This window comes from Topomyia yanbarensis, chromosome 1 (genome assembly GCF_030247195.1).
Source record: "Topomyia yanbarensis strain Yona2022 chromosome 1, ASM3024719v1, whole genome shotgun sequence".
NCBI classification, from domain to species: domain Eukaryota; kingdom Metazoa; phylum Arthropoda; class Insecta; order Diptera; family Culicidae; genus Topomyia; species Topomyia yanbarensis.
Genome location: NC_080670.1, coordinates 60,168,298 through 60,312,476, shown reverse-complemented (window position 1 = coordinate 60,312,476; position 144,179 = coordinate 60,168,298). Strand labels below are relative to the sequence as shown.

The 144,179-nt window shown below is 39.7% G+C and overlaps 3 protein-coding genes across 5 annotated transcripts; 2 read left to right on the top strand and 1 right to left on the bottom strand.

The window, feature by feature from the left end:
• The first annotated feature begins 5,391 nt into the window (after nucleotides 1-5,391).
• On the top strand, nucleotides 5,392-6,279 carry LOC131695685 (uncharacterized). Its single transcript, XM_058984179.1, has 2 exons — nucleotides 5,392-5,907; nucleotides 5,970-6,279. The coding sequence occupies exons 1-2, from the start codon at nucleotides 5,392-5,394 to the stop codon at nucleotides 6,246-6,248; spliced, it is 795 nt and encodes a 264-aa protein (XP_058840162.1). The 3' UTR covers nucleotides 6,249-6,279.
• A 21,374-nt stretch (nucleotides 6,280-27,653) lies between these two features.
• LOC131677731 (carcinine transporter-like) lies at nucleotides 27,654-87,704 on the top strand. 3 transcript variants are annotated; one of them, XM_058957742.1, is made up of 8 exons: nucleotides 27,654-27,828; nucleotides 58,074-58,467; nucleotides 59,036-59,151; nucleotides 73,436-73,598; nucleotides 73,957-74,133; nucleotides 74,211-74,360; nucleotides 74,963-75,190; nucleotides 86,960-87,704. In XM_058957742.1, exons 2-8 carry the CDS (start codon nucleotides 58,226-58,228, stop codon nucleotides 87,621-87,623), a joined length of 1,740 nt encoding a protein of 579 aa, XP_058813725.1. In that variant the 5' UTR covers nucleotides 27,654-27,828; nucleotides 58,074-58,225; the 3' UTR covers nucleotides 87,624-87,704. The 3 variants fall into 3 exon arrangements, with proteins under 3 accessions (XP_058813725.1, XP_058813724.1, XP_058813723.1); XM_058957741.1 differs by lacking the exon at nucleotides 86,960-87,704 and adding an exon at nucleotides 86,103-86,816 and having other exon boundaries at nucleotides 27,661-27,828; nucleotides 58,077-58,467; XM_058957740.1 differs by lacking the exon at nucleotides 86,960-87,704 and adding an exon at nucleotides 86,103-86,816 and having other exon boundaries at nucleotides 27,661-27,828.
• On the bottom strand, nucleotides 71,514-73,104 carry LOC131677732 (uncharacterized). Its single transcript, XM_058957744.1, has 2 exons — nucleotides 72,576-73,104; nucleotides 71,514-72,495 (listed from the first exon to the last, which is right to left on the bottom strand). Exon 2 carries the CDS (start codon nucleotides 72,425-72,427, stop codon nucleotides 71,603-71,605), a length of 825 nt encoding a protein of 274 aa, XP_058813727.1. The 5' UTR covers nucleotides 72,428-72,495; nucleotides 72,576-73,104; the 3' UTR covers nucleotides 71,514-71,602.
• Nucleotides 87,705-144,179: the final 56,475 nt, after the last annotated feature.

Sequence of the window (144,179 nt, the reverse complement as noted above, 5' to 3'; positions counted from 1 at the left end):
AATGGTAAACCAACGATTGACGTGTCGAGTCTTTATCCAGAGGGATTCAGCGTCGTTATATAATACCAGGCCTAGCTATCTCAAGGCTGGCGCAATCCCATTTTGGGGTATAGAAAACTCCACATCACAGCTGCTGAAATTTCGCGAAAAAATTACCCAACACGACGAATATTTCTAATTGTGTACACATGCGCTTCACTAGTTATTTTATCTATTCGATTCTTCTTTTTAGAACTTGTTCAGTACTCAGAGTACAAAACTGTATATCTAGTACATGCTAGAATTGACACTAGGAATCCTTTTTGGAATTGCAAAGCGTTGGTTTGGCGATTTCATCCGCAAGGAGCCAACCAAGTTCAAAATGATTGATTGTTTTATTTGCGTGACTTTAAATAAGTTATTCATTCGTCACGACCAAGTTTAAAAGCTGCTATTACCACAATACTTCCCAAACGAAATCCCGGAAGAAGATACTCTGTTCGATTAGCTACGTCAAATCCATCGTGTTCTAGAGATGCCAGGTGATATTTTGAAAAATCTGTGCGCGGCCCATTTAAAAATCTGTTGTCTATCTGTGTCACGGAAAAGTACAAATTTGGCTCAAAACAAGATGTGGTGAATTGAGAAATCTGTGCATTCTGGAAGAAAGCTGTCGAAATCTGTGCGTTAAAACAGAAAACTGTGGAAATCTGTGCAGTTTTTGCAATCTGTGCAGCATATTGAAAATCTGTGATTCACAGATAAATCTGTGCACCTGGCATCCCTGTCGTGTTCTGACATTAGTAGTAAATAGCATTGTCTGGCTTTTGCTATAACTAACTAATAGTCAACTAATAATGTTTCAGTAGTACATCGCATTATTTAGCATGTAATTTTAAATGGTTGTTTTTGTGCATTTGTCGCAAGTATGAAATGTTCTGGTAATGAATATCCGCATTGTATGGTAACCCGAACATTTCACATATAATATTATCCTTTAGAAAAACGAAATATATGATTTGTTTTTCGTCTTGTTTTCTATTTCACTTCTCAAATTTGACAACAGCACCGTTACATAGAAAAACTTCCACCATCCATTTACTATCTTGGCCAAAGTCGCTGTCAAAATAGTCAAAACCAGCAAGCTGTGATTAATTCCAACATAATACTTATCATTCTTAACATATGTGCAGAAGTGCTATGACAAACACATTAGTTGTATTATTTCCTCCGTTATGATCCGCTTAGAAGTATGTGTCATATGGAAGGATTATTCAAGGGTATCAAGTTTTGTTGAAACAAAATGTCGCCCTCAAGCAAACATTCCAAATCGCGAAGTAAAATTTCTCAAATGTGCGCTTTCTAGTTTGTTTGGGTGGTGCAATTAAACGCTTCCCGATATTTCTTCGAAAGAAATTGATCATTTAACAAAACTGGAAACACTTTTATAAAGATTTGGTTGAGAGGTTTTTTGACATTGAAAATGTCTTACTGCACTATCTGGGGCAGGGTGTCATTCTAAAATCTAAAATCAAAAGATGTCACGTTTTGCGTCACTATTTTGAACGCTAATAACTTTGTTATTTATAAACGTATTTTCGTCTGGTTATCACCAAACAATTCGGTATTAACCAGCCCGGGGACAACTTGACAGATAGTGCTTGTTTCATATATGTACCACCGATTTGATGGTGGCGCTAGTATGCCTTTTCTGTACGACTACCACGAACAACGACACGAAAAAGTTTCAAGAGAAAAGCGTGTTTCGTTACGTGTGTTATGAACGCCGTCAATGCGGCCAGAACAACATTTAGAAAAAGCGTATTCCAAAATGTGGATAAAGAAAAATATTATTAGAGAATAAATTTATCCCTGATTGGAAACCGTCAGCAAAGTTACATAAATCTTATTACTGATTTAGCTGGAAGGTGTTGTTTTTAGCAACCGGCTCTCTTCCTTCCTAAAAATGTTTTGGTTTTCTTGTTGTGTGAAGTTTGTAATCGGTAAATCATTGGTGTTATAAATGAAATATAAATGAAAAACTTTTTGGCCAATGAAAGTAAATCACCAAGCTGACAATTCGTGAACCTGCGACATCTTGTTTCAAGTTCATTAAGAACGTCAAGAATTCTAGCATTTTGATTGGGAGAATAAACAATATATGTAGGATTTTCTACACATTTAGCAAAATTGGTTTTGAATAAAATTTGTGTGCTTTTCGGCCAGAGTTTTGTTCGACTTTTGCAATAATTCTGTCCGGAAGATGTTGTGATGGTTTTGGTATGGATCCCTTCAGAATTATTCTGGCATTTTCCTCGGCTCTACCGGAGAATTTCATTTCATTTAGGAGATGTTGATTAGTTTCGGAAGATTGTCGGAAATTCCAATATAAGTGGTAGTGGTTTGATTTTGAAAGTCATCTTCTTGTATTTCCGAAAATCGATTTATTTTTTTTCGGATTTTTTAAATTCCAAATGGAATCTATGTTTCTGTTTAAGTATGAGGGAATGAGGGCAGTTTCTAATGTGAACAGCGAAATAAATTTGATGAAAGAAATGCTTAAATTGATTATTTTTTAGATATGGAAAATAGTAAATGGGATGCGCCTTTTTCAAATTTTGCTCCATTCGAGCCGCCATGACATCACCAAATCACCACAAAATTTGCTTATGAGTTCAATATATGGGAGATGTCAAGTTGTCCCCGGTTTGGTATTAACTAAAATTATGTTTTATTGCCATACTGTTTTTGTATTCCAATAGCACACTATTGAAAAAAGACAGCAATAATGAATAGATCTTGGAAAGCGTGAAAACTCCAATACATCAGAGCCGTCAATAGGGAGCACCCAAGCAACTCAGTCAGACACGGGAGGCTATTTATAGAGGTACCGCGAGTTCGTTTGCGTCAGTCTTTGCTCAATTTTCGCACGAGTCGGTTCTGGATAATAACGTCCGGACGATGCGATAAGTGGGGCATGGCAATTTTTTGCACAAACGAACCCATTCGTGTTTGCAGTTTCAAATCTCACAGCAGGGTGAGGAGCAGGGTTACCACATATACAGATTATTCTGTATTTCACAGATTTTTCTAGATAATTTACGACCAAGATTCTGTATATACAGATTACAGATTTTTGGCTAAAATACAGATTTTCAGTGTAGATATGTAGATATGTACCCAGTCTATCAGAATTTCGAATAACACTTAAAACACTCAGATCTTAAGAAATCACTAAGCCGTGGAACAAAAGTGTCAAATTTTGATATAATTTGTTCTACAAACATAGATTAATTAATTTTTCATTGTCAAAATATTATTTTTTGGGAAGCTTCTAGTTAGTTTTTGAATACAGATTTTCGATACAGATTTTTTTCCCGCGATGCAGATTTCCAGATTTTTCACGAAAAATTATAGATCTTATTGTGGCAACCCTGGCAAGAAGCAATCCATTTCGTTCTTAGTTGCGGATCAGTTGGGAACCGAATTGCTTAAATTTTTTATGCGATGTTATTTATCGTACAAATTTTTACAAATTAAAACTAATCACTTCATTTTAATTTTTTAAATGCACCAAATTAACTTCAAACTGAAGCGGTCGGGTGAAGTCATTTGAATTTTAACTAAAAATAAAAGGTTGCCAAAATTTAAAAAAAGACCAATGATTGACCAAATGTTGCCAATCCTCTTTACGCAACTCTACCATATAAAACTCTGGATAATACCAGTATCAAAACAATGATGTTTCTACCACTGACGCTAGCGAAAATGATAATTTGGTGTTCTGTATCTACTGTGTGACCCTATTAATTCAATAAAAAAAATATTTTTCTACTTACAAAAAGAGAAACAATGTCCGCTACCTATCTCTAGCGTCAGTTGCATATGAAAAGACCAACATTAGAATATGGTAATTAAGCCATATGCTGTATTTAATCTTGACGTTGTAGATACGCAAATGAACTTTTTTAATTTTTTTTGCACGTAAAATGATAAATAAAACTGATTTATCAAATTGGTTTGTGTAGATTTAACCTGTACATAGTTTCATGAACCGAAATAACCCAAGGTTACGTACGTGTCTCATCATCCGCCAAATCAAGAATTACTTTTTCACGCAATGAATATTACCATAATAAAATTGGACAAGAATGTATTCTTCCACTTATCCAGCCAACTGCGACTGAGACGCAAAACCGTATCGGTCATAAACGAGCTGTTGTTAGTTTAAAATCTTCCTCATCGGTTCTCCAGCGCACGGTCAAGGCATTTACAAATTTAACCACGACACTTTCCCTAATATTTCGCTTCCGGTCGTCATGGTTGCGGCGGAGTTAACTATGTGGAATAATTGGACCCGAAACTACTGCAACTTATTTTGTCTCCGTTATGGAAGTTTGATACTTTACCTTATTTTTCGCGATTTTCATGGCTTGATTGCGCCTATTGATTTGTAGGTTCGTTCCAGTACCAGATGAAACTGGAAGTAGTCCGGAGCAAACAAACAATTTCTGTATTATTTTGTTTCTCGTTTTTCTTCTTTTGGTAGCAAAGCGGAGTAAAAAGTAACACGTTGCTCCTGTTTGCTCCGGAACAACTAGGAGCAAGAAGCATGTACAGGAACAAACCTCTGTATCTCAGATAAAATTAACCCCAGACGTGACGCATTTCTGACACCCGTCGCCGTTTGGGAGTGAATTTTTCCGCAAATCTAGACTAGGCCAAGTTCGGTGTTTATCTTGTTCGCGAACTCGAGAATGCCTTGACAACCTGCCGGTGGCGACACACGGGCGATAAAACAAACTGAAGAAGCATTAAAACGGTGTTCCTCACGCTACCACAGTAAATCACGTTTATCTTCGCGTTATTGTTTGAATACTCGAAACGAACCCACAACACCATTTTGGGAAAGGTTCGCTGTGTTCTTACACGCGGAGATAGTGCAATATAGTAATATAATATTCCGCTTGTTTTACTGTCTGATAATCTAGAATGTTTCATCTGTAATTACGTCGTAAAATAATTCCGTCATGAGAAGTCTGAGACGATAAAAATAAAACAAATTTATAAACCGGATACATTCACCCGTGGGTAGACCGAACAGCGCAACTAACACATTATTATCTAGAATAGTCGAAAAGTTGTACGTTGTTTCGGGTCTAAACTCGTGCTACAAGACGAAGAGCACCGTCCTTCCGTGACCGAACACATCACACTTTTCGTCACGCTGCAAGCATTTCAATGTCACTGCTTTCAGCTACAGTTGCACTTCTCTGCAAGTTGACGCCCCTGTGCCCAACATAATTACTCCAACCAAAACTGCATTTTTTCCACACCGCCATCAGTCTATCAAGACCAGCTAACGGTACCAGAACTCAAACTCTATCCGGAAAAAAAATTGTCTTTCTAGCGATGGTAGTTAACTCAGTTCCGAGCAAACCAGCGAGCACACCGGGCGGACCGGCTGGTACCGATTCCATCGACCGTCAGTATTCGTTTTACCGTCCGTATCCGTTTTTCCACACCATGTACAACCCAGGCTACAATCCGTACCTACAGTATGGGCCACAGCATCCACCCTTAACCGGACCAGCAGCGGGTCCACCGTATCCGGTGTACCAGGCAGCTGACATGTCTCAGGGTTATAGTTCTAAGTTTGGACCACCGAGTGGATCCGGTTATGGAGGAGGTAGCACCGGCCATGGCTCATCCTATGGACCACCGGGTCCTTCATCATCCGGAGGGGGATATGAATATCATCCTCGTATGCCAGCTCATACACATCATCCAACATTTCACTTTTCAAGTCCAAAATCGAAAAAAGGGAAAGGAGCAGCTCTTTCGGCGCTCACACTACTGGCATTTCTGTACTTTTTAAACATGCTGCAGAGCTGCTTGAAGGAACACATGGACACTATGAATCCGACTGTGAGCTAAGTGATGGTAGGATTGAGTCCGCCTAGGTATTGAAATTATTTTTTTTATTGCAGGTAATGGTAATGACTGCGGGTGCCACACGACGGAAGGACGTTGGTGATGTTATAATACAACAACCGGAAGAAATGGTCGGAGAATACGATGCCGCCAATGGATATGATGTGGCAACAGATAGATATCGTAATCCGTACATCGCGGGCGGAAATCGAACCCAAGCAGGACCGAATTATTATGGAAGCTTCGATAAAAGTCATAAATTCCAAAAACCTGAAGCAGGAGGGGATCGGTTTCGTGGTTCTTCGAAAGATCAAGTGATTTATTATGATGACTGACAAATAGGAGTTTGAATAAATATAAAATTAAGATGCCTTCAATTAGATTTTTTTTAAACTTTCAAAAAGTATCAATACATCGTCAGATTTATAACATTAGTAGGTTTGAATTATTCCAGTTCTTCGGAAAACCCTTTATAAATTCTATAGTGAGCCCAAGTGTTTAAAATTCAAATCAACTATGTTCAAAATGTCAATACCAGTCCTGAAAAATCAAGACCGATGCAGACTGTAGTGGAGACAATGAATATAAGTTTAAATCAATTCAATAGTTCAGGCATCCAAGTGTTCAAAAGTCAGCGTGCGTTCAAAACTTGTGAGCTTTCGACTGTGTGGTCCAATATACCATAACGATGTACCAGGGTAGAAGTTTTCCTGGTGTTCAAAGTTTTTCAAGAGATCAATAATATTGTCCATGCAAAAGTGTAAAAGTCCAAGAATCCGAGGGTTGTTCAAGAGACAAAGGGTCGTCTAAGAGTTCAATTGTATCAAAGCCATCCAAGTGTCATCTAAAACACGCCAAGAGCCGTCGAACAGATCAAGAATTGTGTTGTAGTTTATAAGTTTAGACGTCAATGAATCCCAAAAGTGCAAGTGCAAGTTTCCAAGTGTTCAAGAATCCCAAAGCTCATGAGTACATATGTCCAAGAGATCAAGATTATTAGAGCTTAAGTGTTCAGGAGTTCAATTGAAATGAGTTCAATAATCCGCGAATCCTAAAGACCACGAATGAGCTCTTAAAGAGTATAAAAGTCCAAGTGTTCTTTGAGCTAACACTTCAACTGCTCCAGTGTGGGATCCGTTAAAGAGTCGTGTTAAAGAATCCGACAGTATCAGACAGTTTAAAATACCAAGAGTCGTCTATGAATTGTCCTGATTCGTTTGAGAGTCTCAAACTAAGAGAATCCTTGTGTTCCCGAGGATCTGGCTTGTCCTAAAGTTCAATAATTGATCGAAAAATCCAACAGTAAAAAGTTTCTTAGTAGGAAGTCTAACACAGCTGTAAGGATTCATGAGACAAAGTTGCCAAGAGAATCATGGCTCAACAACAGTAAAGATTTTTGATTCTAATTCTGATTTCAGCTTTCAATTTTCGCTGTCGACTTTTCACTTTCCCATTTTTCATTTTCTCATTTCTACGTTTCCATTTTCCTTTGTCTTCAGTTTTCACTACTAACTTTTTATTTTTCACTTTATGCTTTTCGATTTGTTTCTTTATCACTCCTCGCTTTACACTTTTAACTTCGCAAGTTCATTTTTCATTTTACGCTTATTTCTTTTGACATTTCACTTTCATTTCTTTTTTCACTTTTAACTTTCAACTTTTCACTCTCCACTTTTCTCTTTTTAATTTTATTTTTCACTGTTCAATGTTCTCCGTTCACCGTTTATAGTTCACAGTTCACTGTTCACTATTCACTTTTCAACAAGTAATAGGAAGCAAGTAACAAGGAACACAGAACAAGGAGCAAAGAACTAAGAACAGAGAACAAGGAAGAAGGAATAAGGAGAAAGGTACAGGGAACAAGAACCAGTAACAAGGATCAAGAGCAAGGAATTAGGAACAAGGAACAAAGAACACGAAACAAGGTACAAGGTACAAGGAACATGGAACAAGAAACAAGAAACCACGAAACATAAAACAAGAAAACAAGAAAACAAGAAAACAAGAAAACAAGAAAACAAGAAAACAAGAAAACAAGAAAACAAGAAAACAAGAAAACAAGAAAACAAGAAAACAAGAAAACAAGAAAACAAGAAAACAAGGAAACAAGAAAACAAGAAAACAAGAAAACAAGAAAACAAGAAAACAAGACAAGAAGAAAACAAGACAACAAGAAAACAAGAAAACAAGAAAACAAGAAAACCAAAAAACAAGAAAACAAGAAAGCAAGAAAGCAAGAAAGCAAGAAAGCAAGAAAACAAGAAAACAAGAAAACAAGAAAACAAGAAAACAAGAAAACAAGAAAACAAGAAAACAAGAAAACAAGAAAACAAGAAAACAAGAAAACAAGAAAACAAGAAAACAAGAAAACAAGAAAACAAGAAAACAAGAAAACAAGAAAACAAGAAAACAAGAAAACAAGAAAACAAGAAAACAAGAAAACAAGAAAACAAGAAAACAAGAAAACAAGAAAACAAGAAAACAAGAAAACAAGAAAACGAGAAAACAAGAAAACAAGAAAACAAGAAAACAAGAAAACAAGAAAACAAGAAAACAAGAAAACAAGAAAACAAGAAAACAAGAAAACAAGAAAACAAGAAAACAAGAAAACAAGAAAACAAGAAAACAAGAAAACAAGAAAACAAGAAAACAAGAAAACAAGAAAACAAGAAAACAAGAAAACAAGAAAACAAGAAAACAAGAAAACAAGAAAACAAGAAAACAAGAAAACAAGAAAGCAAGAAAACAAGAAAACAGGAAAACAAGAAAACAAGAAAACCAGAAAACCAGAAAACAAGACAACAAGAAAGCAAGAAAACAAGTAAGCAAGAAAGCAAGAAAGCAAGAAAGCAAGAAAACAAGAAAACAAGAAAACAAGAAAACAAGAAAACAAGAAAACAAGAAAACAAGAAAACAAGACCACAACAAAGCAAGAAAATAAGAAAACAAGAAAACAAGAAACCAAGAAACTAAAAAAAAAAGAAAACAAGAAAACAAGAAAACAAGAAAACAAGAAAACAAGAAAACAAGAAAACAAGAAAACAAGAAAACAAGAAAACAAGAAAACAAGAAAACAAGAAAACAAGAAAACAAGAAAACAAGAAAACAAGAAAACAAGAAAACAAGAAAACAAGAAAACAAGAAAACAAGAAAACAAGACAACAAGACAACAAGACAACAAGACAACAAGACAACAAGACAACAAGACAACAAGACAACAAGACAACAAGACAACAAGACAACAAGACAACAAGACAACAAGAAAACAAGAAAACAAGAAAACAAGAAAACAAGAAAACAAGAAAACAAGAAAACAAGAAAACAAGAAAACAAGAAAACAAGAAAACAAGAAAACAAGAAAACAAGAAAACAAGAAAACAAGAAAACAAGAAAACAAGAAAACAAGAAAACAAGAAAACAAGAAAACAAGAAAACAAGAAAACAAGAAAACAAGAAAACAAGAAAACAAGAAAACAAGAAAACAAGAAAACAAGAAAACAAGAAAACAAGAAAACAAGAAAACAAGAAAACAAGAAAACAAGAAAACAAGAAAACAAGAAAACAAGAAAACAAGAAAACAAGAAAACAAGAAAACAAGAAAACAAGAAAACAAGAAAACAAGAAAACAAGAAAACAAGAAAACAAGAAAACAAGAAAACAAGAAAACAAGAAAACAAGAAAACAAGAAAACAAGAAAACAAGAAAACAAGAAAACAAGAAAACAAGAAAACAAGAAAACAAGAAAACAAGAAAACAAGAAAACAAGAAAACAAGAAAACAAGAAAACAAGAAAACAAGAAAACAAGAAAACAAGAAAACAAGAAAACAAGAAAACAAGAAAACAAGAAAACAAGAAAACAAGAAAACAAGAAAACAAGAAAACAAGAAAACAAGAAAACAAGAAAACAAGAAAACAAGAAAGCAAGAAAACAAGAAAACAAGAAAACAAGAAAACAAGAAAACAAGAAAACAAGAAAACAAGAAAACAAGAAAACAAGAAAACAAGAAAACAAGAAAACAAGAAAACAAGAAAACAAGAAAACAAGAAAACAAGAAAACAAGAAAACAAGAAAACAAGAAAACAAGAAAACAAGAAAACAAGAAAACAAGAAAACAAGAAAACAAGAAAACAAGAAAACAAGAAAACAAGAAAACAAGAAAACAAGAAAACAAGAAAACAAGAAAACAAGAAAACAAGAAAACAAGAAAACAAGAAAACAAGAAAACAAGAAAACAAGAAAACAAGAAAACAAGAAAACAAGAAAACAAGAAAACAAGAAAACAAGAAAACAAGAAAACAAGAAAACAAGAAAACAAGAAAACAAGAAAACAAGAAAACAAGAAAACAAGAAAACAAGAAAACAAGAAAACAAGAAAACAAGAAAACAAGAAAACAAGAAAACAAGAAAACAAGAAAACAAGAAAACAAGAAAACAAGAAAACAAGAAAACAAGAAAACAAGAAAACAAGAAAACAAGAAAACAAGAAAACAAGAAAACAAGAAAACAAGAAAACAAGAAAACAAGAAAACAAGAAAACAAGAAAACAAGAAAACAAGAAAACAAGAAAACAAGAAAACAAGAAAACAAGAAAACAAGAAAACAAGAAAACAAGAAAACAAGAAAACAAGAAAACAAGAAAACAAGAAAACAAGAAAACAAGAAAACAAGAAAACAAGAAAACAAGAAAACAAGAAAACAAGAAAACAAGAAAACAAGAAAACAAGAAAACAAGAAAACAAGAAAACAAGAAAACAAGAAAACAAGAAAACAAGAAAACAAGAAAACAAGAAAACAAGAAAACAAGAAAACAAGAAAACAAGAAAACAAGAAAACAAGAAAACAAGAAAACAAGAAAACAAGAAAACAAGAAAACAAGAAAACAAGAAAACAAGAAAACAAGAAAACAAGAAAACAAGAAAACAAGAAAACAAGAAAACAAGAAAACAAGAAAACAAGAAAACAAGAAAACAAGAAAACAAGAAAACAAGAAAACAAGAAAACAAGAAAACAAGAAAACAAGAAAACAAGAAAACAAGAAAACAAGAAAACAAGAAAACAAGAAAACAAGAAAACAAGAAAACAAGAAAACAAGAAAACAAGAAAACAAGAAAACAAGAAAACAAGAAAACAAGAAAACAAGAAAACAAGAAAACAAGAAAACAAGAAAACAAGAAAACAAGAAAACAAGAAAACAAGAAAACAAGAAAACAAGAAAACAAGAAAACAAGAAAACAAGAAAACAAGAAAACAAGAAAACAAGAAAACAAGAAAACAAGAAAACAAGAAAACAAGAAAACAAGAAAACAAGAAAACAAGAAAACAAGAAAACAAGAAAACAAGAAAACAAGAAAACAAGAAAACAAGAAAACAAGAAAACAAGAAAACAAGAAAACAAGAAAACAAGAAAACAAGAAAACAAGAAAACAAGAAAACAAGAAAACAAGAAAACAAGAAAACAAGAAAACAAGAAAACAAGAAAACAAGAAAACAAGAAAACAAGAAAACAAGAAAACAAGAAAACAAGAAAACAAGAAAACAAGAAAACAAGAAAACAAGAAAACAAGAAAACAAGAAAACAAGAAAACAAGAAAACAAGAAAACAAGAAAACAAGAAAACAAGAAAACAAGAAAACAAGAAAACAAGAAAACAAGAAAACAAGAAAACAAGAAAACAAGAAAACAAGAAAACAAGAAAACAAGAAAACAAGAAAACAAGAAAACAAGAAAACAAGAAAACAAGAAAACAAGAAAACAAGAAAACAAGAAAACAAGAAAACAAGAAAACAAGAAAACAAGAAAACAAGAAAACAAGAAAACAAGAAAACAAGAAAACAAGAAAACAAGAAAACAAGAAAACAAGAAAACAAGAAAACAAGAAAACAAGAAAACAAGAAAACAAGAAAACAAGAAAACAAGAAAACAAGAAAACAAGAAAACAAGAAAACAAGAAAACAAGAAAACAAGAAAACAAGAAAACAAGAAAACAAGAAAACAAGAAAACAAGAAAACAAGAAAACAAGAAAACAAGAAAACAAGAAAACAAGAAAACAAGAAAACAAGAAAACAAGAAAACAAGAAAACAAGAAAACAAGAAAACAAGAAAACAAGAAAACAAGAAAACAAGAAAACAAGAAAACAAGAAAACAAGAAAACAAGAAAACAAGAAAACAAGAAAACAAGAAAACAAGAAAACAAGAAAACAAGAAAACAAGAAAACAAGAAAACAAGAAAACAAGAAAACAAGAAAACAAGAAAACAAGAAAACAAGAAAACAAGAAAACAAGAAAACAAGAAAACAAGAAAACAAGAAAACAAGAAAACAAGAAAACAAGAAAACAAGAAAACAAGAAAACAAGAAAACAAGAAAACAAGAAAACAAGAAAACAAGAAAACAAGAAAACAAGAAAACAAGAAAACAAGAAAACAAGAAAACAAGAAAACAAGAAAACAAGAAAACAAGAAAACAAGAAAACAAGAAAACAAGAAAACAAGAAAACAAGAAAACAAGAAAACAAGAAAACAAGAAAACAAGAAAACAAGAAAACAAGAAAACAAGAAAACAAGAAAACAAGAAAACAAGAAAACAAGAAAACAAGAAAACAAGAAAACAAGAAAACAAGAAAACAAGAAAACAAGAAAACAAGAAAACAAGAAAACAAGAAAACAAGAAAACAAGAAAACAAGAAAACAAGAAAACAAGAAAACAAGAAAACAAGAAAACAAGAAAACAAGAAAACAAGAAAACAAGAAAACAAGAAAACAAGAAAACAAGAAAACAAGAAAACAAGAAAACAAGAAAACAAGAAAACAAGAAAACAAGAAAACAAGAAAACAAGAAAACAAGAAAACAAGAAAACAAGAAAACAAGAAAACAAGAAAACAAGAAAACAAGAAAACAAGAAAACAAGAAAACAAGAAAACAAGAAAACAAGAAAACAAGAAAACAAGAAAACAAGAAAACAAGAAAACAAGAAAACAAGAAAACAAGAAAACAAGAAAACAAGAAAACAAGAAAACAAGAAAACAAGAAAACAAGAAAACAAGAAAACAAGAAAACAAGAAAACAAGAAAACAAGAAAACAAGAAAACAAGAAAACAAGAAAACAAGAAAACAAGAAAACAAGAAAACAAGAAAACAAGAAAACAAGAAAACAAGAAAACAAGAAAACAAGAAAACAAGAAAACAAGAAAACAAGAAAACAAGAAAACAAGAAAACAAGAAAACAAGAAAACAAGAAAACAAGAAAACAAGAAAACAAGAAAACAAGAAAACAAGAAAACAAGAAAACAAGAAAACAAGAAAACAAGAAAACAAGAAAACAAGAAAACAAGAAAACAAGAAAACAAGAAAACAAGAAAACAAGAAAACAAGAAAACAAGAAAACAAGAAAACAAGAAAACAAGAAAACAAGAAAACAAGAAAACAAGAAAACAAGAAAACAAGAAAACAAGAAAACAAGAAAACAAGAAAACAAGAAAACAAGAAAACAAGAAAACAAGAAAACAAGAAAACAAGAAAACAAGAAAACAAGAAAACAAGAAAACAAGAAAACAAGAAAACAAGAAAACAAGAAAACAAGAAAACAAGAAAACAAGAAAACAAGAAAACAAGAAAACAAGAAAACAAGAAAACAAGAAAACAAGAAAACAAGAAAACAAGAAAACAAGAAAACAAGAAAACAAGAAAACAAGAAAACAAGAAAACAAGAAAACAAGAAAACAAGAAAACAAGAAAACAAGAAAACAAGAAAACAAGAAAACAAGAAAACAAGAAAACAAGAAAACAAGAAAACAAGAAAACAAGAAAACAAGAAAACAAGAAAACAAGAAAACAAGAAAACAAGAAAACAAGAAAACAAGAAAACAAGAAAACAAGAAAACAAGAAAACAAGAAAACAGGAACCAAGAAAACAAAAAAAAATAAAAACACTAGAAAATAAGAGAACAAGACTAAAAACAGAAACGATTTAGTCCATTTTTTTTTTGGAATTCTACATATTTCCCGCTGCATTGCCAGTCCTTTGAAAGAGCATCTTCACTATAGAGCATCTTCACTATTGTGTTCGATGGTTTGAAGGTGAGTGCAATTTGGTGGATTGATTTTTGGAACGATTTTTCTGTTTTCGATTAAAAAATCAGCAAATACAAAGAAGAGGGCATTTTACTATGGCGGACTTCCGAGTGGTGTTACCCTTTTCTCAAAAATTTTCAGCTGTTTTCGATATAAGAAAGGGGTGCATTTTACCCCGGGGGTGCGTTTTACCTCATCTTTCCCTGTCATCGCGGGAAAAGGTGCGAACTGAAATAAGTGAATATGTTTATTAGAATAGGAATAGTAAAAATTAGTTAATTTAAAGTAGTTCCGCAAGAGCGGAGCTCGAAAATTAACCAAACCGAGTAGCTTCGACCAACTCGTAAATGTAGGGTTGCCACCTCTGGAGATGCTTTGACCCGGAGATTTTCACTGACTTGGGGGTGGTGAATTTTGAGTGGAACGAGACAGAAATTGGAACCAAAGCGATTGCTCGGCATTTTAGAGCACTTTTATCGCTTTTTATAACTACGTTAAAGTAAAACTGTAAATTTTTAACGTTTAAAAATGGTTTTATCAGTTTAATCTGGTGTAGTATTTCACTTCCCGCCTAAGTGTCAACAATACAAAAGCACCAGCTACTCTCACTGTGGACGATAAGTCGCACGAGCACAACTAACAGGAAAAGGAGACAGGACTGCGGCATCACATGGGAAGCACTATGTGGTGTCGGTTATTCATTACCAGAGGTCGCAACAAAAGGGCAAAACAGGGGGCAACCCCTACCCAACACACAAGGGTCGTTGCAGGAGTAGCAACAATACCGGAAGAACTCGTTTGATGTTGACCTAGTCAGTTGGATTAGAAAAAATCTGCCATACCTTGGTGCAGCTGGTGATAAGCACCACTAACAGTGAAGTGACTAGGTAAAATTTGCAGCAATTTACACCATTTTAAGCGACTTAGTAGAATGCAACATTTCAATTGTAGCCTATAGCGAAATATTACTTACCTTAAATGGTTGTAAATTTTATTTGTTTTTCATTTTCAGTGCTTTGTGAAACAAATCATCAATATTTGGTGCACTCATCTTCACCGCCTTGAAAGGAAGGGTTAGTTGGGAAAAATAATTCTGAACCAGAGTAATAGTTAACTATGACTTTTTAAATATTTTGTAAAGAATCAATAATTCCAAAAAAAAAATGATACTATGTTTCTTCTCACCAAACCCGGAGAAATTGATGTAAAACCCAAAGGTCCGGAGATCGCTCCAGAAAACCGGAGTCTCCGGGTCAAACCCGGAGGGGTGGCAACCCTACGTAAATGCAAATTAGCAGAAAGTTCCATCCACGGTTCCCGTTTTCTTCATCTCTCCGGGCAGAGTCAATTAGTCACCGAAAATGTCATCCCAAGGTGTCAGAACAAGTGTCCGAGCTTGGTTTCCGTTTCGCTTTTCGCTCTGTCACTATCCAGCGCACCGATGCACCAAGATGGTAGGTGTAACAATATTTCCTGCGCTTGGACATCAGGGAATGACCTATATCACTAGCATATCTAGGGTATTAGGATATGTTTTAGTACTAGTTTGTGTCGCAATCGGGCAGCTTTGTTTGAAAATTTGACTGCCGTAACTTAAGTTACTTTACCTTGTGAAGGCTATGTTTGATATCTTAGCGAAGAAATTTGCGATGCACTAAAGCAAAAATTTGTGTGAATCGTTCTACACTGACTCCCTACGGATTGGTGCTTTTGGTGTGTCCAAACACATATTGGTTGGAAGGATACACGGAGACCGGCTATGCGAAAGACATTATTGTCGTGCTTCGAATAGCTTTTATTCGGATACGGAAACGGGTAATGACTTCAGTGCTCGGGTTGAAGAGAAATTTGATTATTATTCTAAATGTGAGAAACAGCAGTTTGTAAAAAAGCTACTTTACCCTGCGTCTGCTGTTAGTGTGTGGTTCCTGAAAATGCATTCCGTCAGGAAATACCATCCTGCCGCAATACCCTGCTTTATTCTGCTTTTCGTTTCTCAACGATAACTCACTGAACATCAATAAACTTATTTCGTCAGTTTTGTCAAAAACATTGCAAATTTTATTATCACAGGTGAAAGCATAAAAACAATTTTACACGTCCCAAAGTTTTTCCTCGTGCTCTCAGCCATCTCGATGATGCACTCTAGAGAATTAACCCTTTTCACTGGAAAATATTTTTTATGTTGTTGGTTTTATTTTGCTTTGATACTAAAACTTCCTGGTACCTGAGCACGGGTTGAGCTAATTTGTAATCGGTGTTAATTTACTGTAATAAATCGTAACTTTTAGGCAGACTGTAAATTCTCTTCTCCAAATCTAACATACACCCAAAACAAAAATCTCTTGCAATAGTTGCAAGCGACAATCACTTGCAAATAATGCTAGCATCGCTTGCAATTTTGCAGTGAAAGCTGCTTGCAATTATTGCAAGCATATAAAATCACTTCATCTCGTGCTACGTTTGCTACGTTACATACGTTTCTTCAACAGAACTGTCAAAGGATTACCACTACATTCACATGCCTATGCTGGTTGATATAGCAACGCACGGCGAGTTTTTATTTTCCGTCTACTTTTTATTCATTCCTCACCAACATCATGAAACGCAGTTTTGTGGTTTATTCATCACACACGAGACGGCACCAAATGGCGGATGTGCCAATTCTACGAGTTTTAATGCTCTATCCACATGTGCTAAGATAGAAAAGCGTCTATAGTCATTGCAATGATGCACAAGGACGTGAGTTCAAATCTGGGTGCGTCTTTCACTTTTTTATTAATCGTGAAATCATCCAAGTGTTAATATACGACTTTTATCCAATCATAATCGTCTGATAGCATGGTTGGATGAACTAAGTGTTGGTTAGTGATCTCCCCGCGGGGGGCTCATTTTTCAATGCCAGTTGCCTTTTTTGTTTAACTAAAATTACTTACCAATACACATACATCGCTAATACATAGGCAAAATTCGTTTTTTCTGTTTCTTGTATTTCATGCAAGGAAGCTTCTTGCAATTTTTGCACATTACCAGAACGCTTGCAATTTTCGCTCATATTTATTGCATTAATGTAAGCGATTCTTACAGGGTCTGTTTTGGGTGTAGGAAAGTGTGGTTCGTAATATTTCAAAAAGCAAGAGAGGAACACTTTCGTGGAATTTAATTCATTGTTTACCTTTAATTGGTTCTAGTTTTAAGGTTTAAGTGTGCTAGCGTTAAATCGTATTGCTTCCCCTGTTGAATGTTTAATATTTGCTCACTTTATATTTTCTTATTTATATTTTTTGTCACACAAATCAGCTGCATGGGCGCAAATGAAAAGAATAACGCGAGGAAAATAAATCGGTGACATCACGCTAGGAGTCGGATGTATGCAGCAACTACCGAGTCCATAGCATGTATAAACATAATTCACATCAATTGATAGTAGTACTAGGTGGAATTAAAAAGAAAATCTATCTATTATTGCGTAACAAAAGTACTCTATTGTCGGAGATATTGAAAGCATAAATAATACTAATTTCTCTAACACAAGACATCTGCCAAAAGTCGATTATCATAAACGAATCTCACCGCTAAATATCGGAGCCTATTGAAAGAAGTAAGTTGGAATGTTAATCCGTTATTTTATTGCTCATTTAATCAGTCTGCTCCATGTTTTCACTCACTCAAAGAAAAGGTGCATCTGCACAAATATAAGAATTTTCCACGCTTTCTTCTAAGTTAAATGACAGTCAGTGGAGACGGAGTCTTCATAAATATGAATATATATTTAAATTATCTGGTGATGTTCGGGCTCGCGGTTGGTAGCGAAAATCCCTTTTAAAGATTTGTTTCCTTCGGTCCAGCGAATCAGCGGAAAGCTGAATCGGACCGTCATTCACAGACTCAGCAGAAACTTCAGCTGAGAAAGTAGTGATTTTAATAATCTTACGGTTTGTTAAGCTTAAGAATGGATTATATACCGTTATCTAGGGCATTCTTACTGCTATTAAAAAAAGAGTATGCTAATCTTTGTAGAAACCGTTGAGAATAGTTTCGAATGGAGGTATTTTTGGCATTGAAAATGCTTTACTCAACTATAGGGGAGAGTGAGGACACTTGATCCTTGGGGATATTTGATTCCCTGGCCATATCTCATAATCTATACGAATAAATTTATCGCAATATAAAAAGAAAATGATGTATATGCTCGTTTATGATGTTTAAAAAGGAAATCTGATGTATTACATTTGGTTTTGAAAAGTTATGATATATTCTAGAAAATATATGTTTAAATCCATCTCGAAGATCTTTTTACAAATTTTTTGAGCGCTTGTATGAGATAGTCAAACTAATTATTTATGAATATTTTAATTTACTATTACTTTCTAAGGGCTTTTGTCTAGAAAAACACGTTTTTTTTGTATAAAGAACTTCGCAACACATGCAAAAAAATTTAAATTTGGTTCACCTTATACAACAGGTATCTTTGATCCCTGCAACACTGGGTATTCTTGATCCCAGTTTCTTTCGAAATGTATAGAAATAGAAAAACATCATTTTCATAAAGTACCGGGCACTATTAATTGATCTAAAATGTTTTTTTCCGTGAACAAATCATGATATAAGTTATTGAAAGTTGGAAAAGCCAGTTAAACAGCACTGATTTACCATAAATACTTGTCTTAACTTTCTACTGTGGTTAAAGTATGTCTTGCATCTAAAAAGGTAGTACCATTAATTAATTTGTCAGGACAGGTGGTTAGTTGAACTTTCGTGTCTATAGGTCATAGTGTGCTTTGTTTCGTTAGCCCAAGTAGGTGGGGGATCAAATTACCACACGTTTTCACAAAAACCTCGGCATAGTATTCGGATTTACACATTATTCATAGCTCTTACAATTGGAATTGACTACATGATGGCGAATTTCCCAATCAAAATTTTTATTTCGTTGAAAAGTTATTAGAAAAAAAAAAAGTGGGATCAAGCGTACCCGCTCTCCCCTATAGGGCTGGGACTAGGTGTTAAACTGAAATCCAAAATTCGATCCTATCGGGGTGGGCGTAGCGTAGTTGGTAAATCGATTGCCTTGTACGCAGCGCACCTGGGTTCGAGTCCCGACCCCGCACATAGGGTTAGAAATTTTTCATAAGAGATTTTTCTAACCCGAAGAGGCGAATGACCTTAAGGTTAAAACCTCTATAATCGAAATAAAAAAAAAATTCGATCCGTGTCACGAAAATGTGACATAATTTTAAACGACTGTAGCACTGTTAATTGTTGATGGATTTGCATAATTTATATACCAATCGATTCATCTTCAAAACTAATTGCAACTTTAAATTGGTATTTTAACAGTAAACTATTGAAAAATCCGTCTTATTGTAAATCCATTAAGAAAACGTAACAAAACAGAAAAAGTTTTCACCTAAGTTTTGTTAATTGTTGGTGAATTTTCATGATTCGAACACCAATCGATTCAGAAAATTGCCATTAACAATATGTTATTAAGTTTGTCTGTGTATTTTATTAGCACACTGTTGAAAAATCCGCGGATCTGCAAAAAATAGGGATAACATATATAATTCTCACAAAATTTGCGCAACACTTTCCCTAACACAGACCTCATCTCGACACTCTTAAACGTCTTACACATTTCATCGCTTGATATAGAAGGAATGCTTCGGACCAAATTCCTTCATTGCCATACCTACTCTGCTGATAGAACGAGGTAGGTTATCGCTACTGCTGCTGGTAGGATATCTGTTATATCTTTCATACGAAACGGGCCACAGAAGGGAAGTGTTTGTGTGTATTGGAAGGATGTTACTCGCAATTCCAAGCGACAATGGCGGAACAAAAGCGAGATGTTGAATTGCTGGTTTATGCAGAGCGTTTAGTCGTGCAGGCAGAGCTCAAATCGTTTCCTGAATCAGAACTCATAAGACAGTTCTTAGCAAACCGTCCTTATTAGGACGAATGCATAATTGAAAAGGAATTTATGAAAACAATTCCTTTCATTAGCTTGTATTAAGTTTCTGCTTATTAATTCTGTACCTTTACCAATAAATCATAATATAAGCAAATATTCTTCAAACTAATAATGTACAAACTAGAAGGCTTTTGCAAAATGAATTAATGTGGCAACACTGCCACTAAGCTAAAGCCACACAAAAAAGAACGATGAGAATAGTTTTATTTGTCGTATAAAAGAATGGTCCATCTGCACTAAAGTACGCTAAAAAGTTGATAAAGGAGATAACCTTTTTCCACAAAGTGCTTATTTGACATGAGCTGCGAAAGGGCAACATTCGTGTGTGCACGCAGCAGAAGCGAATCTCCGGGAAGATTCGAATCGTTTCAAAGGACTCTCGTTCCGTATCACAAAACATAGTTATCAGCAAACCGTCCTTATTAGGACAAATACATAATGGGAAAAGAATTCAATTATAAAATTCCTTTAATAATTTGTATTAAGTTTGTACTTGTTAATTCTGTACTTTTACCAGTGAATCATAATATAAACAAATTTTCACACATGATGCAAAAATCCTTTTTATTAGCTTGTCTTAAATTTGTTAAAAGTAACAAAGTAATGCGTATGTACCCTGAAAAATAAAGCTGCATAAATGCGATGATGGTGCACATGGTGCTCGCTAGTCATGTCGCATTTTCAATGTCGGTGGCCGTGTCTTGTACACAACCCTCTAATTTTTTTGATACCTTTTCATATTGTGACAAATGTCAAAGTAAACTCAGATGCCAAATTTCACATCATTTGGTCAATTTTAGACTCCCACCCACTTAGCTTGAAGTATTTGATCTTGATACTATGAGAATATGAAAACCTGTTTTAATCCACCTAGCGGTGCAATTGTGCCTTTCTCATTTCTCTAAACTATGGCACGGAGGCTTTTTATGTTCAACATAATTGTGGAAATGTCCATTACATTCTTAGTATACTTTGCACTTATACACAATGGCATGCCAGCTACGAACTTGATGAGCTACGTGTCGACGGTGAAACACTTGAAACAAAAAAAATATCATACTCCATTAGCCTAATCAGCATTAGATCAATGTTATCTGCTTGCTAACTCATTTTGTCATGCGGGGATGGGTATGCGAGGAGGGCGAAAGTCCCATGAACGAACGACTCCCCAGCTTAAATTGGTATGCTTTGTAATATAGTGGTGGTTTCAAGATGATGGGATTGAAAGGGAGGGGTATGAGGTGGTGGTCTGAGGGGTGATTTAAGGAGATTTTTAAAGGAGGGGAGTGAACAGTAGAGGGGGGGGGGGGTGTAACCCCTCTCCGTAAACCATCAACTACACCCCTGTTAAAATCCAGAAACCTGATGCGAGTCGAAAAAAAAATTAGGTTGACGTTTTTCAGAGTGATTGCATAACCTTTCTATATGAGTAAGGCAAAAATGTGCAAAATCCAAAAAATTAAATCTTCGTCAAATTTTTTTCGTGTTTGCATCAAATCTCGACGTTTTATGCACCTTGAATACATTTAGCATCAAAAATAAAATTCTATTTTTAATTTTTCCTATAGTTTTTATGAGAAATTTCTGTGTGGCCGCACTCTGAAACCCGTAATTCCGGAACCAGAATTCCGATCGATCCAAAATTCAATAGCAGCCGATGGGAAGGTTGCACCTTTCATTTGAGACTAAGTTTGGGCAAATCGGTCCAGCCATCTCTGAGAAAAATGAGTGACATTATTTGACACATACGCACATACATACACACATACACACACACACACACGCATACACACATACATAAACACATACACACACATACAGACTTTTTCCGATCTCGACGAACTGAGTCGAATGGGATATGACACTCGGCCCTCCGGGCCGGGATTAGGTTGACGTTTTTCAGAGTGATTGCATAACCTTTCTATATGAGAAAGGCAAAAAATATGCTAAATGCTAAAACTTTTGAAGTAGCGCTCGGAAAATTACAGTTTTTACTTTTGTTCAAAGGAAACATTCTAAGCATTTAAATGGGAAGACGTTACACGAAAAATACTGTGAGCTGGAGTTTTGGGACATTATGTTCCAAAAACTCCCTGTTTCTAATAACCATTTTGCTCTATGCTGCAAATCATACATATTTTACAGCTTTTCTAATGTGAAAAAATCCCAAGAATCGAACGGAACCTTTGCAAGCTTTGTCAGAATACGAGAAGTTGGGGCTCTAGGGCATTTCGTTATATTAAATTTTATCATCTTCTTGTGCATATATCTTGTTCCTAGCGGATCAGAAGGACCCACTATTACGTTGCCCCTAGTCCCTGGTCAGAGCCACGGGGACCGTCTGGGGTGGACTACAAAGGTCTCTTTTGCTGGCTAGCACGAGCTTGAGGTTCGGAGGCTCAAGGTTGACTCATGGACATGGACACCAATCAAATGATCAAACGCACGGTCTTCAGTTTTACACTTTTTGCCTTTCTCATATAGTATATAATCACTCTGAAAAACGTCAACATAATCCCGGCCCGGAGGGCCGAGTGTCATATCCCATTCGACTCAGTTCGTCGAGATCGGAAATAGTCTGTATGTGTGTGATGCAAACTCGAAAAAAAATTTGACGACGATTCACTTTTTTGGATTTTGGCACATTTTTGCCTTTCTCATATAGAAAGGTTATGCAATCACTCTGAAAAACGTCAACATAATTTTTTTTTCGACTCGCTTAAGGTTTCTGGATTTTAACAGGGGCGTAGTTGATGGTTTACGGAGAGGGGTTACACCCCCCCCCCTCTACTGTTCACTCCCCTCCTTTAAAAATCTCCTTAAATCACCCCTCAGACCACCACCCCATCTGGCCCTCATACCCCTCCCTTTCAACCCCATCATCTTTAAACCACCACTATATCACAAAGCATACCAATTTAAGCTGGGGAGTCGTTCGTTCATGGGACTTTCGCCCTCCTCACATACCCGCATGACAAAATGAGCTAGCAAGCAGATAACATTGATCTAATGCTGATTAGGCTAATGGAGTATGATATTTTTTGTTTCAAGTGTTTCACCGTCGACACGTAGCTCATCAAGTTCGTGGCTGGCATGCTATTGTGTATAAGTGCAAAGTGTACTAAGAATGTAATGGACATTTCCACAATTATGTTGAACATAAAAAGCCTCCGTGCCATAGTTTGGAGAAATGAGAAAGGCACAATTGTACCGCTAGGTGGATTAAAACAGGTTTTTTTTTATTGTATGCTACTTACAATCGTGTGAATCGCTGATCCGGACCAAAAAGCCTTCCCCAACCTCAACTTTTCGTATTCGTATTCTGGCACAGGTACATTCGATTGCTGATTTTTTCACATTACAAATGGTCGATGTTAAGTCAGACCGAACTAAGTCGCAAAACATCAAAAAAATGAGATAATGAAAGCACTTGATAAAGAATTTAGTCAGCTACATTCGACCTTTGCCAGATTTGAAATGTGTAACAATAAACAAGAATTATGGCAAAAATTAATTTCCAATCATAATGTAAAGGATGCTGCGATGCAAACTTTAAACTCATTTTTCTCGAAATGAATATTTTGTCACTTAGTCCGGTCTGACTTAACACCGACCAAATATTGCAAAATATGTATGATTTGCAACATAGAGCAGAATGCAGTTATTCAATAATTAAGAATACGAGAGTTTTGGGCAAAATGTCAAAATACTCCAGCTTCCCGTATTTTTCGAGGAACGGAAATATTTCTATTGAAATGCTAAAAATGTTTTCTTCAAAGAAGGTATAAACTCAAATTTTTCGAATGCTGCTTGAAAAGTTATAGCATTTAATATATTTTTTCCTCATGTTTTCCCATAATACGAATGTCAGAAACTTCAAGTGAAGCGGGGGCCTAAAATTGCCCAAATGATGTGAAATTTTGCAACTGAGTTTACTTTGATTTTACTTTGACATCACAATATGTAGGGGGGGGGGGTTTGAGATTTCAAAAATGAGTGTTTGTTGCAATGCCTTAAGGTGAAGATATGTGGATGCCAGCAACGCACGCTTGTTGCTAGACACCAACGCGCTTGTTTACATTGAGAAAAAAATGGAATTCGAAGTGAAAATTCAAACGCACAAATGATACTTTTCGGACATTTTCCTTCGGTAATCTGCACATTGGCAGAAAATTTGAAGTTTAATTAGTAAACGATTAAAGTTTCGCGGGTGTTTTTTCAATGGTGTATGATTAAAGTGCATTTGAAAAAGTGTTCTGAAAATGAGAAGAAGAAAAATAAAAGCGTTTCGAAAAGAAACCCCAAGTGAAGAGGGGTGATATTTTCGCACAAAATAAGAGCTATAGATGGAATTCCGTCAAAAACTCGGGTTGATTGTATAGGGAAATGTTCTAGCTTCCACAAGTATCAGTTTCGTGGTACACCGGAAAGGTTAGTGAAAAACGTATTTTTATATTTGCTCATGTCAGATACATAGTTAGACAGGGGGGTGTGTGCGGTGCAGAAGCTATGTTGTATAATGTATAATGTCCTTAATGAGTGTACACTTGCTCCCAGTGACCTTATACTCACCTGTAGTTTTCCTTTTAAAGCTTTCAATGTGCGAATTATTCCTTGCGAGAAATGGTTGTCTGGCTGGACGGGGCGACAACTTGAAGAATATGCAGTTTGTTATACTGACGGTTCTTGGTTGGAGGGCCATGCCGGTGCTGGTGATTATTGTCATGAAATGAGATTAATCCAATCTCATTCGCTTAGTTGATACCGTACCGTATTACAAACTGTAACCCGTCAGGGTCACAATTATGCACTGGGTGGAAATATACCTGTTTGTGCGCACTCTCTCCGTAGAGTGTATTGTTTTGCAATATTGCTCATCACTGTTCCGTTCACTTTTTACGTAAAATTTTGTTTATATTTTTGTTTGTGAACGATTTTGTTAGTTCAGATAGGTGTAGTAAGTTTTGTTTAACATTTGTAAATAAATAACATAGGACTTAGCTAGGGCACCGCTCTCCTATTGCTGAAGTTTGGTTATGCTGCACATAGGTGATGACAGCTATGCGGCGGTACGGTTTTTTGTGTTGGTGTTTGCTTTCGGTCGAGGTGAAAGGCGGCCATCGAGTTAGATAGATGGTGTCAGACCACGGTGAAGAAAAGACATCCTTGATACGCTGTTTCGGGAGACATATAAGAACCAGAGTAGTGGGCAAATTCCTACTTACAAAGCAGAAATTTTCGCGATTCTGTGGGGCGAATAATCGTCATTTGAACCAGAAATTTATAGTAAAAGAATTCATTTTGCTCTGATACTCATGTTGCCCCAAAAACACTTAGTTCAGTAGACTAGAGATCGACATTTTTGGAGGAGGAAGATTCGTAATCGAAAGTCGAACTCATATCGAAGAACTTAAGGTTTCAAATGCTATCTTCGTTTTATAGGTACCCGGTCATTCCGGTATTACTGAAAATGAATAGGCAGACAAGCTGGCTAGAGCAGGCGCTACGAATGACTTCGTATGTCCAGAACCAATTTTTCAACTGTCAGTAAGTTGGATAAAGCACAAAAGTCACGTTGCTTGCAAACTTGCGTTCAAACAAAAACAGAGTGAGTTTGAAAAAGTTAAATTATTTGTTACATTTTTCTAAGCACAATTGCAATATTCTAGTCAGGGCACGGACTGAATAAGGAAAACTTATTTATCACATGGCTACTATTCAGGGTGTTGAGTATTATTTGTGCGATCTTTGTAAATCCGATTACGGAATTTCATATCATTTGATATGTAACTCCCCTGCAATTGCGTATCCGGATTTGTGATTTTCCAGCTGTAGCCTTTATCAGTATGGTTCATTATTTTGTTTATTATTTTGTGTTGTGTATGTATTATATTGTCATTTTTCCTACTTTTTTCTCTCACCTCATTTTCCCTTTCATTTAGAAAAGTGGTGTGACGCCATGGAAAGCCACAAATCTCCGAACAACATGGGAAACGTGCTAATAAAGCCAATATACTCTGATTCCTAATAACAGAAAAGGAAATTTGCTAATGCAATCTCTGTTGTACCAAAATTTTCGCTAAAAGTGGTAGTTTGCTTTGCGGCTGTTCTCATAAATTTCTCGAAAAACAATGTCTCCCGGCTGTACGCTATTTGTAGTTATCGGGATAGATTGTGAACTAATAAGTGGTGTATGGTTTTTTGGGTTGGTAATTTCAAAGCAGAAAACAATTGAAATTACTTCTACGAAGGGTAAAAATATACATTAACGCATATTTTTCAAGAAATTCCACTCCGCAGCAGACTAATGAGCGAAACAAGTTTGTTTACAAAAAAACACTTTCGCCCTTTTAACGAATTAATATTGAGATACGCTCGAAGTAGAAAAGCATACGTTTACTACCGCTAGGTTTGGTTGAGAGTGTCAGAATTTAAAAAAAGTATTAAATTAATGTTTTGCCTTTGTTTTGATGGAAATTACTTGAAAATTCTAGGTTGTTCTAGATCAAATTGAATTCTCTGATTTTTTTGTATTTTTCAATGAACCGACACCCTAGTCGAAGCAGATGTACAACCAATAACAGAACAGAAGTTTTACACAAAAAAATGTTCAATGTAGCGGATCGTCTCAGAAATTCAGATAGAAATACCATCTGCGGTTAAGGAATGCGAGAGTATTTACAAAACGGATCGTCTACAAACTGTATTTCGCCATTTTTGTAGAAGCACAATGAAAAACTCCTTATTATGACTAGATTTAGCGTCTTGTTACCATTCCAAAAACTTCCTCAAGGACATGAATCAACGGAATTGTCCAAAACTATCCATAATTGAAGTCTATTAGACCATAACGAAGCGAGAACTAAGAAAAATAAGTACATAGTAAAGAATGCATATGGTATGTTTAGGAAGTGGATAAAAATTGTAGCGAATACGACTGTACAAGCTCTTAAGAGTTTCATGCAGTGAATGTGTCGAAAATTGCACCAAATAATCTCCAATATGTTGATTAAATTTTTGTGCAAAACTTTTCTACAAATTTTGTTTATATTCGATAAATACCGAAGATGCGATGCTACATTCACTGTGTAGCAATAATTACTGTTTTCGTGCTTCATAATACTTAAGACATAAAATATATAGCCTAGGCCGACTTTGTCAGCTTCTAAAAGTTCAATCATTTAACGCTATTTACAGGCAACATCTGCGCCTTATTCATTAAAGCTAAATGCGACATGATCTTTCACCTCCAGTAATGCTCAAATTCATGAAAACGTAACGTATATGTAATCAACGGCGGAATTGAATAATGGTCGATTAGAAACCTGCGGCCAACTCTAGCTTCGCTACCGGGACGGAAGCTCTCTTCTTATCGAGATATGGATTTATTCTAAGCTCACAGTCCGTCCGTGTCAACACGGCGATAAATGCCAATCAGGAGGACAGGCAAACCGACGCGACGGTCCATACCGGCGCGACGTCTTTTCATCATCATTCGCGGAACATAGTTTTGATAACCCTACCGCGAAAAAAAGAGCGCGTGTGTGTTTCACTTCAAACAAGATTAGACTAGCGCTTCAGCTGTGTGATGCTGAGGCGACTGATGGCGACGGGCTCGTTCGCATCTTGTTTTCCGTTTGTAGGACTAACAAGATAATGCCCTAACTAAGTCACTGGATCCACCACCATAAACTGTTCAACCCCGAGTGGCAGCGACGGCGTTAGTTCAACGGCAGATACGACCCAGCGTCGACAGTGAACGGATGTTCTTCGCATCGGACTTGATCCCAGAGTGGCTCGATCGGGATGATAGTAGTGCCGACAGTGTGCCAAAGGGTTGCGCAGTGAATAGTGTATTCTGGGTCTAGGTAGGTAGAAAGGGCACCGGAAGTTGATGTAACCCATTTAGAATCAGTGCATAGAGAGCAGTGTTGATTATGTTCTACTGAAGGCGGCTGGCCCATTTGAAGTGTTTACTCGATCACGTTGTTTTGGCATTGTGAACTGGATCGTAGCGGGTAGAAACATAAACAGCATCCAGTGTTGATAATAATCAGTCATTACTAGATTATACAGGAAGAAATACAAAAGCGGCTGAAGAGTCATTGTGATAGCAGAGTAGTTCTTGGAACAATCATGTAATGGAGAACCATCGCCAATATATGGTTTAGATGTTGAAAAGTGTCAAGTAAATACTAGTTGTGTTGTGATAGCATTGCAATCCGATTGATGTTCAAAACCGTGACTGTATGTCTTACAGATCGCAAAATTGTTGAATCTTATTTCAACACAGCTAACTAGAGTGCTTGCGATCTATTCCTTGTTGAAGATCGAGTGTCGCCAACCATTCACGTTACAGGTGACTCCACCGTCGCAAAGCCTTCATAGTCAATATAAACTAAGAAGATTAATGACAGGTGGATAATACTATTTTATTTAGTGGTTCACCAGCTTCAAACATATCTTACTCTCCAATAGAATTAAATATATGTGTACAAAAGTTTCGGTTATGTTACACTTGTTCCTTATTCTCGTAAAATATGTATAATATATGTTTAATAGTGAGTATTGCATTATAGATTGAATAAGGAAACATAAACCTATTAATTTTTGCGAGTATCCTGTTTCCAGCACTTTGAGACTGCTAGCGCTATCTGTAAAAAAATGCGGTTTTCTTATTCTATGGAACACACTTGATCACCGTGCAAATAGTCGTTATTTCAGATGATAATATGGAATATTCGTTTTTAATCCACCTCAAGTGGTGTTGTCCATTTAAAAATGTCGTATCCTACTTATCCCGGACCCATCGGCGAACATATGATATCTTTTAGAGAATCTTTCATTGTCTCTAGATGAACTTCCTTCATTTTCGGCGCAGCGCAAATAAAATTATGGATTGGCCAGTCCATTTTATGATCCCATCGTGGCATATTCATCCTGCATAATTTAGTGATTTCGAGAAAGTCAACTCCGAGTAATTCTGAGAACCATGATTGACTCCTTTCACGATTGCTAGATCAGGCAACGTCTTTTTACCTCCAGTAACCGGATAATAGTGCTGGCCTCTCTCATACTGGCAAAATATTCAAATGGAAGTTGTCCAACTTCACACATAATTACCCTCGTGGGACCTCTCGGAAAAACTTCTGATGGTGCTTTTCTAACCTGTTTTTTGGTATAAGTATTAATGTTTAGTAGATCCGGAAGAGTTATGCCTACCGATTTTTGAATGTTGGAAGAATATTAGCAAGGCCGGGGGATTTGTAGGGTTCGAAGGTGTTGATAGCCCGTTTTATTCGAGATGGTGTGAAAATCTGACAGGTCAGTTTCTGTGATGCCTCACAAGTCATGTTAGGACGGAGTCCAACAAAACCCTGACCTATAGAATTCTCGTCTTTCGCAAGCGACCCAGGAAAGTTCAATCCAATGTTTCACTATTGTCAATTGTGAGAGAAGCATCGCCTTTTTTACTTGCCCTGGGTCATTTGAGTGATAAGATTTTTTGGAGACGAATTACCTCTGGAAAGTTTCCGATGGTTTCACAAAACTCGCGCACTGATAACTTTTTAGCCTTTCACAACTCAGTTTTGTATTTGGTAAGAGCGGTCCTGTGGTCCGACCACTTACCAGTAATCTTCGTTTTATTGAACAGGCGTCCAACTTCATTTTTAAGTGTTGCTAGATTTTCCTTCCAGCAAAAATGGTACTGTCATTATGGGCGGTTATGATCCTCTTTTGTAGGTCGTTTGCCGCATTATTCAGATCTGCTGAAGATTGGATCTTCAGGATTCAGAATATATTGGCTTAAATGGCACGTTCCCTGTATGTAGTCGGGGATTTGTACCTTGCCGTATGTTTTAATCATTTCCTGAGCGGAAGGAAAAGACAAGGAGGTGTGGGGAAGTAGAATTGGAAGTGCGGGAAAAATAACAGCACAAAAACAAAAATAAACAACAGGTAACTTAAACTCACAAGTAGTTCAACTTGCCTGCGAATAAGCGGAAAGCTCTTTATCACATTGGATAAGAAACTTTAGTATGTTTCTGAGTTTCAGTCGTCCAAACATGGTTTCGTCTATATAAGGACGGCCGAAGACTCGAAATCGCAATTGCGCTACCGCTGGACAGTTGCATATCAGATGATATGAGGTTCCGTAGTCGGATTCACAAAGATCACATGAAAAAGACTAAGCGCGCTGAATAGTTGTGATGTGGTAATTGAGTTTGCAGTGGCCGGTTAAAGCACTGGTCAGCATGCCGCAGTGGAGCTTCGAAAAAGGTAGGAGATTTTTCGAAATACCTGGGCACGGTTGTTCTAGAAACGCCTTTGTTTGGCGACACGTTTGTAGATTTCTTCAATAATTGCGGTGCTCGTACAAAGCGCAGGACCGAATTTTTTCCCTTATCCAATTTGTCAAATGGGCAGCGCGGGCTCAGGACCAACGAAGTCAATCGCTGAACCTGCCCTGGCAAATTTTTCAGCCCATTCATTTTCAGTAATACCGCAATGTCCGGGCACCCAGAACAGGTAGATAGTGTTGAGAATGCTTAGTTCTTCGATTTGGGTTCGGCACGCGATCACTAGCTTGTACCGGGATTTGTCTGAGGTAAGGGCCTTGATTGCAGCCTGACTATCGGAGCAGAAGTTTATAACTCTGCCGGACAAACTCAGGTGAAGGGTCGTTTGTACCCCGCACATAATCGCAAAGATTTCTGCTTGGAATACAGTACAGTATCTACCTAGTGAGTGAGATTGTTCCAATCTCATTTCACGACAGTAGACACCAGCACCAGCACGTCCTTCCATCAGAGAACCGTCAGTGTATCAGACCACTTGCGTTTGTTGTTGTCTTTCCATATAGCCAGACAACCACTCCTCTCGAGAGGGAATCTTCACATGAAATGTCCTGTAAGGAAAACTACAAGTGAGTGTAATATCCCTGGGAGCAAGAATATCTTCACCCCATGTAACCATTTGTGGCCACAATCGTATATGACTGGTAACAAGATCAACTTGGTTACTGTTCCAAAGCCCAGTAAGCTGCAGTCTTTGTGCACATGATAGTGCTTCTTGTTTGAGGTGTATGTGTAATGGTTTGATATTTAGAAGTGCCTCAAGAGCAGCAGTCGGAGTCGTGGTGAAAGCACCAGTCAACGCCATGAGCGCCATTCTTTGCAGATGGTTTAGCTTTGACTGGACTGTCACCACCTCTCCCCTCTGCCACCACACAAGGCATCCGTATGACAGTATTGGACGTGCAATTGTCGTCTAAATCCAATAGATGTATTTAGGTTTGAGACCCCAGGTCGTTCCAAAAGTTCGTCTGCACTGCCCGAAGGCCATGCACGCTTTCTTGAATCTGAACTCAATGTGAGCAGACCAATTCAGTTTGGAATCCAATATGACTCCAACGTATTTGACTTGATCTGCACACAGTAGCTCAGAATCAAAGAACTGCAAGGGACGAACCCCGGTTGTTATTCGCTTCTTCGTGAAAAGAACCATTGAAGTTTTGCTTGGGTTAACTGATAGTTTAACTTGTCGACACCACTGTTCGACAGCTCTTAATGCCTGTTGCATCAAGTCAAAGATTGTTCCGATGCAAAATCCAGTAATTAGTATTTGGTAATCGTCAGCAAACCCGTAGGTCGGAAATCCAAGCTCATTGAGTTTCTTCAACAAGCCGTCAGCTACTAAGTTCCATAACAAAGGTGACAGAACGCCGCCCTGAGGACAACCGCAAATACTCAACTTCCGTATCTCAGCCTGTCGCAGTGACGAGCAAAGTATGCGGTTACTAAGCATTGCGTTTATCCAACCTGAGATACATGCAGGTATCCCATGACCGCGCGTCGCTTCCAGAATAGACTGGAAGGACACATTGTCAAAAGCACCCTCAATATCTAGGAATACACCCAAGCTAGATTGCTTGAGCGAGAAGGCTTTCTCAATGTTGTAAACAACATCGTGAAGCAGAGTGATCGTGGATTTCCCACACTGATATGCATGTTGCATTTTGTGCAGAGGATATTCAACTAAACTAACGTTCCTGATGTGATGATCGATTATCCGTTCCAAAGCTTTCAGAAGAAAAGAACTTAAGCTGATAGGCCTAAAACTCTTGGCTTCTTCATAGCTTGAGCGCCCCCCTTTGGGAATAAATCTAACAGTTATTTCTCGCCATGCTATCGGGATATACCCGGTAGCAAGACAGGAAAACAAAATCTTTTTCAAGATATGTTTAAGAATATCAAAACCCTTTTGCAGTAGCACGGGAAGTATCCCATCTTTTCCGGGTGATTTGTATGAAGCAAAGCTGTCAACTGCCCACTTGACCGATTCAGTGGAAACCAATGCGCGTGCTAACGCCCACGAGTCCAGAATAAGATCTGTGAACATTGTTCAACTCCGGTTCAATACAACCTGGAAAGTGTGTGTCTAAGAGACAATTAAGAACATCTTTTTCGTCCGTCACATAAACATCATCTCTGGTTTTTAAGGAGTTCATCTGAAAATCATTCGATTTGGAGAGAATTTTATTTAACCTGCTAGCCTCGTTCAGACTAGAGACATAAGTGCATAGGCTTTGCCAGCCAGCCTGTTCTGCAGATCTAAGACATTTCTTATATGCACTACGAGCTGACCTGAAAGCCCTGTAGTCATCACGCTGACGCCGGTTCCAACCTCTTCTCATAACTTTCTTCATTCTCTCAACATCAGTCCTCCATCAAGGGGTTCCCCTAGTCGATTTAACAGTACGAAGTGGACAAGCTTCTTCGTAGGATATTAATGAGTTTGTCGTATCCACGACGTCATCTCAGTCGTCTAGTTGACTAATTGTTGGAAAATATCCATGAAATTTAGTCGCCAAGTTTTCCAAAAAGAGGACCCAGTTTGTAGATTCAGGATTATGATATGTTACCACATTGAAGGTGACATCGAAAAATATATATTTATGATCGGATAGAGATTATCCAGATCTGCTGGAGATTGGATCTTACTCTCCGTTCTTTTCGACTGTTCCAGGTGTAATCCGACAAACTAGGTTCGTCAGAAACGTGCCAACTCTTTATCTTTTATGCTTCGTCCCATTTATTGCGCCGACGGCTAGTCGCAGGCTGTGTGCTGTTCGACCTTCCAGTGGTCTTTTTTGGCCCAGTATTTGCTTCGGCTCTTGCCGTTTGGGCACCTTCGCCTACAGGGCGTTTTCGATCCTCACCTTGCGTATCAGCTCGTGAGCCGCATATGGTAGGGTGCTTTCGTGTATAGCTCATGAGACAGGCTGCCACCGATGCACTCGTTACCGTTGCTGCAGGCTTGCTGTGATCAGAAGTCCTTCGTGATGTGTTCCGTATTGGAAGGAGCTTTTTCAGTCCATCCTCAGGGATGGGAATTATCATTCATTCGCATGATTCTTGGCGAATCCGCTCATTGCTTTGACAGCAGCCAGTCGTTCATTCACGATCCGACTAAAACTCTCCAAAAGAACACAACTGAACGTAGGTAGAGATGAACTTCCGAAGATGTGAGCCAAGTAAAAGAATGACACGTACTAGATTGTACTGTAAACATTCACAAGTGAATCAACTTTTAGTTCACAAATGAATGTGACATCGTATTCTCTGGTTGGGTTAGGTCAACTTTATAGTGCAAATGTACACTATAATCAATGTTGAGAAGTAGATTGCACTACAATCCACTTGAAATTGATATTGTGATATGCACGGAATCGTTTTAAGTTATTTTTTTCCACCAGCACATTGCAAACTACTTACTCAACAATAAGAGATCACCAAGTGAAAATTTCATAGGTCTATAAACAAGAACGACAAGTTTTTTTTTATTAGAACGATCCGGTGAATGTTTTGAAATGAATCTTTGTGAATGAAAGAATGCATTCATTTGCGATCCTTTCTGCTTTCATTCAAAACACTACGTATGCGATGGAGAATGAATCATAGCCGGGCGCTGTCACTTTTTTTCAGTTGTGTTTTGCTTCTGGCTTTCGCACGAACGCGTAACTCTGCACAAGAAGGGTTGCCGAGATCGGGTTTCACAGTAAGAGCATGTTGGTGAATGATTTCAAATTGATCGTTTCGTGAAATGATTTTTCCCATGCTTGTCCATGCTTGCCTACAACTTTCACGTTCGGCACCCTTCAACTAGCACATTCTAGCCTTTCCAAATACGCATTTCAGCTGGTTGTCCTCGTTGTGTTGGGTGGTTGTTAGTTTCACTGAAGCCTCATCTACCCCCAAAAGGAGCTCTATCGTTTTGAGGACCGTGCTTCTCTTCACGACCCTCCAACGTTCTGCGCAGAAATTGTCGTATTGCTGATGGGAAAACACCCGGTACAAAGCGCTTGTTTTGTAATCTGTGACGCATCAACGGCTTCCAATGAAGCGCCTTCTCAGAGGTTTATTGTAGCTGTGGCATCCTGCGGCCACTTAGTGTATCTTTTGCTGCACATGTGATTTCGAGGTACCCTTGATTGCAGTTCCACTTCCAAAACTTGGGTTTCGGATTGCTTGAGCTTTACGTCATGACGCTATCGATCAGCGCGCATCGAGTAGCATTTAACTGTCCATGGCTGAGGGTTTTCGCAGGGTACCCAATCGGAATGATGGCCATCGAGTACGACTTGGCCATTTCGTTGAAAGTTGGACGCTGCTCAGCTTTTAGTGTCTGGGGCAGCCCCTTGACCTTTTTCGGTTGGGATTCGTGTCTGCGCCCACTATTGTTCGGCGACTCAATGTCCGTCGAACGCTGTCGCTTGGCTGGTGCTTTCCCGATTGGGATTTTTGCCAACTCTAGCGCTTCGGTGGTCTTGTGGCCGTTTCTCAGCATCCACCCTTAGTGTTTCTTCACTGCTCCGCTTAAGTGACGAGTTCCTCGTGTTCCTCTTGTTTTATTTTCGGGGCCCTCCGACCCACCGGTTACTCCGCCGGACTGGTCTGTGTCCGATACTCGTCTCCAGTTGGAGAGTTGAGAATGGAAGAAGTTCAGGACACAACATCATCCAACGAGCCACTGTTGCTCCCTAATTTTTTTGCGTAATACTTCTTCTCTTGCACCTCCATCGCCACAATATCCTCCAAACTCATATTTAGAGTGTTTTTTATGGGAAACTTTGCTACTGCGACCACTATTCAGTTTATCTTTTGTGGCTGCCCCTGTTTGCTCTGCATGTTACAAATTGCCATAATTCAATGTAGTTGGAAGCGAGTTGTTTGTTTATCCACATGTGTCGTTTCAACCGGGTAGTACATTATTAATCTAGCTGAGGATCCGTTTGGGACAGGTACGCCATACCTCGTGAAGCGTCATAAGATGCCATCCGTATTATCGCTCCCTTCGAAGAAATAGTACTACCCAATGGCAGAGAATATATTCCGAGTTCTCGGGCCAATTTTTTAGATGATACGGATTATACATAAATCTTTTCGCTTTAGATCCATTAGTTTTTGGCTCTCGTTGCATCTGGATGTATGAATTTCTTAGCTTGTCGATCGCCTCCTACGTTACGCCTGTCGTTTAGTAGTTGGTCTCTTGCCCAAGCCGAAAGTTCTAGTTTAATGGTACAGGTAGATATACCTAGAAATGGTTCTGGTCCAACAAACATGTTTGATGAATCACGCTTGGTTAAATCGTCGGCCACTTCGTTACCATCGATTCCTTGGTGATCTGGTACTTAGAATATCATTACTGTATTCCGTGTTGCCAGTTGTTGTAAAGAAGTAATGCACTCCTAAGCCAGTTTGGACTCACATTTCGTTGACCTTAATGCCATCAGTGCTGCTTGACTGTCCAAGAAGATTACGACTTTTGCATGCCTGTAGTTTCGTTTTCTACGGACCTCCGAGCAGGTATACATTGCATATACCTCTACCTGGAAAACTATAGGCAACTTTCCCATTGACATCGCTTCTTCAATTCTTGGTCCGTAGACTCCCGAGCCAGTCAGCTCATCCATTTCAGAACCATCTGTATAGAATGATATAGTACCTTGAGGTAGTATGGGACCCCCTATCTGACGATCCACTATGTGGACCTCATATGAGATATCTTAGTTGGGTTTAGCTTCCACATAGTCTTGAATTGTAGTCAAGACGGGGCTTAGTTTGAGTTGGTTTACCATACTCAGATGACTATTCAAATCTTCATCAAATAGAGGTTTACCCTTTAGCATTCTCAGAGAGCCAATTCTCCTCTCCCATAACATGTTTGTGCAATGAAAGTAGATGAAGCATGGCTTCCAGAACTGTTTTCATAGCGCCAGTGATAAAGAGGCAGGCTAGCCTCTGTACTTTAGTTAGTTTAGTTTGGGCGGTCTTTTGCCAAACTTTGGATCACTACACAATGGAGGAATAAGTTAATCGTGGTCTGGCGATGGTTATGAAGGACCACTAAGCCAACCTCAGTTTGAGACCACAAGTTTTCCCGAAAAGTTTACTGCACGCCAACGGTGTATGTGAGGTGCGAGTTCCAATTCAGTTTTTTGTCTAGGATAATACCTAGGTGCTTCTGCGTAGTTGATTGTAGTTCCCACGAATAGCTGGGGAAAGAAAGTCAACCCTCAGGGAGAAAATACTGTAGGGTCTATGCGTAGCTTGGTATTTATCATCACTTCGAATCCCAGTCTTAGTTTTAGGTAGGACTGGGGTTCGAAGTGTTGATGCACCCCCCCACTGCCATTCGGCCCTCGCAAGGATCGCGTCACACCTTAGATTGGGGCATAAATTTTACGGTACAGCTTTTAACCCTTTGCGATGCATTGGGACGTATACGACACACCTACCTACTTTCAAATAGCAAGAGAGCACGGTTCTCTCGCACCAAAGCACCCTATCGCCAATCCATTTATTTAGTTCCTAAAGAAAAAGCCTTCTGCTTTTTCCGTGGTCTGTCATCGTTGCGTCCTCTGTGTATGCATGAAACTGGCACGCAACTACTTCAGTGGATCATTGGAATGAAATGCTGATAGCGCCTGGTGGCATTCATGGGATTTACTACCTACCACCGAAGAATGTGAGCTGACATGAAACGCAGCAGCTGCTACGGCAGAACACAAACTAACGAATTTTTCTTATGTTCCCTTTTTATACGTGTCGAGGTTCACTAGATAACAAAGCCCAATCATGGATCAGATAATTACTGCTGTCATAAAATCCATTGCCGTTATTTTTAGTAATTGTACATTCTACGGAATTGGATACAAAATTGTTGTACATATTTCCAATCAGATAGCGCAATAATCTTATTTTTTCATTCAGTACAACGACAGATATTCACGTTAAAAAATCGGGTGAAATTCCGGCAGAAAATTTTGAAAAGGGACCCCTATATTGAAACGTAGAAGTATTCTACTTGAAAATTCGCGTCGCAAAGGGTTAACGAATTAATGACGGAAATCGATGTCTGAAGTCACTTTGAAATCCAAGATGGCGACTTAAGTACATTTTCCAAAACCTCAACAATATGGGTATTTTCGGCATGGGATTGACTAGTGCATGACGAAAATCGCTATCTGAAGCTATTCTAAAACCCAAGATGGCGAATTCCGGTTTAAATTTCCATATTCTTAGGGTTATCGTGAATATTGCTCAACCGGAAGTCGCCATCTGAGATTTCAAAAAGGTTCCAATTGTCCATTTTCATCATCTATTTGTCAATGCCCATTTCAAAAATATCACTATTGTTATGGTTATCGAGAATATTGCTCAACAAACGAATTTTTATAAGAATATGAAGCAAACTTTTTTACGAACTAAATCCCAAATAACGAACACTTTTCTTACGAACTAATTCAATTTACGAACCCCCGGTTTGGTCTTTAAATGAAGGTTACTGTGTATTTAAAAAAATGTACTGAATATTGCTATTATTATAATCATAATATTAGCAATAGTAGTACCATAGTAACCAAGTATTAGCTAATTGACCACAAATTTTGCAGTTTTTTGGGACTCCAAATAGAACCAACAAAGATTTGTTTTCGCCTATTTGGCTTTCTCCGAACAATAGTCATCATTCAGCTTTGGCAGTGTTCTTTAGATTCTGAAAAGTACTGAGTAAGTGCATTATGCAAATTAGTTGATATAACAAAGTTTCATCGCACTGGTAGGTGGATTCAAAAGATTTTTTTCATCATGCCTTTAGTCGAAGTTCCATTTGTTGATGCCTTCAAAGGTTAAAGAAGCATTACACACAAATTTTCCTTCCATAACCAAGTTTGTTTGGATTCAAACAAACGGTTTGAAAGCAGTTAGGTTCGAAACTAAGTTAGTTTCTGTCTCAAGCGAAAACACACTAAATACATGGGATTACGGAGTTCGTTTGTTAGTTTGGAATGACACTGACGGATACTCATTGTTCTGTATTTCTTAGTTTTCGTCGCTCTCCTTACATACACTCTGTGAATTATGCAAACACAGAAACAAACCGGTTCTGACTTGAAGCCTAGAATAAAATTAGTACCATATCAGTATCAGCGTTCCGTTGAACTATCATTTTCATGTATTAAAAAATGGATTGCAGCCACAATCTAATTTTATTTGGAATGAGCCCCTTTAGGGAGTCGGAATCGGTTGTTGCATTTGATTTGGAATCCATAATGACTCCATTCAGAAATCCGAACCGGTTCCGGAATGAGTTTAACTGGGGGGAAACGCAGAATCCCAGCCAATCAGAAATCAAAAGCAAGTGTTTGAAAACCGTCCAACGAGTCATATTGGACTACACGGTAAAAAAAAACTTTACCCATTTTATGTATTCAAATTGCCCATTTTCGGAAGTTATTCGAGCTGTCAAAAAATGGGTATTTTTTGTTTCTACAATGAGTACTTTTTATCCATTTCACAACTACTCGATGAGGTAATGCCAATGGTTATATTGATCTTGATAATGGGTGAAAAATCCTTAAGCATTATTTCAAGCGAGTTAACCTGCAAACTAAGGATCGTAGTGGAACCTGCAAATTATCACCCTGCATCGGAGTCCGTGGCGGAAACGGAACATTTCGGCGATGCTCCGAAAACAACGTCTGTTTAGACTACTGAGGATGTTGAAAATATGCGCCAGTTCGGCATTTTTAGAGCAGCCAGAAGATCCAGCCATCAAAAATATATCCAGTTGGCGGTTTTATTTTGTTAAGTAGTTTTAGAATAGGATATCTATCTAGATTCCTATACTTTTATAAGGAAACAATAATGTGAAATGAATGTTATTTTTTTTTTAAATTCAGAAATAATTCTTTTGACAGTATTTTTCATTCTGGGGCGAATTTCATGAATGGGTATTTTTTACGCATTTTGTTGTAACAGTTCTGCGAAAAATAATGGGTGAAACATACCCAGGTTGACGTACAAGGTCTGTACTCATTTATGGGTACAAACGCTTTACCCATTTAATAGGTTATTCCACTTTTATTGAAAATGCGTAGTTTTCTACGCATTAATGGGTACTTGATTTTATCAGTGTAACTAACTAACCAGTGGCGTAGTAGCGGGGGGGGTTTTGGGGACGAAACCCCCCCCGAAATATTTTGGAGAGATTTGAAAAAATTGAATATGTTAAGCAAAAATATGCCTAATATTTTAAATGAAATTCTCAAAGTTTCATTTGCAAAAGTTATCTTGTAAAAAAATTCCCTTGTAGTGAAAATTAGCTGCAGACTCAACACCTACCTGTCGGCACGTTGTGGAGGCTAGCTCAACCGCCGAGGACTATAACGAGTAGATTGCGGCGAAGCGAGGAGCTAGGAGCTTAATGGTTCACGAAACGGATATCGGTACCGAAAGAAATTTCGCCACATTCTGTAGTCCTTGACTGACGGCGAACATGGACTGGAGAGTGTGAGAGAAGTATCCCCATAGAGGCCACCAGGCGATTCGCTACCGCATCGGCCAATGGAACCCTGCTGCAGCACGAAGAAGGACGGGCGGCAAGCTAAAGTGGAAGACGAAAGCCTTTAACGAAAACCTCTTTGTTGAGTTACTTCGGCGAACAACGGAATCAAGTACATTGATACGGCTGACGGCTTACAAGAAGGATTGTGACGGCTTGTGACGTTACAATGTCACGAAAACTAGGGCCATGTAGTAGACGGCGTGCAGCTTACTGGTTAAATGAGTAACTCAGTATGCTATACGCTGCTTGTCTTAAATCCAGAAGGCGGGCTCAGAGCGCAAGATCGGAGAGTGAGAGAGGAGCGCAAACGACGTATCTAGAAGGTAGGGACTCTTTAAAACAGGAGATCAAGCTTAGCAAGCCAATTGCCATAAGTAGCTGTGCTGAGAAATAAACGCCAGTCCCTGGGGGACGCGTACTGAGTCGTCATGACGAAGACGAGGGTCCGTCGACACCAGCTGAAATATGCCCGGGTAAGCTAAAGATAATCGTTGAGGGTCTCTTCCCGAATCACGATTCAACTACCTGGTCACTGACACCGTACGGCGAAGAAGAAGGAGGTAACACAGTCGAGTGGCAAGTGACCAACGACGAGCTCAAAGACGCGTCGATGTGACTAAAATCAAAGAAAACCCCCGGTCCGGATGGAATACCAACAGCGGCGCTGAAAGCTGCGATCCTGGCATATCCGGACATGTTCAGGATGCTACTGCTGAAGTCTTTAGACGTAATCCCCGAAATGAGGAAGGTGCAGAAACTGATGTTGCTGCCAAAGTCAGGGAAGTCACCGGGCCATCCAGCCTCGAATAGACCAATGCCGCAGCGTGGCATAAAATAATGAGCCAGATCCTGAAGAGCTACTTCAATTATCTGACGAATAGCAACAATTGCTCCATATTGCTCCTTTGACGTGGACGGTTTGACGAATGGTGCTCGTCAATATTATAAAGATATTCGTATATAACAGCGAACGACTCGTTTGCTGAATGAAGCTGTTTTGTAATAAGCTAGCGAAAGTCATTTCGTGGTTTTCACGAAAAACTCGTAATAATAAACAAAAGTGTTTCGATAGAACTACGAACGATTCATCATATGTACGAAAAATTCGTATATTTTATGAAAGTTGTTTGTACGAAATTAATTCCTAGAGATTTACGTATATATTCTATCAGTGTGGGGTCTTAACACTGCGGCTGCCCAGGAAAGTGAAAATCGTTGGTTTCGTGGACGATGTGTCAATAACGGTGAGACACTTGAAGAAATGGAGGCAGGCCCGTAGCCAGGATTTTGTTTCGGGAGGGGCTTAAAAAAATTTGCATAAAGCTTTTAATTCTGACAATTTGATATAGTCACTAGAAACTAAATTAAATTTTGAAAAGTTCATAATGAAATCAATTCCAAATCAAAGACAATCCTAAAAATATGTTCATTGTCACAAGAAAGGTTATAGTACTTACTCTCGTTACAACAAAGTATATTCTGGAGTTCACAGTATTTATGCGCTAACCGAATATGACAATGCTTGACGGTACTGGAAAACACTAGGTGTTCCAAGCTACACCTTTAAAAGGCGTAGAAGATGCTAAACCGAAATGAGTAGAAAAATATCCATAAAATGTTCGAACGAAGAGAATGTCGAAATTCGTACAAAATCTTCTGATTTAGCAAGCGATTTGTAGATGCGCAGAGACGGTTCAACTTCTATTTTCTTTGTCTGGTGTTCTGCGAGTATTACCAGTTCCAAGGCATCATGCTAACACAATTTTTTGATATATTCTATTTAAATGAAACTATTTTCAAGACTAGCCTTGGTCGGGTAGATTAGAACCCCAGTTAGGAAGGATTTTTGGTAATCAATAGGATCAAAATATAAATTTAAATGATTAAATCAACTGAATCGAATGATAACACTGATTACTAATATCTTCTAATTTTCCATGAAATCGCCAGTCGCCGTGCATGTGTCGTTCACCGTGCAGTTTCAAAATCACGAAATTTAAAGAACTAGCTCCCTAAATCCATCGGAGAGATCCAGATCCCAAATCCTTTCGTTTCATCGTTTTATTGAAACATTCCAACTAAAGTTGAATCAAAATTTTAAATACACCGTAAGTTGATCATATAACGTGCACTGGTGCCAAACAAATGTCCTCAACTACTTATTCTCGTTTTGTTGGTAATAGTTTTATATTATTTCTAAATTGTGACGTATTTAGATAGGTATTTTTACGGTGACTATGAGGGCGGTTTTCATTTTGATAAAAAAAACAGGATTTGAAGTCACGTCAAATCCACCTAAACGCACGGTAACTGGGGACTTGACGGTACGTGAAATTTGTTAAATGTATTCCCAAAAGAACTAGAAGGTCTACCTTCTGATGTCGCAAAAAGCAGAAGCAAAAAAAATTGCTACGCTATAGCAGGCTACAGGCACCAGTGAATCAAGCTAGCTATTGTTCTATATCAGTGCACATACAAATTGTATCGTTGCCCCCGGCTGCGGAGTAAAATGAGTTTGCCAAATGAAGCAAAAGTGCCTGTGCTACGGGATAACACGAACAGTTAAGGAAGTGGAACAATTAGTTAAAGTGAAAATGGAGCTTAATCTCGCTGAAGTTACCTACATTCAGCTACATCACGTAAAAACTGTGTTTTGATCACGTTTAGAAGCTTAGCACAGACCGAAAACTTTATTGCAAAGAACAACATGCAACACGAGGTCGAATTTAATAACACCAGAATCAAGATCCCCGTGCATATGGAAAACGATATGGTGGACGTGCGTATCCATGATTTGGCCCCGCGCACGAAGGAGGATTTCATCAAACAAATCATGTCGCAATATGGAGAAGTAGAATCTATTACGAATGACACCTGGAGAAATTTTTTCTCCGGCATTCCCAATGGCGTTCGTATTGTGAGAATGCGAGTGACTAAACCAATACCTTCTTACATGACTATCGAATGCAAATCACCGAAGGATGGCGTGACCTATAAGCAAACAACGCTAATTACATATCCCGGGCAGACCCCAACATGCCAATTCTGTAACTATACAGCCTACTACGGAAAAACATGCGTCGAAGCAACTAGTCAAAACTCATCTACTACAGCCAACTCTAACACGCAGCCACCGATACCTTCAGATAAACCTAAAACAACTATCCAATTACCCAATAATGCAGGTACAACGACCACGACAACCGCTCCCAAACCAACAACTAGCATCGCCAATAAAGAAGCAAATACCGATGAAGACGGATATACAACAGCGACCCATAAGAACAAGAAACAAATAAGAACCTCTGATCGTGAACAGGAAGAAAGCAGTACCGATGACGACATGGACGGGAACGATAACGCGAGAGAAGGCAGACTGAATGACCACCAAGCGGCCTCACCGCCAAGGAAAAAGATCTCAACACGCAGCAGCAAACTGCGTCAACAAGATCTGGCAGACCGACATTCTTAGAATTTTTTTATTTTTACTTATTGTAAAAAAAATTAAAAGACCCACGGATCAGTTGGGCTAACGCATTGAGCCGTTTCAAATAAAATTTTAGATTGAAAAAAAAGAAATATTATAAATATGAACAAGCTCAATAATTTCAGCATCTCTTTATTCCGACATATGGACGGGTATACATCGCACTTACTTCACCTCTGTCGAAGAGTAACGTAGGTGTAAGGCCAACTTTCTTTGATGATTTCTGTTGTTCTGTAGTTGAGTGCCCAGAAAATATAGAACAGCTGCTCTTGGGTCGATTTCAATTTATTTATTATTTTTTCTCTCTTTTTCTTCGTGATCTCTGCTCATCTCTCTCATTTTATTCCATAACGAACACAAATGAAACGAAAACATGAAATCGAAACATTAATCCCAATTTATTGACTGTAGACTCAACTAGTTACAACATTTTAGTCGCTCTCCGTGATAGGCTACTGATGTTTGTTCACTGTATCGTCACGTCGTTTTTAGACTTACATGGACATTAATTCGAAACCATCGAAAGAGACAGAAATGCTGCTGCTTACAACATTAAGTTTATTATGATTGATTGACTAATATGTGGTTTAGCATCTATTGACATCCGTTGAAAAGTAAGGATAAAATCACAACAGATAGTCCTACCGCTACTATGTACGTTTTTGTATGTGAACAACATTAGTAATATACGACGGTATACAATTCTTGGGTTGATGAACACCTCAGAAAAACCGCTGTTTTACCACTTTTTGGCTTGTTTATTTTTTGGCATTTTTCTTGCTTATTGTTCGATTGTTTAAAATATCACTACTTTGCGGACTAATAATGTTTAAATATGGACCGCATTCTCCGCATAAAATGAAATTGAGTGTCAACAGAAATACTATTGCATTAAAATGACGCGAAAACAAAAACTGTCTTCTCGACTATATTGTCATCAACTAACGGAAATGTTTTTGTCTAGCACGCTTGAGTGAGATGCCTGATGTTTCTACTAAGCGTACAGTGCACTAACCTATTACAGAAATTCAATCTGCTTATGCTTTAACTAACTTTATTCTGGCTAATATATAACATAATATCTGAGTTTTGTTAGACACAACCACTAGCGATAAAGTTCTCATTTTGGGACAGTTTTTGAGCTCACTTTTCTATAAAACTTCTGCAATTTTATTATAAATTTCGTTTATTTTATTCGGTTCAATGCATTAGCTAAATGAAGCCTTGTGTCTTCAATATATTTCCATGATGTGAACAATGAAAGTGATAAAACGTAAATGGTTGTCCTACAGATCTCGTGCGAACAACTAGCGATTGCATGTGGAGAACTATTTACTAGGCTGAGAAATATTTTTCCTAACCAACAGTGTCGCGGTGGTGTTCATTTCTATCTCGTACACTTCCTTATCATCATAGTGGTTACTGCCATGTCCATGTTCGCGAATTTCTGACGGGTCACGAGTGTCGACTTCCTCAATGATGGTGCCGACCGTTGATTTTGAGATACTAGACGCAGTTTTTGCCGTCAATATTATCCGAACAGCAGCCAAAATTTGGCAAATGTTTGTTTTTCAGGAAATGGTTTTGGAGACTATGTATATGCAAAGATATAATGTGTAAAATAATACTATCGCATTCAGTTTTTACGTGCAGGGTCAGGTTGGAGGAAATATGTCTGTTCACCTAGATTTTCACCACAAAAACACCATTTAATATACTTCCTAGATGTGTCCTTTATAATGTACAGGGTGGCGATTCCTGGAAAAAACCTGGAAAATCAGGGAATTTCAGGGAATTCTATTTGACCTGGAAAAACCTGGAATTTTCAGGGAATTTGTATTCAAATCAGGGAGAAATTTCGACCTAGTGTTAATAGTTTTTTAAATACGACTGGAAAATATTGGCTCCAATATTAGGTTGAACGCACTTACTCCCCTCAACACATTTTATACAAGGGAGAATAACAATATTCGATCCATCTCATAATTACAACTTTTCACAACAATGGTTATATGGGTCATCCCCCGTCAGATTTACAACCAAAATTTGAATTCCTTCCAAATTTTTTTCTTGCATTCTTTAGCTAAAAATAATTAACACGTATTTTTTGTTTTGGCTGAATATGATACTTTTTTCAAGTTATTAAATTTGTAACTTTCGAAGTTTATAAAATCGAACATTTTTCAATCACTGATAACTGCATGGAAAAAAATATTATTTACAAAAAGTAGTTTTTGCATGAGCTTACCGAAAAAAACATTAAAAATATTTTTTTGTTATATAGCTTATGAAATCTGCAATTATTATAAACAAATTAATTTTTTTTTGAAAGTTGGACCAATTTTAAATATTAAGAATCATGTTCAATCTTTTTTTGTGAAAAAATATGGAGTGGATATCAAAATACAATGCGAGATATTACAGTTATAAACTGAAAACAAGCCAATTTTACAGCAAACGACCAGTGACAGACCTGTTATAATTGTATTATCTCGTGAAGTACTTGGAGATCCATTCAGTAATTTTTACCTAATCTTCGCAATATAATTATAAATGATTTCAAAAAATAGTAAAATGTTTTTGGTTTAAGTTAAAAAAAATTGCTTCTAGTATTTGCAGAATACATAAGTTACATAGCAAAAACAATTTCGGTGAGCTCATGCGAAAAGGAAACTTAATAAATTATTTAATATTTTTTCTACAAACTGAATAGTTTCTGAGTAGAAGATTCATTGATTCCAGCGTATACTGAGTAGGTCTAATTGCCTACGGGTCCGCTACCCCCCTTTTGGTCTTTCATACAGTGGTATGCTGAATGCAGAATTGTAACGAAATTTGAGCGTACTGTTAAGTGGAGCCGCATGCAGAGCAAGACTCGAGCTAGGATGGTGGCTACCAACATACATACATACAAATTGAATAGTTTCTGAGTTATCAGTGATTGAAAAATGTTCAATTCAATAAAATTCAAAATTTTGCAAACTCATAAATTGAAAAAAATAATCATATTCAACAAAAACAAACCATAGTGTGGACAATTTTCAGCTAAAGATTGCAAAAAAAATTTTGATTGTGAATCTGACGTGGAATTACTCATATATAATATTTTATATGGATGCCAATTGATTTATCGACGGGCTTGTTGTGATTCTTCTGACTCAAGGTAAATACATATAAGTACGCTTGGTGTGCACAGGCCGTTTACTTTGACACGGCTCAATGCATTAGCTTGGCCGAACCGTTAATTTTTTACATAGTGGTAGAGTAATTATGCCTATTAAATTGAACATATTGTTGATAATCTAGTTGCATTTCCAAAATAATAAAGCAATAAATTCTTTAAAAACTACAAGGGGCAGCCTTATGGGGTTGAACGACCTGTAGACGTAGGACTACACTACTTAAGGTTGAACAGAGAAGGGGCAAAAATCGAAAACGAAAAAAGCAGTTTTTTCTCCACACCGTGTGTTGGATCTTCATAAAAATTAATCGGCAGTACTGTAACAAGATTCTACATAAGCCGATTGATTTCTATGAAGATCTAACAAACGGTGTGGAGGAAAACTGCTTTTTTCGTTTTCAATTTTTGCCCATTCTCTGTGCAACCTTAATATAAAATATTTATTTTCTTAGTACATTTAGAGTAATAATAAATCAAATATATTTCTTACGAATAGTTTAAGCACAACCAATCAACATCGAATGTTACATATTGAACCAAACCTTCTTGGTTATCAAGTTATTTCATTTGTAGTAGGCGATCGAATCCAATTAAACTTATTTGAGAAGATCTGAAGAAAGAAGACAGAATAACTGTGACCGAACTAATACCTGAAACTAAATCTTTATAGCACATGATCAGCTTTTAAAAATTGTAAAAACTTTTCGATTGTATGTGGTAAAAAACCCAGACCGGTGAAGAAAAATCAAATTTTAGACAATATAATCACATTTCATGTATAGAGTAAGCTTTCTAGTTTTATTTTGTCATTAATTTAACTTTCCTAAAGTACGTATACAAATGTAGCGAATGCAGAGGTCTTAATCATATATCTGCGCTTTCTATCGATCCGTGTAAATTTGTTGCTAAGAAAGTTTTCGTCTTTGCGCAATGAAAGCACAGATTGCTATCATGCAGGTTACACATGCATCCGTTAACAAACAGAGATGCCACATTGAAATCTGTGTTTCGGTCAAAAATATCATTTTACCATCTGTGATGACTGAAACAGGAAAAAATCTGTGATAAATTTCCGAAAAATCACAATATTTCCAAAAATCTATCCAATTTTCATCAAAATGCCAAAAATCTACCATCTGTGAAAAGGAATCTGTGGTCAAAAATCGTGAAAAAAATCTCTGACATTACAGAAAAATCTGTAAATATAGTAACCCTGCCAACAAATTTGATATACCTACATTCGCCTCAAACATTGAACCCAAGCGAACAAAACAAAATGAGTCAACGCTGATGATGATGGGTAGAGCGAAAGAGACAACTAGTATCACGACACTATGTTAGCCGTGTTTGCAAATGGAGCTCGAATGTACAAGCGATTTTGTGTAGGAATAACTGTATTCGAGATTGTACATAAAAGTGTGCTGGAAACGAGCACAACACAAAAGAAAGCATAGCTCTAGATAGCGTATCTTCACAAGTAGTGTAACGGACTTCTCACTCAGCTACACTGGCTGTGAAAACACACAGCGCAGTGATCTGCTTCGCCTGCCGTTCAACAGGCAACTGAGCTTGTCCGGCCAAATTCGTTCTTTATATAGTCGATGATAACGTTATTCATAGAAGCGTAGCGCGCTAGGTACACAAATCTGTCGTACCGGGCTTGGGAAGCTCTATCTTCTGTGTGTAATTGCGTGATATTTTGACAAGGTATCAAAAAAATTTGGGTTTATCTATTGGAATCCATTCTTAAAAGTATTTCGGGGCGATTCGTGCAAAAAATTTGAAAATTTATCGGTGGCTGAATTATTTGCGTTCAAAATTAGACCACTTTTCGTTACATATAATTTTTGTAGAATTTGCAAAGTGCACCCCCATATCGAAAACAAAGACGTAGTCCTACGTCAAAAAATTGCCGATTCTTGAAATAAATCTTCATGACCGTATAACAGTATACCGCATCGTAGCTGATCTCTTGCTTTGCGGCAGCTTATTTTTTGCTTATATGACCAATTTTGGGATTTGTAATCAACTAATTCTCAACGGCGTAAACTTGTTTTATTCAAGTTCTTTCATGTACTAGCCGTCGAGTTAATTCTGAGCGCTACTCAATTCCACTCGTGTTCAGTGCTAGTCCGTAGCGGCATTAGGTAACGCACAGCTTTCATACTTCTTATTCGCGCACGTTGGCTGCCCTTATTTTTTGTCTGCAGCTGAAATCATTTGTCTGCTCCGCTCACTGACAGACAGAATTATTAAGAAACTAAATAAAGTTGTGACGACCGCTCCGGGGTCAAATTATCAGATAGTCCCATCACGATTGTTAACAATCTCTGTGGCAAACCCAAGAATATTGACATCCATATTGCTTTGAAATTTACAAATAGTATTTCAAAGCTAGGACACACCTCCAGGACCGGGTGCTATGCGGTAGAAACGACCAAAACGTTCGCTCAGGTCTACATCTTCAATTTTATCTCACTAAAATTTATGCCTAGTGATGTACTATGATGTCACCAAGTTTCAGGTTCGAGCTATGAAAGGTACATTGTAATTTTACTTGAAATCTGGAAAGGTACTCGCGTACTATGTCGTTACCTAACGGTTAAACACTCAACTCCGCTTAATAATTCAACGTTTTCAATATGGGTTTCCGTGTATAATAGAACTGTATGAAGATGACTTTCGCAAGCTTCAGTTTCAATATCACCTTCCGTTAACAGACGGGCAGATACGACAATATTTAAAATCAACAAATAGTGTATTTAACCGAAGTTTGCCTCCCTTTTGCTGCGAAGCTTCACTCATATCACAACAAACAGACAAACGATCATCGCAAAAAAAATCGGCAGTGTATTATCACTCACCATAGATCGTGGCGACTGTAACGTTTGCTTAACTTATAGCACTAGCTTGAGCAGAGATAGAATATACACTAGTGTCCTTTTTGTGTGCTGCTATTGCCACATTGCATTAAAAATCGCTTTATTTATTTATTTGTTTGTATTTATTATATTCCAAGATGGAATTTTCAACTGACCTTTTCACTGCCGTTTAACGCATAATTGTCTTATGTATAGAGGGAATCTCATAGAACATGGGACGAATACGATCTTAACGGCAGTTTAGAGGGTACCTAATTTCTGAAATGACGAATTGGTGGGAAAAATCATAAGCAGGCAAATGAGAGACTAAAAAACTGTTTGTCTCAAATCACAAGTAAACTTACCAAAAACCGGTTTCTATAATTTGTTCGCAGACCTGTCTGTGTTTTCTTGTGATTATTCGACATTTTCTTGAATTATGCCCCTACTTTAAAGTTGTGAAAAAGTGCTGGAAACAATCTTCTTAGTACATATTCTGGAATACCTTCCTGTTGGTATGAAGTTTTTACTGGTTCACCCACTGTTGCAGTACACCCTGCTTTACCAAATATTTCTTGAGAAATTTAGAGTTCTCTATCGTCCAAAATTACTTTAATACTTCTTTTCGTTACATACCATGAAGCATGGTTGAAGTCTTCTACGTCCAAGTTTTGTAATCCATTGCCACACAGGAAAAGTTGGTAGAATATCCACGCTACAATTTTCGAAGAAGTGTTTAGCCCTCATATTCTGCCTATCACTATAATTCGGAATAATCAATACCTTCAATGACTTCGTTCCTTAATGATGCTTCGAATTATACACAAACACATTTGACGTTTTTATTTTATTATTATTTTATTAGTGTACGAGCAGAATGTTTGTCTCACTATCGAATCCATTTCGTCGTTTCTTAAGATTGTAATTTACATTTCTTTTATATGTAGCTGATGGCAATCGAGTATTAGACGTTTTGGAAACGGTGTGAACAGAGCTTGCCGATTAGCCAAGCTTTTTAGAACTATTCCAATGAGATATCTTTTGATTTCCGTTTGGACCGCACATATTATTTCTAATTCGCATTTCTTTCGACCCATTTTTGAAAGCGCATTTAACATGTCATCGAATTATGTATTTTTGGATAAAAAAGACATACGTTCATATTTGTAAAAAAATTCATTTTTGGTTGAATATATCAAGAGATCTATGTGTTTTTAGGTTTCCATATTTTGTCGCGAACAAACTTTACATTGCAAGTTGACCTAAGAATGGGTTACGACCACCTTCAAGGGTGTTTGGAATGTAATAGAGTATGTTAAAACGGTGCCTACTTAACCCTCCGGAAGTCGCGCATGACACTGAATGAGCAGCCGCAGTTGCCCAAAGACAATTCGCTAGCTTTTCAGAGCAGCGTGCACTCAGTGCACCAGCGCGACTGCCGAAAGATTAACGGAAGATCCCAGACTCATCACCATTTCCACACAGACTAAAATACATAACACTATGAGGAAATTCATCCCCAAAATGTCAATCCGCTTATTTTTCCAGAACACTAGCTCCTACATTTGCTTGTCGGTCATCCCTCGAGCCTGGTAACAATTTTTCAGATTTGGAAATATTTAAATTACATGACTGTTAAAAGACCAAAAGTGGTTTAATTGAAATGGAAGATACAAAAAGTTTAAAACTAACTAAAAATGAAAAAAATGGTGTAAGCTCAAACGATGGACGTTGAAAAATGTTAATTTAATTTGATTTGTTTGAGCACTCTGGAAAATTTATAAAAAGGTCTGGAAAAACCTGGAAAATCAGGGAATTTCATTTTCAGAAATGAGTCGACACCCTGAATGAATACCATTTTTTCCAAATGTGACAGGAATCTTTTAATAGCCACGGTGCAAGTAAGTGGTATCAGATCTTGTAGCCGAGCATTGATTTTCTCATCGTCCATATATATGAGGATCAACCACATGTTACAAGTTGTTATGCAAAATGACTGGTTTCGCCTGGGCTAATTTGTTAAATGGCATCAGCACTGAACGCCTGACAAGGTTAAACTCGTTAAAGGCGATGTTCGTAAGCATAACCTCCATAATCACCTTCAGCAAATATTTCACATCATTAATGTTGCTCCAGCCAAATACGGAGGCTATTGACTTCAGGTCTTTTCGCATAAGATCGATCTTATGCGAAAAGACCTGAAGTCAATAGCCTCCGTATTTGGTTGGAGCGCTACTTCTTGCTTCTGCGACTCAATCATTCGACAGATCCCCACAGCAAGAATTAAAGTAACAGTTTCGTTTGTCTTCCGACGAGTCACACAATATGAAGGGAACTGTTTTATCACACTCAGCATACTGAGTAGATATCCTGACCGCTGTCTTCGGTGGTTAGAAATAGCAATCTTCCTCACAATTCTCGCATTAATTTGTTGAAACCAAACAAGATACAATTTTTTTAAGAGTCACCGAAAAACATGTTGTTTCTTAAATTTATTTTTGAAAATTTTCGGGGGGGGGGGGGCTTTAGCCCCCTAGCCCCCCCTCTGGCTACGTGCCTGAATGGAGGTGTCGGTGACGGAGACAATAGATGCGATCGAGAGCTGGATGAACGGGTCAAGCTGCAAATAGCTCACCACAAGACGTTGCTGTTGGACAGCAACTGCAAAGGGGTTCAGCGGATACAGATCACCATCGAAGGGCATGTGATTGCATCGAAGCGTGCACTGAAGCAATTGGGAGTGATAATCGACGACTGATTGAGCTTAAACAACCACGTTGATTAGGCATTGTTCTATCCCGGGCAATGAAAAGGCCGACTCATTAGCAAAGGTGGGCGCATTAAATAGTGACATATACGAAAGACCAATCTGCTTCAACGAATTTTTTAGTATTTGTCGTCAGAGGACACTCAACAGTTGGCAAACCTCGTGGAGCAATGGTGAACTTGGACGATGGCTACATTCGATTTTCCCAAAGGTATCAACGAAGCCTTGGTTCAGGGGGATGGATGTGGGTCGGGATTTTATTCGTGTAATGTGCCGACTTATGTCCAACCACTACACCTTAGATGCACATTTGCGGCGTATTGGGCTTGCGGAGAGTAGTCTGTGCGCTTGTGACGAGGGCTATCACGACATCGAGCACGTTGTCTGGGTATTCGCCGGGTATTTGGACGCCAGGTCTCAGTTAAAGGATTCCCTTCGGGCCCGAGGTAGACCACCCAATGTCCCAGTCCGAGATATGCTGGCAAATCGTGATTTCCCCTATATGTCCTTTATTTATACTTTCATAAAACTCTCTTTTTATTTCTCGTTTTTAGAAGTTTCCTCTTGCCGTGTGGAACCGATAAGCTCCAGACTGCCACTATGTAACCGCCGTCGCCCTTATCACTACGGAATCTGAAGCGAGAGCGACTCGAGGTCCGAAGGATTCCCTTTGAAGGATTCCCCGCGGGTCCGAAGAATACCATCCGCCAATCCGACCTACTAGACTGAGGCGCAAATTTGTTTCGCTGATCTCCCGTTTGCCCGAAAGTTGCAAGTTTTGCTCTTCTCTACCGGTCACCATCTACGCCTTCTCTCCCCTGTCCCTGATACAACTACTTCTACACCGATTTTGGAAATGACCAAGCATAAGTATCCGATAAAAAATCAAATTTGTATTCCGTATTCCTAGTTTTAAGATAGTCGTAATTTCTACTCTTTGTTAAAACTATTGTCCCCCATCTTGTAAATAGAATTGTATCCCTAGTTTTAAAACATCTGTGAAATTTTTCAATAATATTTGTTCCCCCTTTTGTGTACCAAACTATATTGTTAGTTTTAAGATAACTGTAAATATTTCCTAAAAAACTATTACTATTGAATTCCTTGTTTTACAATTTTTCATAAAAAAAAATCTTTTGCCCCCTCTCTAACATATAGAATTTTTTTTCTAGTCTTAAGATAGCTGTAATTTTTTTCTTTTTTATAAAAAAAATATTTCAACATTGTAACCTCCTAGTTTTAAGATATTCAAAATATAAAAGGAAAAGAATTCGGCACCGCCAAGCTAACGCATTTGTGCCTATCAAATAAACGAAATGAATAGAAAAAACCACGTTGAGTACACATGCGAAATGTCGGGTCTTTATCTAGTGTTTAGTCATCGATTACCCTGACGGAGGATATCAAGTGCTACAATCAATGAAATGTTAGAAACGTGAGGAAGATGATGAGAATCGATTCGATGATGACGTAGCAGCAGGAATGGGATAATACGGAGAAAGGAAAGTGGACCTACTGACTCATCCAAACCTGTCGACGTGGGTCAATAGAATGCACGGAGAGATGACCTTCAACCTGAAACAGCTTCTACCGAGCCACGGCTGCTTAAGGAGTATCTTCATCGGTGTGGGTACGCAACGTCAACACTGTGCCTGGAGCGTCTTTGAATGTCCGGGGTTTCAATTATTTGAATGTCCGAGGAGAGTCTTTGAATGTCCGAGGTTTGAAGTGACGTGCAGGGAGCTACTTAAAATGGGAGAACCGGACATCAACCCGGATAATGTATCCCACAGAATGACAAGCGACGTAGAGACGTGGAACGCAGTAAACAGAGATATGATGTAGATCAGTGATTCTCAACCTGGGGTCCGCGGGCCCCAGGGGGCAGCGAAGTCATAGCTGGGAGTCCGCGAAGAAAAATATATTTTCCGAGTGCATATTGAAATTTCAAATCTTGTTTCCTAACAAATTGAAAATAACATATTGATAGCATACAAGATTGATGTTTATCTGTGGGGGTCCGCAGCAACCCAGTGTGATATCTAAGGGGTCCATGGTACGAAAAAGGTTGAGAACCGCTGATGGCATGACCGTCTTACAACGGAATAGACATCGAACAACGATTTCGGGAGAGCAATCACCGCCAGGGAACTCTCCGCAGGTATAAGCTAGATCCACCGCCGAGGACTAGTCGAGTAGACCGCAACAGAGCAGCGAGTATGAGTCGTCGAAATGCCAGCGAACCGGACGTCATGCTCCATGCGAATTCGCCGGACCGACCATGGCTCCCCAGAATCGATATTGGGAAAACTTTTTTCACCAGGGAACTTTCCGTTAACGTAAGCTAGATTCACCGCTGGGGACTAGACGGATTAGACATCAATGAGACACCACTAGTCGCGGGTCATCGGCGCACCAGTGCACCGGATACCCAGCTTCACCAGAATCGCCGAACTGACCTCGGCACCTAGCTGATTGGCTCGATCTCGGGAGAACTTCTCTCGCCGGGGAATTCTCTGTCGGAGTAGGCCAGGTCCATCGTCGGGGACTAGACCGAGTTGTTCGCGAACAAGTTGAGGACTGAATGGACCATCGAGGAAGTAGTGCTAAATGGCCCAAGAAGAGAACTAAATGGCTTAAGGTGAAGATATGTGGAAGCCACGTTGCTAGGCACCGACTCGCTTGTTTACATTAGGAAAAACTGAAATCTGAAGTGAAAATTCAAACGCACAAATGAGAGTTTCCGAACATTTTCCTTTGGTCATCTGCACATTGGCAGAAAATTTGAAGTTTTGTTAGTAAACGATTAAAGTTTCGCGAATGTTTTTGCAGTGATGTGTGAAAAAAGTGCATTTGAAAAAGTGCAATGAAAACGATAAGAAGAGTGTTTCGAAAAGAAACCCCAAGTGAAGAGGGGTGATATTTTCGCACAAAATAGGAGCTACAGATGGCATTCCGTCAAAAACTCGGATTGATTGTATAGGAAAATATTCTAGCTTCCTTAAGTAGCAGTTTCGTGGCACACCAGCAAGGTTAGTGTGTTGAAAAACGTATTTTTATATTTGCTCATGTCAGATACATGGTTAGGCAGGGGAGAGGGGTGTGTGTGGCGTTGGAGTTATGTTGTGGTTCGCATGTATAATGTCCTTAAAGGAGTTGCGGTGCTAAATAGCACCGGTTACGGAGCCAAAGGGCTCAAGAAGTTGTAGTATTGAAACCAAATAAGAATCGGTATCGGGAGAACTTCTTTCGTCTGGGACCTCTCCTTTAGCTTACAGTCAGATTCACCGCCGGGAACGAGACCGCGTAGACCGCGACGATACACCACCAGCAAACCGGATGCCCCACTCTACCGGAATCGCCGAACTGACCGTAGCACCTGGCTGGTTGGCTCTAACTTCTCTCGCCGGGGAACTTTTCGTCGGAGTAGGCTAGATCTATCGTCGGGGACTAGACCGAGTAGTTCGCGAACCAGTCGGAAGCTCAACGAGGAAGTGGTACTAAATGGCACAAGGGAACTGAAGGGCTCAGTAAATTAGACAGTCTGAAGTTTGCCGCCCAGATTGTCCTCGTAGGGGAAGAGCATTTATTCTATACCAACAGCTAGCTTTCCTACCTTGACTACCCAAACCTGTTCCCTGAGTTGTTGGTTTTTGAACATTTTTTCCTGCTCAGAATGTTTTTGAACATTTTTTCATATATACACAAAAAAAATTTCTTATCCCCCCCCGAAAAATTTGCTTACTACGCCACTGTAACTAACCATTTTAAAACAGACTGTTTATTAGAGTGACAGGAAAAAATGACCCCTATCGGCCCATGCCTGAGTCGGTTCCTAGTCCCACCAGGAGTACTTGCTCCAAATTTGAAGCAAATCGGACAAGTCTAGCTACCGGACCAACGTGCCTGAAATTTGTATGGGATTTTTTGACAATTTACATGGAGAAAACACACTAACTCGCATTTTCGCCACTTGGTGGCACTATATGCATCGTATTATCACTGTAAGTGAAAATAAGAAAGATAATTGAATTGCCTACAAATTTGTTGAAGACTGCTAGTCAATCAGGTTTTGGTAAAAGAACTTATTAAACTTTTAACGAAGTGATGTCTGAGTCAGTTTTGCATGGGGCTCAGCAGTGCATGATTGTGGATCAGTACTTGATTCGCACGAACAAAACATTTTTGTGAAATAATGCTTAGGTTTAGGTCAATAGTATGTTCGGAAGATTTATAGTAAGTAATACGAGTCATGTTTTGGTTAGAAAATTTTAGTTCCACATTTTACCGCATAGAGGGCGCCAACGCTAACTTTTTAACGGAAAGAGATAGAGATTAGGTGTCTTCCACAAAGTTGTAGAGCAAGCATTTTTAAATAATTCTTCCGAACATCTCGATATTCTATCTCACTCCTATGAAAAGTTAGTGTTGGCACTCTCTATGCGGTTACAGGTGGAACTAAAATTTTCTAACCAAAACATAACTTGTATTATGTACTAAAATTCTTGTGAATATACTATTTAGCTAAATGTAACCATTTTGTGAGATCACAAAAATGTATAGTTGGTGGTAATCGAGTACCGATCCACAACTATGCGCTGCTAGGCCCCATGCAAAACTGACTCAGACATCACTCTGTTAAAAGTTTAATAACTTCTTTTACCAAAGCCGGATTGACTAACAGTCTTCGACAAAGTTGTAGGCAATTAAATCATTTTTCTTATTTTCACTTACAGTGATAATACGATGCATGTAGTGCCACCTAGCGGCGAAAATGCGAGTTAGTGGATTTTCTCCATGTAAATTGTCGAAAAATCCCATACAAACTTCAGGCACGTTGGTCCGGTAGCTAGACTTGTCCGATTTGCTTCAAATTTGGAGCAAGTACGCCTGGTGGGACTAGAAATCGACTCAGGGGTGGGCCGATTAAGTTTTCAAAAATTCGTTATTTTTCTGGGCACTCTACTGTTTATAGAGGGGAGACATAAACAAGCCGTATGAAGTATGAAAAATGAAAGATTTCAATTTCGTAAATTCGATAGATTTGAATGGGTAAATTTGGTTTAATCAGTAAAATTTATCAATCAAGCTTTTCTTTGGAATTTGTCGTTTTGTTTTTTTACAAATAGTATGCATACTACTATTTGAATTATCGACTTGCTGATTGAAACATTTGTCACTATTCAACAATCGCATATATAACTGACCACATTGTGCGTGCTGTTAAGTGTGTGTAAATAGTATTTCGGAACGAATTCAGAAACAATAAAAATAAAAAATAAAATGTTCCTCATTATTCCCTAATCATAAACAAACTAGTTGTTTCTGAATTTATTGTTATACTTTGTCAAGTTCATCGTTTCCCGTTTGATGATTTCCTTAAGAAATGAAATCCAATTGAGTTGGAAAGATGAATTGATATAGTCTTTCCCTACATTTTAAATGCAATGAAAATGAAGTCCTACTGATTCAGTATTGGCGAAATGGGCAAACGACGTAGTGGCAACTTCAACTGAGTCGCTTTTCAGCTTCATAGCCACTGAAAACAAACGGTAGATTAAATGCGATCAATGCTTTGAAATGCTTCTTTACAGTTGCGAGGCACTGAAAAAAATTGTTTCATGTCATGGAAAGACTGTCATCAGACGAAGAGCACTTTATACTAATGCCTTTTGCGAATGAAAAAAAAAACGTCTCAGCTTAAGCTTTATTCCTCCCACAAGAAATGATAATCTTCGCATTTCTTTGGAGCACAGAAAAAAGCGGAAAATCTCATTCCTTCAAAAGTGTTTTCTTTCCTTTGACGCAACAGCTTTCAGTTTGGCTTAGATTTAAAAATAATTCTAATGGCATGTGCACACTGTCTTGTTGAAATGCAATCCAATGGATCCTTTTTCTGTTTCCAGCAGTACACCACCCTCGGACCAACTGCCGCCTTCAGTGACGGACTCGCTTCATCTTCGTCGTCTTCTTCTTCTTCTTCGGCTTCTGCTAGTGAAAGCAAGGAACCCATCTGCCTCTTCCACTACCGCAGACGGAAACCGCAGCGGATCGCACGATGGCTGACGCAGACGCGGACGATGCCATTTTCGATGGGATTCTTGAGAAGGTCGGCAACGATGGCAAGTTCCAGCACCGGTTCAACCTAATCTTCAACGTGGGAGCCATCATGTTTGCGTCGATGTCCTACATGAGCATCATACTGGCACTGAACAAACCCCCGCACAACTGCCACGTGCCCGGTATGGAACGGTACAACATCTCCGATGGCGAGATGTGGAAGAATTTGACGCTGCCGAGGTGAGCGCGATTTTCTTTTTACGATGGGAATTATTTATTTATTGCGAGCGTTAGTCGCGATCTAACGCCGTGACTCAGTTTACTCCGGTTGCTAAACCGTAAATACAAAAACGGACATGATTTAAGCTGCTTAAAGATGTTGGTGTTTATCGGGCAGAAAAAACTTCTCTTGTTGCGTTAAGGACAGACAGATAAGACGACAGTCGAAAAGGGAGCCAAAGATTTTCCGTTTTATGCTTTTTCCCATCAGAACCAAAATATTGTAATATCAAACAAAATAAAATCTCTTCTAACTTAAATCTTTAGTTATTAAAATTATTAGCCAATAATTTTAGTTCCCGTTTGACACGTTTTGAGATTCAATAGCTAATGTTTAACAACAAATGCATCCTGAAATGGAAAAATCTCTTCGTCGTTTAATAAAAACTACTCAGTTATCGAGTTAAAGATGCTAACTGTAGGCAAGCTTCTGACTAACGAGATCCACTATGGTTTACACTAAACAATGATAATAAAAACCAATAACATTAGTATCTTTCAAAAGTATCCTATTACCTTTTTTCTGTAGGGAAGAGGACAACAAAGGCCTGCTCAGCTACAGCAAATGTCAGATGTACAACGTGACCGAGCAACACTTGCGAATGCACTACAGCGAATGGAGCTTCCAGGAGTCGGACATCATCAGTAAGTATCACGGGACTCCACCGGGGGAGCTTGACTCTGGGCTGGATCCGTAAAACTAACAGGTATTAATATCGTTTTTCCGGCAGCTGTTGTTTCCCTACATTCCATTTGCATAAACACGTTCTAACGGCTTATCCTTGGGCAGGGGAATGACCAACTTTCGTAGGTTATTTTTTCCCTCAACGACGGTGTTTGAAGGATCAAGTCGTTATTTTTATTTCATGCTTCGAGGAGAAGGAGCAAAAAGGCTCATGCTCCCAAGGAAGAGTTGTTTGTATCTTGAGATTGTAGATAGAGCATTTCGTGAAAGGATTTTCGCTCGATTACGAAATGTTTGCCATTTCGTCGCTGTTGTGCTATCTTATGACAAGCGCCATTTAGCACTTTTCGAGAAAAACGATTTTTAAAGTTTGAGATTGAATATCTTAAAATTTATAAATGCTACAAGCTTTTCGGAGAAAACATTCGATGCCTCTATCTTTTCTGAAGTAATCTCTCGATTTATGTGAAGATAGGTTGACTACACTTACAGTTTTTGCTTAAAATGTAAACCCAAGTCACTCGCATACGTGTCATAAGTGTGTATTGATGATAAAATATGTATGACGTGTCACAAATATGCACAGAAGATTTCATATAAAAATGAATCATAACTGATTCGTGAAATTATGCGCTATAGATAGCTATGTGCGATATTATACTTTTCCATGCGATAGCAGCAATATCGGGTTACAAAATGATAGTATTGGAACACAAAGTTTTCCCAGTTTTCCTCCTTTATTCGGGAAAAACAATAAACAAAAGATGGTTCCATTAACAATTTAGAGACAATATATATCAAACAATGTTTGTGTTGATAGGCGACTAGACGAAACAAATAGTCTTCTTGCATAATCCATCACTACATCTTGGTATACTTTCCAAAACTAGTGGAAATCTCAATAGGAAATATGTTCAATAATGTTGAAAATATAAGCCAACCATTCCCAGAAAAAAACTATGGTAGGAAAAGTTTTGCTCCCGAGACAAAAACCTAGCTAATGGTTATGGTTTATCTGCATAGAAATTACCTATGTCATGAGAGACATCTATTGGCTTGCTATAAGCTTTTTGGCTTATAGCAAGCCAACAAACTGTGTATGTTGTCTGATATTTCTTTGTCATAAGATAGCACAACTCGATCACTCGAGAAACTGGCGCTTGTCATAATCGTGTTTCGCTATATCTCAGTAACCCAGCAGAATTTCAAAATTCTGAAAACGCAACTTTATAGAGATTTTAAAATTTAGTAACATGGCATATCTAACTCAGTTCACCCCAAAATGGCGTTTGTCATAAGATAGCACAACAGCGACGATTTGCCTAGTCCTGCTGTTGTTGTTGCTGATGATGATTGAGGAAAGGATTATCGTTTAAACCCGGGCGTGTCTTTGTGTGTATCTCCGATTATTTTGATACGGTTATGTATATGCTGATAGTTGTTTTATGGGACAGTTTACAGCAACACTTAGGCAAATTGAATCTAAAAAGCCGAAATTCTAAGGCAAATTGTATATAAAATTTATTTTCATGTTCTTGTTTGAAATACTTTCATTGCATTTTAAGTTTTCAGTAAGTACTAAAAAAATTTGTTTGTGCTTAGTGGAATTCTCTCAACAGACTATTTACTTTTATTTAACATGGCATCATACTTGTAATCCAAATGTAAAATAAAAGTTGATGAGTTTGCCTAGCACTATCGCTCTTCAATATTAAAACTAATTTTCTGGGTTACGGTAAGGGTAATTCGGTAATTTTTTTATATAAATCGTTTTTTCGATTCAGAAATTGCTAGTATATTCAATCTCAGACTGTCTCACAATTTCATTACAAATTTTCATTGCAAAATATTGAAAATTGAGCGAACGGCGGCGAATCTCAGGAGGCGCCGTGAAAAAAATGGTTTCGCAGTGCACATCGTAACTTAAAATCTAGTGAACCAATTGTTTTGAAATTGTTCACAGCATTTGTCTACATAAGTTTCACAGATAACTTACTTTAATTTTTTTTTGCGATTCTGGATTTGCCGTTTCCATCTGCCGATAGGCCTTGAGGGCAGACTTCGATATTTTTCTCCATAGTTCTATTTCAAGTCTGGCGGTGTCTGAGCTAGCAATGGGACGCGAACAGTGATAATAATATCTCAAGCCTGAACGTGATCCACTGGAGTTTACAATTGATAACGAGAGAAATCTGTCTGAGAATGGGCGGTGACGATTTGCTTATAAGAAACATTGGGGGGTCGATGGGTCCATTGATAGGTATTGGGGCATCAGTTCCCCGATGGTGAAGTAGTTAACGCACCCAACTAGGGACTTGGAGATCACATGTTCAATTCCCGCTTGAAGACATATCTTTACTCAGTGTGTCCAATAAAAGATGAATTGTCGCCGTCTACCAGGATTACCCTGAACATGCCCTGAAACGCCAGGAGCACGGTCTTCAGTCCTACGTTGGGGATTCCGTCTGGTCCGAGAGCTATCTTCGCTTCCAACCCTTTTGCCACTACAAGAAGCGCGTCGTTGGACTCGATTGTCACCAGCATGTTATTCTAGGACCCAAATGGAACCCAAAAAGTTGCTCCGAGCGAATTTTTTTTTTCATATAATCATGTCTCACTCTAATGTCCACCGTCTGCATCGACGTACGATGTAGGTGGCCATGCGGTTGGATCGGGAAAGGATCCTCCACGATAATTTTCAAATTTGTCAGCGCGCATGTCAGCTGGAGTCGTTGGGCCCTTGATCCTGGCTATCACGACACGGTAAGCGTCTACTTCTTTGCAGAGCTCTTTGTAGCAGGTTGATTTACTGAGTACTATCTCGTGTTTAAAAGCGGCCCTAGCCGCTCGGAATGTCACCTTACACACTTGCCCGACTGCCTCAGATGCGCATCTTTTGGATTTTAGGCAGGATGTTGAGTCTTCCATTCGACCAACACCCCGGAAGCCGGTAGTTCCTCTGCTTCATTTTTGGCGGCATTATTACGTCACACGCCCTCGCTAATGTTTCCGACAGCTAATCGGCATTCGAAATTGGAGCATGGTTGTCAATACGAAGTGCTTCCACAAAAAAGTTCCTTGTCGAAGTCCTTTATTTTCCACTTCCGCTCGCAGGTTCTCACTCTCCGCGTCACAATACAATTCCGCCGACCAATGGTGTAGTGGATCGCCTGGTGGTCGTTATGTGTGTACTGCCCATTAACTCGCCAATTCATGTTGTTCATCAGCGACGCGCTGCAGAATGTTACGTGGATGATGAATTCCCGACCGTTACGGAATGTGCTAGCGGAACCTTAGTTGCATAGTCTTACTTCCAGCTGCTTCCAACAAGCTGTAACCTCTTGCGTTGATCTGCGTGCTACCCCACTCCACGGTTCAAGCGTTAAAGTCTCTTCCCATAACAATCAGCCTTCGTCCGACTAACCAGTCGGCTAGCATCTGATTGAACTGCTTTGGTGCCTATCATAGGGTAGCGTAACAGCCCTAGTAGCAATTCAAGTTCTGTGGTACTCTTGAAGACCTTCTTAAAACTTAGAATGCACTTGTAGTGTGCTATAAAACTAGAATTGCTACTTGAGAGCTACATACGAATACGCCGTTGTTCCTGGCGATCACAACTCCTTCGCATGTGCTATCTAACACTTCTTGGACAGGGAAACAGCCCATCACTTGGATTGGCGCCATCCCTATCCAACCACCCATTTACCGTTATCGGAAGGAATACGATACGGCTCTGCAATAATCGCACTTCGTTTCTGTTGTCGAGTGGCACAACAGTTGTTGTGCAATGTCGCAGTGATTGAAATTAAGCTGGATTATCTTCACTATTGTTTCCCTGCCTTCGCCTTTTTGTACGCAGAGCACTTGAAGCCGTCCGTCGTGACCATCCTCCTTTTATTTTGGTCTCCGCCAGCTTGTTGGTAACGACCACCGGTAGTCGAATCACCACAATTTGAGTGTATCCACACGATTTCTAAATCCGGGTAGTCGCTGGCATATCTAGTTTTCATTGCCTGATCAGGGCACCTCTCAGTTCTTCTACGTTCGCTATCTCGTCTAGACCCTTGCACTAGAATACGGCTTCCTGTGACAGGGATTCGCTGCCCAAGTATTTAGCAATGAGCTCGCGGTAGGTCAAGCTTTTGACAGAACTATCCTTTCTCAGCTCGAGGATCATCTCGTTTTAACAGCGTTCTCTCCCAACACCCTAAGTTCTGGGTTCTCGCTCGCTTTCTTGAGAAGAGCGGAGTAGGACGTCTATCGTACGCTTCGATGATCAGTGCATTGCCCTTGTACCTCTCCCGAGGAGGCTTACGTTTGTGTGTCTTCTCTTGTTTGTTCTTCTTTTCTTCCTCTTGTTTCCGTCCCCTCTACTTCGCCTGCTGGTTTCCCACGATGAAACAGCCGCGGTCTTTCCAAACGTTCTTCTAACCCTAGTGCCCTTTTATGCTTTTTGGGTCCTCTTGCCCCCGCCGGCTTGTCCCTCACTCTTTTCTCCCAGCGAGTATTGTATCACCTCAATTTCTACCGTTACATGTTCTGCGACTTCATCAGAACTTTTTCGGCTGTTTCAACTCTCATTAAGAACGCCTTCTGATAACTGTTACGGTCGATTTTATACTCGTCACTAGTTGCTTCACCTTGGTGTGGACATTGTGCTTGTCCTTCACGAACTCATAGAGCTCGTCGGTCTTTTTCCTCGCCTCCGTCAAGTACGACTTCCCAAATTGTCATTCTGGATGGTGTCGCTATCTGATCCCGAGGTGAATACTCGATTCAGTAGACCCATCTTTCGTTGGTTTCCTCGTGGCTAACTCTATACCAAGCCGCTGCTGGAACTCTCTGTGGTTACCGGTGACGTAACCGGTGATCTTTGTAGTTTACCACTTCTTGTAAACGCAATCGCATCCTCCTTTACTTTACTTGCCGGGCCGCTATCTCCACTTGTTGTACATAGTCGCCTCTTATAATCCCATGGTTATCTATGCGAGCAGGGAGGTCATGCTAGGGTTGACACTAGCTTTCATGGAGAGCAATGTTCAGAGGCGGATCGGCCTAAAATCGGGAATGGTCCATCCGAATCTAGTACCACAAACTAAATGGTGACGAGTTTTGAACATACCCGGAGAACTTCCATGGTTTTGACAGGACGGAGGTAGCCGTGTTGCTAGCCCACTCGCCATTTCAAGTCGGCGTCATCCTTTCCCACTCAAGGAGTAGAACAGCACGCCTGTAAGCCTGAAGTCGTCGTTCAATTCGTAATCCGTGTGCTGCTCGATGGCGTTCGTCATGACCACTTATGCCGTAATCAGGATGTTACTGGCGTTGATCCTGATGATCTGGTTGGCACTCCGGTTTTTATTGCTACAATCTTTGATTTCAAAAATCTAAGGATATTAGCGAAAGTGACACAGACTCGCTTCGTCGGAGCTGCGTTCGGAATTATGGCATTTTTAAAGGCCCGATGCTGCCCCAACCCCACATCATAGAAAGACCGTCCAACTCGCAGTAGGTCCGGGGGGGACGTTCGTTAAGCCCCTGCACTCCAGTTGTTCATAGGGTTCGCAGTACCGACTCTTTGTAGCGAGAACCGGTACTACGGTACTGAAGCCCTCAGTACCGGTAAAGTACCGGTACTCGAATATTTTTTTAAAAAAATCGAAAAAAGCTTCAACCTGAAATTAAATGCTCAAACTGATGCACTTATTCTCAGATGATTGATTTGTGCTGATCAAAAAACATTTTTATTGTTTTTAATTGCTTCGGAATGGCAAGACTTATTTCACAGAAGATATATTTCACATAGGGCACCTTCTTTTATTTCGAAATCTAGGTCACTTTGAAATCAATAACTGCTAAGTGGTGCGACTTTCGTCGATTTGAACAGAAGGTAAATGTATGAAACCCTATTAACAACAGAAATCAAAGCAAAAATGGCAGTAAATCCGAGCAGGTTAATCGCTTTTCCTCTCTTGCTTTTCTGAAAATTGGTTCCGACCTTGTCGTTTGCCCACTATTCTCTAATGCATATCAAGGCTCCTTGCTTTCCTGTAAACTATGGAGTTTTGCTGAATTTTCCGATCACCAAATCACCCCATTTGAAGCAGTTCACCAAGTCTAAACGCTGTTCGTTCTTTTATAGATAAAGGTTTAAGAGCAAACCAAATACAGACATGACTTAGACCATAGTCTTATTACGCGCCACCCAGTGAATAATGGAAACCAATCGGAATGTCGCTAATAAAACTTTAACTTCTAGAATTATTATGATGATGGCCCCACCTCATTCCCACACAAAGGTGTTATCTCAACGATTTATCTAGAAGGCAAATTAATATAATTAAACGTTATCTTGCAGACCGATATTTTGAAACAGATCCCCCTGCAGAGTTAACATATTTGTCATGAAAAATTGTATAGTACCGAAAATACCGGTACTGGCTTTTGTTCAGTACCGGTATTACGGTACCAAAAATGGGTCGGTATTCCCGGGATTTTCGGTACCGGTATTACCGGTACCACAACCCTAGTTGTTCATGCACCTGGTTTTTTGGAGAGCTCGAGAAAACTTCCCAAAGAGCCCTGGGAAGGTAGGAAAAATGTACAAAACCCAACGTCTCAGGAAACGGGTTTAGGGTGCTACTCGACCCGCTAAAATACCTGCTCTTATCCAGAACCAGAATCCTCCCCTGCGCTACCTTACGGTTTTATTTCGCTTTGTAGTTCGTTCCTTCAGTAGTGTTTCAGCACCCAAGTAGCACGCTTTGTTACTGTACAGTATCTGTAACTCTCTTGGTAACAACTATGTTATGGAAAAAGCGCACTTTGTTTGTATGTTGTGCAACATGTTCCTAATTGCAGCAAAATAATGAAAACAATAGCTGTGCCATTTTTCGAGCACTGGGTAGTTGGACAGTTCTGTTTTAGGGTGGAATGGCAAACAAAGAGGCATTTGCAACTTGTTAGACTGTTTGTGCAAGTTAGCAAAGTTTCTGATTAGTTTCACAACTGTTATTAATGTTTGCATAATTAACACTATTTACCAGCTCTATAGTTACACAGTTGCACAATCAGTTTAAAAACCCGTGGAAATTTTTTTCAAATATATCCAACAATAAAAAATATTGTTAAGCAGTTGTGCAACATTTAAAACTTTCTACAAGTTGCAATTGCTACTTGGGCACCACTCCTCGACATAACACCAGCTCTCCACCATCCACACAGTTTGGAAATTTCAGCATAGCAGTCGGAAAGCTAGCTGTGGGTCGAGACTTCGTGTTCTTCCTCTACGAACATAATCTGAGCGGCAAACTTCATATTGTCTAATTTACCGAGCCCTTCGGCTTCCTTGTGTCATTCAGCACAACTACTCGGTTCTCTTGTGCCATTCAATACCGTAACTCCCTCCTCGTACTATTCAGCACCACTTACACGTTTCTGACTTGTTCGCGAACTACTCTACTCGGTCGATGAATCTAGCTTATGAATCTAGGAGAATTCCCCGGCGAGAGAACTTTCCCGAAATTGAGCCAACCAACCAAGTGTCGAGGTCAGCTTGGCAATTCCAATGGAGCAGGGCGTCCGGTTTGCTGATGCCACGACGACCCGCGACTGGTGGTGTCTCGTCGCGATCTGCTCAGTCTAGTCCCCGACGGTGAATCTAGTCCGGTGCAATTCCTTTAGGTAGTTTGGTTCCCCTCTCGTTCCATTTCGCCCTACTTTTTCGATGAGCCATTCAGCACCCTTTCTGAAATTTTGTTCGCTGACAACTCGGTCTAGTATCTGACGATGTATTTAGCCTACTACGATGGAGAATTCCCTCGCGAGAGAGGTTCTCCCGAAACAGAGCGGAGCAATCTGCTCCTGATACCGATGTTCGTTTCTGTGAGCCATTCACCTCCCCGCTTCGTCCCGATCTACTCGATCTAGGTCCTTGCGGTGGACCTAGCCTACTCAACGGGTCAGCCAGTAGGTGCTGAAGTTTAACCAGCGATTCCGGGTGGAGCGTAGCTTCCGGTTCACTGGCGCCCCAACAACCCACTGCTAGCTATTCGACGCGGTCTACTCGGTCTAATCCCCGGTGGTGGATCTAGCCTACTCACCAGCTACCCGGTAGGAAACCGAGGTCAGCACGGCGATTCCAGCCCCTGTGTGTATGTATATGTTTATGTCATTTAAACTCGCATAAGCTTCTCAGAGATGGCTGAACCGATTTACCCGAACTTAGTTTCTAATGAAAGGTATAACGCTTCCATATGCTGATATTGAATTTTTAGTTGCTTCGGTTCCGGAGATATGGGAGAGTGCGGTCTACACAGCAATATAAACTGGTAACACAGTGATTGGATTTGCGAGTCTAGATGGCTGGATGTTATTGGCTCGAATCAAAACTTGCCGAAAGTAAACAAAGTTCATTTCTTATCATCAACCTGGTGCCCATGTGGTGAAATTGTTAGAATTCAACGGGGTGCTGGAGCGTTGCCAGAAAATTTTTATTTCCAGGTTAAATTTTACTAAACTTCCCAGTTAAGCTCAGCCGGAATGCTGGCTGGTTCTAATTCGTATTCCGGCTCCGGTGACACAACCAATTCTAGTTAGAATGTTTAAGGAGTACCATTTCGATGCGGCTTAGCCGCATAACCGAGGTCTAGGATCCGAAGCGGCGCAAAGCCGCTGAGGATCCGCCGGGCGAGGTGGCCACCAACCCGCCGTCGGAAGCAAGCGAACCTGTGATCCACTCGTTTGCCCGGCTTACTCAAACATAGGGGCTATCTCTAGTTTAAGTCCACAGCACGCACAAAAGCGATGTGGCGTAGCCACATTGGGTGGTGAACACAAAATAAAATTGGCAACGATAACAAAATGTAAACACAAATGAACACTCCGAATGAACCTATCGTCAATTGACATTTCGACGAGTTTTGATTCGAGCCAATAATATGGGCCCGTCTAGATTACTAATGATCAATCAAAGTAGCTTTGGGCATATTGACCACCAATGACAGTTTTTGATGCCCCTGGGGAACTCGCCAAGTTCCTAAGCTAATAACACATTTTTTTCCCGGCGAAGTCTTGAACGAATTTTACAAACATGACTTCAGATGAAAGATTGACAGCTATTGAATTTCATTCGGTTCAGACTTGGGTCTGGAGTAGCAGGTTGGTTAGTAAGGTCACATTGTAATTTCCCATATAAACCGTTACAATCGTAATACCTCTAAAAATTTGAAATAGTCACCAAATTACCACAATTCGCAAGTCCAGATCACCAGATGGTGATCTGGACTTGCGAATTAAAGTCACATTGGTTATGCTATGATGACTGAACCGATTTTCTCAAACTAAGTATCAAATGGAAGGTATAATATGCAGCCCCTCCTCTCATCATCCCCTCCCTCGGACCACCCTCATACTCGCATTCCCTTCATCCACCACTATATTTATTTATTTATTTCCTTATCTTCGGTATACACCGTACAGACGCATTTTAAAACTATATATTTCTTATTAATATCTTATATCTATGCTTGGAAATGTTAAAATCATACACTGAAGAAGCTTCGTTAAATCTGCGGCAACATCTTTCCAGTGGATTATTTTGTCCATATGAAGTACGGTGTCTAGGGATCCACAACAGAGTGGGGTTACGGAGAACACGAGGAGGCGCATACAAATTAACGCCCGAGAGAAGATCGGGACTATCGATATTACCTGACAGCAAGTCGAAAACAAAAACTCTTTGCAGGAAGATACGGCGAGTCGCCAGAGTCTGTAGACCGAGTAGCATACATCTATCGGCATAAGGAGGCAACACAACTGGATCATTCCATGGAAGTTTCCTGAGGGCGAATCGCACAAAACATCTTTGTATACGCTCTAGTCGGTCAATTTGAACGGCATGGTATGGTGCCCACACTTGCACAGCATACTCCAGAACACTTCTGATCAGGGCACAGTAGAGTGCTTTTAGCGCGTAGAAATCATCGAAGTCCGCCGTGTTCCGCTTTAAGAAGCCCAGCATTCCGAAAGCCTTAGCAGTTGTCGCGGTGATATGGTCGGAAAAGCTCAACTTCCTATCGAAGAGCACTCCCAAATCACGGATCGAGTCGACGCTTTCAATTGTTCTACCTTTTAGGCTGTATTCATAACGTCCTGGAGTAAGCAAGCGTCCGAAACTGATTACTTTGCATTTATTAACGTTGACTTCCATTCCGTTAAGCGTGCACCATTCTTGAATAGTACAGATATCTTCTTGAAGCAATACGGCGTCAAGTGCAGAAGCGATAGTTCGGAAGATTTTGAGATCGTCCGCGTACAGCAATTTCCCAGACTTGATCCGACTACAGATATCGTTAATAAACAGAATAAAAATAAGCGGGCCCAGATGACTTCCTTGCGGGACACCTGTGGGTGTTCTGAATGTGCTTGAACGCGTGTTTTTTATACTCACGAATGCCGAGCGATCGGAAAGATACGACTGCAACCAGTTAGTCAACCAGGTGGGAAATCCTAAACGCTTTAATTTCAAGATTGCGATGTTGTGCGGTACTTTGTCGAAAGCTTTTGAGAAATCGACGTAAATTGCGTCCACCTGATGACGCTTCTCGACGGCGGGAAACAACTTAGAAGTGTAGGCTATCAGGTTAGAAGTTGTTGATCGTTTTGTGACAAACCCGTGTTGATACTCCGTGATAATGTGGGATGCAGCTGCATACGTGACGTTGTAGACCAGCTTTTCGAGAACTTTGGAGAGACAGTTTAATAATGAAATACCTCTGTAATTTTCGACGTTGTGAATATTTCCAGCCTTGTGAATGGGAACGATAGCAGCTTCTTTCCAGGCGATAGGAAAAATGCCTTCAGCGAGAGAGCGATTGAAAATGATACACACCGGAAGAGACAGCACGTGGGCGCAGCTTTTTATAAATTGGGGCGAGAGATGATCGGGGCCAGGCCCTTTCGACGAATCAACAGCAGTCAGAGCCTTCAAGACGTCAGCTCGGCTTACAGTGGGACGGGGGAGATTTATGTTGTACGATGGTAATGTTTCCAAATACTCTTCCGAAGGGACGGTATAGTCGCTTCTAAACACTCCGCGAAAGAAATCAGCAAACAAATTTACGGTATCAGCTGGAGATTGCGCGCTTGCGTTTCCAAGGAAAACGTCAGTGGGAGTACTACCAGATCGTTTTCTGCTGCTAACGAATTTCCAAAATGTTGCGGGGTTATCGCGAAGGCTATTTTGCACATGATTCAAATACTCACGAAAAGCGGAATTCCGGGCCGTTTCGTATTGCAGCTCTATCCGTCGAAGAGTAACTTTGTTTTCGTCTGACTTATGGCGGAAATACCGCTTGCGTTGTTTTCGCAGTGCATTACGCAAACGGCGAATCTCAGCGTTCCACCATGGAAATTTGAAATCCACCCTCCTGTTGACTCGTTTCAGTGGAACCTTTAGGCGGAGTATGTCATATACTTTGCCATAAAACAGCGCGACTGCTTCGTCAAGCTCATTACAACACATTAAGTCGGTCCAGTCGACAGTGGCAATCAGTGCGGAGATTTCGTCAAAGTTGCAACGGTTAAAGTCAAAATCAAGCTCGTCAATCGAATGAAATGAATCATCTCCAGTGTTGGTACGTACATCTAGCCGCAGGACAAACGGTTTGTGGTGAGGATCGACTTTAAGAATAGAAGTCGGAGGTTCAAGCAGCTCTACGATATCCGTGTTGTTTACGAATGCAAGATCGAGGATCCTCCCGTTCACATTCGTCAATGAGCAGATCTGGTACAGACCGCCTGCAACCATAGACTCCGTTACAGCTATTTCTTGTTCCGAAGAGGCATTAATAGGTAGGTAACATTTTAGATCATTATCGAGCGACCACTGAAGGCGTGGAAGATTGTAGTCTCCAAAGACGAGAACAGTGTCGGTGCTGCCAGCATTGTCTAGAATTGTTTGAACGGCATTAGCGTGCGCGTGATACAAATCCGGATCACTATTTGGCCTGAGATAAACACAGCTAATATATACAGATTGATTCGGGAGCGCGATACGCACGGCGATTTGCTCCAGGCGTTCAATTCCAGATAAGCTTAGCTGCGAGCCTACGAGGTTGTTCTTTACCGCTATTAGGACGCCACCGCCTCGACGCAGATGACTGGTTGTTGAGTTGCGGTCGCAGCGATATATTACGTAGTTTGACGAGAGCTCAGCGTTTAATATGTCTTCGCGCAGCCAGGTTTCCGTAAGGACAATGACGTCGTAGTCACTAGAAGAGAGCGCTAGATGGAATTCTTGTGTTTTCGTTCTCATTCCTCGCACGTTCTGGTAGTAAACGGAAATAAACTGCTCGGAATGTGCGGTAACTTCGGGAAAAGGCAATACAGGATGTGAAACAGGCGATGTAACTAGTTGGGAGGAGGGCGAAGAGCAGTGGAAGTAGTCATTGTTGCTGAGTCGGGCGCATTCGGTTTCCAAAAAACCTTTCTGGAATCCGACTTCTCTTCAAACTCACGATAAGCAATGCCAACTGGCCATGTAGATGCCGTCATAGCCTTTTCTTTGAGATCCGTGGGCATGCCAACTTTGTAGGAGACAAAATTCAGCGTTCTAGGATCTCTGCCACGAGGGACCAACTTGACGACAGTGATGTTCGAATTTCCGAGTTTATCCGCAGCTAGCTTGGTGACGCTTTCATCAGGGACATCGGGCGAAATTCCTGACAGGTACAACCAAAACTTTTTATCTTCACGATTCACAGCGATAGATGGTGTCAATGAGTCGGCGGCATCAGTACCACGTAGCAGCTTAGAAGGATTGGAGCCTGTATCATCGTTGTCTCTCTTTCTTTTAGCAGAATTAAAGGAAAATTGTCGCGGTCCAGGAATAGGCGTTTTTGGTACAGCGTCTATCAACGTTTTGAAGTTGGTCCGAATTTCTACCTTTAATTCCTCCAGTATGTCGTTGCGAATGGAATTTTTAAGCTCCTCGATCACCATTTGGTTTGCGGACTCAACGGACACTAATGCATTACGAAAACGTGCTTTGTCCATGATATTTTTGCAGGTGTTACACATCCAAAATAAGTTAGACTTGTTAATAACAGCGGCAAATAATTCGTCGTTTAGTCCGCAGCATTTTGCGCAAAATGACGAAGAGCAAAAACCGCCACATTTTACAGCATTACGACCATCGGAAAATTTATCAGTACAACTCTCACAAAATCCAGGCATTTTACGATATGCGGTAGTGTAAGGGTTACTAGTTGAAATGCTCAGTAACAGATGGCGCCACTTACACTCTACAAGATGATGACAGGTATGTTTTTGGGTACGAAATTCACTTAGGTACAAGATCGAAGGAGCGCAAGAAAGTACTAACCAAAACAACTACGAAATTACTTCTCACCTTTCTCGTTCTGGCACCTGGAGTTCAGGAAGGCGGAGGACAACTGATGGATGTATATGTTCTTTCGGTTGGCAGAAATAAAACACAGCAGCGGCGATGATGTTTATTTCTGCTGGATGATGAATTAGCAAATTGATGGGCGGTATTTGGTCGTGTGTTATGTTGATAATTTGTTCAGATGGTGACACTTTTGTAAACTGCGAGTGGAAGTGATGGTGGTGGAGTGGCGAGATGGCGGAGTGGCGAGGTGACGGAGTGGCGAGGTGGCGGTGTAGCGGTGGTATGGCGGTTGTGGCAAATCAGCAAACTGCTTCAGCTTGTCCAGAATACCTTGATATTGCGGTCCTACCTTGCGTGTGAGCAAAACACCGTCATTCGGCAAGTGAACACGGAGGCTGGATATCAAGTTTGAACGGTTTTGCAGGATATCGAGGCAACAAATTACAATGATATAAACAAAAATTGAGGAGCGCGGAAAACAATCTAAACTTTCACAAACAGTGTTGGCAGATCAAACGCATACATACATACGCATACCGAAATAAGGTAAAGGATTTATGATGCATCCTTCACTCTCAGTTTGCTAACGCACCACCCCCTCCCCTTCGAAACCCATTCCCCCAGCATTTCAAAATATGATCACTTGAAAACAACGTTGAGCTCATACTGATTACGTAATTATAACTTTAATTTTTTGTTTAAGAATGAAATAAGAATGTAGTAGACACTTCCACAATTATATTGAACATGAACCAGCTAATGACTCATAGTTTGGATAAATAAGAAAGGCACAATCGCACGACTAGGTGGAATAAAACAGTTTATTTTTACAGATTGTGCCTATGGTTACGAATATGATCGGACCTACTACGATCGCACACCAATCACCGAGCATGACTGGATCTGTGACAAGGGCTTCCGAGAGACGAACATTTTTGTGTATAACCGCTTCGGTGAGCTGGTCGGGACGTTCATCTTTGGCCAACTCGGCGACACGTGAGTATTCTTAAAATCATGGATTTATGTACTTAGTTTGACACAGGATCAATGCGACTTTTTATTATGATTTGTAAATGATCGGTTTGTTGGTTTATTGCCGTTCAATCTTGGTTTCTCAAACCTAGTACCTATTGAAGAATAAATCGTACTCAAATTATGAGAAAGATCGAGTGCACGAGCACAATATTCAGTAATGCTTCAAGTACAGAAACCTATACACTGAATGATTTTTAATCTTTGTATAAATTCAAAACATAAATGATTCCTGATCTAAAACATAAAAAATACAGTACCAAAAAACATTCAAGAAGATTGGAAAATCATTTAACTAATCTCATTTCTCTGCATTACACAGTCTCGGGCGCAAACCGGTGTTCTACTTTAGCGTTCTTATCATCACCGCTGGTCGGTTAATCTCCATGTTCACTGCATCGATTTACATTGTGTTCTGTATGGCCGCCGTGCTGGGATCACTGACGGCTAACTCGATTTTCCAGGCACCTCTGATTATTGCCATGGAAATGTCCAAAAGGTAAGCGTCGCGTTGCGAAAATTTTGCAGAATTCATAACTGACCTGGTGATTGATGTACCACTCAATGCCATTTTAGTGAACGTCGCGGGTACATCTCTATGATGCAGTGCATCGGTTGGACGACGGGACTTTGCATACTACCGATGGTGTTCTGGGCGACACGTGACTGGTTCTGGGCCCTGATGATCACCACTCTTCCCATATTTCTGTTCATCTTCATTCCACAGTAAGTACATACGTGACTTTGGCAGGTGAGAAGAGTGTTTTGCCGCATAAGGCGCAGTATGAAGGTTTCGGCTGGTAAGAGTATGAATCGATCAGTTGCTTCGATTGTACTATTCAGCCCTTCGCTTACACATCCTTCGAACAATGAAAAACTGTTCGATTGCCAAACGATCGGAAACTGTAATTTATGCATATTAGTTTCAATTCCCGCGTTCCTGCCAACAGCAGGGGTGTAACAAAAATAGCAACACCCAATAAATAATCCCATTCATAACAGCATCCATTCATGGAGCAAAAAAAGAGGTGAAAACTGCACGTGCACATCGTTTCGCGGGATGTAGATTCCGTACTCGCCTCCGGGTCTCCGAGAGGAAGCGTGCAAACACAGATACACTGCACCCGCAATAACATGGTGGAAAGTAATTTTGCAGTTGCGCTTTTTTCACCTACATGCACGCAGCTTAGGTGGAAAACGGTACAATATGGAGCCCAACATTTGTGAACCGTTTTTCCCGGCCACAGAAGGATACCTCTATTCTCAATTCTTGTTTGTCCTGGTTCTATAACTTTTTTTTTCCTTTTTTTACCTATTTCCACGTTCAGATACTTGATTGAGTCCCCCCGATGGCTGGCAACCCGAGGCAAGTACGGTCGGTCAATGGGGGAACTGAGGAAGATTGCCACCGCCAACGGTATCCACCGGCTGTCGTTAGACGAGCACACGCTGGAAAAGCTGTTCTCCCATCGGAAAATCGAAACCGTCTACGGTATGGCGTCCCTGTTCAGCGGTTGGCGGATGGCGAAAAATACCATTCTCTGCGTCGTTTGCTGGTAAGTCCCAGACCTTCTTGGATATGAGCAAGAACAAGTTCAATTCAATCTAGTTGCATTTTTCGATCTATTATCTAATCCTGCGAATTCATTATGAACGAATGGGAATAATTGCATGGTTTTAGCTACGGCAGGCTGTTTGGAACTGAGGCTAGAGAAAAACGAAGAATGAAGCATGCAGCTATTTGTGTTCGAGTTTTAATGTTATCGCATCTATTGATTGTATTTTTTGTATATTTGTTTGTTTATTCATTTATTTATTTGATCTATTACCATCAGACCTGTTTTTGTCTCAACCGGTCAAACTGAAATTGAATGCTCAAACTGATGATCTTATTCTCAGATGATTGATTTTTGCTGATCAAAAAACATGTTTATTGTTTTTAATTGCTTCGGAATGGCAAGACTCATTTCACAGAAGATATTTTTCGTATAGGGCACCTTCTCTTATTTCGAAATGCTTTGATATCAATAACTGCTAAGTGGTGCGACTTTCGTCGACTTGAACAGATGGTAAATGTATGAAACCCTATTAACAACAGTAAATCAAAGCGAGAATGGCAGTAAATCCGAGCAGGTTAATCGCATTTCCTCTCTTGCTTGCTTCTCGAACGTAATGTCGCTGTTCGTTCTATTATAGATAAAGGTTTAAGAGCAAACCAAATACAGACATGACTTAGACCATAGTCTTATTACGCGCCACCCAGCAAATAATGGAAACCAATCAGAATGTCGCTAATAAAACTTTAACTTCTAGAATTACTATGATGATGGCCCCACCTCATTCCCACACAAAGGTGTTATCTCAACGATTTATCTAGAAGGCAAATTAATATAACTAAACGTTATTGGTCTGCAAGATATTTTGAAACAGATTCCTCTGCAGAGTTAACATATTTGTCATAAAAATTGTATAGTACCGAAAATACCGGTACTGGCTTTTGTTCAGTACCGGTATTACGGTACCAAAAATGGGTCGGTATTATCGGGATTTTCGGTACCGGTATCAACGGCATGGAACGTTTTGACGTACGGCGCGTGTAAACGGGCACAAGAGAAAAATTACTAAACTTATCCTGACGGAATGGTGACGTTCCGTTGACGTTGACGGAAGCTGATGGATCGTCTGAATCGTCCTTTACGCACACCAAGGCCGGCGGAAGCCCTGTTGCGAGTATAACAAATGTATCAGGAATCAGGAATCAGTAGCGTCTGGCTCAAATGGCACGTTCCCCATGTTGATCGGAGATTTGTGCCTTGCCAAGAATCGTCTTTTCATCATTTTCCTGATGGGAAGGATTGGGGAAGTGGTAAGGTAAGGGGTAAGGAAAACAACGACACAGAACAATTAAAACAGAGCATTCTACACCCCCGGAGTGATGCTGAACGATCTGCAGGTGCTACAACAGCAGGAATAAAACTTCCAACCCCCGGAGGGATTTAGAACCTCTGCTCAAACAGTGAGCGGATATATCAACACCCCCTAGGGGATATTGAGATAACAGAACGACAACACCCCCGAAGAGATATTGTCATTCAAATACGGCTAAAAAACTATAGCTCTTTACCACACTGGGTTAGGAACAAAAGCATATCCTTAAATTTCAGCTCTCTGTAGGTTCATCTATGTATGGAGAACCAAAAATCCGGATGCGCAATTGCATTAATACAGGGCAATTGCATATCAAATGATATGATGTTCCGTAATCGGATTCACAAAGATCACATGAATAATACTCAGCGCGCTGAATAGTAGCCATGTGATAATTGAGTTTGCAATGTCCAGTCAGTGCCCTGACCAGAATACTGCAGTTGTGCTTAGAAAAATGCAACAAATTTCTTGACATTTTCGGACTCACATCCGGCAGAAAAGCCTTTGTTTGAACGCAAGTTTGCAAGCTACGCCAATGGTTGGCATGTTCGAATGCAGCCCAAGAGCGAATCTTGTGCTTTATCCAACTTATTGACAGTGGTAGAACTGGTTCTGGACCAACGAAATCAGTCGCAGCGCCAGCTGTAGCCAATTCGTTCGCCCATTCATTTCCAGTAATACCGGAATGACCGGGTACCCATAGAAGGTAGATAGCATTTGAAATGCTAAGTTCTTCGATTTGAGTTCGACATGCGATTACTAATTTCGATCTCGAATCTGCCGTACTAAGTGCTTTCTGGGCAGCCTGACTGTCAGAGCAAAAATAGATTCTTTTACCGCAAATTTCCTGTTGAAGTGCGGATTGTACGCCACACAGAATCGCAAAGATTTCTGCTTGGAATACGGTACAGTATCTACCAAGCGAGTGAGATTGGTTTAATCTCATCTCATGACAATAGACACCAGCACCGGCTCGGCCCTCCAACAAAGAACCGTCCAAATAACAAACTACGTATTCTTCAAGTTGTCGCTCCATCCAGCCAGACAGCCATTCCTCACGAAGAGGAATTCTCACATTGAAAGTTTTAGAAGGAAAACTACATGTGAGTGTAAGGTCACTGGGAGCAAGTGTATATTCATCCCAAGTAACCATTTGGGGCCACAGTCTTGTGTGGCTAGTTACACGACTATTGGGTTACTGCTCCAGAGCCCAGTAACCTTAAGACGGTATGCACAAGAAAGTGCTTCTTGTTTCAGAAACACATGTAGTGGTTTTATGTTCAAGAGTGCCTCGAGAGCAGCAGTAGGTGTTGTCGAGAACGCACCAGTCATCGCCATCAAGACCATCCTCTGAAGATGGTTTAACTTTGATTGGATTGTCATGACTTCTCCCTTCTGCCACCAAACAAGGCACCCGTATGCCAGTATTGGTCTAACAATTGTTGTGTAGATCCACTGAATGTACTTGGGTTTGAGTCCCCAAGATTTGCCGAAAGCCCGTCTACATTGGCCAAAGGCCATGCAAGCTTTCTTGATCCTGAAATCGATGTGAGCTGTCCAATTAAGTTTTGAATCGAGAATTACCCCAACGTACTTAACTTGATCTTCGACAATAATTTCAGAGTCGAAAAAACTGCAATGGACGAGCTCCGGTTGTAATCCTTCGTTGCGTGAAAAGCACCATTGAGGTTTTATTTGGATTAACTGATAGTCCAACATGAAGACACCACCGCTCAACAACACATAAGGCTTGTTGCATCAAATCAAAAAGTGTGTTAATGCAAATACCGGTGATCATTATATGATAATCATCGGCGAAACCATACGTCGGAAACCCAAGCTCATTTAGTTTTCTCAACAAGCTATCGGCGACAAGGTTCCATAGAAGTGGTGACAGCACACCACCTTGAGGACATCCGCAGGCACTCAGTTTCCTCAAGGTGGTGTGCTACTTGCCTTAACGATGAGCACAGATGTCGGTTGCTAGGTATTGCGTGTATCCAGTTCGTGATATATGAAGGTACTCCATGATCTCGTGCTGCTTCCAAAATGGATTCAAAAGACACGTTGTCAAAAGCACCTTCAATATCGAGAAAAACTCCTAAACTTGATTGCTTTTGTGAAAAAGCTTTTTCAATGTTGTAGACAACATTGTGTAACAGGGTGGTAGTAGACTTCCCCCGCTGATATGCATGTTGCATTGCATGCAGCGGGTGCTCGCCCAAGCTACCATCCCGAATGTAGTGGTCGATTAAACTTTTCACTGATTTGAGAAGGAAGGAGGTCAGACTGATCGGTCTAAAGCTCTTTGCCTCCTCATAAGTGACGCGGCCACCTTTGGGAATGAATTTGACAGTTATTTCCCGCCACGCTAATGGAATGTATCATGTTGCAAGACTGCAAGTAAGAACCTTTTTCAAAATATGCTTGAAGTGTTCATATCCTTTTTGTAGTAGAACTGGAATAATTCCGTCCTTTCCCGGAGACTTATATGGAGCAAAACTTTCAATCGCCCATTTGATCGATTCGGTTGTCACAATTCTACGAGCAAATGCCCAAGAATCAGAACTGCCTGAAAAGAACTCAGAGGCAGTCGTCAGTGATGGCTCCGTACAACCTGGAAAGTGTGTGTCAAAAAGACAGTTGAGTACTACATCTTCGTCAGACGAGTATTTACCATTAGCAGTTCTAATGGAACTGACATGAAAGTCTTTCGATTTCGAAAGTAACTTATTTAATCTACTAGTCTCGTTGAGACTTGAGACATTTGTGCAGAGGCTTTTCCAACCACTTCGCTCAGAGGATCGAAGGGCATTTCTGTATGCTTTGAGAGCCAACTTAAATGCCTCCGACCCGTCCCTGCGTCTGCAATTCCAAGCTCTCCTACATAACTTTTTGAGTCGAACAAGTTCGGTATTCCACCAAGGTGTTCTAGAAGCACGCATAACTCGAAGCGGACAAGCCTCTTGGTATGCTGCTACTATGAGTGAGCTTGTTTTATCCACGACCTCATCCAAATCACTTGGAGATTTAATCGTCGGAAGATACCCATGAAACCTAGTCGCCAAGCCCTCTTCGTAGAGGTCCCAGTTCGTAGATTTGGGATTACGATAGGTGACGATATCTAGCGAAACGTTTAAATGATCAAAGTCGATGTACTTATGATCAGATAACGACGGTTCGAGCTCGTTTGGTACGAGCCAGTTTGTCAACTCATGCGTAATACTGTCAGAGCAGAGAGTTACATCTAACACCTCTTCTCTGCCAGCTCGTGCAAAAGTTGGGCGGTTCCCTGCATTAAGAATGTGCAGATTTGTACTACTTAAGTATTCCATCAATTCGGTGCCTCTCAAATTGATATCAGAGCTGCCCCAAATTATGTGGTGGGAATTTGCATCACTGCCGATTATGAGAGGAAACCCATTTCTGCCACAGTATGATACAACCCTTTTGAAATCATCAGAAGGTGATGGTTCATTATGCGGCAAATATGCAGAACAATAGACGTATTTCTTGTTTATGTTGTCAACAGTCATATTTACCATGACAGTACAAATATCACGAGTTGTGAGGTCCGATATAAGACAAGCGTCAATTGCACTATTCGCAAGTATACATGCACGAGGCATTTCACGTGGATTTGTCATGCCATTTTTGTTGAAAGCTACGAAGACGGGGTTAAGTAGCTTTCCAACATAGAATTTTCCTTTATGGAAATACGGTTCTTGAGCCAAAGCTATGGAAGCTTTCCCTTCCTGTACAAGGCGAGATAGATGCATAGTTGCTGTACGTTTATGCTGAAGATTAATTTGTGCTACTCTAACCATATTCGATTACAGCACTACACATTTTATCATTAGCACTTGTTGTACAGCAACTACCGGTATCAACGGCATGGAACGTTTTGACGTACGGCGCGTGTAAACGGGCACAAGAGAAAAAGTATTAAACTTATTCTGACGGAATGGTGACGTTCCGTTGACGTTGACGGAAGCTGATGTATCGTCTGAATCGTCCTTTACGCACACCATGGCCGGCGGAAGCCCTGTTGCGAGTATAACAAATGTAACACCTAAATAATTTTCTTGAGTGAAATTCTTGACAAGTATATGATTACGGCGTAAAAGCCAACTGTCAAAACCATCTTTGAAGGGAAATTCTAGACAAACTGTTACTAGTCGTTAGCATTTCACAGCAGATAATGAAAGAGAAAATTTCGCTCATTTGTTTACTACTAACATCTGTCATTGGCGGCCCCATAGAAAATCCTCCCGATTTTCTCACCGATTAAACGCAAACGGCCGACTATGCAACCAAATAATCGGTCCAATGTTGCACCAACCAACAACTCAGGGAATAGGTTTGGGCAGCTACCCGAACCGTTAAAACAACTACTCTTGCACGGAACCTGATTCCTCTTCGGAACTACCCTAGGGCATTACTTCCGGGAGAAAATTTTCAATGTGCACAGCACACACACTACTGTCAGTTTTCGACCATCCACACAACGTGGCAATTTCTGTATGGAAGTAGTAAAGTTAGCTGTAGGTCGAGAATTAGTGCTCTTCCCCCACGTGCGTAATCCGAGGCGGCAAACTTCAGATTGTCTATTTTACTTTTAGTACTTTCCTTGTTCCATTAAGTACGTCGTCGAGCTCCAGCCTTTTTCGCGAACTACTCGACGATATGCCTAACCTACTCCGGTTGAGAATTTCCCCATGGGAGAAGCTTTCACGAAATAGAGCCAAACAGTCAGGTGCCTAAGTCGGTTCTGAGATTCCAGTGGAGCAGGGCGTCCGGTTCGCTGGTGCCCCGACGACGACCCACGACTGGTGGTTTCTCGTCGCGGTCTACTCAGTCTAAGTCCTGGCGGTGACTTTAGTTTACGTCAATTGAGTGTTCTGCGGCAAAAACAGTTCTCTCGATAGCAATTCTTCTTTGGTTTTCGCTATATTAATCTCGGGTCAACCGGTAGAGTGCCGTGGTCGGTTCGACGATTCCGGGTGGAGCGTGGCGTCCGATTCACTGGCGTTATGACTACTCAAACCCAGCGTTCTTTCGCTGTCTACTCGACTAGTCTCCGGCGGCGGATCTAGCCTACTCCGGCGAAGAGTTTCCCAATGATGCTTGCTCTTCTGAAACTGTTGCTCGTATTCATTACGCCATTTCCACTGTGAGGCGGTCATGATCTGCGTCATCACTCTGTTGACTGCGTTCCACTTGTTTACGTCGCTCGTCATTCTGCAGACGACATTATCCGTGTTTATATCCGGTCCTCCCTCATGCATCTCCCTGCGCGTCGTTTCGAACATCGGACATTCAAAGACCACATGTTCCGGGGTTTTCTCGACAATCTCAGACTCCGTTGCGTGCCCAAACCGCTGCAGATACCTCCGTAAGCAGCCGGAAACGACAGGAGCTGTGTCTGGTGGAAATTCACCTGTCGTTGCTTTCTATTGACCCATGTTGACAGATTTGGGATTTCATTCCCAGGTGCTTCGATGGGATGGATTGTCCCTCGACCCTGATCTCGACATGTTTTATGCGGTTGCTGACCTGCACTACCTCGGTCTTGTGGTGAGCCAGCAGCAACTTGACGTTAGCCATCCAGGTTTCCACGATGCCTGTTGTCTCTGCCGTCGACATCTCCACCTTCTCAAGGGTCTCGCCGGTTATCGTCAGGCGAACATCATCTGCTATACCGACGATCTCCACTCCCCTGGGCGGTTTCAGTTGTAACACTGAATTGTACATTATATTCCAGAGCGCTGGGATGAGTATGGAGCCCTGAGGTTCTCCCGCTGTGACCCTAATCGACATCTGCCCCATGTTCGTTTCGGCAGACCAGTACTCGGTTCTGGAAGTAACTTTTCAGAACCTTGCACAGATAGTCCGGAACCCGGATTCTGTGCAGTGCTACGGCGATCGCCATTCTGCTAGCACTATTAAACGCGTTCTTCACGTCGATCTTTGCCACGGCGCAGTAGCGATTGCCCCTTCTCTTTTGCTTCAATGCTTTCTCCGCGCTCGCGGTGACTGTGCGGCTGGCGTCCCCCATCGATATCCCTTTCCGGAACCCGAACTGCCTCTGCAATAGTCGGTTCTCACTTTCTGCGTAGGTCGTCAGCCTGTTGAGGATGAACCTTTCCAGGAGCTTACCGAGAGTATCTAGCAGGCATATAGACCGATACGATGCTGGATCTCTTGATGATTTCCCTGGTTTTGGCAGCAACACCAGCTTCTAGAAGGAAGAAGCCTTCGTCCAGGAATTTCTGTAGAACTATACTGAACATGTCCGGAAACGCGGTCTTTAGTGCCACGTTGATGATAACGTCCGGACCGGAAGTTTTCTTTGCTTTCAACCCTTTAATCACTATAATGAACTCGTCATTGGAGACTCGTCTTCTGGTTTTTAGGCAGGCATCACGGAGGATGCTGAGCCTTTCGTTCCACCAATACGCCGGCAGTTCCTCGGCTCTATTTTCCTCGGAATTGTTCCGTCACACGTCCTCGCTAATGTTTCTTACAGCTCATCAACATTTGAAATCGGAGCGAGGCTGTCAGAGTGAAATGCTTCCATAAAAAGTTTCTTATCGAACTTTCCACTTGCGCTCGCCAGTCCCAACTCTCCGCGTTACAATGCAATTCCGATGACCAATGGTGTAGTGCATAGCCTGGTAGTCACTATGTATGTACTACTCACTAACTCTCCAAATCATGTTATCCATGAGCTATGCACTGCATAATATTACGTCGATGATGGTTTCCCCACTGCTTTACGGAATGTGCTAGTGGAACCTTCGTTGCACAGTTTTACATATAGCTTCGCCTTTTTGTCTTCTGGGCATAAGAAGCCTCCTGTCATGTGGTCCTTTCCGCCCTCCTTTGTGCAGAACAAGTACTTCATTTGCTTTATACAGTCTTTAGCAATGTGTTCCTTCTGCCCACATGCATTGTCTGATAACCGAGACCCATGCACTTGAAATACCTCTCCGTTTGTCTAGTGGCTCTAGGGATCAATCGTAAGGAGCATACCGACCATACGAGTTTGATCTTACCGTTCGATATAAGCTGGTTGGCTGCGGTTGGCGATAAGCATACCACTGCTGTCCGTGTGCTACTATACGCCTTCCTAAACGTGATTGACATCTGGTCTTTCTCCAGATTACAGATCACTTCGTTTACCGTTGTGATCTCATCCAGATTCCTGCACTCGACCACTGCTTCTTGAACTAAAGCTCTTACGTTCGCTTTCCGCCCACAGCTTCCGCCACGAGTTCCCGATAAGTCAAAATCGTGATCAATGAATCTTTCTTCAACTCGAACAGCATATAGCGGTTCTGATGCCTGGTTCTTACTACATTCTTCCAGTCGTCCAGTCGTTTACTTCGACGACTAAAGCGTTTCTTCTATACCTTCCTGGCGCGGCCAAAGGCTTCTTCCTTCTTTTCCTCGTTTTCTTTCTGTTTTTTTCCTTCTCTTTTCTACGGTTTCATTCTCCATGTGTCGGCTGTCTCGCTGCCTTTCATCGGCCTTCTTGGGCTTAATCGGTTCCTCTTCCTCTCTTGATGTTTCCCTTACTATTTTCTCTGATCGAGAATACTGGTCACTTTTCGGTGTCTCATAGGCTTCAGCTTTCGCTATCTCTGTGGTCTTCAGCGTCTTTTCGGCGTCTTCAGCTCATTCTAGTAACGCCATCTGTTCGCATGCGGCTGCTGTTACGACGGATTTGATGCTTATCACTAGATTCTTGATCTGTCCGTGCACATTGCCTTTGCTTTTCACGAATTCGTAGAGTTCTTGGTTTTTTTCCTTACTACCCACTCGAAAATAGATGAGTGGGTAATTACCCACTAGAAACTTTAGACTAATTAATTTGAAATCTGCCACGAATGTGTCTCGGGCACTCAATACGCGCGTTTGAAATCCGCAATATACCACGATCTCATTTGCACAAACACATCACAAGTGATTTATGTGAATGTAATGCAATCGTGTGCTTTGCGCATATTCGACAAATTCCCAGTAAGAAATCACTCACTTCATGCTTGTCTTACTACCTACTCGGGCTAAAAGTGTAACGCCGGCCCTGACTTCTTCACTTTGAGTAACCCAGACTGCTGGTCTTCTTGGGTAATGCTTGGTTTCGGCATGCGCACCTGAAACCCTAGCTTTCCTTGGCGTCCAGTTGGTTTATCGCCGCTTGTGCTCGGTATGTCCTCCCTGGACTGCTCGCGCTGCTGCTGTTTCAGTTGTACTTGTTCTTTGTGGTGGCTCGGTGACCTCGCTAGCCCACATTTGGCAAACGAGCTCACCACACTTGCTTCGTTAGTTTTTATTTTTATTTTTGTTGTTTGAATCTTCTTCCATACTTTTTGGGTCCCAACCCCAAGCCGCTAGCTACACTCGTAGTAAGTATTCGCCTCTATATGATCCCATAGTTACATTTGTAAGCAGTGAGGCTGCATGCGGTCTTTCTTGGAGTACCGCGTTCAGAACCGGATCGGCGCTAATCAGGAACTGCGCATACTTCCACCGGCTAAGATGCCGGGTTTCGAATGTACTTGGGGACCTACCAAAGTTTTAACGGGACAAGGGGCAGCCAGTACCATTGGCCCACTCGCCGTTTCGGGGAAGTGTCACCCATCCTTACTAGGGTAGTGGAATGGCGTGGCTGTCGGTTGTCGGTCCGTGGTTCAATTTCGATGAAATCCTTATTCGCATCCGTGTTCGGCCCCCAGTATGACATAATTAGGATCTTTCTGGGATAGATCCTACTGTACCGGTTGACACTCCAGATGGGTTGGGGTGCTTTATACTAAAATCTTGGATAAAATCTTAGCGGAAGTGGCACCGACTCGCATCGACGGAGCTGCTTTCCGATTTATATGGCTTTTTATAGAGGTTTAGCAGAGCCCAACATTGCTTTAGCTCACCATATTCTAACAAAACTCCCCAACTCCCAGTAGGTCCGGAAGGGTCGTTAATGCATGAATGAAAAAAATGGCTGTAACCTGCAATAGGAATTTGGTATGGCTTCTTAGCTTTCGAACCAAGCACGGCAACATACGACAAGGTCTTGTTGATTCTCGAGTATTTAGAGCATTGAAAACCTTCGAAACGCCGCGTGTTTGCATGGCAAATATTTTATTTTCCTATAACAAATCTACCCGAGCAATGATTCAAAATTTTTCAAACGGAACTAATACTTCCTATTCGATAAATAGTGGGCTTTAGCAATTCAATACATTGCCTTTAACAATCACAACCATAAGAGAACCAATTAAATTTAGTTCAAACGTTTCCGACATTTTTATTGCATGTAACCCGGAGGTCATTTCAATAATCCATTTTCCTAGCATGTACCCGTTTTCTAACATTGCCTGCTGTAAATTTCTGATAGAATATGCATTGCATCTTGCTGAGGAGAATGAGCTCAATCTATTGGCATACTGGATTCGGATTCGTAACAATTTAAAGTTTGCATGAAACATAATTTCCTTCGAAAACGTACTGTATGGAAGCATTTCCCCTTTCCAGGATCGTCGCTAGCATCACCTATTTCACGCTGGTGCTGCTCAGTTCCCGAATGGATGGCAACCCGTTCGTGAACTTCCTTTGGCAGAGCGCAGTCGAGCTGCCAGCCTACAAAATCGGACAGATTCTTTCCGATAGTTTGGGAAGACGCGCCTCCAACTCGGCAGCCTTCTCGATCGCGGCACTCATTTGCATACCGATTCTGTTGATCATTCGAAGCTCGGTGAACGAAGTGGCCGTCATCACTCTTACGATAGTCATTAAGTTATGCGTCAGTATTAATTTCTTCGCCGTGAATTTACAATCCATCGAGATCTATCCTACCTGCCTGCGGCAGACCGGGTTGGCATTCGCAGCCATCATGGCCAATTTATTTGGTATTTTAGGGCCGTATGTCGTCTATCTGGGTACGGAGTATGACGTACGGTATCCGTTCCTGGTGATCGGATTGCTATCGGCTCTAGGATCCGTATGTGCTGCGTGGTTGCCGGAAACCCTTCATCAATCCCTTCCAGAATCGATCGAGCAGGCTCAAAAGTTCGGGAAGAATCAGGGATTCTGGACATTGCCGAAGAAACCTAAGCCACAGAAGCAGCTTGAATTTGGTAGTGAATTGAGCGAGGCCAGTAGGCTCAAGGAAGCGGAGGTTGCGGCTGCTAATGAAGCGGCCAGAGCAGGGTCGTAGCGTAAAATTAATAAATTATCGGTTTTGTTAATGTTTGAATGAGTAAATTAGTGATGACAATTTCCAATATTATTAAAAACAATCAAAATACTTTTTTTTCTTTTTCAGAATAACATTGTTGATTGCGATGCATTGTAATACAGTAGAATTTGATCAAACTTTAACATTTTCTCAGGATGTTCACCTACGTAACCTACTTCACACTGGTTCTGCTGAGTTCCCGATTGGATGGTAATCCGTTCCTCAACTTTCTGTGGCAGAGTGCAATCGAACTGCCAGCGTACAAAATCGCCCAGCTTATGTCGGACAGTTTAGGGCGTCGGCTGACAAATTCCCTGGCCTACGTCTGCGCTACCGCCCTGTGCATTCCGATCCTGCTAATCATCCGAAATTCGGAATATGCAGCCGTCAGTACTGTCCTTACGATTGCGGTGAAATTCTGCAGCAGCATTAACTTCTTTGCCGTGAACCTTCAGTCCATCGAGATCTATCCAACGTGCCTGCGTCAATCGGGCCTAGCCTTCGCCGTAATCATGTCCAACCTGTTTGGCATCTTAGGCCCGTACGTAGTTCATCTGGGCATGGAGTACGACGTCCGGTGGCCATTCATACTTATTGGACTAATGGCAATTGGGGGAGCCATTTGTTCTTCGTTCTTGCCAGAGACGCTGCATCAAACACTGCCGGAGTCGATCGAACAGGCTCAGAAGTTTGGCCAGCATCAATCCTATTGGTCACTGCCTAAAAAACCGAAACCGTATCACGCTGAAGTACTTAAGCTGGAGTTAGAAGAGAGTAGGAAGCTTAACGCATCCGTGAACAGGGACAGTTGTGATTAAGACTGGTTGATTATCTCATTGCTTGGTGGAACGTTTACTTAATTGTATCTTTGTATAAATATACATACATTTTTTTTCTAATTAGTGCTTAGTATTTTCACTTGTTTATAGTGGATATTGATGACCTTCTTATATATAGTGTAACAGTTTGAATCACTTAATGAACGAAATCGGTAAATAAATGCGACAAGTGGAGCTCACTTCCATAAATTGTTGTAATTGAATTCGAGTCAAACATCTATTCACCGATTGCAACATCACCCAGGCCCATTATTTGTAAAGTGTCATCCGGAAAGCCGGAAGGCCAGTCATCTTTGCGTTTGGCTCCCAAATAAGGTGAAACACAATGTCTGCCATCAGCACGGTGCCAGTGGCCATCAGGTGAGCTGAAACTGTGCGTACGCCAACAATCATTCCGGTAAACATGCCAACACAATTGATGGTCTTTCCTGCCGACAGACGCCGTTGTTCTCGACCGGAAGTATAGCCATGAGCAAAGAGGATGCACTTTATCTCGTTATCAGAGTGACAGTTGTTGGTTGTACATCGTCACCACTGAACTGGATCGAAACGATAGCGCAACCCGTTTGAGAAGGCGGGGAACACTTTTGATCCAACTCATAGCCTATGCTACTATGCAGCTGTGTGGTTTCGTAAAGTGAACAACAAAACGGATACAGGTTGCGGTGAATTTTTAATGTTGATGGGTAGGTAAAGCTTCTCGTTTACCGGAAAGGAGTCCATCATGGCATACAACACTGCGAAATTTGATGTCGTGATGGATAACTGTTTATCCTGAATGAGAAACTAATCAAATGACTATTTTGATAGTGTGATGTCGATTTTACTTGAGAAATGTGTAAAATAGCATAGGTTGATTGCATCAAATATAGCGTCAGCCTCAAGAAAAAAAACAACATTAACCCTAGAACGTTTGAGCGAATCCTATCCAGCTTTTTAGTGTCATAATGGCGGTCTAAATTGTTCAGGTCATAATACGTTTCATTGCCCTTTTTGACAATAATCGTTTACGCCAGCTTGACAGCAACGCCCAGTTGAAGATGTCGGGGGTTCATTGAATAAACATCCAACGCATTGGACTAACGTAGGATGACTTAATCTCGCTGGGCGGTTGGCGTAAACGATTATTGTCAAAAAAGGGCCATTAAACGTATTACGAACTGAACAATTTAGACCGCCATTATGGCACATAAAAAGCTGGATATATTTTTTTGCGAGAAACATAAAACGGCGTGGTTCTGCCATAAAATTTTAATCATCAATGTTTGACTAACTATAACGACAACAACCGGTGTGAAAACAGATTGCTATTCTGGCAACGTTTTTACCAACGATCGGTGCGAAACTGGGTGTCTAACTATTGCTTGTGGCACTAAAAACTGGATTCTAACCGCACTGCGCACTTACCATTGTTCCATTAAATTCTTCTCATAGACCGGTTAGTTCGACTGGTCTGTCTATAAAAGTACCATCTCTATCACTTGAAATACATGTGTTTTGACAGCTCGCAGTTTTGAGATCACTCGCATGGATGGACACGCATTTACTTGTGCACCGGTGCGGATAGTCTTACCACTCCAACACAAAATAAATTAAGGTTTCTGACAGCTCGTTAGCAACCACAGATACAAAATCAATCCAAAGGAAATTGGTTTCGTTTCATCACGAAATACCTAACCTCAACCGATTTTTGTAGTGCAAAATATCCATCACGAAATAATTCAGCACCTTTTTGTTTTTAACGGGAATAGAAACGTCAATGGTACTTAATCTATCTGTCATTTCAATGCGCTCTCTCTATCTCTCTCTCTCTCTCTCTCTCTCTCTCTCTCTCTCTCTCTCTCTCTCTCTCACACACACACACACACACACACACGCGCGCGCGCGTGCGCAGGGTGGCCAGACCTACCGATTTATCGGTAGTCCTATCGATTTTGGTCTTCCCTACCGATTCACAGACGACCAAGGCAAAACTACCGATATTTTGTTATTCCTACCGAAAACTACCGATTTTTATTGATTTTGGACACATCCTATTCAACATTCATTTTTTGGGTTGGATTTGGTCAGAGATCTGTGTTGTCAGTATTTTACAATTCTATGTCAATACTACGTTTTTGGGACAACAACCCGGCCTACCGATAACTACCGATAAACTTTTAGTGACCCTGCCGATATTAAGGAATTCTATCTGGCCACCTTGCACACACGGCTTTTGTGCAGATGATTAATTGAAACCAGGTATCTGCCACGCCGCCATTATGTCAAAGCCAAGATCTAAAACGTCGCGGTAAGATCGATCCACAATTAACATAATCGATTTCATTCGACACAACATTGTGATGGTCAAGTTAGTTTAATTTGTTGATGTCATGGTTAAAAGTTTTTGTGATATACCAACAAGCACAAAACAACATTTTTTTCAATTTGGGCTCCAATATTTTCATTTTTTAACAAACATTTAAAGACCGAGTCACACCGTACTGTGGCCACATAGAACAGACATATAAGCTAGAACAAACTTTCCCGAAAAACCTGTGTAAACATTTAAATGAAAATACGTTGAAAATCACCATCGCATACAGGTTCGCATGCGTGAGTCACCATTGTATCCAAGTTTGCAAACAAGTCCCGTATAGCAATTGCTGGCCGATCGAAGCGCCAGCCAGTGGCAAGTTGCTACTTACTGCTGTCATTTCAAAGCGACAGTTTTATTTATTACACAAGCTGAAAACTTTACTTGTATGTCGGTTATCAGTGCTGTGGCTGACTAGCTTCTAGCAGAACGTGCAGAACAATCTGAACTGTCAGTGGGGCCCATAATTTGTGTGCCCGCTGAGATGTTGACTTAGTTCAGCTCAATGCAAACGGGATAGGGATGTCATATACAAACTCTGTGAAAAGAAGGAAATGAAAAGATGCTCATTTGTGTGGCGATACGGTCATTTCATATTTACCGTCACAATTCAAAGGAAATTGCGTCATTAAATGGAAAATAAAATTTCCCTTTTATTTCATAAACCGATAGAGCTTATCTTCCTAAATATAACAATATATATGTTCAACCTTTAAAACATCAGAGTTTTTTTAATTGATTTTCTAAAAAAATGTGAACACGTCCTTGTTTGATACTATCGTGAATTTAGCCACATGGGTTAACATTTTTGACAGTTATCCCAGCAAAGGGATAGGGATCAAGGTGGTTCAATGGAAGTTGTGGTCGTGATAATTCAATTTTATAAAATGGTTTTCATTTGTTATTTTGCACACAAAAAAGTAAAAGTTCGATTATGTATCTTTTACGTCAGCTGCATCGGAAAAAATCAAAAACAGCATATGGCTTAATGACCCAATTGTACTGCAATTCATACACGCTCATAGCAACTCAAATTTGAGTGGCTGGTCACTCTATTTCATAAAAAGTGTACGTAGTTAAAAAATGAGTTTGTCTCGTTTACTCAGTTTTGAGCTTGGAATGTAAATGTCAAATTTGAGTACATTTTACTCAAAAAGCAAACGCGAATAATCTTTCAGTATTTTTAATGTTATTATAAAATATGTCATCGGTACTTCAATTATCATTTACCTGCTCCTCCAGACGCTAGCGATGTTAAGAAATTAATCCGACGACGTTTCTGGACATCTCTTTAATGCCATTTCGGAACCTTGTAGTAATGGCAAAAACAATAAAAACACGAAAGGGAGCTAGATATTAATAGAAACAAAACTCAGAGAAACCTACCTTTTAGTTTTCTGAATATACCGCATTGACTCTACAACTCCTAGGTCCGAGGTTCGATCTTTTATCACGGTTTTAATCGACGTCAAACTCCACGAACTTTTTCTTGGGGATAATTTTTTTTCACCCGAAACTTTTAAAATTTAATGTTTACTCACCAGTTGAGTTAACTCTACTCAATTAAAACTCATTTTTTGACATATTGCTTCAGTTCTTGAAATTGAGTGCTCTGAACTCAAATTTTGAGTCGTTTTGAATGAGTGTGTACGGATTAAAAATGTAACACTTTCTACTATTAGCACTATTACTTATTTTGCTATATCCTTCTGTTCGACTATGCAAACTACCTATAATCAAAGCAAACGATTGTGATGGTGACCATCGGGCCCAGCTGGTCATAAAATCCTCGTAGCACGGATCCAGCATTGTTCCGAACCGATATTAAATGCTAATGAGACTCAATAAATATTAATCAAATTGACCTCTCCGCAAGTGACAAACAGCGTGCGATAAATTAATGAATCCCAGGGTGCGAATATGTGGAGTGTTTACTGAATTATGATTAGCGTGGTTTTGTGTTTGGTTTAGCTGTGGAGTGGAGGGAGAAAAGGGTGATTGAGTCACCAAGCTGATTTCGAATTATGCACTCTGTACTGATCTCGATTGCTGGAGGACATTTAGCGTATTTATTGCGTCATTTGCAATTGAATAATATTTGATGGAATGATGAGGGGTCAATTCAAATTATTCAATTTTGATCTTATGCATACATCAAAGGTGCAATTTGGGATCATCATAAGTGACGCAGAACTTACCTACAATTGAAGAATATTCTAAATCTAATTCAATTTTCAGCATCGAAAAAGCTTCACTCAACTATATGGGGCTATGGATAGGTATAATGCTAAAATTTGAATTTTGATCCGCGCCACGAAAATGTCGTATAATTTTAAATGATTGTCATTTGACATTATTTGCCACCTTATTTTGGTATTTCATCTGTACGCTTTACTTACACTTTAGACCACCAATCAATTCAGACAATTGCCAATAAAAAATATTAATGTATTTTAATAGTACACTATAGAAAAACGATTAAATCAGAAAAAAAAAAGAAAAACAAATACAATTTTCGCAATCTAGTGCAAAACTTTCCCAAACATAGACCTCATCAACATATTCATAAGCGTCATACAAATCTCTTCGCTTGGTATTGCGCACTTCCCACCAACCTGAACTCCGCACTTTCAAAATGCGAGTGATCAAACTGCTACTCACAACTGTGAGCTGTCAAAACACACGTATTTCAAGTGATAGAGATGGTACTTTCATAGGCAGACCAGTCGAACTAACCAGTCTATGAGAAGAATTTAATAGAAGAATAATAAGTGCGCAGTGCGGTAGAATCCAGTTTTTAGTGCCACAAGCAACATAAAACTTATATTTTTGACCGAAACTGGGGTTGGCTGAGTAAGATTATAATAATTGTTGCTGCTGCTGATACGATCTCGCAGCGAAGATTACACAAAAGATAGCGAGATACCGAATTGTTCTTTCATCTTTCATTTGACATGATCTGCGGAAGGGAAAAATTCGCTGATTCGTGCTGGACGGATTTACTGTTCCTAGGTCCAAACAGTGTTTGCACAACAGATGCACTATTATTTATTTACTTATTTTTTTTTAAATAAGAGATATCGTTGAGATATAAAATGAAAAGAACAGGTCCTAAGTGCGAACTTTGAGGAACCCACGATGTAACTTTAATTATATCTGTTTTCACTTCACAGAATTTTACTGTTTGTAGGCGATCTGTTAATTACGACTGAATCCACTTGAGGTGTTTCGTATCGATTCCTAATTTTTCAAGTTTAAAAATTACCATGGAAATGTCAAGTTTTTCAGTGTAATGAGCTTCTAATTGATTTCCTTTATCCATGGCGTTCAACGAGTTATCAATAAATTAAAAAAGGTTTGTACTTGTTGAACGGCCTTTAACCCTCAAAAGGCAAGCTAAAATTGTAAAGAATCGCTCATAAGACCCGCTTCTTTTTTGTCATTTTATCCATGAGCGAATCGAAAGTCCGACAACGCTCGATCATATGTATTTTAAATTACAAAACCATTGAAACTAGAGAACTGTAACTAGCCGGGCCCCCTGCCTTTTTAATGATTAAAGACCCCTTGCCTTTTTGAGGATTAAATAACCCATGTTGTGCATTTATTATTTTATATTTGATTTGGTTGAAAATATTTTTATTTATGATGGATTCGAAAAGTCAAGATCGAATGGCAATCCCACAATAAGTGCGAATATCGGATTTTTACCCTATTTATAAATAGGTATTGAAAAAGATTTTTTACAGTCTGTTGGGAAATTACCAGATTTAAGTGACTTATTGAACAGCCAGAATAAAGGTGGCGTGAGCTCAGTTGCTAAATTCTGAATGAACACCGGTGGAATTTCATCTGCACACTTAGAAAAAATGAAAATTACATTTGACGTAAACAACATTGCGACGTATTTTGCTGTCTAATAATGGAATTTTACATGTTTTGAGATGTAAAATAAAATATTGTGTCTCTTTTGACGTAAAACTCGGTTGAATGGAGATGGAGAACTGTGAACAAAGCACATTTTAACATGTTCTTGAATGTAAATTCAAGTAAATTGTGACGCTCCTTTTATGTGCATCTTGTGAGATGTAAATATTTTTAAGTGTGTGGTTTATAAATTTCTTGAAAAAAAGTTTACGAAGAGATTGCAAATCTCTTTTCCATCCGAAAATATTTTTGATGGAAAGTTGCATGAATTCAATTTATGTATGTTTTGATGTAACGGTTTTTGGGCATGATTTGCTCGTATTTTCGGTTTTTATACACAGTTAGTGCCGAAGAACAAGTGTTCAAAGAAAAGCTATTTTCTATTTTCAAAATTTTAAAGAATAGTCGTGATAGCGAAAATCCTGAAAATAAAAAGAAATGTGGTCACATACCAAAACTAAGTACCAGAATGTGCTTTCAAGTACCAAAAACAAGGTTGGACAGTTAACAGAAAAATTGGCACGAAAATTTTATTTTCCAAGCTGAACTGTCCAATGTATTTTGAAGAAAAACGACGTAATTTGTCATAAACGTAAGAAATTAAAAGTATACTCGGAAAATGCCAATTTGCTGCCGTACACTTCACCGTAAGCACTGACGTCGAAAACTACCAGTTTCTATGCTGGTCTCTCCAGGACTCCGGTAGAGGTCAGCACAAGAGGGACGAAAACCTTGTCTATCCTTGGACTAGATTTCACGTACCGCTTGATACCATTTAACGGACCTTTCGGTCACGTTTCGTCCACAATGATAATGATGTCTCCACTACCCATGGGCTTCATGGGAAAACCATTTCGTCTTTCGGGTCAGAAGAACAAATATTTCTGATGTAGCCGGCCTTACGGTTTTTGCAGATTTGACCTTGGGCTCGCACACTAAAGAACGTAGAACGGAAGCGAGGAGAACTTCGTAGAACACAGTCTACACGTAGCAGTACGCTTGGTGGTCACTGTGGCTCTTTTAAGAAACGAAAGTTAGTTCATCAGTAGAATTTCGAGTTTGGCGACACTTGCACTCAAATTTTTTCAAAAGTTTGAGAAGGTCGACCAATTTTCTTGAGTGCTGATTTAGTCCAAGAAGTCGAATCAAAATATTTTGTGAACGTTTTTGTATGTCCAGGAAATATTCCTTCTTATAACTGATTACCTTCCATTCCTATTTGTAATCATTTGCCAATGTCTATGATTTTTTGTCCTGCAGTTCAGAATGGATTAATGACCTTACATGTTCAATTTTGTTTTTTTCATAGCTACTTGTAACACACCTTTCTGAACATTCCTCTATTAAATCACAAAGATGATTTCCTGTAATTATGGTAACAGTTCCGCCATATGCTGAAAAATATACAATTTGGTAAAAATTGCCTAATATTTTCAAAATGGTTTAAATTGCGAAATCGGCAATATTCGGTAGATTTTTATCACTACTATAGCAAGGAAGAACTGATTTTTCATATGATATGCCTCATTCAACCGGAAACTACCGGGAAATAAACTTTTTCAATTTTAAGTGAACCTGGAGATAAATTATGTACGCAAAATCACGATACAAAAATCACTCGCTACAGCGCATAATAGCCTTTTCATAAAAGGCACTCGGCCAACCTGCCCCTTCGGCCAACCAGCCCCGGTCACCCCAACTAAATGTGTTTAGAATATGGTTTGTTTTTTATTTCGATGATTTTGTTAGAGGGAATCATCTTATCGTTCCTTACTGAAAAAAGTCTCATTTGATCAAACTTACCCCGGCGATCAAAGATACCCCGTGTTGAGGCAGGATCGTGATTTCTGGCGGTTCGAACTTTCGGGACTCGCACACGGACGACTCGTAAAAGGCACAATCGAAAACGGGCTACCGATGGAATATGGCTCACGAGGAATAACTACGCACTAATAGCACAGACTAACAGACATAACACTATGAGGGAATTCCCTCAAAAAACATCGATCCGACAATTTTCCCAGAACACTAGCTCCACCTTTTATTCACAGTCCCAAACACTCATTTACTGGTGGGTTACCCCTCAGGTTTGGGAACAATTTTTCACTAGTGGTCTATCCCCCATATGCTTGTTCATATGTCAGTGGCGCCATAATTTCAAATGTGGTCACAGTCCCAACTATAAATATATTTAAAATGACCGTTAAAGCGGGCGAAGCTTTGTTTTTGAGTGTTATGTCTGTTAGTCTGTGCTAATAGTCCTACATCGGAAAAACTTTTATTCACGGTCTGTTCCTCTCGACGGTTCAAATGGGAAAGAGGATTTTTATTGCTAACATAACTATTGTGGTTATCACTGGAAATTAGCAAATATAGAGAAAAACAAGATAGCGACAAGATCGCGAAACTGCCATTTCTTCAATTTTAACCCCTTCAACTCCGCAGTTTTGGAAAAAACTATTTTGAATTGACCGTTACCGTAAACAGTTTTTGAAATCAGTTGTTGCACACGTACACGGTAAAAAATGCTTACGTTAATGTAAAATGGTTTGCTGTTAAATTCGCACTACTTGTCAAACATTGCAATACGATGAATCAATCCATTGAAATTGATCATATCGAAGCACTACGAAATTAACAGAAAATCACTTGAATTTGAAATGCTTCACACATTGCTGCTAATGGACCATGCATTAAATTCCGCATGCTTCCCAAATATATGTTAATTACAATTTAAAATCCGGTGGATTCCGTAGCCTGCTAGCGAATAATTGTATAATATATTTGACCTTAACAAAAATCGTATAATACTTACGCTTTAGAGCACTCTAGACAAACATTCTATCTGATTTTTTACTGAATTACAAGTAATCGTTTTATTTTGTTAATTTGTGACAATTGGGTCCATATGCTTTGACATTTGTAAACAATAGTGTTACCATTCAACTTCAATAGATTGGAACAGTGGTGCAAATCGAAAAGATAAGCCACAGAGAACAGAGATCCATGATCGAACAAAAATATTTAAAAACGTCTGTAAACATTTGAATTAATATACGATAAACACTAGCGCCGCCACACCAACCTATCCCAAATATCCGTCAAATGCATTCCGGAACCGGTTCGAAATTCTGAATGGATTCAGTATGGAATCTTGCTCAAAGAAAACAACCGATTCCAACTCTATCGGTTGATGCATTTGAGCTGGAATTCATACTGGAAGTCCGAATCGGTTCCGGACTAGTTTGACTGGGTAGAGGAATAACCGCTGTCAATTCTGTCGAACTCAGCCACAAAATAACATGACGACAGTAGCGCACCTGGTTTGGATATCCCAGCTACCTTCGAAACCGTTAGAGATTTTACACAAGTTGAATGCTAAAGATGGAAGTCTGTTCTCTGTGGATTAGCATTTTAACTAAAAGGTAATATCCATTAAATAGTTTTGAAAGCCAGATCACTTTGATGCTAATTGTAAATCACTATAAAATCACTGCTAAATCACTTCAATTGGTAGTGAGGTATGATAAACTTATTCAAGTGCAAAAGCTTTTCGATTGGACGTGCCAATTTTTTACCGTGTAGCACAAAATTTGCATGTTTGAAATAACCGAACGTAAATTCTCACCCTTATTCTTGTTTACGACGAATGCGAGATTCGTTCGAAAGTGGTTTGTATTCCCGTTTACGATAGCAAAATCAAATGGGCTTATTATTCGTTCGAATCGCTTTCGAACGAATATCGCATTCGTCGTAAACGTCGCGACCATACCCACTGAGACGTCCAAAAAATTGTTTCAAAATCGTTCAACACGGGTCCAGCTATGGACGTTTGTTGAACGGTTATTTGGACGTTGTCCAAATTGGTCCAACGAACGTCCTTCATTGGACGATTTTGAAACCAACCGTTCTTAGAGGGTACCTTCTATGTGTCAACTGTATACACGTTGTGTGTACACACATAAGTTATATGTGCGTATTTTTATAGAATCGAGTTTGAGTTTGGAATGAGTATATTATAGTACTAATGGTCGGTGTTAAGTCAGACCGGACTAAGTCGCAAAACATCAAAATATGAGATAATGATAGCACTGGATAAAGAATTTCGTCAGCTACATTCGACTTTTGAGCGATCTGAAATATGTAACAATAAACAAAAGCTACGGCAACAATTAATTTCCAATTATAATGTAAATGATGCTGCGATTCAAACTTTAAACTCGTTTTTCTCGAAATCAATATTTTGTCACTTGGTCCGGTCTGACTTAACACCGACCTAATGTCAGATGAAGATAACAAATTTTACTCATTTCTCGACAAACATATGATTACGGCCTAAAAGCCAACTGTCAAAATCCACTTTGAATGGAAATTCAGGACAAACCGTTACGCGTCAATCACAGTTGTTTATAGTAACCGAAAGAGAAAAGTTTTCTCTTTCATAAGCTGTTGTGAACTGTGTTCGGCTAGTAACGGTTTGTCCGGAATTTCCATTCAAAGTGGATTTTGACAGTTGGCTTTTAGGCCGTAATCATATGTTTGTCGAGATTTGTGAATAAAAGTGCTTTTGGTTGTAATGATAGTATCTAAAAAGAAGCGTGTAGTGCTAAGCTAATGGCAATTATGATTTTGACATTTCCAAGCACATTCTGAAAAAATAGTGAATGAGTTTACCTGCGAAATTGACTCACAGACTAACAGACATAACACTATGAGGAAATTCCCTCAAAAAACATCGATCCGACAATTTTTCCAGAACACTAGCTCCACCTTTTATTCACAGTCCCAAACACTCATTTACTGATGGGTTACCCCTCAGGTTTGGGAACAATTTTTCACTAGTGGTCTATTCCCGGTATGCTTGTTCATATGTCAGTGGCGCCATAATTTCAAATGTGGCCACAGTCCCAACTAGAAATATATTTAAAATGACCGTTAATGCGAGCGAAGCTTTGTTTTTGAGTGTTATGTCTGTTAGTCTGTGATTGACTTTTGGTGAATTGCGTTTTATTATTAGAATTGAAATGGATACAGCGGAAATGGATGAAATGTGTTCGAAGTATATCGAAGAGGAGCAATATATCGATTCTGATAACGATTCCATTCCTGTTTTGAAGAAAGTAATCAACTAGAGCTGGAAGAATGATTACAGATCGACGATGGCGACCCTACTGACAAGCAAGCTAGGCTACCGAAATTTGAAAACACCTTGGAGGTAAACGTTCGACTCTTCAAGCAGAAGAAAAAATCGGCATACGTTGAACTACATGAAATTGTTGCGGATGAGATCAAAGAATATTTCCAAAAGGTAAGGCGATATTGTTTTGCTTAGGTAGCCGTTGATATTCTTATTTTTTATTAGGTGTGGCGTATCTGTTCGCAACGCATAAGAAAGGAGGTTGTTGTCATACTCCCACAAAATGGATCAACGGGCATGGCAGAGTTCGCATCGAAAGAACCAAGCTACAGTGACAAACACATTCTGTATTCTGTTCTAAGACAGGTCCTCCAAGAAATCGTACTCTTTCGACGATTTGAGTGAAGAGCTGTTCATAAAATGGCGTACTAAAACCATAATAGTACTTGTGCTTCCGTATTCCACAAATATTGTCAGTCAAAAAGACTTTTGTAAAAATTCAGTTGATTGTTTCAGGTTCGAAAGATCGAACAGGAGCTGACTCAACATGTAGTTTGATGGTTTTGGTCTCCAAGTTGAAAAGAAACAACAACAGATATGATTCTACACAGAGTGCATATTTACAATGGGCGAACTACATTTAGCATGCACCCGCTCATAAAAGAGAACAGCTAATCGAATACGACCCACCAGAACAATATAAAGCACTTTTTCGACTAATCGATGGACCTACTGCAACTAATCGTCTTAACACCCTAAGACGGGATGCAGGTATGGCTGAAAATATTATGGATCGCGCTGAGGCGGATATTGCTGCTTTGAGACCACTTTACGAAGCTGTAGTAGATGCTGTAAAAATCATGGGGGAAAAATGTCAGAAATCAAGTTCCGCCTACAAGAGCGATGATGTATGCTGGAAATGGTGCATGAATCTGTAATCGTTTCGGAGGACGAGTTTTCTCAAACAATTGCGGCTGAAGTAACGGATATGCCAGATGTGGACCATGAGTCAATTTAATAAAAAGTTTTTAATTTACTGCCCATAATCGCAAGTCAGTCCCATGTTCTATGGGATTCCGTATCTACATGGGACTGACTTACGATTATGGGCAGTTTACATACTATCGAAGTTTATATTTCAGAATAAAAGTGAACTAGTTAATCAATTTGTTTTTCTCGTACACAACCATGGGTCCTGTAGGGTTGAAGGTTCCTCCTGCAAAATACCCACATTTTCTGAATAATTTCGTTGATTTGTAGTTTCGAAATCTTACCAACGTTACATTCACAGTAAACTTGACATCCGACGAATTTTCAAAATGTTTTTGAATATATCGTTTCATTAAATCAAAAATTACCTCGATGGGATTCAACATAGGACAATACGGTGGAAGAAGTTATTAATATACCCAACTATCGAAACGAAAATATCGAACTATATTAGCGTCTAAATGAATTTTGGCGCCGTCCATTATCCAAACAGAATGTTTTCCTGGGAAAGTATTTACCATTCCACTTAATCTCTTACATACTTCGAAGAAAGTTTTTCGAGTAAAAGTTCCATCTGTGCAACTCGCTTCCAACATCCCATCTTGCCCATGAAAGCATAGTAATGAAACTCGTGGTCTTCTCCTGAATTCATCTTTCTCGACAATTGGTTGTCCCTTAGGACCTTACCCCATGTTTCGAAACAGTTCTCGGTTATCAATACTTACTTCATCGATAAACACCAGCGCGTGTAAGTCCCACGGAAATGATTTTAGTTCTTGTTCGAAATCAGCCACCGCACTCATTCGAATTTGGATTGCTCGTCGTTCTAGGACCTTACGTGTGAATCCTATGTTTTTCAAAATACGACTAATGGTTGCTATGCTGATATGTTGATTGAAAGTTTGTATATATTATGAGCTTCATCCAAATATAGGGTAGGTTTATTATAATGTAAATTTTTATCCATTCCTTCGCTTCCTCGCCGAAATTTGTGACACCTTCTCTGGAAACTCCCAATAAACATCCAGTCTCTTCATATCCAATTTGCAATTGTGCTGTGGTGTTTTCCGTAAAGATTAGCAAGATTAATTTTTGATAATCCTTGATGATAGTATCCATAAAGACAATGATATTTGGTATTTATGGATGCTTGTTTCTTCCAAACTTCGTGCTTTATTCGGAGCATTATCAGTTGATTCGAAATGGTCTCGTTGACACTCAGCCGCGTTGTTTACATAAGAAAATAATACAAATATACCGCAAAAATATTTATTAAAGTTTTATTAACACTCTAAAAAAGTTAAAATACGTTCTATTTTCCATTCAGCAGGCCGCGAACGGATTAAAAATTATTTACACTGTCACTTCAAGACCATTTGATTACTGACCAACAAAGTAAATTATTTGTCATGAAGTCGGTCCGAGCTCTCACAGACGACATAGGCAGGGTTATGTTTCCATTCTTTCGCTATTTTGCTTCGATTCCGTCGCGTGCTAATCTCCAGTGAAAAGCACAATACAATTTGAACCTACATGGAAAAATAAAACAACCCACAGAATTGGTTCTATTAACTTAAATTTAGGTACTTTTGAGTTTTGCATCGCTTTCGCACTTATTAGTTTTGTCAAAAACAAAGCGAGAGATTCGACTCAGTTGAGGTCTTCCGTGGAATAAGGTGCTTTTGAGTTGTTTGAGGTATACTCAATATTAGGTAAATTCAACTTAAATTTAAGTATATTTAACTTAAGGTTGAGTATAAAAAACCTATCAATGAGTTGTGAATTTTGCCGTGGTTAAAGGGAAACTACCTTCAACACGGTTTACCTTATTTTACCTTATTCCACAATACCCCGAGATTGAGTCAAAAGAGCTTTGGGTAGTTTTTCGTATCCATGTACATTGTTTCAATTCAATTTCTTGCACTCTAATTTTGTAGCAAGTCAACTGACAGCACTGACTGCATTCGGGTGTAGCCTTTTCTACCGACAGTGTTGAGAACTGTCACCCCGTTTTACGGTAACAATATTATCTAAAACTTTTACTGTTATCAGCTGCATCATGTTTTTCCTGGTCTGGCTCTGAAAAGTGCGTTCAAATTGACGATAACACGAATATTCACTCGAGCAAGGTGAATAATAATGTTGATTGTTATGGTGATTGTTGTTGAGTCCATTGCAGTTATAATAGGTGCATCTCTCTTATGTTATTGATGTTCTTGTTGTGGTTGTTGTTTCTGTTGTTGTTTTTTGTTACTGTTGCTATTGTTGTTGTTTCTGTTGTAGATGTTTCCATTGAAGTTGTTGTTGGTGTTATTAGATTTGTTGCTGCTGTTATTATTATTTTTGTTGAAAAAAACACAAATGAACCTTCTGTAAAACACCTTTCGATAACTTTTGTTCTTAATATATTTTAAATGGTGCTCCAATATTCCAAAGAAGTTTGTATTAAATCATGCTATCCGTTATTTGTATCAAACGCGCTTAAATTTTTCTACATTTAAAACACAATTTAGATTTAGGTCAGTCGGTAAATTGCCAACAGACGATTTGTGGTAACCACAAAACGATACACGTATTTCCCTCATTCTGCAAAATTGCTGGAATATTTTTTCTGCTAAAATGAATTCAATTCATGCACAACCCATTCAGTACTCTTTCAAATGCAAATTACAAAAATAAAACTCGGCTAAAATTTAATTCAGCTCAGTAACACACTCTAGAGAAGCGTGTTTGCGGGAAAATAAAAAAAGCCACAGTAAATAAACAATTTCAAATTATATCAAACGAAAAACTATTTAACGAAAGCGCAAACATCAGAAATAAAGCGCTCATTTTCCCAGCTTCCGAGACCGCGAAAATACAAACAGACCGAAAGGCCCCTTCTCTATTTCATTTATAATCACTGCTCAGTGGTTTGGACAGGCAGGCAACCATGCGTCTACTGTGGAAAAAACAGTATTCGACGTATGTAGGAAGGGAACTAACACCCGGACATTCCCTCTAGGCTCACCAACCTGACAGGGGAGATATTCTACGAACAAATGCAATATTATGTTTATTCAACCTCACTCCCACTCCGCCACCGAATAGAGCAGCGAGCAGTTTTCCCGGTTCGTTTGTGGCTAGATTTCATTTTGTATCGAACCTCTGAAATCCCGACCGGTTGCGTTCTTTTTTTTCTACTGATGAGTTTTGGCCGGCGGAAAACTCGGGAACTCAAAACCCTCACCGCATGTGGCCAACGCGAGCGAAAATAGGCAAATACGATCAGCGAAAGGGAAGAAAAAAAGCAGTCCGCAGCAAACCAACAAAGCGATTTAATTAAGTATCTGATTATGGCTCACCGAAAACTCGCGGTCAGGGTGGTTGTTCGTGAAAAGTTTTCGAACTGCATTTTGGATGATGATGGTTGTGGATGGGATTGTAAAACCTGTCTGGGCGAAGCATAGCAGCGGAAGCAATTGATAATCTGCTTCATACCGTTAAGTTGTCAGCTAGAAGCTTCAGCAGACTTTCCTGGGTTGTTCAGATCACCACCTTATTTTGAACCTATCCTGGTCTGTCGGTGCACTCTATAAGGCGTTGGCCTCGTAAGGCATTCGTCTTATGTTTGAAGGGTTCTTTGTGGTCAGTAAATCGTAATAGCGCTCAGAAGCTTGAACTCTGCTTTGCCTTTATCATAATTTGGAGCACCCGGTGATGTTTTGTATGTTTTGCAATATAAAGGTCATTATAGCATTCGTACCGTAACTATCAGACAGTTCGGGTGTCTTTTAATCTCTGTGCGATGTACCTCTTTTTCAAGGCCACATTCCTCAGCCATTTGTTCGTGCAGGGAGAATTAACCAGCTACCCCAGCAATCGAAAAGCCCATAATATCCCCATTATCATGGTCCAATTTCACCCTCACTGCATGGTAATTTGATAGTGTTTCAAATGGGAGCAACCCATGAAAATACCATCACCGTGGACCAGTAGATACCATATAAAAAACATATTTTGGTGCATTTATGGATTACTGAGACCATTTTCTAGTGTTTTGATACTTGTGAAATATGTCACAGACCATATTTATGGCATTTTTAAGCTGTTGTATGATGTCTGGTGTTTTGCTACTACCGCCTGCGCGAACGCTGACCCAGTCCGGTGACGTTCTCAATGTTTTCCTTTCCCGAGGGTCTGGAGGTTAAATCGAGTTGAACTATTAAGGCTCCCCTTGACCCAAACACTACCCAGAACTCTCAACTAGACCATTTGTGGTCTACTTTCAGCCCAAGACTACATCGCTGAATCTTTCTCCGATTTCTAATGTCCGTCCAGAACGATTCTCAGTTGTGACCGAAATTTCAAAGGTCCGCTGGGACAAGGTAAGGGTATTGTTAGTCAAGTCAATATTGCTTACTGAGAGCACCTCACGTAGAATTTTTGTGTATTTATTCCAGCTGTAAGGGTATAAATTAAAGACGTTTTCAACGATGAGAGTTTGACGCGCGGGGATCTACTGCAGTACGGGGTTGGTTGTTTTTGAGATCGCTTACTTTAGCAGGTGAAAGTGCTGGATTGCAAGTGTCGCGAAAGGTGGATCGAAAACATACCCTCAATCAAACTCTTATCGGGTGACCTTCGCTGGAACAGCTTTACCGACATATAACCTCTTGCACAAGGTTCGTCTGTTTCTACCGGGAGTGACCCCGAATTCCTCTAAATCTAAATAATTGGGTCACACAGCACCCCATTGCAGCAATAAGGCCCACTATGGAAAGTGCCGTGAGAATCACGTGGATGATTCGAGCGATCTTTCGCTGAAATGCTTTGAATAGCTACACTACAACCCTCAACAAACCTCTATGTTTTCTTGCCTCCTAACGACGACGATGTTGATGACCCACAAGAGGAAACATCTACTAGGGATGATATAGGAAGAGGAGGAAACATTTCCTCTCCTAAACTTCCTTGTAAAGGCCAGAAGGTGTCGGGGTTCCGAAAGTGACATCTCGTGGAAGTGTTGCAACCAAACAGAAGCAAGTAGCTCCTGGTCTCAGAGGATTAGGGTCAGAGGAGGAGTTCCCAGCACTTCCCGGAACCTCGAGTGTTTCAGTTCGAGAACGTTGTTGTTGTTTATTGTTAGACTTTGTCCGCGATGTAGACTTCAGTCCAAATAGCTTCCAGTGGGGCACCTCCAGAAAGGCTGTGACATGCTACAAAAAAGGACGGTTTCGATTGTTGGTTGTCCAGTATGTTCGTTGTGGTGGTGAAGTTCCATTCCAACTATGCTGTGTATACTTAGCGGGAAGGTTGTACTGATGGAACGGAAGATCGTAAAAGCGATAGAGTTGCATCAGGCGCATATTGGTGGATCCCCGGCTGCAACAAGGCGCCGCGACAGAGCACGTTGTTCGAATCGTGATTCCCTGTCGATCCATTTTCCTGTGGTGACTTTAATTTTCCGGCAATAATATCTAGTACTTAACCACTAGTTGTCGAAATGTTTTTCTATTTTATCCGTGACCAAACAGTTGATGGCGGCTCCAGGGGCTTCCTTATTGATAGGTGTAGGGACAGCTACGACAAAAGCATGCTAGACGATTGGCTTCGATATTTCTAGTTATTCCGCTGAGCCCGGGGATCCAACAAAGTGTTGTTAGGGGATCTAGGGAGTCTTCAATTGCCCGAACGAAAGAGTGGCGGGACTACCCCTTATTTAGCAGGGTAAGCACTGAAATCGAGTCAGAGAAGATTACTTCCGCGAATATCTGGGGGCTTTTTGGTAATGGCTTACAAATCGCGCCCTCCTCAGCAGAGAAAAGCGAACATGCCGGTGACGGTCGATGGCGAGATCAGTTTCAAGACCATGTACTGCGAAACCTACCCTGTCTTTCAACTTCGATCCGTCGGTAAACAGTTTCACATGATTGCTATATCTACTTGCGAGATTCATGAACTCCGGCAGAACTACTAAAGGTGTGTCCCTGGCTTTGATCTTCTTTACCAGGTAGAAGTTTGACCCGCGTTCATGGTAGTTTCGCCCATAGATCCGGGGTGAGTATGCGATCTCCGGCAATTTTTCTCCAGTGAATCGACTGTAAATGTTCCTGGCGGTGTTAACACTTGTTCCCAGTGGTTTTCTCCAAGAATCCAGTAGCACGTTTTATGATGGCGATGGCTACGAACCAATGGGAAATGGGAGGAGGCTCGCTTGGACGCATGAGGCCTCGGTGGTTGTTCTAGTATACCGCTCCGCCATACCGTGTTGTAGGCTGTAGGAAGATCGATCGCAGCGATATCAATGTCCTTCATTCCGAACTTGTCTGATGGTCTCTCCAGGTGACCCAAAGTAGATACTCGTTCATCTTCCTTCACGAAATGTGAATTGTTGATTGTCCATTGGATGATTATTTTCCAGAAATTGTGTCAGTTTTTCATATGTACTGATAGCGAGTGTCCTTAGGAGTACACTCATACTATTTTTAAACCTTAATTATTCGTTTGTAAATCTTAAATTTCAAAATAAAAAGCAATTTAAATTCAGCCAACAAACTAACAGTTGTCCTACTAAATGACATCTGCAAATATCTTGTTCGCCTCATTGTTAACCGGGACAGCACCCCACACAGCATGATCTGGTACTTTTGCAATCCGCTGGCAGCTTGCAATCACAAGTTTCATCTGCCAGTCAGGAATCGAGGCACAAATCCCCGACTACATACAGGGAACGTGCCATTTAAGCCAATATATTCTGATTCATCTGCCAACTATGGTAGATCTGATGAGGCAACCTATAGAGTTGTGAAAGTCGCATGGGTTTGGATGTGTTATTGCCCTAGAGCGAAACAAAGTAATAAATTTTCTATTCAATGGTTTCGGGATTAAAGGCAGAAAAAGGATTGAGATATTAACTCACAGTACTAATCTGCATCAGAAAATGCCTTAACCCGCACGCCCCTAAAGATCCTTATTGGTCGAAAATCTTGTACCGAAAGACATCTGGTACATCTTTTTGGTATGTGAACTAAGAGTGCTTCTTTCCACGAGGCGGGGAATGGGCCGCTTAACCAGATTTATTTATTCATTTTTTAATTTATTTACAGTTAATATCAACAGCCGCAGTATGGTCCTACTGATAGTTTCCTAAAATAGTTAAAAAATTAGTTTGTGAAAGTCAAATCCGGATGAAACTCTGTTGAAAATCAACAAATGACGGCTCCGTTGGCTCCATAATTAGTCCGGCGAAGAGGTAATCGGAGGAATACATTATTGCAGAGAGCACGAGAGCGAGCGTTCATATTTATCGCACCAAGAAGCTTAGGGCAGTCAATTCAATTGTTTAGAATATCCGAAATCGTCATAGCATGGGACAGGTCCTGCCACACTTGCAATGTATCGAGTCCGATAAGCTATCCACGATTTTCGTAACCTGGCAGCTGGTGGGGGTTACTCCAAGGCAACCTGCGGAAGGCTCAATTCGGTGGACACCGTTGAGGCAATGAGGGTTCCACACAACAGAGCAATATTGCAATGTTGATCGAACGAGTGAGCTGTAAAGAGACTTTAAGCAGTAAATATCGGAAAAATTCTTAGATATTCTTATGATGAACCCCAAACAGCGCGATGCTTTTGCGACAATATAGCTGATGTGCTGCTTGAATGTCAATTGTTCATCGAGAAAGACTCCGAGATCTTTGACACAACTTGATCTGTCAATCGTGGATTCTGCAAGACAGTATTTGAAACGAATTGGCGTTTTTTCCTCGAAAACGTAATGATCGTGCATTTTTTAGGGCCATTCGAATGATTTCGTACCAATCCGTAACGTTGAAGAAAAGCTGCTTCGTCAGTATTCCGGATTCTGTGGTATAACTTAAGGTCATCAGCAAATGATAACCGTGGACCTTCTAAGCAGAAGTTAATGTCATTAACATACAGGACAAAAATTAAAGGATCGAGATGACTGCCTTGCGGAATACCAGATGTAGCAAAGAACTCTTCGGATACACAACCACATATCTTGACAGCCAGACTACAGGTGCCAATTGAGTAGTACGCGACGCAGCACCGAGTTTGGGTAGTCGGGGCGCCAGTGAACCGGACCTGAAGCTTCACCGGAATCGCCGGACCGATCTCGACACCCTACCGGGTAGCTCGTGAGTAGGCTAGATCCACCGCTGGGGATTAGACCGAGTAGACAACGTCGCACAGCTAGCAGTGGGTCGTTGGGGTGCCAGTGAACCGGAAGCTACGTTCCACCCGGAATCGCTGGATAGACTCCAGCATATACTGGCTGGTCCGTTGAGTAGGCTAGGTCGAGTAGATCGGGAGCTAAATGGCTCACGAAAAAGAACATCGGTATCAGGATAAATCTACCGCCCGGTTTCGGGAGAACCTTCCTCGCCAGGGAATTCTTCGTCGGAGTAGCCTAGATCCATTGTCGGGGACTATACCGAGTAGTTCGCGAACAAGTAAGAACGGGAGCTGAATGGCTCGTTTGGTAAGTAGAGCGAAATGGAACAAGAGGCGAACCAAAGGGCTTAAATGAGTTGCGGTTGGTTGTCTCGGTTTCGGGAGAACTTCTCTCGCCAGGGAATTCTCCGTCAAGTCGGGAGCTCAACGAGTAATTGGTGCATAATAATAAGAAAAGGGAGTTGCTGTGCTGAATGGCACGAGAGAACCGAGTCGTGGTACTGAATGGCACAAAGGAGCCATAGGGATCAGTAAATTAGATAATCTAAAGTTGCCGCCTAGATTGTCTTCGTAGGGGAAGAGCACTAAGTCTCGACCCACAGCTAGCTCTCCGCCTGTCATGGTCTGTGTGCAATGGTGGTGAAGTAGTAGTGTGTCGGGGAGTAGTGCTGTAACCCTACTGAAGAAACTAAATTCTAAGTAGTTGAAATAGGGTGGGTGCTATGCATATAAAACCCCTCTCTGAAGTAATGCCGTCAGGTAGTACCGGGAAGGAATGGGGTCCTGGGCAAGAGCAGTGGTTTTTAAGGGGTGGGGTGATGGCAAGCCCAAACCCGTTCGCTGCGTAGGGTTTTGTATATTTTTTTCCTGCATTCTCAGTGCCTCTTTGAAAGTTTTTTTTCTGTCTCTAAAAAAAAAACGACGGTTGTTTAGATATTATTGCTTCCAACGGAGTACATTGGTACCAAAACTAATAGCGTTTTCGTTTTTCCTTGGTGCTACACCGGTGTAGTGCAAAGAAAGTGATAGACTGATTACTAGGGTGGGACAAAAAATAGATTCCAGTTCCGAGCAACTTTTTGTGTACCATTTGGGTCCTAGAACATCTGCGCAAAGTCTTGGCTTGATCAATGAAACTATATTTTTGCGCCCGCTGTTTAAAGTTTACATGGGATTTTATATGGGAAAATTAACTTTTACAAAATAATTCCTCCAGGAGTCGCCCATTGCTCCCTAAAAATAAACCGTTATGTGGCTTTTGTAGGAAATTTAACACAGAAACTAGGTCTCGAAAACTACGAAACGATCTGACGCTTGAGAAAAAAGTTATTAAGCTGAAACCAATTGATGCTCTGACGATTGATAAAATATTCATTTTTGCTAGCACCACTGTTGTTGATTGTCCAATTATATGCAATTTTGTTTTGATCTTCTCTTAATGTGTCTAAATCATTTTTCTATACTGTTTGGCCACTTCACCAGAGTTTTGAGTGATAAATTGAGTCTTCTTTTGTACATAATAAGGAGAAAATTAAAGATTTTGAATATAATTCGACCATCAGCAGCAGTGATGCTATGAAAAGTAAAATTTTCATTAATCTTCAGAGCATCAATCGGTTTTTGCTTAATAACTTTTTCCACAAGCATCAGATCATTTCGTGGTCTTCTAGACTTTGTTTCCTTGACAAATTTCATATAAAAATCAGCTATCTGTTTATTTTTAGCAGGTAACGGGTGACTCCTGGAAGAATTAATTTACAAAAGACGTTTTTCCCATACGAAATTCCATGTAAACTTTAAACCGTGGGCGCAAAAATATAGTTTCACCGATCGAACTAAAAATTTGCAGAGTTGTTCTGGGAGCTAAATTAGACCCAAAAAGTTACTCGGAGCGAAATTTTATTTTTTTCATATAACCATGTCCCACTCTACTGATTACACCCAAGTTTGAATGAGTGTAGCACCGACTTCACCGATGTACTGCACTGTCAAACACGAAAATGTCATAAGTCTATCCAACTTGCCACTGCAATTGCATGATTAATCTTGCCGAAAGCAGCTGTAAGGTTCGTATAGATTACGTCAGTTTGAAGACCGTCAGACATGGCATCTGTCACATAGGTAGTGAATGACAGAAACTGCGCTTAGCATAGTAATACCCCGGTTTGATTTAGACTGATAGCTCGTTTTCCTTGAGCGGGAAGGTGACGTAGCATTGGATATCCTATTTTATCCATTCCGGTGGATTTTCCTTGTGCTGTACCTAGAGCGAAAGCCAATTCATTTAGTGAGAATGGTTGGTTATATTGGACGTTAAAGAAATAGATCGGGTTATCGGGCGCACAGTAACCGTTGAAAGGATTCACAATATGCATTGACAGAAGATAGTGTTATGTTTGCACATAATGGTTAAGCCAATGTGAATATTGAATTAAATTATAAAATTAAATTATGATTCATTGAGGTAATTGTTATAAGTGAGCACGGCATACCCGAGAGAAGAAGGTGTGCCAATTAAAACAGTCGCTTGACAAGCAAAAATTTGTCAGCAAAAACCGGACGTAGAAAAAAACGTCAAATAGAGGGAAAAAAACTTGGGAAAAAGGAGAAAACGGATGACCGCCATCGAAAATGGTGCGTCGATCGTTCTGCGCAGCAAAAAAACGTGCTTTTGTGTCATTCGACCGGTTCCGTCGTTTAGTGGTTGCTGGTTCAGTAGGAAAGGCCTGAACCGCTACTTGTCGTCAAACGACTACTATCGGCTTAGGGTTGCGGTGGGTGACGCGAAGGAATCAGCCGAGAATTTCATCCAGCGGAAAATCACATTTTCTCCGAAAGAAAAAGGGCAGCTCTCTTTTGACGTGAAAAGTTGTGATATTGTGAAAAGCTGGCGTAGCAATCCGCCCACAGTAGTCTTCTGCGGGTGAAAAACTCGTAATTTGGCCCGGGCTAGTTATATTCGCACGCGACAGCCGCCATAAGAGGAAACCGGTTGGAAAAGAGGAATAAGAAGAACTGTGCCTCGGGAGAAAGTTCGATCGTGATTCCATTCGTTTTTCGTACGTGAATGCTACCGGAATCGAGCGAACTGGTTCCCGGGTTTTACGGTGCAAGTTTCTGGTGATCTTTTCGAGCCTAGCACTCACCTCTTCCGAAAAAGGAGAAGAAAATGCAAACAAAATTCGGTGTAGTGAGAAGGGAAGCAGTTAGAAGGGCTGCAACTACGACAATCAAGGTACCGCCATCGTCAGCAGAGTTACCAGCAGGGCCGAAGTTACAGTTACGAGCAGCCGGCGTGTTCCCGTTCAATTTTGTCGAACCAATTGAATGCGCCTTGCCAAGTTTGGCCAACCGCATGAGTAGCACTGGGTCGAATAGGAGACAAAATAACCTCACAGGGCACAAAGGCGAGGAAACACTCAAGCAATTCCCGGGATCGTACTATAAACCTGATCTTTTGGCATCAACCATCTCCTATTGTGTCTTTGAGTGGTGGTTAAAAAGACTGATGGAAAAAAATAATAATTCAACCCACCACAACGGCATATTTGAAGTTAATTTGAACAAAACCTTCGATCGTCGGCAAATGCCGCTTAAACGAAGAACGATAACGTAGTGAGTAAAAAATTGTATTTCCGTTTTTCAAACATGTTATTTGTAACCGTGAATAAATTAGTTTCCCTTGAAAAAGGTCATAGCCGATAAGTCGGGCAGTATAAATCACCCGTTCTAAGCAAACAGTCCGCAAAAGCCGAAAATCCAATAAATACTTTGTACCGTTATACTGCACAGACTGGGAAGAACGTCTACACGATCCGAGAGTCACCGCGCGAATGATGTGTCAAGTAATGTCGCTCATTTTTCTTATAGGTGGATGGGTCGATTTGCACAACATTAGGCTTGCATGAAAGCTCTAACATCGCCGTAGGCTGCCATTCAATTCTAAGTGGAATTGGATTTCTGGCTCCGGCGTTACGGGTTGAAGAATGCGTAAATTACCATATAAAATGATAGCATCAAGATATCAAAATGATGCCAAAATCTTTAAAATGAGTAAGGGAGTTGTAGGAAAAACCGACACTGTGGGTAAAACCGACACCCCACAACTCCCTAGAAATCAAATTTTTGTTCATTTCATAATGACACATTATTATTAGTATGATTATGTAGAGCATTTGAAGAGAAATTGAATTTGCGTTAGTACGCCAAATTTCATAAAAATAAACAAAACATACGACAGCAGCTTTCATACTCGTCTGGAAGTAAAATTTTGTTGGTAGATTTTAAGGTTTTAACCGAACAAAAGCTTTTCAAATCAACACAAATTTCAGTACCTATTATTACCAGCCTTTCCTATGATTAACTGGGTGCATTGAAAACGAGTTTGAGAAATTCATTATTTTTTATCGCTTTTTTTTTTTTTTTAAATGTGCGGTCTTGGGGTAAAACCGACACCCTTTGGTTAGGGTAAAACCGACACGCTGTTAAGGTGGTTGTGTTTACATGCGGTTCATTACAAAAGGCTGGGGATCTTTGTGACACTTCAATTACACTATTAGCACACTATAGTAATAGCAGAAATACACAGAAATACGTTTATTGTGTTTATTTCTTATAAGTATCTTTAAAGATCAAAAATTGGTATTTTTGCTTATCATATTCTATCGAAGCTTTTGCTATTTCTGCAAAAACTTATCAAACCGAAGTTCTAGTGATCTCTTGGTTTGTCACAGATGTACTTTATCACAATGAGACAATTATTTTTTGTATAACCTGGTAGATCGTTGATGATCAGAATTCATGGAAAATCAAGGCTGGAAAAGGTAGTTTTACTAAGAAGTGTGCGTCACTTATAAGTGAATGAATCCAATTAGCAGAATATAGAACACTTGCAAATCTTCTCTTACGAAATAAAATGACACTGAAGGTTGCAATGATGTGCGTAAGGATTATTTGGAAATATCATTACCAAGAAATAATCCTATAGCATAAAATACTCTTGTTTATAGCACTACGCTTTCGAACTCTCTTCTCCTCACTACATAATGAAGCCACGAAAAGCACATATTTGTATCTCACATACTCACACTTTATTATAAGGCATACATACATTTTTTAAAAAATACAAACATTTTAATAAAGTGGAGAGAAAATAAATTAAAGGGGGTGTCAATCTTACCCCTATGGGGTGTCGGTTTTACCCGCAGTGCCTACAAAAAGGCACTTTGTTTTCCAAGTTTTGCAACCGATAATTTTAAATGAAATTAATTTTTTGAAGCACTGACAAAATTAAGCCATGTTCAGAATTTTCTGAAGAAGAATTCTGTGTAGAAATTATAATTTTATTGTGGCAACCCAGAAAAAGTGTTAAGCTTAAGGTGTCGGTTTAAACCATAATTCCCCTACGATTAAAATGATCTAGATTATGACTAACCAAAGTAGCTTTCGCCACATTGATCGCCTACGACGGTTCTTGATCCCGTATAAGCAGGTATTGAAATTTTTTCAAAAGGTGGGTAAAGCAAATTTCAAAATTATCAAAGTTTTTTTTAATGGATGAAGCGTCAAAATTTGATGTAATCTCCAAAAAATGGAATGATCCCAATTGGGATCCCTAGAGAGATTCAGACTATTTTGATATAATACGAGATACTTTTCGGAACGTTTAACAAGTCTTTTGTCTCGTCTAATACGCAACGTCTGATCTCTTTGTATAATACTCCACAATGCTTCCAAAGAAATAACATTTAACGAATCAAAAACATTGACGGGGTGAGTTTCAAACACAACCCTGTTCTGTTCCGTGCACGGTACGATGTAATGTAAATAGCACTTTATCCAGCGAAACCTACTAGTTGAAAATTGTTAAATACGCACACACACTATGGGTAATGCCGGTACCCAGCTTAATCAATTCATACTTCAAGAAACACTCGCACGTTCCCATCCCATGTCAAAGCTAGACGGTAAGACAAACAGCCGCGTCTCGTCTCGGAAAAGTTCACAATCTTACCAGTCGCTCGTAGAATGTTTGCTCCCGGTAGCCTACGTGTGGGCGGAAAAGTAGTCAGTGTTCTTCTTACTGAGGAGGAATTTATCGCACCGCATACGCACTCCGATCCCTGACTGATGTACGGAAGATGCAAGCAGAACAGACTGGTTTAATGAAACATTCCTGTTACCTGCACTTTACGATTCACCGGTAGCATAAAATTTTCATTTGCTCTGCGTGTTGGTCCGGGTTGGAGACGCAATGCCATTAAAAAGCATAATGAATGAAGTATTGAGCAGAGTGGCCGAGGTCTGTGTCTCGGTTTGTAAGTAAAACACTCGAAAACACGTCACTCTTTGTGTGTGAGTATACGTCAAGTGGTGAGATATGACAGTAATCATTCATACGGCCGCCGGGGTTGGGACTTCCCCCTTTGGCAAGTCTGGAAGTTAATAACCGAGCTTCATAGTGAGATGGTAAAGTGTTGAATAAGTGCTAAAGTTAATGGGGATGTATGTGAGGGCGATAATAAGGGAAAAGTGATTAAATACTGAGCTGATGGTTTTACTGAATAAGGAAATAACGATAGCATTAGCGTTTTATATGGAAATTTCCGCACTGTGAAGGCTCGAGTAGCGGTTTTATGTCTTATGAAAGCAATCTTCTATCTTTTATCTGTTATCCTTTACATCTTATTTTTTATTTCTTTTTTCTTCTAGTTCTAGTTATTTCCCGTCGGCCTATTACCGCAGCAAGGCCAAACACCGACATCAGAGGGGTGACTCCCACTATCTGGACTAGATATCGACCCATCAACTCATTGACCGGGTATCGATGGCTACAAATTTTTTTCACCTCAGAAAAATCTCAACGACCTCGGCTGGGATTGAACCCAGACCAGACCAAATGAAGTGAGTGGCGGTTACACTTGCCACTCAACCACCTGCGCCGTCTTTTTTTTTACTTTTCATCATCTATCACCTGTCATCAATCCCTTGTAACACACAGAAAAAAAATATATGAAAAAGTAAGAGTATTCCGCTCTTACCAGTAAACAAACAACGCCTACTCTAAGGTTGAAAGAAAAACTTTTAAAGTAATCAAGAATAATAATAAAAATAAGTTTTACTTTTCATTTTTTTCTCTGTGCATCTATTTTCTATCTTTTATCTTCTATCTTCTAGTTTCTAGCTTCTAGCTTCTTGCTTCTAGCTTCTAGCTTCTAGCTTCCAGCTTCTAGCTTCTTTCTTCTAACATAAACCGAAACCGTCTTCCATCGTTGAATATAACCTAGCAAATGTTAAAGATGACCGCAAAACTCCCTTCGCGATTAAACGGGCCGTGCGAAATCCGGCACCGTTTTCCACTCAAAATTTCACTGACTGGAAAAACTGTTTCCCCTTCACTCGTTCGGAAACCACACTTTTTTTGCGCTAGAATCGGTCACAAGGATTAAGTCCAGCGGAAGTAGCGCGCTGCCATAAATCATTCACCGTAAAAGAGAGCAGTGAAGTAATAGAGCTCCAGCTCCGAATTCCATTCTCGGTCGGAATTGAATATGAAAGGGCAGCAGGAACAGATGCAACAAATTTTCTTGTACCCTTTCCGTTCCTTCCCAGTGGTGCACGATCCGCCGGGATCGTGACTTTATCCATCGGAAGGAATCCTTTGGAATATTTTTTTTTCTTCATTTTTACAGGACCAACATTACATCGGTGCAGACTCTGAAGTCAGCATCAAGCGGGAAATCATCGCATAATGAAGAGAAGGAACATATTTTCCGCTACACTAACCCCTTGGAGGCGAAAGTGAAAGATGTTGCTTTGAGCAAGAGAAAAAAAAACCTTAACGAATGAATGAGTGAATGAACGAACGAACGAACGAAGAAAGCATCAGCGATAGATAAAAGAACTGGCCCTTTCTTAGTTGCATTTATACGAGTTATGAACGCACTGTTCGAGGATGAAGGAGGAAAAATGAAACGATCTGCTGACTGACACAAAATGTAACAGCTTTTGCTCGGGCTGCATTGAAAGTGGAAAACCTATGATAAATGCTTTCTCAGCCGTGAGAAAGAACACCAAAGAAAGCCGGATGGCAGTTTATGATAGCATAAGGAAGTGAAACCCAAGATTTGAGGTTGAGCGGAAGATGAAACGTCTGCGACTGGAGATGAAGATTTATGCATCGTTTTGTATTCCGCTGGAAAATGTGCTCCTGATTTCGTAAAATAAAAATAAAATGCGGTTCGACTTTCAGGTCAATTGGTAGTGTCATTTATTTTTAGTTACTACGCTATATAAAAACAAATTCAATTGCATTGCCAGCATTTTATAGAATTTTTGTTTATTCTTTTGGATCGAACCTATTAACATCTGTTCGTAAAGATTGAAAACTAAATTCAGGCGTTTATTCTGCTGTTTAGGCAAGCACAAAAACAACCAATGCACTTATCACACTTGATTGTACTCAGTACGCACTTATTAATATAAATTGCGCAGTTGTTTGCCGAAAAATGTCCTTGAAGTTAGATTTACGTAGATCTATTGCCTAAAACAAATTGTGCGGAAGGGCGCAACACCTAACTTAAAATCAGTATTTAGTGTTTCGGATTGTTCTCATCAGTAACCAGCATCATCTTGGTGCCAGTTAGTCGATAAATCGTTTTTCATCGGCAATCCTCCGCTTGTCTTCAGAAACATCATTCGAAACCTGCTAGTTGTTTTATTCGGGCAAGATGTATGACTGATTGGATTTACGATTGAGCGTTTGCCTAGTACTAATTTTGACGCTAGTTTAGATTTATCATCTAACTAGCACCAATATGGAGCTAGTTACCGATGAAGAGAATCGGAAAGCTTAGCTTAGCTTAGTTGACCGCCCGTGAGTTTCCCATGATTGATCAAAGCCTGTTGAAATTGCATATTGAACCAATTATATGATACTTGGGAGTAGTTCATCATACTCAACGTGCAACCAAAAGAGACTAAGATTATAGTATGATCAATAACGTAGATTGCCACGCCCATGCAGGTCAATTGTGGGATGGGAAGGAATGTTAGTTCAACACTTGTGACTATTATGACCGAGGAATTCTCTGCATCATCCACAAGTGTCACAGGTTAGGATTGGTGTTAGTAGGTAGGGAGATGAATCAGGATATATCTTGTTAGATATTGTGATTTAGCTAAGTACTCACGCGCATTGTCTTTTCATTTTAGATCAAAGTTTTCAGGTGTGCGACCTCCAGTAGAAATATGAATCCATTCAAATAAGCATTTTAAAAACTATTCTTTCGTGGGGCATTACGAAAGGATAAAGCCGCGTGGAATATGATAGAGGTCTATTCATCTATAGACAATATGATCTAAGAAATATGTACGAAGTCGCTCGCGATCAAACTCCGAACAGCCGGCCATTGGGAGTAATGCTTCTTATTAACACTTCAATAATCATTTTCAAAGTTTGCAGTACAAAGAAAGCGTACAAATGTATAAAAGATATCCTAAATGAATGTGAAAAAATTCACTGCGAAATGTTAATGACAAGTTGGCATCTCCACTCTCCCTATCAGACACGTTCCCATAATTGGGTTATATACCAATTGCAAACGACATGTTTATTATGCGTAACAAATATAATAAACACTACGACAGGGGATCCTTCGGTGATCCAGAAAAAGAATGGATGGGAGAACAGCAATACTAGCAAATACCGACTACCATATGAGCGGTGCAAATTCGAACGAGTGACGTAGAGTACTGCACTGGATGATTTTGAAGAAAGGACTAGGAGTGCGATTTTACGAAGTTTTAGCTTTCGATGGCCCTACATTTTCTGAAAAAGTGAAGTTCTGGAATATTGAGATTTTTATCACTGTTTAGGAAAGCAAAAGTATCAAAAAGCTAGTGTCAGGCCATCATGAGACCTGAAGAAGTTACTTTTGGAGGTATTCGTAAATGTAGATTTGTTGGTAGACGGTTCCTGATTTAATAAAAAATACCTAATTTAACACATCTACAGATCGCTTGCAACATAAAAAACTTTTTGTGCAATTCGACAGCTCCATCTTAGGCCAATTTAATAAATTTCCTACATGAAAGTTTACTTTTTTTAATAAAGCTTTGGAAGTTAAACCGTGACGTGGAAGAGCCGGTATATTAATATATGCTGTTACTTAGTGTAGAACTAGATTTCGTCCTTTACGGCTATTATACAACCGCCAGAAGAAACTTAAAACGTTGGTACACAATCGAGAATAACGAATCAGAAAAGGTGACTATATGTCAGTGATTCACTAAATACAGAATGGATAAAGGTTATGATGTAAAACCTTAAGGTCCGTCCAGGTTAAATCTTCGGTACGGAGCAATACCTCGACCTAGGAACTCCTTAAGTCTTCGGTACGAAGCAATACCTCGACCTAGGAACTCCTAGCATGTTGTTAGTCGCCTCTTACGACATGAGAGTAGTTCTATTCTTGGCTGAAATAGTGCAAAAAGATTTCAGCCCGCCGGACACCACACGGCTTATTACCGACGAAGAGAATCGGAAACAGCAAAAACAAAATTTTGATGTTAGTTATGCCGGCAAATCGGAATACGAGCCGAAGCAAATTACATGCGAAGAGTCAGATGGACACGACTTGTATGTTTTGCATTACTTATATTTGTTGGAAATATAAGACCCGCACCTGTTAAGCTCACACACCGATCAAACTCGAACTCAATAACCTTGAAGTGGAGAGACGGCAAAATACTAAGTTAGGTGCCGTGAAGTGTCAAAAGTTCACCCCTGTGCGCCTTAATTTTCCCATCTACTTTGAAATTTTATATCCAACTTCGAAAATGTTTTGGCAACAACAATTATGTAAATAGGTACCATAATGAAATTGAAAGCATTTCATATAAAATAAAATTAGTATGATAATGACACAAGAAATCATGAAACTTCATTGCCTTTATAATTTAGTTTTGAGAATTCAACCATGGAGCACAAATGCAGCATTTCTGCATTAAAAAGCAGCATCGAATGTTGTCGACATACTAGTTTTTCCATGCGTTTCATTACCATAACATCACACAGTTTGGGAGGGGAGCAATACCGTATGACCTTTTCTAATTATATACACCCAAAACTAAGCCTGATTGTTTTTCTAGCAAAACAACAAAATAAACCAAAATCATAATTTCAATAAATATCGTATTAATATTACAAAAAAGGCAATAACAATTACGCTTGAGGGAAATCCACACAGCCGAAAAGAAGCATTCTTGTTTTTTTTTTATGATACAAACATACGAGTTTTTGAAAACTCAATTGGCTCGCCCCTAAGTCGATTCCTGGTCCTACAAGGAGCGTCTGTTCCAAATTTAAGCCAAATCGGACAAGTCTAGCTACAAGATCAGAGTGTTCGAAGTTTGCCGATGATTTTTCATCAATTTACATGTAGAAAGCTCACTAACTTGCATTTTCACCGCTGGGTGGCACTGTATGAATCAATGTATCAACAGTAATAACAACAATCAAAATAACAACAGTAATTTCATTGTCTACAACATTGTCGACATTTGAATGGTTGGGCTAACTCACATTTTGCATTTTTTACAGGAAATGGAAAAAACTTGCGCATTTACAAATTAACATTGTTTTTATTGTAAAAATGTTCACCCATGTTGCCTAGAAAAAAATAAGATCATTTTCGTAATTCGGGGGGCTAACCCCGAGGGTAACGTATGCGGAATAAAATTTGGACAAAATTCAAAAGGCAATTTTTTTGGTAGAAAACCATTTATTAAATGTTCTCTCTGTATGAAAACATTTGTCAGCTTATTGACTTAATGTAGAAAAAAATTGAGCCCATTCGAGAAGCTTTATGATAGTTTACAGGAACTTTTTGCAAAGGAGTCAAAAAAATTGATGTTGGCATATTCTTAATTTCTTTCTTAATTTTGATTATCACGTTTGTTTGTTTTAGGTCGAAAATTATTGGCATATACTCTCTGCTTCAAATTATTCCAGAAATCCTCATTTGGGCGAAATTTTGGTACATTTGGAGATTTATCAGCCTTTGGTACAAAAAGTATGTCGTAATCCTCCAATGCGCCAAAACTTTTTTTTTGGCATAATAGCTAGGTGCCAGATTGGGCGTTCGCTGCCATTTCGTTCACATGGTATCTCCTAGCGGGTCGAAATTAACACTGGATGTTTAAAATAAGTGTGCCTAGAGTATGACGTTTAGTATGATGCCTTGCAAACGGTTGCATTTTTGTTTTAATGCTGGAAGCGTTGTCCAAATTTCATTCCGCATACGTTACCTAGAGTCCAAAAGGGGCTAACCCACAATTCACACGTCCTTTCCTTATCATTCGTTTTAGAGTTATGGTGTCTTTGGCAAAGTTGTTGTGTAACATCTAGCGCATTATTTGATCATTTCATATTAGTTCGGAATTCAGGTGCTAGTGCGACGCTGTTATCAATTTTTTTAATGGAACGAGATAGAAAGATGGTGTCTACGGCAAAGTTGTATGTCAGGTAATTCTAAGTAATCTTCTGAAGACACAAACTTTGTAGGTCCTACAGGTTTTGAAATATGGCGCATTTTTGAAAACATAAACTGTAAGTAAATATCTCAACAAAAACTTTCTCTATCTCAAAACATACAGGACCCACAAAATTTGCATCTTCAGAAGATGTATTTAAAATGATAGGACCTATAAATTTCTAGAAGACACCACATTTCTATCTAGCTTTATTATAAAGTTGACCCCCTCGTAACTGAATTCCGAAGTAGTAATAAGGCGCTAGGTGCCATACAGCAACTTTTCCGAAGATACAAGCTCTATGACAAAAGATAATAATTATTTCCATGGCTTTTTTCCGATCAAAATGTACAGTTTTTCTCTTGGTCCCTTATGGCTTGATCAGCTTTCAGTGTAGACATGACACCTTTACTAGAATTTTCAAAAAATATGATCAATAATATACATTTGTGCAAAAAATATATATTAGATAGAAAATAACCATACAAAGCAAGTGTATGAGCGGCCCTCACCTTTAGGAACGATTGATTGACTACTTTTTCTTAAAACCGAACGAACGAGAAAACTTGAATTTCCATAAGACTCAACCCCTTTTTGGACGCCAGCTACTACTGGGGTTACCTCAATGGTCAACTTTGAGTGCTAATAGAAAAAAATCAAAAAAATATTTTCAAATTTATTAAATGGCAGTACACGTGGATTACTTAGCACTATCACAAAATGCAAAAATGTCGATTGGGGAAAGAATGTGGGTTTGCCCCTTTTGGACGCCAGCCATTCAATTGCAAACCATTCCAAATTCCTCCGTGCGATGTACCGTCTAACCGCCATTTTACAAGACTCCGTAGTGAAGCTGTGCACCACTTCGAGATGTACTGCACGTATGGTCAAGCAGGTGAAAAGTGCTATCCAGCGCTTTACTTCGCCGCGACCTTGCTTAATCAGCATAGGCCCGAAATAGTCCACACCGACATAGGCGAAGGGCTGTACGTGTGGTTTTATTCTAGCTCAAGGAAGTGTGGTCACTCTGGGAATTGCTGGGGAAGCTTTGTAAACTTTACACCAATAGCACTGCTGACACCTGTTGAGCGTTCGCGATTTTGCTGTCCATCCGCGAGATGCCTTGGTCATCCAAAAATGGCGAAAGTTTCATGATTTTGCTGCTCTTTTCGATTCTCGACTGCTTATCTACGGGTAGATCGCGATTCCAGGTGAGAACAACAATTTCATCTCCATAGACCTCGCGCTGAATTAATTTCAAAATTGTTGACTCAGCTCTCTTCAACTCGTTCCGGTTCAACCAGTCCCTCTTCGAAGGATGTTCCCTTTTAGTACTGCAGCGAAGAATATCCACAAACCTGTGCACGTACGCCATAGCTCGCAAAAAGCGCTCCCATTTCGAAAATCTTCCAAACTGCACAAGCTGTTGCACGACAATGAATGATGATGAAGATCAATTGGACGTAGTTCTTTCCTAGTATCCACTGTTTACACTTTCTGCTAAGGCCAAATATCGGTGTGTTGCCGCAAGAATGCTGGAGCTTGAAACCAGCGACTTTCGCAATTGATATTTGGTCCCTTGCTCCACTTCGTTGCCTCGTCTGTCATGTTCAAACGAGATGAACGCCACCGCATTTCATCAACCTGGTTCAGATCAAGAACTTCCGTCACTCTGAAGACAACGAACTGGCGATATTTTTTAGGACCCGCCTGCAAACAGGAAAGGTAGGTACTAGAGTCGCTCCAGAGTACTTTACGAGTTATCGGAAGTGTATGGTTATCGATAACAGAATTATACTACGTTACTATGTTTTTAATTGCCGCAAGGTTCTACTGTATCGATTTTGTTGGCTATTTTCGGCAAATTTGAGATTAAGAGAAACGAAAGCAATGAAATTGAAAGACGGATAGGTATTCTAGAGCGAATCAGTTATAAACTTAGAACGGAAAACTAGAACTAGGCAGGCTCATATGGGCATGATCGAAAGGAAATGTGAAGAATTCTTTGCCTTATGCAGAGTAGGAGTTGGGCGTTGCACCCAAGTCTACCGCATGGTCTATGGTAGAACATAACTCATCATCATGTTTTACCGCCGACGCCGGCGTCGGTAAAACATGATGATGAGTTATGTTCTACCATAGACCATGCGGTAGACTTGGGTGCAACGCCCAACTCCTACTCTGCATAAGACAAAGAATTCTTCACATTTCCTTTCGATCATGCCCATATGAGCCTGCCTAGTTCTAGTTTTCCGTTCTAAGTTTATAACTGATTCGCTCTAGAATACCTATCCGTCTTTCAATTTCATTGCTTTCGTTTCTCTTAGTCTCAAATTTGCCGAAAATAGCCAACAAAATCGATACAGTAGAATTATACTACGTTCACACTAAGAGTTAAAACATGTTTTAATACTATCTTGATGACATTTTTCTTGATGATAGTTATTATAACGTGTTTTAACTCTGTATTGTGAACGTGGTATTAGACAACGTTGCACCGAGAACAGCCGCTGATAGTTCCAGTCTGGGAATAAACAAGAGCTTTCTGGAGCCACTTTCGTTTTTGCCAATACCAACGAACAACGAACTCTCGAACCTTCTGCAATGCGAAAATATGCTACTGATGCAAAGGCTTCTTCTTTGGCGTCGACGAATATGTGCAATTCACAGGAACGAAAGTCTTCGGGCGTGTAACCAGGGAAGTAACAACGAGGAATTTGTACTTTCTCGAGCTCCTGCAATAATTGAACCTACCGCCTCCATTGGCCAAGCAATTCATCGAATATTTTATCATCCCAGCTCAGCCTAGTCAGCCATATGTGTTGTACAAGTCCGTTCCCATGGACAATGAAAACAGTTACTATTCCAATACAGTCAAAGATACTCATGACAACTCGTAGGACTTCCCTTATCGTCGGGATAACTTCATTCTGTAAGAGTGCTTGTATGTCTCCCCGGAACACGCCTTGAAAGATGAAAACATCCGCTTCTGGGTTCCAAATCATTCCAAGAACTCGTTCGTACCCTGCGATGCCAACAATACTGCTTCCTCCTCAGTATGGATACTGTACAAGAATTCGTCCACATAGTGGTGTTTAATGATTGCAGCAGCTGCCTGTGGGTACTGCTCTGTAAACTCCTCTGCATTCCGGTTTTTTACGAACTGCGCTGCTAATGGAGAACAGATAGAGCCGAAAGTTGCCACGTCCATTATAAACACTTCGATAGGCATGGAAGGATCGTCTCTCCATAGGAATAACTAAGGGCGAATGAAAAGCTGATGGAACATCTCACAGATATTAGCGCTTATAGTCACTCCAAACTGCCGAAATGGACATAACAGTGATGGAAGTGGTGCAAGTAGGTCCGGACCAGCAATTTGAGTGAGTTAACCGACTGCCCTATGACTTACTCTGGAGCATCCCACACTAATCGAATCTTGTTCGGTTTCCGTGGGTTCGTGACGACGGTAAGGGGTAGATACCAGGTTCGTTTAGGATCGAAACTGGCCAACTCTTGTCGATCCGCCTTGTGCGCATACTCTTTTTCCTGATCTTCTTTCAAATGGTGTCGGACGTTGTCGTACAACTCGTGCCTCAATGTTACACGACGTTCGAGGCAGCGGAATATTTTCTCTTACATTGGTCCGCTGTTCGAAAAATCCACATGTATTATATTTCCATAGCAAACCCGTTTGGAACTTCCCTGACGTGGTCCGTAGTGGAGTAGTGCTTTCGAGAATTTCCCGTGCACGTTTAGCATCATCGCTTCAATCACGATTGATTGCTGTCTATTCGGCGTAATGACCATTCGGCCTAATGACCGTTCGGCCTAATGACCATTCGGCCTAATGACCCAGCATCCAAGCCACCAGTCACTCCAAGTTGTTCAGCAATCGTCGATTCCACCAGCCATCATCGAGAAAGGCATACGTCCGGATTGTTTGGCCATTCCCGTGTAGAGAGACCGAATTATTGCGGAATAAAGCCGTCTGCTGGAGCTGCCGATGAATCGTAACTGTACTTGTTGTCCTTGAAGTTACGGTTGATCGGCGTATATTAGGTTTTCCAGGATGTAGTAGTAGGATGTGGTGTCTGTCATCACATCCGTTATCCCCACAGAGTGTCGCTTTACAGGGGAATCTTCCGCGAAAAAATAAGCAGCGACGGCATAGAGATAGCTCTTCAACAAATTTCCAGCGGTCATCGAGGGCCATCTTTCCAAAGGTATGGCAATCCTTTATCTTGTGTGCATCCTTCTGGTAGGCTGTGCAGGGTTTGGGTTTATTATCCTTGCATTCGACTCTGTTGAAGTTTTCCGTTGACTTTTCCTCTGCAGTGTAGGTGTTAACGTACATTTTCTCCTTCGGTCTTTGCTTTTTCTGTTCGTTGCCGCGGTGTCCGTCGACTTCGTTCGTGAATGTCACCTCGCTAGCTGCTGTCACAATTTGATCCATATAACAGCCAAACGTGGTGAGATCACCGACAGCATGTTGACATTTGCATAGCGACCAGTTGAGCTTGATGGTGGCTGGTAGCTTGTTCACCAACTGCTGTAGCAGCAGGGGATTCGCCAAATGATTTTGGAGACCTACGGCTACCTACGGAGATGGCTGCAGAAATTTTTGCAGGCCAATTCGAAGCTGATCAACGTTCCTCCTTAGGGTTTGGTGTAGCACGTACTTAGATCAGCAATTATTTGATGATTAGCTCTGGACGCCCATACAGTGTGTTCAAAGTGTCGATGATCAACTGGACCGATGATGGATGCATCAAATAGCTCCAAACCACTTCCTTTCAGGCAGCGCTGGCTGCAACCGCATAAGGTTTTCCCCCTGCGCATAACCGCACATGTCGGTCATATTCTGGTAGCAGCTCATAAACAATGGCCACTCGACTGGATCTCCGACTTTTCTGGCTTCGAGTTGTTGTAAGTTGGCAGTGCAGAATAATTGCCGCGGAAGAATATCGGTGGCTGCGACAGAAACCGCAGCGGAGGTGGAGGCTGACGTTGGTATCATTGGTGACACAATTTGGGACAAATATGACACCGTGTGCTCATATGCGCCGGTACAAATGGCAGAACTTGCTAAGGTAACCCTATTCCTGTGGAATGCGGGAGCGTTTATTGATCACATCAAATGATCGTGTGGGTGGCGGCGGGTCGAACAAAGACAGGCTTATGATATTTATTTAAGCGGTGGTAGTAGTCAACACCATCGCTATGCTGAACATGCTTGACTTATCGAGTTCGCAACCTTCACATTGTTGTTAATAACCGGAAACTCATAGGCATAATTACGCACTGGCATATCTGAAGATTTCGTTGGACCAAACGCAGCTGGCTGGGATTACCGAACCTGTTGGATTGGGTAGGTTGCTTTTGTTAACAACTGACACTCTGGTCCACTCGTTACTGAAGGTCAAACAACTGTTTCTTTATGCGATCCGGTGTACGAGTCGGTGAAATGGAGAAATTAACCGCTGTTGGTATGGCGTCATAATCCGGGGAAAATGTTCTAAGACCGCCTCCTGGTCCACTGCATATGATTTCACTAGTTGTCACCGCATTTTGCGATGTACTTTGCAAGCCATAACAATTAGAATGGGAATGGGATGTTGAACACGAAGTATGCACAAAACGATGGCTCTTCTGGTAGTCGACGCCCGATGTAGATTCGAGCAACTCCGACCGTTGTTGATCGACCCGTTTGGTTTGATTGGGCCTTGGTTGCTCATCATACACAGCGATTTCGGTTGAGGTTATCACCGCGTAGCACGGGAATTACCCTGGGTATGGTGCCGGTTCGGGAGTGAGTACCCACGAGAATCTGATATGATTCGGTGCTGACACTTACTGTCGTAACTAATTGACTCTCCATCCAGTCCTTTGTCCTCTGCGTACCACAATCACATGATCGACGAGTTCTAGTGCTGCTTCCATCCATCTTCTGCTCAAACTGAGCTTGCAAATCTCGTACTGTTTGGCGAAAAAATCCATCTCCAAACGCCTCTCCTCTTCAAGACGCTGGAGATTGAGACCGACAAGGATAACTCGGGAGCTTGTTGAAGTTGACCGGCTAGCTGCCATGCTTGGTGCCGATCCAGGACGCACATTTATAATGCCGACAATGCCAGCGTCGTATTCCAAATTGTGATTAGGGTCGTCAAATGGTACTTGGGCACGTTTTCGCCGACGCAAAACCAGCATTCTTGGAGCGAGGCATTTTGCTGGTCCGTGAGATTTCTGCTATAGAAATCTTAAAAGTTGGTTGGAACAGCTATGAATTTCGGACCTCTGATTAGCACAACTCGTGTTTGCTTTTGAGCAAGAGTTGTTATTGTATTGTATTGTCTTCGATTTAAAAAAGTTACATCGCACAGACTTAGACTACAACGATTCTTTACTAATATTAAAATCAAACAAATGATAGACACTAATGAAGAGTTGACAGCAAACATCCAAAGGATTATTCTGGCCTTACTGCGTGCGATGTGTTGAGTGTCGGAAAAAAATCAATTCTCCGGAAAGATCTTCCCGGAACGTTGAGGTCGAGTTTTGCTACAAGCGCAGGGAGTCTATGTTGTCCGTCAGAAGGTCGAAAATGAAAAGTCGTTGCAGAAAGATCCGTCTGTTTCGCAGCGTAGGGAGATCGATGAGGATACAGCGATCTTCATATGGAGGAAGCTGGAAACGGTTTTGCCACGGTAACCGACGAAGTGCAAACCTGATAAAATTCTTCTGTACCCGTTCGATACGATCAATGTGTATGGTGTGATACGGAGCCCAAATAGTAACGCCATATCTAGAATTCTGCGTACCAGTGCAATGTACAGTGTTTTTAGACAATACACATCATTGAAATCACGAGTGTTGCGTTTGATGAGTCCAAGTACAATGTAGGCTTTAGCTTTAACGGAAGAGTAATGTGCGGTAAAGCGTAGCTTACAGTCGAGAATGACACCAAGATCCTTGACGGATACAATTCGTTCTACGGGAGCAGAACACATTGAGTATTCGAACTTAATTGGAGTGTGTACTCGTGTAAAAGTTATTGTACTGCATTTTTGAATATTCACACTCATTCCGTTTGTGTCGCTCCAGTCAATGATCCTATCGACGTCCATTTGCAATGCACAACAGTCTACCATAGTTGTTATGAAACGGTAAATTTTCAGATCATCAGCATACATGACTTTAGAAGACGATAATTCACTGCAGAGGTCATTCACAAAGAGTACAAATAGTAGAGGTCCGAGATGACTCCCTTGAGGAACGCCCGATGAAATGTGGAAAGGATCCGAGAGTGTAGTTCCAAGTCACACCGAGGCGCTACGGTTCGCAAGATACGATGAGATCCAATTAGTCAGCCAGTTCGGCAGTCCAGTCCGTTTTAGCTTTTCCACAGCAAGCTGATGAGGAACACGGTCGAAACCTTTCGAGAAGTCGATGTGCACCGCATCGATCTGTTGTCGTTTTTTCAATTTACCAATTAGCGACGACACGTAGCTCATCAGATTTGTAGTTGTCGAGCGCTTTTTTACAAAACCATGCTGGTCCAAAGTGATGATGCGTGTGATTCTCTATAATTGGTGACATCATGTACGTTGCCTGTTTTGTGGATTGGAGTTATCAAAGCTTCTTTCCACTTCGTGGGGAAAACATTTTCAACAAGAGAGCGATTAAACAATAGAGATGCTGGTAGTTCCAAAGATGAAAAGCAATTCTTGATGAACGATGGTTGTAGCTCGTCGGACCCCGGGCCCTTGGAACTGTCAATCCCCCGAAGATTAATATGTACCTGATGTTCGGCGAATGATGTTGCAGGCAAATTCAGAGTGAACATTGGCAAACTACTCAAGTACGATTCAGACAAAGGTGATGAGTTATTACTTAGCACATTTTGAAAGAATGACGAGAATAGATTTGCTGACTCCGCTAGTGACGTTGAAGTCCTGTCTCGATAGTCGACGCATTCCGGAATTCCACTGGAGCACGTTTTGTTCCGCAGGTAAGACCAAAACTGCTTTGGATTGTCCTTCATGCTGCATTCAATTCGGGAAACATATGAGCGAAAGTATGCAGCATTCACGAGCTCGAATTGGCGTTCTAATTCCCGCACGGACGTTTTGTCGGTTTCGCCTCTTGTTCTAAAAAATCGTTTTCGAGCCTTCCTGAGACGATTTCGAAGATTTCGTAACTCAGCATTCCACCAAGGTCGTTTGTTATCCGCTTTTAAGCTGTAAATATTTGTAATCCCTTAGGTGTAAATCTTACTTTTGTGGTATAAATCTTCTGTGGCCACTGTCTTACGATTTTAGCTAGGGTTTACAATTTTTTATAAGTTTTATAATTGTTGTATGACGTCCTAACTGTAAGAAATTTTAACCTGTTGTGTTAGTGTATAAGTAGGTATAATTAATCTGCATGACACTTAGCTAACTTTAACTTGCATGCATTGGCACTCCTGATAAACTATAGTTCATTTCTACTGCGCGTCGCCCGGGTAACCCTTTCGCGCCCCGATGCTGTATAGTCGTCGTTCGGAACAGGTATTTTTTAAATAAGTTTGAAGAGGAGATGATAGAAATCGATGATTGAAGCCATTTCAAAATCCAAGATGGCGATTTACGGTAAAAAAACATTTTCAATAACCTTGTTAGGCGTCAAATATCGATTTTTCTCATCTACTTGCCGAGCCCACTTCAAATATATCCAGAATGTTCGATTTGTCGAAAAAAACTACTCAAGCGGAAATAGCATTTTGGATATCGCTAAGCATTGGTTTTCATTATCTACTCGTCAATTCCGTTCCAAAATTTTCATAGAGTAACGGTTATCGTGTGCCTGCAGTCGTCATGTTGAAATTTAAAATGGCACTGCATGTCGATCATCTACTTGTCAAGCCCATTCCAAAAATGCTCATATTGTTGAGGTTATAAAGAATATTGCTGAATCAAAAGACTTCAAAGCGAAGAACAAACGCAACCGACCCATTGTTACTGATAAAAAATTTCAGAGATGATCAACCCACATACATACGTGGATTTCGATGGTTGCGATTCTACTATGCAGTATTTTCATTGCAATATGGAGTTTGTTATTAAAATCAATTTTTTTCCCAAACTCGTAACAAAATATCAAAAAGTAATAAAAAGCTATCCGTTGGATTTGGGTGTACGGTTGGCACATCCATCCTACAGTGTATTTTTTGTGAAAATATATTTTCACCGGTGCACGCATCTATGTGCGTACCTGTTTTCATTATTACTATACCCACTCCTCTTGTTGCACCCCAACTTGAACTAACTGACAACATGCTGCCGACAGATGGCAGCATCTGTGGCAACCGGGCGGGTTGTCGTTATTTTCAATTAGTTATGATAATATTTTACGACTCTGTTTGCCAGAGGATGATTAGAGCTGTGCAGGCGTGCAACCGGTAGAACGCTACCGCAGTCAGCCAGCCAGCAGTGTTTTAAAATGTGACTGGCACTTATAAGTTGCGAAAAACATATCCCGTCCTATATCCCGAGTGCAATGAAATTTGTCAGCGCGATGTCACGCTGTTGTCAGTAAAGTTAACTGATCCGGGGAGAGGATAAAAAGCAATCCAGTTAAAACGACGGGTGGCATTTTAAAACTTTAACTTTAAACTTTTAAAACTTTATACATTTTCACCGGCGAACTCGACTTCATTTGTTCTATTATTCAGAATTACTTCATACATAGTTCAAAAGTCAGCCAAATTCGGTCGTCGTTTGACGTTTCAAGTAACTAATCGGAAGAATTTTCTGCCAATTCAGTAATAATGTACATATATACTTGGTAGATCAATACCAGACAACGGTAATGGTTCATCAGTTTGAACTTTTCTCTGTTTCGCAATTCCGGTCAGTTAAATTGACTTGAAATGATTCGGTGAATAATGTGAATACCACTAAAACCCATTTTACTGTAGACATTTCATGCTACACCTCCTTCCTTCCGGGTCAAAATAGAGAAACTGAAACTCCTCTATGGCATCGATAACTGCGGAATGGCCATGAGGGTGGATCCATTAAAATCAAAATTGCCTTTTGGCAATCAATACGTAGAAAAATACAAATATCAAAAGTTGAACAAAACTTGCCCATCTTTGATGTTCTTTTTACAAAAACATTTCCATCTGGAAACAACCCTAGCAATACATTTCAACCCAAACAACCAATCTTGCCAAAAAACGACATGTCTCTGGACCATTTGTAATTATTACCCTCCCCCTTAACAGAGCTTAGAAAGATTCAGAAGTGGTCCTGAAACCAACGGTCCACAAGCTGGTGGACGGTTGCGGAGCGCGGAGCAGACTAAAGGGACCAAATGAAACAACTTTCTTATCGTCTCTGGTGCAGAACTACGGAAACAGCAGCGTTCAACAAATTGGAACCAAGAAAGAGGCAAAGTTCTCTATAAGCTGAAGCTCCAGTAGCGCAGGTTGAAACATTACTTCCAGATTGGGACAGGAACGAGTGTGTAACCAACCAACCAACCGTTCTTGTGTCGGTTGGCAAAGTCTTTATGGGGTTTTACCTCTTGCACGCTCGGAAACGAGCTGCCACATCTTTTCGACAAGTAGCTCCAATAATTAACAACCGTTTCCTCGCATAGACTTCAGACCCGCTGCTGCTGCTGCTAGAAACTGTTCGAGTAGGGTCAGAGCCAAGTGGCCCCCGAACATGAAGAACACTAATTGTTTTCATTTGTTCCCCCTGAAAAGGGGAGGAAAACTTCTCTTCTCCATCTGTTTCTTGTGTTATTCGGTTGCTAAATAAACTCCTACTACTTCCGTTCGGTTGCAGGTTCACATACCACCGCACCCCGGCCACCGAAAGTATTTGCCAGTAAGAAAGTGTCCCTTCATTTCCCATAACTGTCGGTGGTGGTCTTGGCTGAACACCGGGCCTGCTTTGGGAGCTAGACAAAAGCAACAACCAGCAGGTAGAGGTAGACCTACATACAATGCAACATTACAGTGGAACTGAAAATTGCTTCGCCAACATGTCCCCAGTGCAGATCCAGATTATATAGATACAGACAGAGCTTAAATGGTGGGGATGAGTGTGGTAACTATCCGGGCATGCAAAGTGTGCTGAAAGGCTTCCGGCTTTCTGCTATCATGTGGTTACGAAAATAATATAGCAGACAACGTATGTCTGGTTGGATGAAAACTGGTGAAATTTCGATTCGATCAGAATTTTACATACATTGTGTCTGTTGATAATTTAGTTGCATTTTGGTTGATATTAAGAAACTGGCAGGCATCTGAAAATGAAGACAGTGGAAAGGAAATCAAAAAGTTCTATCCACACTGAAAAAATGTGCTCCAAAATTCGGGAATAACTTGTCATTCGTCCTGGAACAACTACGTTTTCGTCACGGAAACATAAATTATGTGTTTTGCAATTGCGTTAAATACTTTCTTCCCAACGCCTGCATAACGATTTTATTTGTATGTAAAGATATTTGTTGCTGGGGGTGGACGTAGCATAGTTGGTAAATCGATTGTCTTGTACGCAGCGCACCTAGGTTCGAGTCCCAACCCCCGCACTTAAGGTTAGAAATTGTTCATAAGAGATTTTTCTAACCCGAAGAGGCGAATGACCTTACGGTTAAAACCTCTATTATCGGAATAAAAAAAATTGTTGCTTTGTGCGCTTCTTTTATAGCTTCAGTTACTTTATTTCATTTTGTCAGCGAAATACTTCACAACTATATGAACATTATTCATAAACCAAATATTGATTCGTATTTTTTTGCATTACACCTTAATCGCAATCTGGCATTTGTCTTTGTGGATTGTAGCAAGTTCAATTTTTCGCAATTTTTGTCATTTGTCGTTCACTACGCACACTATGCCAAAATGCATCATATCAAGAAATATTCAGACACTTGTGTACAAGTATTGCCTTGCATGCAATTTTAGCCTATTTCATTTGAACTTTCCAAAAAAATTTCGTCTCACCACGACCCAAATGCGCATGGTAATGAAATGGTTAAATGCAAACGGGGTAAGCGGAAAGAGATATTCCTTAAATTCAAGCGGGGGAAATGCTCGTCGAAAACACTGAGAACTGACATACAAGTAAGGTGCTCAACCAGGCCCGTAGCCAGGAGTTTATTTCGGGAGGGGCTTAAAAAATTATTGTATAAAGCTTTTTTATTTCGATTATACAGGTTTTAACCTTATGGTTATTCGCCTCTTTTTGGGTTAGAAAATTTCTTTAGAAAAATTTCTAACCCTACATGTGCGGGATTGATGAACGAACCGTGATGAGCTGCGTAAAAGGTAATCAATTTACCAACTACGCTTTACCCGCCCCTGCATAACGCTTTTAGTTCTAATTACTTCATATTGTCACTAGAAACTAAACGAAATTTTGAAAAGTTCTTAATGAAAACAAAGCCAAATCTAAGACAATCCATGTTCTTTGTCACAAGAAAGGCTATAGTACATCAACGAATTATTGATGTTTAATTTGATTTTTATTATTTATTTTTATTTACAAGTTACAATTTACTCTCGTTGCAACAATGGATATTCTAGAGTTCTCAGTATTTATGCGCTAACCGAATATGACAATCCTTGACGGTGCTGGAAAACGCAAGGTGTTCTAAGCTACACGTTTAAAAGATGTGGATGACGCTAAATCGAAATGAGTAGAAAAATATCCATAAAATGTTCGATCGAAGAGAATGTCGAAATTTGCACAAAATCTTCTGATTTAGCAAACGAATTGTAGATGGTTCAACTTCTATTTTCTTGATCTGGCGTCCTGTAACTATTACCAGTTCTAATGCATCATGCTAACATAATTTTTTGGCATACCCCAGTTAGGAAGGAGGATCTTTGGATCAATAGGATCAAAATATATGGGTCATTCCACGTCTGATTTACAATCAAAATTTGAATTCCTTCCTTTTTTCTTGCATTCATTAGTTAAAGTAATTGACACGTATTTTTTATTTTGGCTAAATATGATTTTTTTTCAAGTTATTAGTTTTTGAACTTTTGAAGTTTATAACATTGAACATTTTTCAATCACTTATAACTCGGAAACGATTCGATATATGGAAAAAAATATTAAATAAAAAAGTTGTGAGCTTACTGAAAAAAATAGCAATTTCTTTTTGTTATATAACTTATGAAATTTGCAATTGTTTGAAACAAATTGAATTTTTTAAAGTTGGACCAATTTTTTACTTATTATTTTCTTTAAATATTAAAAATCATGTTAAAATAATTGTGCAAAAATTTGGGAGTGGATATCAAAATACTTTGCGAGATATTACAATTATAAACTTAAAACAAGGCAATTTTACACCAAACGCCTAGTGATAGGCCTATTGTAATTGAAATATCTCGTAAAATACTTCGAATTTCTTTCTGAAATTTGTACACAATCTTCTCGATATAATTATAAATTATTTGAAAAAGCTAAAAAGATTTTTTTGGCTCCACCCTGAAAAAAATTTGTTACTAATATTTGCATAATACATAAATTATTTAACAAAAACAAATATTACAAAAAAAAAATCCGCCGAGATCTTCCGAAAACGCAGCTTTTATTATTTAATGCTTTTTTCCAGAAATCTAATAGTTTCTCAGTTATGAGAGAATGAAAAATGTCCAATTCTATTAAATTTATAAAACTTTAAAAAATCACTATATTATTAAAAGTCGATATTTGTATGTATGTGATTTATGGACTCCCAAACGGCTTAACCAATTGCCGTAAAAATTTATGCATAGTAGGAATTTGTTATGGAGCGTGTTTGTGTGCTATTGGTGGGGATTATCTGCCTACAAGAAGGCGCTTCGGAACAAATTATGGTTTCCTCCTATTTCGTTGAAAGTCGCATCAACGTGCGATGGGTATTAGCTAGTACTTTATAAAGTTCAAAAACTCATAACTTGAAAAAAAAAAAAAAGTCAAATTCAGCCAAAGTAAAAAAATCGTGTCTATAATTTTCAGCTAAAGAGTGCAAAAAAATTGGAGGGAACTAAAATTATAGTTGTAAATCGTGGAATGACTCGCATTCTGCAAATTTAAGACTTTTTTGGGGGTATTCTCATGTCAAAAGCAAATATTTTCTAAAGTCCCCCGAAATCAAATTTATTTTGATTACATAACTATATTAAGAAGATTATGTGAAAAATTCAGAATGGAACTCGAAGTGTTACGAGACATTTCAGTTATAACAGGCCTTTCGCTGGGCGTTTAGTGTAAAATTGCCATGTTTTATGTTTATAATTGTAATATCTCGCAAAGAATTCCACTGCCAAATTTTTACACAATCTTTTTAACACGATTTTAATACTTAAATAAAATAATAAATAAAAAATTTGGTCCAGCCTTAAAAAAATTCAATTTGTTTCAAGTAATTGCAAATTTCATAAGTTATATAACAAAAAAATTGTGATTTTTTTTGGTAAGCTTATTTGAAAACGCAACTTTTTTATTTAATATTTTTTTCCATATATCGAGTCGTTTCCGAGTTATCAGTGATTGAAAAATGTTCAATTTTATAGACTTCAAAAGTTCAAAAGCGAATAGCTTGAAAAAAATATAATATTTAGCCAAACCAAAAAATACGTGTCAATTATTTTTAGCTAAAGAATGTAAGAAAACAGTTTGGAAGATGCTTGACGTTTATATTAAGCGCACATTGCTCTAATCTATTACAGAAATTCAATTTGCGTATGATTTAACTAACTTTCTTTATTCAGGCCAATATCTAGCATAAAATGAGTTTTGTTAGATACCATTACTAGCGATAAATGTTAATTTTGGGACAGTTTTTGTACTCAGTTTTCTATGAAACTTCTAATTTTTTATTATACAATTCGTTTACTTGAGTCGGTTCAATGCATTAGCTAAATGAAGCCTTGAGTCTTTAATATATTTCCACGATGTAAACAATGAAAATGATAAAACGCTAATGGTTGTCCAACAGATCTCGTGCGATTGACCTGTTTACTGATTGAGAAATATTTTTCATAACCAACCGCGTCTTGGTGGTCGTTCATATCTATCTTGTACACTTCCGTATTATTATCGTGGTAACTGCTATGGACATGGCAGTTCGCGAATATCTGATTTCATTTTTGTTTTGTCCCCTTACGGGCCACCAGTGTCGACTTCCTCAATGATGATGCTGACTGTTAATTTTGAGATACTAGACGCAGTTTTTGCCGTCAATATTATATGAACAGCAGCCACAAATTTGGCAATTGTTTGTTTTTCAGGTAATCGTATTGGAGACTATGGATGTGCAAAGATGTAACGTGTATGATGATATTATCGCATTGCGTTTTGTGCGTGCAGGGTCAGCTAGGACGAAATCCTAGCTGACCCTACCCGTCTAATTCCTAGATGAGTCCTTTATAATAAATTACATTTTTTTCCAAATGTGACAGGAATCTTTTAATGGCCACGGTTCAAAGAAGTTAAGCTTGTTTATTGGGGCTTTAACCTCCTGGTCGTTCGCCCGCGGTTCAAGTAAGAGGTATCAGATCTTGTAGACGAACATTGATTTTCTCATCATCCATATATATGAGAATCAACCACGTATTACAAGTTGCAAAATGACTGGTTTCGCCTAGGCTAATTTGTTGAGTAACATAAGTACTGAATGCCTGACAAGGTAGAACTCGTTAAAGGCGATGTTCGTAAGCATAACCTCTATTTTCACTTTCAGCAAATATTCCCCATCATGAAATTCGGTTATGCAAAAATTCCAGAAGTCAATAGCCTCCACGTTTGGCTGGAGCACCACTTCTTGCTTCTACGATTCAATCATCCGACGGATCACCCCAGCAAGAATTAAAGTAACAGTTTCTTTTGTTCTTCCGACGAGTCACACAATATGAAAGGAAGTGTGTTATCAGACTCGGCATACTGAGTAGATATCGTGACCGATGTCTTCGGTGGCTCGAAATAGCAATCTTCCTCACCATTCTCCCATTAATTTGTTGAAACCAAACAAGATACAATTTTTTTACGAGTTACCGAAAAACATGTTGCTTCTTAAATTTATTTTTGAAAAGTTTCGGGGGGGGCTTTAGCCCCCTAGCCCCCCCCCCCTCTGGCTACGTGCCTGTCCTCAACATGTGTAAGAAATAAAACTGTCGCTTTGAAATGACAACAGCAAGTAGCAACTTGCCACTGGCCAGCGCTAAGATCGGCCAGCAATCGCTATACGGGACTTGTGTGCAAACTTGGATACAATGGTGATTCATGCATGCGAACCTGTATGCGATGGTGATTTTCAACATATTTTCATTTAAATGTTTACACAGTTTTTTTGGGAAAGTTTGTTCTAACTTATATGTCTGTTCTCTGTGTCGAAAGAGTAGTATCTGCAAAAGTACGTATTTCCGACTACGCATACTCGAATCATTTGACGACTATCTGAGTATTTACAGAACTGCAACTCGTCGTGCAAGAGGCAGCAGTGTAAAATCATTTTTTAGTATCCTGATGTGTTTCAAAGGTAGTATTTAAAAATGTGACAAATTTTTTAGGTTTAAATTCATTACAAAAGTTTTTCCCGTTAGGCATAGCAAGTGTGGCCAGAGAAAAATTGTGCGGTAAAAAAAACGAATGCGAATTCTTTGAACTTCGTGCAAACTTGTGGGCGAAAAGAAGGTAAGGTGTAAATTAAAAAGTTTAGCGATAAAAATCTTCAAAATCAAAGCATCGAATAGCCGATCGACGGCTTCTTTCCTATTATTGTCATATTTAGACATTTTGTGGCAAACCGTGTTCTAGCGACGCATACGCTCGGCATGCCGCCCGTCTCGTTACTACCCTGTTGATTCCGCGTTCCGGATTCGAAAGTTCCCGACGCTTTTGGCAAAAAGTCGGAAGGAAATCAAAAAATTGGTCAAATTCAACGTACTCTAGGCAAAGTCGTAAATAGCGTCACATTTGCGACACTATCGTAGGCACCGTTCGTCGCCATCGCTGTAACGCTAAACTACTATTGTTTTGCGGTAGGAAGCTGGTGCCGAAACATCAATACCAGTTGGCACCCTGCTGAGATGCAAGATCAAGAGAAAGAAAGGTGGGAACATTTGACACTTATGAGAGTATTAGTTTTATACTTGTGAAATTACCTTGGAAGTAAACCTAAACGTTCGGACGAGCATCCTGATTCTTCGGCGCACCATTAAAAAATCAAAAAGACCTTGGATATTCCGATTCAAACCCTTAGGTACACTATTTATCTCGAAACTACTGATAAAAATAATTTTTACTGGATCGAAACAAAACTTGTGGCAACAGAAAAGCCCACTACGTCATTTGTCATACTCAGCGCGCTGAATAGTTGCCATGTGATAATTGAGTTTTCAGTGGCCGGTTAAAGCCCTGGTCAGCATGCCGCAGTGGAGCTTCAAAAAATGTAGGAGATTTTTCGAAGTCACTGGGCACGGTTGTTCTAGAAACGCCTTTGTTTGGCGACACGTTTGTAGATTACTCCAATAATTGCGGTGCTCAGACGAAGCCCAGGACCGTATTTTTTCCTTTATCCAACTTGTCGAAATTGGCAGGGCGGGTTCAGGACCAACGAAGTCAATCGCTTAACCTGCCCTGGCCAATTCATCAGCCCATTCGTTTCCAGTTATACCGGAGTGTCCGGGCACCCACACAAGGTAGATAGTGTTGACAATGCTTAGTTCTTCGATTTGGTTTCGGCACGCGATCACTAGCTTGGACCGTGAGTTGTTTGGGCTAAGGGCTTTGATTGCAGCTTGCCTATCGGAGCAGAAATTTATAACTTTGCCGGAAAATCCCCGTTGAAGGGCCGATTGTACCCCGTACATAATCGCGAAGATTTCAGCTTGGAATACAGTACAGTATCTACCTAGCGAGTGAGATTGTTTCATTTCGCGACAGTAGACACCAGCACCAGCACGTCCCTCCATCAGAGAACCGTCAGTGTAACAGGCCACTTGCGTTTGTTGTTGTCTCTCCAAATAGCCAGACAACCACTCCTCTCTAGAGGGAAACTTCACCTGGAATGTCCTGTAAGGAAAACTACATGTGAGTATTATATCACTGGGAGCAAGAATGACTTCACCCCATGCAACCATTTGTGACCACAGTCGTTTATGACTGGTAGAAAGATCAATATGGTTACTTTTCCAGAGCCCAGTAACCTGCATCCTGTAAGCACATGATAGTGCTTCTTGTTTAAGGTGTATGTGTAATGGCTTGATGTTTAGCAGGGCCTCAGGGGCAGCAGTTGGAGTAGTCGTGAAAGCACCGGTCAACGCCATGAGCGCCATTCTTTGCAGATGGTTTAGCTTCGACTGGACCATCACCACCTCTCCCTTCTGCCACCACACAAGACACCCGTATGAAAGTATTGTACGTACAATTGTTGTGTAAATCCAATAGATGTATTTATGTTTGATCCGGATAGTTTGCGTTTATCCAACCCGAGATACATTCAGATACCCCATCAGGCACGTAGCCAGAGGGGGGGCTAGGGGGCTAAAGCCCCTCCCGAAACTTTTCTGAAAAAATATTTTTTTACGAAATTTCCTAAACAATTTGTAATACACTTCCGTTTAGTGAATACTCAAGAACTGGTTCAAACATCTTAACGTAAAAATGTTGTAGAAGATATTATGTAGAAGACTTTGCGATAAAATTGATTGCTACAATCATAACAGATTATTACTTATGCAGGTATTCAATAAAACTCAAGCGGTTTGCGAATCTAGTCATGAGAGCCTATGGTGTTTTAGCAAGAATTGTGTACGTATATAGTAGTATAAGACAAAATGTTTAAGGGGAGGTTCTTAATTAAAATTTGCAAAAATTTGACTTTTTTCCATTTTTGGAAAGGTATTAGTGTCTAATATAGTATGTTAAACGGCGCATCAAAACATTTCCTACAGGCCATTGTTCGAAGCGGCGTACTGGCCGCCATGGAACGCTTTCGGCTCGATACGCGCTCATCAGGTAGAAGAGTAGTTCAGGTCTCGAGAACGTATTTCACGGCTTGATCTGTAGAGGCATCGCAGACTAAACGTGAGTTTTCAAACAACCACAGAAACGGTGAAAAACGAAAATTGTGGTCAAAATTGTTAAAATAACATTTTAGTCGGCCATATTGGAATCGCCATTTTCATTTTTTTTTTAAATTTTAATACATATTAAGGTTAGGTTCAAATTCTTGTTTTTAAACCACAAATTCTTCTTTTGACGATTTTGGATTAAATGCCACTTATTTTTAGGAGGGGCCCACCATATTAGACCAGCCATTTTGAACTATGAAAAACTGACTTCAAATTCGTGACCAGCGATGTCCAAAATACATAATTCTATGCAGTATTGACATTCTACCACGAATAATCGAAAGTGTGCTCAAAACTTTAAACGTGTTTATCTCAAAACATCATTTTTCGAAACGGCGTACAATTCCATTTGAAAACGGTTCAATTTCAAGTCTTCATCTTTTGACCTCTCGAAAGAAACCCTTTTTAATTGGAGCAATGACCCATAAAATCTACAAATTCTTCATATTCACCGTTTCTAGTAAATCTTTAAAGTGGAAAAAGGGCTAAAAATCAATCTCAAAGTTTGCGTTCGCACCATTACACAGTGGTTCCATTCATTTGATTCGTATTAGACAAAGGGCAAAAATAACGTGGTAATATGACAGAGAGTTAGTTAGTATGGGGTAATCTTTGCGTGACATAATTTATGAATGTTCCACAATACCACTTTTAAACTCATTGTTTACGGTCCATTTTACATTGTCGACAACACTCCCGACAGCCAGCTGTCCGGAGTTCAAATTGTTTTCGATGAAACAATCTCGATAAACGATTACCCAGAGTTTAAACGCCTAGAACATTTACGTATCCTAGAGTCAATAAACTATTCAAATATCTTATGCACGAAAATATATTCTCAGTCGCATCGCTTGCTTGAAGCGAATCCTGACTAACAACCCACCCACTACCCAATCCGTGGTACTTATGGGAGTGTCACTGAGTCGGGGCCTTCTGTTAAGTAAGTACCACATCAACACTTCCTTTCTCATCCCAAGTTACGGTAAAGATGATCGTGGCCCGCAATGGTGGCTCTCAGGCGAAATTCTCGCTTGGACTGGATTAATTGTTATTCCCAAACAATGCTCCTCAAGTAGTCTGGCTGGAAATGAGAGTCATCAGTCTGCAATCTACGAAGTATACCGTGCTTACGCAACGCAACGCAACGCAACGCAACGCGCACCATTACACAGTGGTTCCATTCCTTAAGAGAGACGGTCATAAATATATTTAATGCAAATATCGATACAAAACTACATATGTTTAGTAAATTTTGGGTCACTGAATCCGATTTTCACATTAAAAAAGAGATTATATCTACCTAACACTATGGTCTTTCTTATTACACCAATCATTCGCATCTAATTATCACTATTTTTTATTCTAACATTTTTTGAGCATCAAATAGTACACGTTTGATGTGCTTGTAAAAAAATCATGATTTTTCATTGACAATTATCGAAAATGCAGCTTTTGTGCTTGAATGCCAATATTTTCATATCGTTTCCAGTGAGCATGATATCTCGTGAACCAACTCACAGACCAATCTTCAATTTTGGAATGTTGTTTGTGATTTTAATAGCAAGTTAACGACAAAATTTGAAATTACAATTAATTTTTCCCTAAAAGTAGTTTTTATGAATACAAACAGTTTGTCCACGGTAAAAATATTTTTTTTTTCGCATAAATAAAAATATCCTCGTGAGGGTACCATTTATTTTAAAAAGGAGCAACAGTTCATGAATTCAAATTTATTTGTAAATTGAAACTTGGAAACGAAGTGGATTGAGCCGTTTGCCCCGTTTATCGAATATTCTGTACCGCCCTGTGTTTCAAACGTAGCGTCCGATAAATTAATATAACTCAAGTTGTAATGACCCGATCGAAAAGAAATAAATAATTAGATTATTTAATTTCTAAATAATAACTAAGCTATTTAATTTAAAGATTTGAGGTAATAATAAAATAATGTAATTTTAAAATGTGAAATTTTTTTTTTGTCTTGTATTATCTTGTTAAACATATACAACATCTTAGATTCTCTAGCCATTTTGGGCGCAAACTTGCGCAGCTAAAGAATAGTTTATGTGGAACTGAACAGTCTGAAGACCATTTTAAAGAAAAATTCGCGAGGGATATCGAGGGAAAAAATTAGTTAAAGCCAAATTCAATATTTTTAGTTAAATTCTCCGAATAAATATACAAACATACTCATATTTCCGCACGCCATGTTCACCAAAACCCGATAATTATCGTTCAATACACAGCTAGTAGTAACGTTATCTGATAAAAATAATAATATTGGTAACTACTGTTCGAAAAGCAAAAAAATTCTGACTAGCAATCGAATATCAATATTATTCAACATATCGGTAAATAACGAACCACCCTATGCATTCTTCTATATACTAAAAAAATCAGTTCATTATTGGCGAAATCAAGTATGAAATAATAAAACATACATCCATAACCATCTAATCGAGAGATAAAAACATGCTTTGCCGAAATATGTTTTTTGTATTATTGGACCACTGTGCATTACGGCAAATTTGAAGTTTTTTACCCATTCTTAGGTCATTCCTCCAATAAATTTAGTTTACTTTAGAGCGTTTTAATAAGTTTGGTCACAGAGAACAGACATCCGTGATCGAACAAAAATATTTAAAAAACGCGTGCAAACATTTGAATTAATATACGATAAACACTAGCACCGCCACACCAACCTATTCCGACTATCCATCAAATCCATTCCGGAACCGGTTCGAAATCCTGAATGGATTCCGTAAGGAATCTTGCTCAAAGAAAACAACCGATTCCGACTTTATCGGTTATTGCATTTGAGCTGGAATTCATGCTGGAAGTCCGAACCGGTTCCGGACTAGTTTTACTGGGTGGAGGAATAAGCGCTGTCAATCCTGTCGAACTCAGCCACAAAAAAACATGACGACAGTAGCGCACCTGGTTTGGCATCCCAACTACCTTCGAAACCGTTAGAGATTTTACATAAGTTGAATGCTGAAGATGGACGTCTGTTCTCTGAGGTTTGGAGTGCTAGATCGATCCTTAAGCAGCAGGCTCTATGCAGTTTTGGTATTCCACGCGCACCTAACCTTAGACAGAACGTCGCCACGGGCGCCATTTTGTTTTTTCGTCTTGAAAAAATTTGTAAATGAAGACGAAAATATAAGTGAATCCTAATACTATTTCGTTCTATAATTTTGAATCCTAAAACTATTTCCTTCTATAATTTTTCATTGGCCCACAAAAAAATTCAAATTTTGCTGACTTTTTGGTCAGTTGAATGAAAACCTCCCCTTAAAGTAAGCTACGTGATTCAGTCGTCTCTTTTGGTCGGATGCCGATCACATATAGATTTATTAGTCACGTCAATATGTATCAATTTTTGATTCCATCATTCGCTCTTAGATAATTTTATCATGAGGAACCTAATGTGGCTATCAGTAGCAAAATTTTAATCGCTTTACATGATTGTATATATACATACATGCGCAATGTATTATGAAACAGCAGAGACGCCAAAACGTAATCAGTCTAAAACCAGCGGTGCTTATATCCAAAACATACATAGTAGTCAAAAGCTGCGTCCGGTACCCTCGAATAAACTGCCAACAGGATGCTAATATCACAGACGGCTTGTGATCCAGGAGTTGAAACAAGGAAGAAGATCTGAACAAAAACACCATCACATCATTAAAGATGCTAATAACGGCATCGAGAGTGATTTAAAGCCCATGTTAATCCCAGATGAAAGATATCCACGCAAAATAGCGGGTTGCATGTGCGTGATCTGTCGGACACCCACTTAACATTTTTTGTTTTAAGTTTTATACATTATAAAATTATATGATAGATCCAGGGCTTCGTTAAGCTAGCGCTTTGAGCCGTGTTATGAGTGGATAAGTCAACGATACTCTTCAAAGATTTCACTTTGTGAAACATCGCACTTGGCTTTAAAAATGTCCAAAATTACTATGAGACATTAAAATTTGCAGGTTGTCGGTAGATTGTGTTTTTTTATGCACTAACCGAATCAGAATCACCTGATTAAAATACTTTCAATAATTTGGTGTTTATACTATTTAGAAATAAACCGTTTATTTTTAATTGCGGTTGTGCACTGTTAGTATTGTAGTCTAGGGGCAGATCACTTGTGAAGCATTTTTAAAATCAGCGAAATGAAATGCAGTTCTTTCCATTATAATAGAAATTCATCATGTATTTTGCGTTGCGTGCAATGTATTTTGCGTTGTTTGTAAAGCGTCAAAACCCTATAAAAAATTAGTC

Coding starts and splice junctions, on each gene's coding strand:
- LOC131677731 (XM_058957741.1), top strand. CDS start 58,226: ATGGCTGACGCAGACGCGGACGATGCCATTTTCGATGGGATTCTTGAG. Junction 59,152..73,435: donor CCAGGAGTCGGACATCATCA/GTAAGTATCACG, acceptor TTATTTTTACAG/ATTGTGCCTATGGTTACGAA. Junction 74,361..74,962: donor CTGTTCATCTTCATTCCACA/GTAAGTACATAC, acceptor TTCCACGTTCAG/ATACTTGATTGAGTCCCCCC.
- LOC131695685 (XM_058984179.1), top strand. CDS start 5,392: ATGGTAGTTAACTCAGTTCCGAGCAAACCAGCGAGCACACCGGGCGGA. Junction 5,908..5,969: donor TGGACACTATGAATCCGACT/GTGAGCTAAGTG, acceptor TTTTTATTGCAG/GTAATGGTAATGACTGCGGG.
- LOC131677732 (XM_058957744.1), bottom strand. CDS start 72,427: ATGCCTGGATTTTGTGAGAGTTGTACTGATAAATTTTCCGATGGTCGT.